Source organism: Pelmatolapia mariae, linkage group LG2, assembly GCF_036321145.2.
Source record: "Pelmatolapia mariae isolate MD_Pm_ZW linkage group LG2, Pm_UMD_F_2, whole genome shotgun sequence".
Classification (NCBI taxonomy): domain Eukaryota; kingdom Metazoa; phylum Chordata; class Actinopteri; order Cichliformes; family Cichlidae; genus Pelmatolapia; species Pelmatolapia mariae.
Window position 1 is genome coordinate 1,202,085 of NC_086228.1, and position 140,251 is coordinate 1,342,335.

General features: G+C 43.9%; 9 protein-coding genes, 1 long non-coding RNA gene and 1 other non-coding gene across 19 annotated transcripts in view; 6 read left to right on the forward strand and 5 right to left on the reverse strand.

Moving 5' to 3' along the window:
• Positions 1 to 1,433, forward strand: part of lrrc2 (leucine rich repeat containing 2) — a 5,283-nt gene extending 3,850 nt beyond the window's left edge. Inside the window, exons 7-9 of the mRNA XM_063483909.1 lie at positions 1 to 29; positions 723 to 877; positions 1,330 to 1,433. The exon at positions 1 to 29 is cut by the window's left edge and continues 124 nt beyond it. Coding sequence (XP_063339979.1) covers positions 1 to 29; positions 723 to 877; positions 1,330 to 1,379 — 234 coding nt within the window. The 3' untranslated portion in view covers positions 1,380 to 1,433. The remainder of the gene's footprint in view (positions 30 to 722; positions 878 to 1,329) is intronic.
• Positions 1,434 to 2,954: 1,521 nt separating this feature from the next.
• On the reverse strand, positions 2,955 to 16,059 carry mfsd14bb (major facilitator superfamily domain containing 14Bb). Its single transcript, XM_063489736.1, has 12 exons — positions 13,494 to 16,059; positions 11,068 to 11,160; positions 10,774 to 10,836; positions 10,531 to 10,658; positions 8,985 to 9,099; positions 8,427 to 8,645; positions 8,223 to 8,336; positions 7,724 to 7,795; positions 6,667 to 6,779; positions 6,479 to 6,576; positions 6,205 to 6,347; positions 2,955 to 6,125 (listed from the first exon to the last, which is right to left on the reverse strand). The coding sequence occupies exons 1-12, from the start codon at positions 13,548 to 13,550 to the stop codon at positions 5,895 to 5,897; spliced, it is 1,446 nt and encodes a 481-aa protein (XP_063345806.1). The 5' UTR covers positions 13,551 to 16,059; the 3' UTR covers positions 2,955 to 5,894.
• Positions 16,060 to 16,655: 596 nt separating this feature from the next.
• spinb (spindlin b) lies at positions 16,656 to 27,136 on the forward strand. Of its 3 annotated transcripts, none has more exons than XM_063489747.1 (7): positions 16,656 to 16,762; positions 21,047 to 21,382; positions 21,467 to 21,515; positions 21,664 to 21,758; positions 21,952 to 22,107; positions 22,423 to 22,656; positions 23,144 to 27,136. In XM_063489747.1, the coding sequence occupies exons 2-7, from the start codon at positions 21,331 to 21,333 to the stop codon at positions 23,341 to 23,343; spliced, it is 786 nt and encodes a 261-aa protein (XP_063345817.1). In that variant the 5' UTR covers positions 16,656 to 16,762; positions 21,047 to 21,330; the 3' UTR covers positions 23,344 to 27,136. The 3 variants fall into 3 exon arrangements, with proteins under 3 accessions (XP_063345817.1, XP_063345826.1, XP_063345835.1); XM_063489756.1 differs by having other exon boundaries at positions 21,071 to 21,382; XM_063489765.1 differs by lacking the exon at positions 16,656 to 16,762 and adding an exon at positions 17,051 to 17,450.
• Positions 27,137 to 29,029: 1,893 nt separating this feature from the next.
• LOC134646564 (small nucleolar RNA U13) lies at positions 29,030 to 29,127 on the forward strand. Its single transcript, XR_010096763.1, has one exon. It is a non-coding gene; the product is annotated as a small nucleolar RNA U13 (small nucleolar RNA).
• Positions 29,128 to 29,302: 175 nt separating this feature from the next.
• On the forward strand, positions 29,303 to 33,588 carry mak16 (MAK16 homolog (S. cerevisiae)). The gene is made up of 10 exons (XM_063489779.2): positions 29,303 to 30,174; positions 30,791 to 30,840; positions 30,918 to 31,027; positions 31,117 to 31,181; positions 31,388 to 31,539; positions 31,646 to 31,700; positions 32,239 to 32,313; positions 32,393 to 32,500; positions 32,592 to 32,657; positions 32,883 to 33,588. Exons 1-10 carry the CDS (start codon positions 30,160 to 30,162, stop codon positions 33,093 to 33,095), a joined length of 909 nt encoding a protein of 302 aa, XP_063345849.1. The 5' UTR covers positions 29,303 to 30,159; the 3' UTR covers positions 33,096 to 33,588.
• Positions 33,589 to 36,965: 3,377 nt separating this feature from the next.
• On the reverse strand, positions 36,966 to 42,557 carry LOC134638858 (ras-related protein Rab-14-like). Its single transcript, XM_063489791.1, has 8 exons — positions 42,416 to 42,557; positions 41,866 to 41,924; positions 41,417 to 41,470; positions 40,861 to 41,038; positions 37,989 to 38,055; positions 37,557 to 37,644; positions 37,442 to 37,472; positions 36,966 to 37,263 (listed from the first exon to the last, which is right to left on the reverse strand). Exons 2-8 carry the CDS (start codon positions 41,915 to 41,917, stop codon positions 37,086 to 37,088), a joined length of 648 nt encoding a protein of 215 aa, XP_063345861.1. The 5' UTR covers positions 41,918 to 41,924; positions 42,416 to 42,557; the 3' UTR covers positions 36,966 to 37,085.
• Positions 42,558 to 43,472: 915 nt separating this feature from the next.
• si:dkey-220o5.5 (actin filament-associated protein 1-like 2) lies at positions 43,473 to 59,146 on the forward strand. The gene is made up of 16 exons (XM_063489803.1): positions 43,473 to 43,781; positions 50,165 to 50,299; positions 50,395 to 50,472; positions 50,614 to 50,672; positions 52,582 to 52,702; positions 52,783 to 53,009; positions 53,180 to 53,359; positions 54,038 to 54,124; positions 54,264 to 54,333; positions 54,562 to 54,779; positions 54,871 to 54,980; positions 55,370 to 55,487; positions 55,685 to 55,772; positions 56,210 to 56,376; positions 56,473 to 56,583; positions 57,577 to 59,146. The coding sequence occupies exons 1-16, from the start codon at positions 43,766 to 43,768 to the stop codon at positions 57,601 to 57,603; spliced, it is 1,812 nt and encodes a 603-aa protein (XP_063345873.1). The 5' UTR covers positions 43,473 to 43,765; the 3' UTR covers positions 57,604 to 59,146.
• Positions 59,147 to 59,479: 333 nt separating this feature from the next.
• On the reverse strand, positions 59,480 to 87,083 carry LOC134638884 (dematin-like). 5 transcript variants are annotated; one of them, XM_063489858.2, is made up of 17 exons: positions 80,966 to 81,218; positions 78,443 to 78,500; positions 74,885 to 74,935; positions 73,871 to 73,905; positions 73,316 to 73,399; positions 73,103 to 73,231; positions 71,029 to 71,073; positions 69,912 to 70,098; positions 69,233 to 69,277; positions 68,895 to 69,047; positions 68,397 to 68,506; positions 66,693 to 66,798; positions 65,963 to 66,021; positions 65,834 to 65,884; positions 65,482 to 65,538; positions 65,065 to 65,145; positions 59,480 to 63,818 (listed from the first exon to the last, which is right to left on the reverse strand). In XM_063489858.2, the coding sequence occupies exons 4-17, from the start codon at positions 73,880 to 73,882 to the stop codon at positions 63,705 to 63,707; spliced, it is 1,233 nt and encodes a 410-aa protein (XP_063345928.1). In that variant the 5' UTR covers positions 73,883 to 73,905; positions 74,885 to 74,935; positions 78,443 to 78,500; positions 80,966 to 81,218; the 3' UTR covers positions 59,480 to 63,704. The 5 variants fall into 5 exon arrangements, with proteins under 5 accessions (XP_063345928.1, XP_063345895.1, XP_063345918.1 ...); XM_063489825.1 differs by lacking the exons at positions 59,480 to 63,818; positions 65,065 to 65,145; positions 65,482 to 65,538; positions 80,966 to 81,218 and adding an exon at positions 86,846 to 87,083 and having other exon boundaries at positions 65,791 to 65,884; positions 68,397 to 68,509; XM_063489848.1 differs by lacking the exons at positions 59,480 to 63,818; positions 65,065 to 65,145; positions 65,482 to 65,538; positions 80,966 to 81,218 and adding an exon at positions 86,846 to 87,077 and having other exon boundaries at positions 65,791 to 65,884; positions 68,397 to 68,509; positions 73,316 to 73,396.
• Positions 87,084 to 87,250: 167 nt separating this feature from the next.
• On the forward strand, positions 87,251 to 92,445 carry LOC134638922 (uncharacterized). 3 transcript variants are annotated; one of them, XR_010095298.1, is made up of 5 exons: positions 87,251 to 87,529; positions 87,889 to 88,057; positions 90,038 to 90,063; positions 91,802 to 91,964; positions 92,342 to 92,445. It is a non-coding gene; the product is annotated as an uncharacterized LOC134638922 (long non-coding RNA). The 3 variants fall into 3 exon arrangements; XR_010095300.1 differs by having other exon boundaries at positions 87,251 to 87,507; XR_010095299.1 differs by lacking the exon at positions 90,038 to 90,063.
• On the reverse strand, positions 91,820 to 96,111 carry rsph14 (radial spoke head 14 homolog). Its single transcript, XM_063489813.1, has 6 exons — positions 94,657 to 96,111; positions 94,269 to 94,371; positions 92,910 to 93,028; positions 92,494 to 92,716; positions 92,269 to 92,408; positions 91,820 to 92,100 (listed from the first exon to the last, which is right to left on the reverse strand). Exons 1-6 carry the CDS (start codon positions 94,829 to 94,831, stop codon positions 91,820 to 91,822), a joined length of 1,041 nt encoding a protein of 346 aa, XP_063345883.1. The 5' UTR covers positions 94,832 to 96,111.
• Positions 96,112 to 96,201: 90 nt separating this feature from the next.
• On the reverse strand, positions 96,202 to 99,788 carry srp19 (signal recognition particle 19). The gene is made up of 5 exons (XM_063489871.1): positions 99,586 to 99,788; positions 97,678 to 97,753; positions 96,877 to 96,948; positions 96,643 to 96,751; positions 96,202 to 96,558 (listed from the first exon to the last, which is right to left on the reverse strand). The coding sequence occupies exons 1-5, from the start codon at positions 99,621 to 99,623 to the stop codon at positions 96,428 to 96,430; spliced, it is 426 nt and encodes a 141-aa protein (XP_063345941.1). The 5' UTR covers positions 99,624 to 99,788; the 3' UTR covers positions 96,202 to 96,427.
• Positions 99,789 to 140,251: the final 40,463 nt, after the last annotated feature.

The following is a 140,251-nucleotide window of genomic DNA, read 5'->3' on the forward strand; positions in this document are numbered from 1 at the left end:
ACTAAACTCTGCAACAACCCCGAAATCAAGTACACAGACCACACCTACACAGACTTCCACCTAGCACGCATCCGGGTGGCAAATATCACACAGCAGCTTTAACCAGCTTATAGCTGCTGCAGCCACCTCCACACCAGCTCCTCAGTTTCATGCTACGTCTGATGTGTGTTTATAAAGCCAAGAAATCTTTTTTCCTGGTCAGAAAACAACTGGCACAGTGATAAATAGGATAAAATTCCAGATTTCTTGAAGGCTGCACAGATGTTCCCATTACATAAAGGTGGTAACCTTAATCCCTAATGATTACCGAACCATCTTGAACTTGTCCTGCTTAACAAAAATCTTGAGTGTCAATGGTGGATTAAAACTACACCTGGAGTCAGATAAGGTTACTATCAGAACAGCTGCTTCAGTAGACTACAGCATTCAGGTGGAAAAGCTGCGCTCAGAGAGAACCTCAGAAATGTTTCAGGGCTCCTTAAAGTCAGTGCAGGTGTTCCACAGGGATCCATTCTCAGACCTTTTGTATTTACAGCAGTAAGTCTGCTGTAAGAGGTAAATTTGATTTCCACTGGCCTTCATCATTAATTTGGTGACTCATAAGACCCACAGAGGGTCACAAAAGGTCACGGTCAGCGGTGTTTCACGAAGAGGAGCAGCCTGAAGTGAGTCGGCTCAGAGGGGTCAGAACTTTTTTAATGTCTGTCTCTGCTCTTCTTCAGGTTCATTCGCCTCTACGACAACCCTGCGAGCAAAGAGAAGAAGAAGAAAGAGGGTGTGAGAAGGAGGTGGAGGGAGCAGAGGGAGGCAGAGGAGGTGAAGGATAGCGGAGAGAAAGAGTTCATTGAAGCGTACATCAGCTCACTGCAGGACAGAGGTGAGTTTCAGCGCCAGATTCTCACCTTTTTACTTTAAAATTACACAAAAGTCTAAAATATGAGAGCTTTGCTGAAGTAAAGTGTGAACTTAATGATGACGAGATCATCAGAAATGTTCTCATTTTAAACTGTGTGGAGACGTTTTTGAATTTTCTGTTTGGATTTAAAGTGTATAAAAAATAAAGTTAAATAAATGAATACATTAGAAAACTTTTGGGTTTACTGCCTGTGATTAGTGATCTCTTCTTTGAATCATCTTTATTAGAATCACCTGTGTTATTAGTTGTTTTCAGGTTTTTTTCATTAATAACTTCTAACTTGTGCTTAATTGGGAGGAACACGCTTCACTGTAATATTTAATAAGTGTATGTTTTTCGTCCTGTCGGTAATCAGACTTCACACTCATAATAACCCGACCTCATGTGTTTTGGGGGGGTTTGTCCCACGCCAGACACCGTCCCCTACGCCACCACCAAAGTCTCCATTTCCTGCCTGCTTTGAGGAAGAGGAGGAGGAAGCCAATGAAGGTTGAGAGGATGATGACTGAAGGATGACAGCACTGAGGAATTTGAAAAGAGGATGCTACAGAGGTTAACATGGGAGGTGACGTGAAAATGTGTTTTTAATCTTTTATACTAGCTCGAAATTATAAGATAACATATTAAAGTTTAGTCCTTTATTAATATTTCTTTTTAAACTAATTATTGTTAAATCGTTGAATCTGGGAAAAATAAAATCAGTAGGAGGTTCACGTAAACACTGAATGCATTAATCTTAGGTAATTATAATTTATTTCAAACTTCATTATCAAAATTAATAATTAAATATTGTATGTAGGATGTTATTCAGAGTATATTTATTGGGTATGATACAACAAATCGAATACATAAAAAGACATGCTCACATAAAAATTACAGGAAAAAATCTAAAAAAAATAAAGTTTATTTTTAATAATTGAATCTCTTAGACAGGAAGTTCAAGTGTTTGATATTAATTCATATTTCTGATGCTGGTTGCTTTTTTTGTCAGACTTCAAACATTAAAACATGTAAAATGAAAAAAATCGAGACGCTACAGTCGAAATGTGTTTTAGGACGCGAGTCAACTTTCATATATTTACATTAAATATTGATGAAGATAAAATCAATTCCAATTCCTGTTAATCGATCGCTGAACTGTTTTATTTATGAATCTTTTCTTTTAGTTTTGAATATGTTGATTATCTAAATCTCTTCATTTCAAAATCAAATTCACAGTTGAAATCAACAAAAACAGACAGAAGCTGATTTCTTTGTGATCCTGAGCAGATTTGATTTTTATTCACTTTTACATTTCTCACATTTCTCAGCTGATTTTTCTTTTTTCTCTGTGTAAATGTAGTTTTTTGTTCAAAGTGTGAAAGTTGTGACCAAATAGAGATTTTCTGTTTATCAGGTTTGATTTCTATGATTTCTTGGATGGATTTAGTGTATTTTTCTGTGGTTGTCATAGTTACAAACTTAGCAGCTTTGATTTGTGCATTAAAATGTAGAAAAGTTTTGGTTTTTTTTAAGTTTCTGTAAAATGGAGAAAAACTTATTTTTGTATTTGTGATTTTTACTGAAGCTGCTTCGATTCAGACGTTTGTGATTTTATTTTTATTTATTTGATGTTTGTAAAAACACATTTTTCAATGATGGCCGCATTTTTGACAAACTTTCTACTTTAAATAAACTGAAGTTTAATTTGGTCTTTAATCAGAACACTTCATGTTGTCTGTTGACCAAAGTAACGTACGAATGCTTCAGAGAGCTGAGCATGAACGAGCTGAAGCACTGATGATGTCACACAGAGCCATCATGCAGGTTACTGCTGCTGAGAGAGGACCGACAAACCGCTGGATCGTGAGGTGGACTTTTTTTATATTTATAAAGGAAATGTTGGGGGGGGGGGTTATTCTCAAATTTAGAGTAAAAAAGAAAAAATAACAAGGAAATAAAATAAAACAAATAATCACTTTTCTTTGTTTTAATCAATAAAAAATAAAATTTTAAATAAAAAAAAGTCACAAATTGAACTGAAATAAAAAACCACACATTTCAAAATGTCACACGTTTCTCTTTATTGTTATTAATATTCTTGTTATCATAGATATTATTCAAAATTATGTTCTTAAGATAAAAGAGCAAAAGCAAAATACGCGACACATCTCTCGGTTTAAATATAAAAGTGATATGAACACGAGTGATTCAGGCACACGTTCAGAGAAATTAAAGTGCAGCAATCAGCAAAAGGTCTGCACGGAGGAGGAAGAGGAGGAACATCTGGGAAGGGCTGTCAGTCGCTGCGGCGGCCATGTTGGCGCGTCAGCCTTCACGCCTCACCGTAAAAAAAGAGAAAAAGCCTCTGAGGAGGATTTACAGCCTCCATCGTCTCTGTGACCAAACACAAGCCGACATTTAAAAACGTCACGTTTCACTTCATGAACGGTTTCAGAGAATCATCAACAGGGAAATTCATTAAAAAACGTAAAGCAGGAAACTTTTTATGACACGATGACGACGTGATGGAGCGACTCGGCTCTGACAGCAGAAACCGGGACTCGGCTCTTAACCTCATCATGGAGTCAACAATCAGCTGCCCTAATCTCCAGAATATTCATCTCATCGTCAGATTTAACAGAGGAAAGCAGGAAACTCGACCCAGGAAGAATGACTGAGTCATCCGGCCGGATCACTAAATCTAGGTTCTGAATTCCAACATGAAGGAGACGAATTTCTGAACTTAAGACAAAAAAAATTCCAATGATCCAGTTTTAAATTGGACTGAGTCTAAAGAATAATCCAGACAGAAAGGCATTCAGTACTCGGAGAAACTACTGTGGGATCCAAGACTCTCCATGAGGCATTTGAGGACACTCGGTGAGCATAGGAAAATGAACCATCTGACATCATCGGCAAGTGGGCGTTAAGGGTTAAAAGGTTAAAGGTTATTAAGCCGAGAGCTTCTCTAACAGTCGATTGTGCTTCTGAGCTACATCATCATCAACGTCACAACAGGATGATCAGGCGTTCCTGTAGCCATGACAACGTTCATGCTGCATTCAGGGAAAAAAAAAGGAAGAACTACCACTCAAAGGTGACGTCATCAGTCAGAGAACCTCTGGTCACTTTAAACTGTCAAAAACTATCATCTCCCACACAGAAACAGAGCCTGAATGCAGCACGGGTTATATTCCACTTACAGTAGCCGAGCTGTGCAGGTAAACAAGATCATTGATTCATTAATCTGTCTTTAAGCAACAGCTGAAGCCCCACATGTGCTCTGACACTGGTTTCACTGGTTCAAACTGGACATGAAGAGACCTCCAGGACCGCCGGAGCTCTGTGCACAAAAATCCAAGTCTGGACTTAGAGAGAATTTATACATCACATGAACCAATCATGAAGGCTGAAGCTTTAAGGGGCAAACGTGAGAACCTGCACAGAACGCACATGCGATGGTTTTTAACCTGAACTGGGAGAAAACTCGACTTAAACGACTGATCAGCTTTTTTAAACCGATCTATTGACCTTCTGAGAAATACAGCCTGTAACAAAAAGGCAAAATAAGCACAAAAGAGTAATAAAACACGGCACCGGTTGGTTTGTGAGCAGCCCGCCTCGGGACCGCCAAGGTTCAAACTGCATCAGTAACTTGGAGCGTTTTATTTGTCCGACCTGGAAGGGGCAGGCGGACGGGGAGAGCACTTTCAGGTCAAACAGAAACAAACTTCAAGTATTAAAACAGAAGAAGAAGACGAGGAGGAGGAGGAGGTGGTGACCCGCAGAGGTTCAGATTGTGGGAGGAGCAATGGCGAAAACTAGGTGGTGCTCTCTGTCTTTAAAACCGTCACTCGTCACTGCGGCTCACGGAAAACTCGGTTTTCAGTGAAATCTTTGATATTAATTTGCAGACTTCGTCCAGCTTCAGGCTATAAAACAGAGCAGTACAGCGCCCTCTACAGGACGGGAGGAGGCAAAACATGAGACCGTCTGTAGGGCGGAGGTTTGAAATCAGGGCTGAGACGAAAAATGCAATAAATAAATACATAAAATGCATTTAAATGTTGATTTGAAGTCGGGCCAAACCGAGTCCAGTTTACTGGATCAGTGCAGGAAAATCTACACTGAAACAAAACGACCACACCTGCAGCTCAAAACAAAAACGCCACATTAGTAAATTAAAAGCCTGATTGATTAAACTGGGAGACCAAATGATGAAATAATGAGGCGGAGCTAAATGACGCCTCCAGCTTCACGCCGTTTATTTACTCGGATTTCTCCCAAATATGCAAACTCCTGACGGGAGAGGGCGATGACATCATAGCCAGTCAGTTTGCACATGCTCTGTGTGACAGGAAGTCTGAGCGCAAATAGATCCAGACAGAAAACAAACACCTGGATCTCATCATGATTTGGTATCGTATCCCACAATCCCGAGCAGCTCCAACCTCGTCCTCGCCACGATTCGCCCTCCGGTCCAAAAAACAACAAACTCTCCCCCCCCAAAAGCCAACGCAGTTTTGAGTGTCAGCTTTCACGGCCTGTACAGCGAGGAGCATTTGATGGCCTCACCTCTGCGAACCTGACGGGTGGAGTCAGGTACAGACCTGACCGACAGGTATGGGAGGCTGCTGTTAGTTGCTTTGGCTTCTCTGGTCCCGTCCTCGCTGTGATTGGCTCGTAAAGTAAAACGATCCTGCACGACTACACGACCACTTTACTTCTGCTGATCTGTTTTAACGGTGAGATCTCGACTCTTACTGAGGCAAGACTTCAAAGCCCTTTGGTTCTACCTGCCCAAACACACCTGGGCAAAGACTGGGAGGAGTCACAGGTGAGTGATGTCAGTGAGATAAAAAGCGGTTTGCCGGGGAGGCCGCCGCCTAACGTTCCCCAACAGTCTGGATCGGGGGAAGAGAGGGTTTGTTTTTTTAACAGGGGGTGGGACTTGCAGACAGGACTCTGTTCTGTAATTGGCCAGACTGCCTATGAGTCACATGACACTGTCCTGCAGCAGCGGCTCGAGGTCCTCGGTGTCGCTGACAGGCACGGCGAGAGGGCTGCCGTTCTGAGCGTGTGCGGCGGAGCTGCTGCCGGCCTTGTTGGAGGTGCAGGTCTTGACTTCGGCCAGCTGGTGGCGCTCAGGGATGAAGAAGGCGACGACTAAAGCAAATATGACGCTGCACGCGCCGAAGAGGAAGGGTGGGCCCGGGACGACCAGCTTCTACAGACGGAGAGAGAAGCGACTCGTTACGGGAAACAGAACAGCGAGGAAAGAATCAGCAAGGCGCATTTCTACGCACCTGTGTGCTCGCTGTGGATCTTCCTGCCATCGGCTCCACTTCGTTCAGCTCCACGTTGAACAGGAAGAAGATGAAGCCGTAGAGAGCCGGGCCCAAACCATTGCACAGGCCTCTGATACCTGTGATCATCCCCTGAGCCACACCTGAACACACAGACGCCTCAGTCACATCTGCACCACCTTCATCCATATGACACAGTCAGATGTTGATACAAACCACGGCCACACAGACCCTGTTTAAGACACGCCCCTTCGGACGGTCAGGTGTGACTCACCTTGCTGGTCGGGTGAGGCGCTGTGCGACACCAGAGCAGAGATTGCTGGGAAGGTGATCGAAGACATGGCTGCTACAGTTCCTGCTGCCCACATCATCCTGTAAGGACGCGAGCAGATAAACGTTTAGGTCAGATCATTCACAGGAAACAGGAAACGACACGGACACAGGCGGGACGCTGGGACTCACCACGGCTCGGAGCCGAAGCCATACCAGGCCAGCTGGAACAGCTGAAAGGCCAGGCCGAGAAGAACCGTGTTCTTCTTACCGATGGTCCTCATCAGAACCCCGAAGAAGACCGTCTGACAGACACGAGACGTACGGTGAAGAAATCAGGACGCGACACATTTACAGGGTTTAAAAAGACAAACTGTAGTCTGTGCGAGGGGTTAAAGCAGCGTTTCATATCAAACTAAATGAACAAACCTGAAACAAACACTGTGACGTCAGCACGCATTTAGAGTAAAAAAAAACCAAAGAAAACCATCACACTTTGAGGCCTTTCAGCTGAAGACGCTCCACGGCACCATCTCCCACTCGGAACAACACGGGCGTTAGCTCTGTTTTTAATACGATGCTCCCGGACTCACAGTAAGACCGATGGATATTGGACTTCCTGTTACCACCTCCTGTTGGATCAGAGACTCTCTCTCTGACCGTGTAGAGTTACAGTCGGTCCCCATCTTTCCTCAGCCGCCGACTCTACACTCTGGACACACATGACTGTGTCAGTACCCACCCAGATGATGCCACCGTGGTGGGCTCATCTCTGGAGGCGACCTACAGAGCTGAGGTTCAGAGGCTCTGTGAGCAACAGGGCAATAGCCCAGATCAGTGCTAACAGCTGACCTGATTGGCTGCCTCTCTGGACTTTTTTTTTTTTGGGGGGGGGGGGGCAATAATGCACAGTGAACATTCATTCTTTAATTTATTCTTCACATCTTTTTCTCCACCTTACAAGTTTACTGCGTTGTGTTGAGTTGTGCTCGCTGCCGACGTGGGACAGTTTTCCATTTTCACTGTACTTCTGTGCTAAATATGACGGTGCAATGACAGTAAGGAGTCATCTTATCTTAAAGAGACGCGCGTGCAGCCACAGCAGGTTAACAGTTTCAGGATCGTTTCTCTCTAACATCGTCGGGTCTTTGCTTACAAACTCCTTTGGCTGTCGGCTGAACATGTTCACATAAAGTTTGGATGCATTCAGCGACGTTAGCAGACGGTGCAACAGTGAGGACGAGCGTACCTGAGCGACTATAGAGAGGATTCCCACCATGGCGATGAAGCCGGTGATGGCTGCCGGAGAAAACTCGATCACCTGAAAGATGAAGATGAAAACCTCGTCAGTGTTTCCTCCTTCAGGTTTTCATTGATTCATATTCGTTTTCTAATAATCTGCGTATTGCAAAGAAAAAAAACATCACTTTTATCTTTGTTTCATTTTTTTTGGGGGGGGGGGGGGGGGGGGGGGGGGGTAATTTAAAATTAAAATACAGAATTAAAATAATATAATGTCTGACCAGCCCCCCTGCAGTACCTTTAGGGCCCACCAGGGGGTGGCAAGCCACACTTTGAGACTCACTGAGCTCCACTGAATAAAGGTGGAGATGCTTCATCATTTAAATCCCATAAATCTCCTGATCCTGATGATTAAGGGAACAAATAAGTGTTCCTGAGCTTGAACATGTAGGTTTGACCTCCTGAGTCTATCCAGCACATCCTGGTCACAGCTGTCTGTGTGTTACCTGTCGCAGGTAGAGGAAGAAGCTGGAGTACTGCCCGGCTTCAGGCAGGTAGGACAGGAACACGGTGACGCAGATCAGCAGCACCGTGGTGTCTTTCCCCACCCGACGCAGAGACTGAACACACCAAAAACACAAATATCGATCAATCGATCTATCAGTCAGCGTGGAGCACGTCAAAGCTGTAACAGCGATGAAAAGACTCACGGCGAAGGGGTCGGCCTGCTCCCAGGAGATGGGGAACCCCCAGGACGTCAGCCTCATCTTGTCTGGCAGCGACTCGGGGACGACGAAGAACACGAACGCAATATCTGCCACAGCAATCACCGTGGCAACAAGGACCACCAGGCTGTCTCCGTACTGCGCAGACAGGTAGGCCCCGATGGCCGGACTCGTCACCAGGCTGGCCGCGAAGGTCGCTGAGACCTGGCGAGCGAGGAGAGGTAAAAGTCAGCACGTAACCCACCTTTGACCTTTAACCCCAGCCCTCAGGCACAGGGGTTCAAACTTGAAACGTCAGAATTTTAAAACAAAACTGAAAATGTTTCAGTTTATGAAAATAAAATTCGGAATTAAAAACTTGTTTTCAAATTTTTACTGAAGTTTGATTATTACATCTGTGACTATAATTGATATAATCTGTGAGTCATCGTGACTTTTAACATTTAATAAAAATATTTCTACGATTCAACCATCCTAAAATATTTGTAAGTGAAACGTATGACATAGATATGTTTTGTTTAGTGTGTGTGTGTGTGTGTGTACCAGTCCGTAGGCCGTGCTCCTCTCGTGTTCCTCTGTGATGTCGGCGACGTAGGCAAAGATCACCGAAAAGGTCACCGCGAAAATCCCGGAGACTGAGATGAGAGCGAAATACCACCTACACACACACACACACACGCACACACACACACACACACACGAGAAACAGGACATTCCTCCATTTTATTTCAAAATAAGAGACTTTAGCTGGCTCAGGTGGGGAAACAGCGTTCTGTGAGACTTATAGTGTGTCTCAGGAATTACATCAGATTCAAAATAATCAAATCATGCTTTTTAACTTAAGTTTAAAGAACTCTCTCACTGTTAAACACACACAGAGGAAACCTCACTTCCTGTGATGTGAGGATTAAAGAGTTAACGTTTTTGCTCTGCTTTCAGGGAAGCGTCGTCGTCTTGTGACTCTGATGTTACGGTCGTTAAACCAAAAACGCTCTAATCTGGTCTTTTATTGGAGAGTCTGTGAAATGTATGAACCATGTGACTCTGTGACAGTCAGACATCAGCTGATCGCTGCTGCAGTCCAGCTCACAGCCTGAAAGTTCAGACGGAAATCCAACATAGGTGTGTTTTTTTACTTTGAAGTAACTGTAACTCCTGTGTTTGGGTGAAAAGCAGGAAAAAGAGGAGGAGGAGGCCAGTGTGCCTTCAGCGTGTTTGCTGATCCTGGGCCGCTCACATGATCAACACGTGACAGCTCTGGCGATTAGAGTCCAGAGTTTTCCTGTCATGCACGGCTGAGCAGCAGCCTGGTACTGCTAGCTTAATGGAGCCGTCGTTCCTTCTCCTCAGCTAACACTGATTACTCAGCCTGTTTTCACGCCGCTGTGATTTTTACAACATTATGTGGTCCAAAAAAAACATGTAGAGTCCAGTTTACTCTACATGTGATTTTTATCATCGAGGCCATTAAAACGAGTCAAAACATAAGACGACATCTTTATTCTTGGAGCTCAGTCTGCAGCAGGACTAAAAGCAGCTGTTTTAGCTCCACCCCCTTCATACAACTTTCTTCTGATTGGTTACTGCTGTAAGCCTGCTGAGGGGCATATCAGCGTATAAGGAGTCTGCGATTATATTTCTACTGTTTTCTACTCTCCACATGATGTTGGGATGCGGGTGCAGCTACAGTCAAGTTAGCTGTTAGCAGGGGTCCAGTTTCAAGCTAACAATAAACAAAACAAACCACAGATGCTCTGATTTCAAACTGAGCTGAGCTTAGCGAGCTGTGAAACACGCCGTTTCTCAGCTGTAAACAGAACGATCAAGGCTGAAGCTCTCTGCTGATCGTTACGTCGACCGTTCCTCAGTCAGATTAATTCGCCTTTGAATATTTTTGTATCCTTCTCTTCTGATTATTCGCGTTTCTTTCATGTTTTATGAAGAGTGTCGTATGTGCTATGTGCCATTTTCTGTGTTGTGCTCGTGTTTGAAGCTGTAACCAAAATTTTAAATGCTCGGAATTCTTTACTTCTTCACTCATGGTTTTATCTCCGAGAGGAAGATTACTGAGAAAGAGCGTTAGTCTCACCAGGGGCTGATCCTCATGAAGGGGATGGGGGCGCAGGTGAAGAACACTGTCATGAGGAGGAAGGACTTCCTGCCCCAGATGTCTGACAGAGCACCAATCAGAGGAGCTGACAGAAACGACAGGAAACCCTAAACGGACAGAGAAATACAAACTCAGAGACTCCATGATATCGTAATATTCAACAAGCGCTAAGTTGAGCGGTGGCTGAAAGCTGCGCTGACAGTAAACAGCCGAGCGGTTTACCTTGACCCCCTGCACCAGGCCGTTCATCAGGAAGGTGTGCTGAGGAAACGTCTCGTGCAGGACCTGAAACCACAAACACACTGCTTTCACTTCCTCAGCACGTAGACGCCATGATGGTCCGCCCTTTATTACATCAGCCTGTAGATCATTTTTGGTCATGTGATGCTTTCAGCGAGGACACATTCAGGGTTTTAATAATCCCACTTTGGGGTTTATAGTTGCAGGAAAAGGTTTAAAACTTCATGAAAACTTTAACACTTCATACAATTTTGCAAAAAGCGTGTGTGTACTCACGGTCAGCATGGGCGTGGTGAGCAGGCCCCACGCGAAGAACTCCAAGAAGATCACCACCACGGCGTGAGTCACTCTGGCCCGGCTTCGGCCGTGCTGCGGCGAGCAGAGAGGCAGACGCATTAACCTCACTTCTTGTGATGCGTCCCGCTAACATGATGACATTAGAGCACATCTCCTATCGCTGCTTTCACTTTAAGACCTATTAGAGTTCAGAAAAGCGCCTTAAAAGCCAGTGGAAGCATCACCCACAGACACGTTTGTCCTCAAGCATTCAGCTGCATCGCTTCTTCATTTTTGATAAACTCAATGTCGTTATGGGCTAATAAGACTGTGCTGTATGCGAGACACCGAGAACGTCTTACAGACTCTGTGATTCCTCATCACCTGGGACTTAACCCACATAATCGGTCCTCCAGCTGAAGCTCGCAGCACGGTGCAGAGTAAGAAAAGGCTGTTTTCACAGATCTGTTAAAACTTGTGAAAAAGAAACTGTTTGGAGGAGCGCGGCTGAGACAGGGAAGGTGCGTTCAAGGTAAGTGGTTTTATAAATCTCTGTAACAATAAGCTGGATTTAAATATGTGTGTCTGTGGGGACTGACTCACTGCTGGAGCCTCTGCTGGACATTGGAGGAACTGCAGTTTTCAGAGTTTGAGGCTCTGTGGGGGGTAAATGCCGCCATGGGCTCAGCCTCCAGGTTCAGTCGACTGAAGAGTGTCGCCTGCGTTTATGGAAACTTTCATGTGGCAAAATCTGCAGAGCTGCTGGCATCGTGCAAACAGTAGTAACCACAACTGCAAAGAAAATCTGCAAAAAGGCTTCCCACCACACTGTTTGATGTAGCTTCACGTCACTTTGGGTGTCTTCAAACAGTCTGAACCCCAAAGACAAGTGGAAACTGTAAATGTGGAGACAGCACAGTCGGCTCGGCAGAGATGCTCTCCTGGACGCCAATTTATCCATTTGCGTACAACGGGATTTTCCACCTATGCAAACGTTCTCCTGCACTGTCCTCCAAACACCCAGCAGCTCAACTGTGCGTAGGTCGAATGCTGATTGGTTTATAACCTGACCGATACAGAGAAGAGTGACAGCAGAGGTCACAGGGAACAGAAGACGCACGAAAGAAACACAGTACGAAGTGTACAGACAGCGGCTGCAGCGGACACTTTGTCTTTAACACCATTTCACTTCAGCTGTTTGTTTGTTAGAACTTTATTGTTCTGCACAGCCGGCTGACGAGTGGCCCACAGACCAGTCGCACCACATAGTTTGGACGCTGCCTCCATCGAGCACAGACGCTCGCTGCAGGCTGACGAGACGTCAGTAGCTCTCTAAATGAATCTGACATTTCAACTGTGTGAATACTTCGTGCATGCAACCACAACAAACCAAACCCTGGGTGTAGGCAGGAGGGTCGGAGTTTTACAATCAGTGCGTCTCCGTCACATCCGTCCAACTATCATTTGTGTTTACAGCCTTTTAAAAAACAACAATGGATGAAATGCAGTGATAATGATGGACAATGATAACCACACCCCAGCTTTGTTTCTCTCCTTATAAACGCATTTGTTTTAAAAAATACAGACAGCTACATGATCTTAACTGCTTTGACATCTGATTTTAATATTTCATTTTTTAAACCTACACTTTAATCCCACTTTGAATTTTCTGGCTCCGGTTACAAACTACCTCTGAATACAGTTTAGAAGGAGCTTAGTGTGTGCACTCAAACATCATGTATGGCAGTTTACATACAGTCTACTCCATCACAATCAAATACAGGGATGCATTTAAAACAAGAAAAGAGAAATAAATCATCAAAAACAAATTAACTACTTGAAAATGATTCAATACATAACATACATTTAAAAGAAATTGAAACAAGGATATCTATCCTATGATCATTCAAATAACAAACTTAAAACTTTATTCAAAAAAATATTAAAGATAATAAAGAAACCAACGTAACACCCATCGTGACTTTTTCATGTACTTTGTATTAATGCCGGAGTAATACTACTGTAATAGTGTTATAATGTAATTTGAGTGCAGTACTTCGGTTTAGTTCCGGACTTTCACTGCAGCAATACTGTGTTTCCAGGACTTTTACTTGTTACCGAGGCTCTTTACGGTGTTTCTCCTGAAGTAAAGCCTCTGAACATTCACACCTCCGAACCAGACGGGCGACAGTTTAATGTTTGGATGCTTTAAGCTTTAATTATCGCCTGAAGTTTGCTAACAGCTAATTAGCTTCCTGTTTTACCGCTCCCTGTCAGGCTAACTGAATTAGCTTCTGTCGGTGAGTCAAACATGGCTGTCAGCGGGACATCAAAGCCGTTTAATCCGCTTATTAAAGCAGTCGTTAGCCTCTTTTATCGCCCGCTCACACCGACGTTGGCCGGCGACGCCAACCCACAGCACTCACCGAGCTCCGGACCAACACCATGTCGCTGGCCTCCGTCGCAGTTTTCTCCCGCATCATCTCACATCTTGCTGAGAAGATTTTCACTCCCGGTTCGCGCTGTGGGACATCCTCCCGAGGTGTCTCCGTCTCTTCCAGAATGCCTCGCCGCGTGAGATGAAGATGTGTCCCTGCTGAGCTATCATGGACCTGGACCCGGAGCTCTTCGTGGTAACGGTAACTGTGAGCAGGAGACTCGGCTTTCGTTTTCACCGAATTCCTCCGCTCTGACCTGCTCGCTGGCTGCTTGTGGCTCTATTTTATCACCGGAATACACCGCGTGTGCACCGCCGAATTCTCTATTAGCAAGTGGGACAAGCACCGCCCCGCGGCGGTGTAGGTTATTCAAAACAAAACGCACATCCATCTGCCAAAAGAATCTGTTTCCAGATCAGATTTCCTCCTGCTCAGTGCGTCTGTTACATATGCAAAAGCTGAAACATCGGACTCTGGATCAGTGAGACTTACGCTTAAAAAGCGCGCCCCCTGCCGGACCCGATATTACCGCACAGTGCAGTTTTGTTAATACTTATTAACAGTGATGGCGTCGTTTTTTTCAACGAAAATCGTCATTTATAAAACATGGCAGACTAAAAAGTTCTTCTTAATTAAGCGCTTTAGTTGTCTGTGAGGAAACTGGTCAGCGCAGAGGCTCAGTATTTGGCAGGAAGCGAACGGGGATGCGAACAGTCCAATGGATCACTTTTTAGCAAGCCGGGGAAAGGCGGGACTCAGCTGTGGAAGATTTTCTTTTTTGGCGTCAGCGCGAACCCGCACGGCACAAGCGTCAAGGCAGCCCGCGTGACCAACTGCACTTCTGGTGATGGTTTTTCAAAATAAAAGCATGACTGGCTGTGACTGTAAATTTATGGTACACAGTTATTTAAATTTGTAAAACAAAACTGTTAGTTAAAATAACAGCGCTATCTATGTTTTCTTTTTGTTAATGTTTTGCTTCTTCAACATGAAATAAGACTTGTGCTGTTTCAAATCTTTAAAGTCTACAATAACAATATCAGCCAATTCAACCAATACATAGGCAGATAGAGAGGAATGTGAACCTCTTTCATCATGTGAGTCTGTGATTCTCATTAGCTACATGGATAATCTTTACGGGTTGAAAGTCGCCACTCTTTGTGTGTGTGTGTTTCCTTTGCTTGTTTTAATTGTTTCATTAACCTATAAAAACACAGAAGTATCCTGTAATCACAGTCAGGTCATTATGAATTATAAGTAACTTGCTGGCAATCCTTCTACTGAGAATTTACTGTAATTTTTCAGTGCAAAGCCAACCTCTAGAGACCCAGCAAGAGGAACAGCAGTCTTTCACTGGACTGACAGTAACATCTGTGAGAAAGCACCGCTGTCCTGTAGAGACTTTTAAAGATAACTTACTCATTTCCTTCAAAAATCTACAAATCAAAAACCATTAAATCATTCATTAAATCATTTTAATCATTCCTTGTCTAACAGAAATATGATCTATAATTATTTTGCTCTGTGCTAAATATTCAAAACTGTGAAAACATATTCTCTTTTACCACGATGAGCTGCAGCGAGGTCTGTAGGAAACTGAACGCTTAAAGCCAAAAGAGTCAAACAGTGAGGACAGTTTAGACTGGGTCCTTCTTTGACTGAGTACTGATAAACCTATAAATGACATTCTGAATTTATCAGGCTTCAGGCAAAATTTCAAACAGAATGCACAGGTGTTTCATAAAGGTGCTGACCCTGAACACTTTAAAATGGTAGTCTTGCCTGAAAATAGTCTTAAGTCTTGAATGAATGTTAAATAGAAGGTGTATCTGAAATCAAATGACACTTTTTGGTCAGGGTTCAGGATGTTATCACAGCACATCAGCTACTGTTTGTGTACTCAGCTCTGCTAAGCATCAGTAATGTGCTGCACTAGATCACAGAATTTTATTAAAACACGTCTCCGTAGGTCTGTATGAACACTCCCTCTGACGGTTTATCATTACCTTTCTGATAGACGCCTCCTTTTAGGCCGAGTCCTCCTCAGTGTTTGTTCAGGTGTTTCACAGGGAACCATTCATGGACCTCTTTTATTCACTGTGTACATAAACAGTATTCTCTCTGCCATTCACATCTCCAATCTAAATTTGGATACATTAAAATTATTATATCTTTTATTACATTTAAAGACAATACTTAAAATCAGCTGTACTGTGATTCACACTGAACTTGGAAAAACTGGATTTACTTTGCTGCCTAAAACTGTAAAAAGCTCCAAAACGCGACCATGTGTCGTTTTATTGTGCAGCTGTCTCTCTGCGTACTCTCCTGAAAAAGAGAACTTAATATCAAAGAGATTGCCTGTTTACATAAAGGATTTCATTTCATAAGAACAATAATAGAAAAGATAAGAGTTATTAAACCCAGTCTGACAATTAGTGATATACACTTTCAATGTGCAATTTCAATAAGCCTATAGGCCAGGGTTTTCCACTTTCTGCTTTCCGCTGATGATCTTGTACTGTGTCATTATTTGTCATATTAAAATGTTGATAGTCCAGTATTTTAACATGTCACATTCTGACCTGTGTGTTTATTATAATATCTTTGAGTTTGGCATTTCTGTTGCTACACGAGCCTTCAAGTGTTATGTGGACTTTTTTTATCTCCCAGTCACCACTGAAGTTAAAAAGTGTTTCAGATTAAAAGCAGGAGACCTGATTGGCTGTTTTCAGTGCTGAAGAGCTTACTCTCCCACAGGCTTCTGTAGAATCACTTGCCACGGGTCGCCCCCTTGTGGAAGTTTTAAAGTTCAATTCAATTTTCAATTTTATTTATATAGCGCCAAATCACAACAACAGTTGTCTTGAGGGGGCGACCCGGGGCAAGTGATGGGAGAGTAAGCTCTTCAGCTCTTCAGCACTGAAACCAGCCAATCAGGTCTCCTGCTTTTAATCTGAAACACTTTTTCACTTCAGTGGTGACTGGGAGATAAAAAAGTCCACATAACACTTGAAGGAAAGCGTTTCCTTCATTTCATCTTTTATGTACAGTCTGTGCTCCTCCCACTTTTACTTTGGCGGCAATATGTAGAGCCGGCGCTCTTATTTTGAAGGGGCGCGCCGCCTCTTTCCCGCCCTCCCTCCATCTTGGCGCAGCTAGCTTGACGCAGCGGAGCGCCAAAGGGAGGCTGAGCGGATCAATTTGGAGCCTCGGCGGCTGATCGGGATTATGCGGCGCTTCTGATCTCTGTGTCGGTAAGAACGTGCGACCCTCACGCGCCGCCGGTGACCGAGCCGTGCGTGCGCCGCTGTTTGTGTGCAGAGCCGCGCGCTCAGCGGCCGTTTTCTCCGCAGCAGACCTCCCTTCTCCTTTGTTCGCCTGCGCCTGCTCTCGCACCGCTGCGGGTTTTCTCGGTACTGGCGCAACATGGCCGCCGCGCGTGCGGGGGAACGAGCCAATTAGCTGCGCGCATATTTTGATATTTAGCGTGAGGATGCAGCTCGATGAGGAGGAGGGGGGCGGGGGGGTAAAGTGTGACCTCTGCGTGGTCATCTTCATCACCACCACCATCATCATCAGCAGCAGCAGGACTAGCTCCTCCAGCCTTCAGGTGCGGAGGGAGCAGCTCTAAGAACCGCTGTGTGCGGGTTTGAAGCCACAACAGTGAGTCTGTGCGGTGTCAGCAGGCCGTCCTCACCTGCCACACAGTCCGGAGGCAAACACCTGAGGTCGGGCCCCCCGGTCAACCCCCCCCTCCCCCCGTGGAGTAAAGGTGTAATCATAATAACTAAAGTATTTTTTATGGCAGAGCTAAAAAAAAAAAATGTCAGCAAACTAAAGTTTTAGGTGTTTCCAAGTGGCCGTTAAACGCTTCCCACTGGGTGGGTGGAGGTTATCCACTGTGGAGAGGATACTACTCCCGAGCTTAATGACGCTTCACACGTAGGTGTTTTGCTGTTATTTACTTTATTTTCTTTCATCTGCTTCTGTTTGCTTGGTTTTTTTAAAAAACAATCAAATTCATTTTTCGTAATTTTGTGCTCCACGACTTTGGGAGATGTCGGACCTCTCGCACTAAATTTAAGTCCAATTGTCTCTTTTTAGTTTCTAGTGTCCCTGAACTTCTGTAGTTGTCAGATCTGTTGTTGTTTTTCTGTGACATCTCTGAACCACGATTAGAAAACCTTCCAATAATCTTTTCAAACTGAATTTACTTGATGCTAATCGTCTTACGTGTAGAGCAGGAATTCCCTCAGATATGGACTTCTGTTTCTCAGGTTAAATCCAGACAAGTTCCCCACACTCACTGTCACAATAGGAGCAGAGCCAAAGTGCGTTACGTCCCATGATGTTTCATTCTGGAGTGAAATGTGAGCGTGATGACAGTGGAGATGGAAAAATGTATAAAAGTCAAGAAGGAAGCACATTTAACGAAAGTAGGAGTGGTCCCAGCATGGAGCCTTGGGGGATGCCACATTCCACGGGGCGGACAAAACTGAGAAATTTCCTGCTTTGAAGGGGCAAATGAGCAGTGATCAACCATCACGGAACAAAAGCCATGACTTAAACGACATGAGCTGGAAACACTTGTAACAAGCAACGCAGCGGATCCACAACGCTGTGAAAAACTCTTAGATTTAAAAACAAAGTCAGTATTTTAAAGCAAAACCTCTTTTTTTCCTTTTAATCTGCGGATCGTTCCAGATGCACCGAGGACACAGGGTCAGACTTCATGACCTTTGAAGGGGTCGCCACGGTTCTCCATGGATGTTGCTCACCATTCCAGTAAATCTGAATGAAACACTTTGGTCTTAATGATTTCTGCAAAAGTAACTCAATGGTTAAATTGTAAAGAAAAGTTTTAGCCGTTATATTTTCATACAAAACTCAAACCGGATTCAAGCTAAGTTTAAACGGGTCACTGGTGGATTTTAACAGGTCGCTGAAAATGGAAGCTTTAGGAGGAAAGGCTGCAGTGTGAGGAAACGAAGGCTTATTTTGAGCTACACAGAGCTACTGTGAGAGAGCAGAATAAGTCACCTGTACTAACGAACTCAGATCTATTCAGAATATTGTCTGGAAATCAGATTTAATAAGTAAGTGTCTTGTTTCTTCCTGACGTGCGCTTGTCTTTGAGCGTGGTGTGCCATTAAAGGATGTAGGTGAGCAGCTTTGGTGTCATTTCAGATGTTTACAAAGCAGATATTTGGGTTTGAAGCGCACACACGTGGATTCAGTTCAAGATTGTAGAAATATTTCATTACAAATTCATATGCAGTCCAGAGTTTGTTGATCAGATGATGATATTCTTAAATAAAGTGTCAGGTTTTGTCAGTGTGGCGCTTACAGACGGGTTTGTTTGGGTCCCTGTTTGGATTCAGTGTGAGAAGGTTTCCCTGCAGATGCTCATTCACCCGTCCGGAGTTTAAAGGCTGCTTCTCAGAGTGACCCTCTATCCTCCTCTTCTGCTGCGAGTCTGCCGTTACGCGGTGATGTCACTGTGACCCGGCGGTTGGTGTCGCAGCAGCAGCAGGTCTGTGGTTTCTGCTGCAGGTGCGGTGACAGCTGCAAACATCAGGAGCAGCTCGGTGCGAATCCTCCCGCCGCCGTTTGTGACCTGGTTAAAGCGTGGAGGGGATTTTCAGGCTCAGTCCTGTTTTCTGTTTGGTTACCAGAGGAAGGCGTCTTCGTTCACACCGACTGTTTTTACGTAGATCTGATCTTTCTAGAGAGGAAGTGACGAGGGTAACTGACTTCTCGTGGTCCTTGAGCTGATTTATCAGATGGTAGGAGGGCTGGTTAACGCTTCGCTTTCTTATTTGGCAGGAACTATATTATTATATATAATAATATGTATTAAAAGACTGTGTGGATATTCGCCTGCTTGGATTTGTTTTTCATGCACAGGTGTTATGTTTTTAATGTGAATAATATCTACCATCTCACTGCGTCGATGCCCAACATGAGACAAAGAAGGATTATTTTGAACTTTGGATCATACAAAACTGCTGTAGTAGAGTCCAAGAGCAAAAACGTGGCACTTCCATTAAAAAAGATAACGATCAAACATCTATTACATTAATAATCTGTGTGTCATTAAAAGATGGTGAGGTCCGTATACTTACACTGGTGCTGTCTTTGTTGTTTCAGCTGTTAACCACAACCTGAATTTCCTCAATTCCTGCAGATTTGCAGGAGTCGAATAAACGTGTGTTAGCTTCAGTGCAGTGCTGTGTTCCAGGCCTAAAGCTGACAGATACAGCTGTGATCCAGAATTATAGAACCATCCTGGTCCCGTACAGCTGGAGGAGGAAATAATCCATCTACAGCTCTGCTATCACTTCCAACATAAATGAAGACAGAAAACTAAACAGCAGTGACGTTTGTAGGGTTACTGAAGTTGGGCTAGCTGGTATATAATGATGTGCTACGTGATCGCTAGCGACACAGCTATGTTAGCATAGCATAAACACAGTGAAGCTGGAGGATGAACGCTAACTTTTTTCCACTGGATAAAAGTTAACGTGAGGGTTCCCGATGGTTAGAGACAAATGCAGTCACATGGCAGGATGCTGTAAGCGGACCAAACTTCAGTCAGGAGAACAACTGAGATAATCCATCCACAATATGAGGTTAGTCATTAATATACTGCTACATGGGCTGGGCTGGAGTTACAGCGTAAGGGCTTAAAAATTATGTTTTAAAATGAATAGCGATAATAATTAAAACTAAGAGAGGCCGACAGTGATCACTGACTGTTTTTAGGGGCTTGTTGACATCAAATAGAACAAGATACAAAACATGTTAAAAACACAACAACCTTAATAAACACAGAGCAGTTTGGGCCCAGAAGCAAAATTCATACATCATCACTTAAAAAGCGGATCAGGCTGTAAACATGTTTGTTTCAACATGTGAGTCTATGGGACTGACTCACTGCTCACTGACTAACAAACAGCGGGTTGCAGCATTCCTGACCTTTGACTTCTGACCTTTAGAGCCTTTGACTGCCAACCAGTAATCAGATTAGTCACAAACTGCTTTAAATTTATCCAACGCTGGACGTTTTACCTTCAGCAGAGATTTAAAAGGAGACGCCTTCAGCTGCTGTGATTGGTCAGGATCCATCAAACATTAACGTCGCTGCATTCAGTCCGACCTGCGAGATTGATCAGGCTAATCAGTCCTTGCTGTTCACCACGAGTCACTCTGCTGACCTTTTGACCTCCAGTCTAGCAACTGCTCTCATCCAATCAAACGTTGTTAAACTCGTGACTGATAAACTGAGTTTCCTGTTGGAGTTTTTGTTGTTAACTGTCAGGATGCATCGTTCAGACTTCCTGTTTCAGCCTCGTGTGCCATGTTTGTTTGTTTTCTCTTTTAAAACTTTTATACATTTTTATTTGGCTTTTCTTTAACAAGCATTTTAAACTTTACGTAGTGGTTGTATTAAAATGTCTTCTGGACAGATTAAATTCATCACTCTGATGTAAAACGTTGGCGTTTACGTGTCCGTGTCACCGGTTTTTCCTCCTCAGATTGAATGCATCGTTCCCTTATAGGTTCTGGCAGCCGTGACGTCACTTCCAGGCGTTAGTCTGTACCCAGCCTGGATGCAGCCTCTCCAGGGACCAGCCTAATTCTTGGTGCTCCTTCACTCCCGCCTCCTCCCTCCTCTCCCCACCCTTTCCCCCTTCCTGCCCCACCCCTCCTTTCCTCCATCCTCATCCTCCACCCTCCACGTCAGCCTCGTCTTAACACAAACTCCCAGCATTTAGCCCGGACTGCTGGTGTGGTTGGCTGCTCCTCTACAGGTGGATGAATGAAGACCCCCTTCAAGAGCCCAACGGCGCCGCGGCCCCGAGCGGACGGAGGTGAGTTACATGAGCGAGGCGCTCCACCCATGTCCGTGACACGCTGCCGACTGGTCATCAGACTGATGTGTTTATGTGTTTCAGGACATTCGGGCGTCTCTGCAAACATGATGAAGAAAAAGAATCCGCACAAGTAAGTAAAACAGTTTTTTCTTTTCATTTGTACAATAAAGTTTTTAATTAAAAGACACAACAAATAAATGAAAAGTCACCAGCTCGCACCGGTGTCACACCATCTTCTCCTCCTCACCCTTCATCGTGTCTGAACCTCCTCCCTGCAGGAAGCAGAGGACCAGCGTGGGTCCCAGTAAGACCCTGACTCAGCCCAGAAGGAACATCGTGGGCTGCAGGATCCAGCACATCTGGAAGGAGGGCAGTAAGTTGGCTCCATGTGATTCTCCTCTGATGTCTCATTTTCCTTTTGATGCTTCATATTTGATTAGTTTGGCGAGTTAAACATTAACATGTCCCTCAGTGGATCAAATGATGATTTATAGAAATGCAGGAAGTTAAGCATCATGTGAGAAAGAGTCACCTGTGCTGGTGTTTACGTGTCTGCTTCCTCTCAGGTAAGTCGTCGCAGTGGAAGGGGACGGTCCTGGACCAGGTGCCCGTTAACCCCTCCCTCTACCTGATCAAATACGACGGCTTCGACTGCATCTACGGCCTGGAGCTGTACACTGACGAGCGGGTGGTGGGGCTGGAGGTTCTGCCCGACAGAGTGGGTGAGGAGCCACCCGTCATGGCCGCCGCGTTTGGCGAGTGGCTCGTGGCAGAAATAAGCTGTCAGCCGCAGCGACGCACGGCCAAACGAGTTTTAACGTGTGACTGTCACAAACTTTATGGACATCGAGGTCCGCAGCAGCGGCTGCTGATTGGCTCATTGTGTCAGATGTTTTCTGTTGTATTGCTGCAGATTAAGCCGAATACTCGAGTAAATGCACTTAGTTACTGCTGTTACTTTATTTAACATTCTGCCTGGCGTCCCGATGATCTAACCGCACCTCTCCATGTGTCTCTCTGTCCCGCGATTGGTCCAGCTCCGGCCCGTGTGACCGACTCACTGCTGGCAGACACGATGATCGGTAAAGCGGTGGAGCACATGTTCGAGACGGAGGACGGGCCGAAGGAGGAGTGGAGGGGGATGGTGCTGGCCCGCGCTCCCATCATGACCTCCTGGTTCTACATCACCTACGAGAAGGACCCGGTGCTCTACATGTACCAGCTGCTGGACGACTACAAGGAGGGCGACCTGCGCATCATGCCCGACTCCAGTGAGTGTGAGCGCGCTGGGCGGCGTCACAGCTCGCCACGTTTTTCTCTGTTTCAGTAAAAAGTGAAGCAGGAAACTGAGCGCTGAAGCAGCGAGTTGTTGGCATCAAAGAACCAACATGTTCATGAGTGGGAACGCTGCCAGTGCTCGCAGGCTCAGCTTCCTTCCTGTGTGTGTGAGAGTAATCCACATGTGGGCCTTTATCGGCTTCTTTGCCATCCAGACGCTTTCTGCTTCCACGCTGGCTGATGTGGGTTCCTTTCAAGGTTTCACTCAAACAAGCTCAGCGCTGCTTTGGTTTTCTGTTTCATGAGGCAGAGTCCTCGAGTAAATGTTACTGCTGGTACTTGATTTAAAACCCTGCCCGACGTCCTGATTATCAAACACATGCTGCTTTGGTGTGTTTAATACTCTATCAATCGCCACGTGATCAAATTCTGCAAAGACGATAAATAAAGTTGACCTTTTCTCTGTGTTCGTGTCTGCAGACGACAGCGTGACGGCGGAGCGAGAGCCCGGCGAGGTGGTCGACAGTCTGGTGGGCAAACAGGTCGAGTATGCCAAAGAGGACGGCGGGAAGAGGTCGGGAATGGTGATCCACCAGGTGGAGGCCAAACCCTCCGTCTACTTCATCAAATTCGACGATGACTTCCACATCTACGTCTACGACCTGGTCAAGACCTCCTAAGACCAGAAACCCTGTTTAAAAAAGACTTGCTGAGAACCACCAACCCCCCCAGAAACCCTCTGCCCAGTGGAGACCAGTCAGCTCTGTACTCTCTTTGGTGAAATGCCTTAAAACAGGACAAAAATCCAGACAGCGCCCTTCAGACCAGCTCCAGTCGTCCATCGTTCCACGTTCACAACATCGGTTTTTGAATAAATAAAATCTGCTTCACCCAGAGGTGTAGAGAGGACTCGATCCTGAGACCCCCACAGAGAGAACACAAGGTTTTCTGAATAAGTACTCCCTTCCCTGAACCCCGTCGGACCCTCTGAGACCTCCGTTATCTGACGAAGAGGGGGAGCGAGCAGCTCTGCGGGGGTTGATGAAGGGACGGGACTTGAGGAGCTGCATTCTCGACGACGTATATCTGCAAACAGACACTGAGAGACGCAGCGGGAAAACAGACTTTGGGTTCATCACTTGTCTCTTTCTTGTTGCTGTTTGTGTCCCACAATCATTTTATGTTTCACATCAAACATCTTCAGTGTTTGTTTTCCCAAATTCAGCATCCAGGAAGCAGCAAAGTGTGAATGAAGACACCATACTGTCGTTTTCTGAGCATGTTTTCCATCATTGCAGCTGTGATTTGTGTTCGCTTTGGGTTCACATCTGTCGTCTCCGTCATAAAAACAGCTGTCCTGGTTGGCTCCAAAGCTGACGTCGGATCTTAAACACAAAATCGTTTTTTTATAAAGATGTGCTCCCCTTCCTCCTGCTGCTGCTGTAGAGTTTACATGGTTTGTGTCATACCTTTTCTCTGTATTGACACCTTTATGTTTTTATCTGTTGTGTATACTTTTTATTACCCACTTAGCTGTAGGACGCTTGCGGCTGTTGCAGGTGTGTACAATAATGTTTCTATAACTGATGAATCTCACTTTGCTCACTGACTCTGGATTTGGGCGCTCATCCCCGGGTTCACGGCTCGCTGTAAAACAGCATAAACTCTTAGCTGATGTAGCTCCGCCCATCACAGTAGGTGGTCCTTTTTTTTTTTTTCTTGCACCAAACAACTGACGCATAAACAGCCATGTTGCCTGAACCACATCTCGTGTGCCTGATTAAAAGATCTCAAACTATATGTTTAAAAATCCAACATAATTTCCTTTGTAGTTTCCAAACAGTTCATTCTGATTCTAGATCCAAACGGATTTCAGTCCAGAACATTCCTGTTAGACGTCACGTTCCAGGTGAAATACGTTTTGGTTTACAGCAGAGTCTCATCAGCGCGTTTTTTTTCCCCCCTTTTTCCAGCGCGAGGAAACGGTTTAAAGTTCTCATTGTGGACTCTGCATTCCCAAGCTCTAGAACAAATCTTCGTCCTCTAGAACTAAAATACCCGAGTTTAACATCTCACCGCGTTCGTTTGCCGTTTAGGTTTAAGATTTTCTGTTAGATTTCCCACAAGTTCTACAACACTGAGGCAAACATTGTAGACAATCTTGACAACCCCAGATTCTCTGATTCTGGGCCAAATCTGGATTAGAAATCTTAACATCCTCTCAGATTTGGACCTTAACCTGCTCTTCTGGACCCTGTTTGTCCGTTTCCTTCAACATATACAACAGACATTTTTATTGTCATTATTATTTTATTGTTTTTGTTTTGGGTTTTTTTTAATCATTCAAGAATCTGTTTGATGTTGTCCCGACGTCTGTCCTCTTGGTCGCAGAACCAACTGTCCTAAACTGCCCAGCTATACATCCTAGAACATGAAGGTCGAAATATTCTAGAAAATCAAACATGTTCAGCTTCTGAGGTTTTTGTGGGATAATTGTTTTTTATATTCTAGACTTTTGTTTTGTTCTAGAGTCTGTTTTTCAGTATTGTTTCCCATGAAAATCTCCGATTCAAGAATGAATCTGGTTTGGAAAGATGATTATGACTTCCAGAGTTGACAAAATATCTTTCAACAGTTCAGCTAATGTTCTGGGCTCTGTGGTTTTACATCAGACTATGTGCTGCTTTGTAAACACTGACTCTGGATGACTCTGGTTCTGGAGGATTTTTGATTGATTGAACAAAAACGTTTTTTCAAGTGTTGGAAAAAGTCAGTTTTTTTTCCTAGACATTATGTGATGGAACATTTAGTTGTTTTTTCTGTATTTTGTTTGTTCCCCCCGCTCTTCATCCTGTCTGTGTTGGTTCTGGACGGTCAGATTCTAGAATCATTTAACTGTGGAACATTTTCAGGTTTGATCTCAAACAGCGCTGGAGTATTTTACAGAGTCTAGAACAAATCTTAAATCCTTTTTACAGTTTCTTCTAGAATCTGTTTCCAGAATTGCACTAAAATAGATTTTATAATGTGTATTTTCATTCAAAGAAAAATGATTGTAGAGTCTTTGGTTGAAATTGCGTTGAATCATTCTTTACTTGAGACTCTGGAACCTTCTAGAACATCAGGCCCAAATTCCAGGCTGCTGTAGAATCAATGGAGGCCACATGGAGGTGTGTCGACAGTTTCCTTACTAATTCGAGAGCGTACGTGCAGGAAATGGAGCCTGCACATTTGAAGCTCTTTGAGAGCTGCGGTTTGATTCTGTGCAATGCCAGGAAAACGTTGAAGCTGTTTTTGGTCTTTTTGTTTTCAGATTCTAGAAAACATTTGTCTCTGATTGGAGTCGCTTCTCTCTAGAGCTGTTCTGGTTTATGTGTGAGTTCTAATTGAAGGCTTGTTGTGGTTGAGGTTCTGTTTTCAGAATCTGATCCCACACAGATCCAAACGGACATTCCCAGATTCTAGAATCTGTACTTTAATATCCCGTCAGAATGCACATGATGAAAATGCCGTTGAAGGATTCCCACCTTATGTTGTTTTTCCTTAGGCTCTAGAAGCCATGTCCTCGTCCTGTCACGTACGTCAGAGTCTAGAGCTCTTTCTCGGTTTGTCTCAGATTGAAATCATCTGTTGTTTTTCTAAACTCTTCAGATTTGATTTGATTATTTTGTATTTTTATTTTATCGGCTGGAGGACGCAGGAACCTGAACACGTTCTGGATGGTGGATTCATACACGTGCATGTATGTCTGCTCACTGTGGCGTGAGCTCCGGCACATTTCACACAGGCTTAAGTCCAGAATCTGTTCATCCCATCCACGGCTGCTCTAGAGTCACCGTGACGTTGCTAGGCGTGTTACTTGGCTTCACTACAGTTCACTACAGTTACGAATCACAGGATGTGCTGAGAGACTCCGGGGTGGGGTGGGGGTCGGGCTTGGGGGGTGATGTGGATGCCGAGCCTCCCTGATGTGGAGTGGTGCGTTCAGGAGCCGTTTGTACTTTCCAGGAAACCTTTGATGTGTAGCGTGTGTGTGCGTGCGTGTGTGTGTGTGTTCAGAGCAGTGTTGTTTTTGCATGCATATATTAGCTCTGTGTAAATCGATGTGAGTTGCATGTCCGTGTAGTTTTCAGTTGTCCGGCTGTCTGTTGTGGCTTTCGGTGCCTTTTTGTTTCTTCTTTTATTTGTCCCCCGTGTCCCTGATGACATTTGTTGTCGGGTTAATGGTCCAAAAAAAGAAAGGGGAAAAGCATTAAACGGGATCCCGGACCAGCAGGGCACGCAGCCGTTACGAGTCCAGCAGCGGAGCTTGTACAGACGTCGCAGCGGCGGTAATGTGTGTGAACTCTGTTTTGGTTTTGTTCAGTTTTTGGGTGGATCGTCCCTTTAAAGTGTGCCAACCTACAGATGCCAGTGTTGTACAGCAGTGAAAAGCTCACTATTTACTAAAATAAACTGTTTCTCTGTTTTTGCACTCGGACTTGCTCGTTCTTTCTGCCTCCGACACTTCGTTCTGTTCAAACTGTGACACACTGATCCTCAGAGAGAGCAGAAAACAGATTTAGGCTTTAGACCGGGACTGGGTGTAAAATGGATTTGGGTTTACTTTTTAACACAGACAGTGGATCTTTGCTGAACTTGTGTAGTTACCAAAGTAGAAGTGGATCATTATCTTAAAGCGATAATGTTCCAAAACACAGCAAGTCCACCTGTGATTGGCTCAGAAAACACAAAGTTTTTGTAGTCGGAGTCTGTTTATGAGGTTTATTAAGTATTAAATATTTAGAGTCGTTTGAACATTGCTCTCACTTTAATTCTAACGAAGTGTTTTGAGAGGATAGTAATGTCCGATATCAAAGAATCCATCCCGGACACATTCGACCCTCTGCAGGTTTGCATATCGGAAGAATCGTTCTACCGAGGACGCCGTTAATGCAGCGTTCCACACAGCCCTCTCACACCTCGAATATAAGGACTCCTATGTTCGAATGCTGTTTATAGACGACAGCTCAGCATTCAACACCGTCATCCCAAACAGACTGGTGGAAAAGCACCTCACAGGCAGGCTTCAGGCAGTCAGAGTTGGTACCAGGACATCACGTACAAAGATAGTGAGCCCAGGGACCCCCCAAGGCTGTGTGCTCAGTCCACCCCTGTACACCCTCTTCACCTATGACTGCATCCCCTCCCAGAGCAACACCTCCATCATTAAGTTTGCTGACAACACAACCATTGTTGGGCTGATAACTGTTGGAGAGGAGACGGCCTGCGGGGAAGAGGTGGCTCAGCTGGTGACCTGGTGCCTGGAAAATCTGTCCTTAAATGTTGAGAAGACTAAGGAGGTGATTGTTGACCCGAGGATGAGGAGAGACCAGCACGCCCCACTATGTATAAACGGGACTCAGGTGGAGAGGGTGAAGACCTTCAAATTCCTCTGCACCCACATCAGTGAGGATCTCACCTGGACCCATAACACACGGCAGATCATCAAGAAGGCTCAAGAACGACTCTTCTTCCTGAGGAAGCTGAAAAAATTAGGATTAACCTCTAAACTTCTCAGCAATTTTTACAGATGCACAGTGGAGAGTATCCTGACAAACTCCATCAGTGTGATACGAGAACAGCACCACTCAGGATAGGGACGCACCCACCCACAGCACACACTGTTCACACTCCTGCCATCTGGCAGATGCTACAGGAGTGTGAAAGTAAGGACAACCCACAGGCCATCAGGCTACTGAATCACTGACTAACTGTCGAACTGTGATTGTCTATCAATAACCTGACCTGTAAATTTGCAACTGTGAACTTTTATATACAATATAACACAACTTCATACAACATAAACAATTGTAATATTTTCACATTCTGAATATCTTAACACTGTGTTGCATAACTACTTGCACTTTCAAATTTTAGCTACACCCTACTCTTGTGTACATAAACACATAAGTACTACATTTATTCTTTATATTAGTTAGTTGTTTATTTAGTTGTTTGAAGGGAACTCGTAAAGTAACAATTTCATTGCTCAGCGCAGCCATTTGTGTTTTGCGGTGTATATGACATTAAACTTCTTCAGTCTTGTGTTTTTATGTTGCAGCTCCCCTCCAGAGCGCTGGGATCGCTGCAGAGCTGATTTGAACAGCGGTCTTTCCCAGAATGCATCGCTCCCGTCAGACCAGAAACCCGTGCTGCTCTCACGTTTCCCCGCTCAGAAACATTAAAACCTTTTGCGTGCCGCGCTGTTGGAGTTTGCGCAGTGAGCTGGTGAAGTCAAGAGAAACGCTCACGTGAAGAAGAGCACCGTCACTCAGAGCGCTGGAGCCGCTCCATAAAGCCTCAGAGCGCGTACGTTGTCACATGATCCTTCTTGTTCAAGAAGTATGATGATTGGTGCGTTCACGGACCATCCGTGTAAGGTGCAGCCTTCTTGTTACGCATGCGCCTCAGCCCGTCTGACCTTGACAAGAAGCATCTGTAAGATCGTTGCTGTCAGTGAGATGCGGGACTTCAGTAAATGTTCCATATTAGCGCTGATCAGGATACGCCTGCAGTTATATTCTACTCCACACAGTACAATCTCAGATTCCGTACTTGTACATGTTTGTAGTAATAGTGTAATATTTTCAGCTGTGACACTTTCTTTAGTTGCAAACATACTTTTTACTGTCGGTGCTGTCGTTTTGTTTTGTCTCAGTTATTTAATGATAAATACACATAAACAGAATCCCAGTCAATGTTTTTGAATGACAGCTCAGCCACAGACTCGGAGTGGGTGGTGGATTAGGTGTCACGTCCCAGTCTGGTGGTCTTTACTTACAAACACCTTTACAGACTACACAACAAGTCTTTAAACCACAGTCATGGACCTGAATGCACCACAGAGCAAAAACATCTGCTTTAGGTTTCACAGAGAAACAGGAGTCATTTTGTTTGAGTGCAGAAGTGGGTCAGTGAACTCAGCACACAGCAGGCCAGCTGACTCCCCAGAGTCTGACTGCACTGACCCATCAACCCAGCGACCTCCACCTAAATGGTGAAGTCCAGCTGAGCTCCACCAGTAACGTCTCGGTGATGTGTTTAAGTATTTCCTGTCATGAGTGGAACTTCTAGTTGTGGTTGTACGGGAGATGGGAGGTGTAGATGAAGTTCTCCACCTGGCCGGGTGCATGCTGATGGAGGCTTCTCTGTTTCCAGTGCTTTCCGCTTTTAATCTCTATTCAATCATCTTTATTCAGCAGCCCAATCACGCCGTTTTACACGAATGCACGCGCTAAGTAATAATAACATCTTCAACACACGTTACGTCTCGAAGTCTCGCGATGTTTCTTCCGGGTGACGTCACTCCGGATGAGATTTCTGTCCAAACACAGATGGTGTCGCCCTGATCGTCCATGTGGCTCCAGGTCTGCTGAAAAAGCCTCACACCGTGATCGGAACTTATTTAATTTTATTATATCTGACGAGCCGACCCGCTCTGACAGGACCCGGAAATGCAGCACGACGACGTAAGTGTCACAAGCTCTTTTAAAGCCGCCGAGAAGCGCTGTTAGCTCTGTGTGCTAACGCTAGCTGACCGGTGAGAGCTCCGGAGTTTAAAGGAACCATGAGCTGAACCGTACTCATTTATCCGGAGATAAAATACGCGTTTAAACACATCACCAGGCTAAATGCTAGCCGGCTCTTCTGGTCACGCCAAATTCCATTAAATAAAATCAGCTTTAAAGTTTTTTAGTTTTCCAGCAAACACTCCGATCTCTACATCATGAAGCAAAGCGGAGTCAGTCACAGACCTGCGTGGACCTCACTTCGGCCACAGTTACCCATCATCCTTTTCTCCGTGTGTCGTAAAGATCATCAGGCTCCACATGAAGGAAAAAGACGAACTGTAGTCAGACTTAACAAAAGCTCAGCACGCAACACATCCTTAAATAGATTCACGTCAGCAGAAAAGTGCTAAAATAAATTATTCACACGATAAAATGAAATAAATAGTAAGTCTAATGGTGAAGTCTCTCAAAGTTCAGTGACGAATAATTAAATAAAATCATAAAAAGAAACTGAGGCAGCAGTAATGTGCATCAGTGTAAAGATGACGGGATGTGTGTGATCCGCCCCCTGCAGGTGATCTGGGACATCATTGGAAACACGCAGTTCTGCTCCTTCAAAGTGAAGTAAGTCACGCTGGGCTTGGATTTATCGACTCGTGTTATTGACGAGCTCTGAGCCGTGTCTTTGTTTCTCTGTCCAGGACCAAGAGTCAGAACTTCTGCCGGAATGAGTACAACGTCACGGGTCTGTGTAACCGCTCGTCCTGCCCGCTCGCCAACAGCCAGTACGCCACCATCAGGGAGGAGAAAGGTGAGTCCTCGTTCGCTCTCATCAGCCTTTACCAGCAGATCTCAGGTCAGTAGGTCTCAGGAGTAACGCGAGGAACGTTTGTGTTTTAGGTCAGTGCTTCCTCTACATGAAGGTCATCGAGAGGGCGGCTTTTCCTGCCAGGATGTGGGAGAAGGTGAGCGGCTAAAGTGGGATTATGTCACTCGTCATGGTGGATCACCAGACACGGAGACGTCACGTCTCCTGACGATGGCCCGATGTTCTCGACACGGTTTAAAGAATCTGGTGTAAAAGAAGTTAACTTCAGTTTACAAGATTTTAACTCACGACTCAAACTGTGTGTGCGTGCGTGTGTGTGTGTGTGTGTGTGTGCGCGCGCAGGTGAAGCTCAGTAAGAACTACGAGAAGGCTCTGGAACAGATAGATGAGAACTTGATCTACTGGCCTCGATTCATCCGACACAAATGCAAACAGAGGTTCACCAAAATCACCCAGTACCTGATCCGCATGCGCAAACTGGTCCTCAAAAGGCAGTGAGTACTCAGACCGTACTGCAGTACACAAAGTACAGCGAGTACTGCGAGCAGGAAGCTGGTGTGTGGTCCCGCCGTGTTCATCCTGCTCGTCTGTGTGTTTCAGGAGGAAGCTGGTTCCTCTCAGCAGGAAGGTGGAGACCAGAGAGAGGAGGAAGGAGGTGAGACTTTTAACCACACCCAAAGGTGGCGCTTGACCACCTAACAGAGCTGCAGTCAGACTACGAGAGGTCGCAGGTCACATTTTCCTGACAAATTAGGAGCCGAGTTTCGGTTTTCCACAGAGTGGGAATGTTCACGTTGAATAAAGTCCGGCTGGAATTCTTTCCTCGCTCTGAAGAGGAACAGCCATCGAACTGATATTTAAGGCGGAATGACTGATTCGCAGCATCTGAACGGTCCACCTTAAAAGCTGCTGGCAGCTCCTGTTTAGAGGATTCAGCATTTTTTCCTTTTGTCTGAACTTTATAAAATAAAACGATGTAAACATTTGCTAAAAGTTACCAAAAGCAGAAGCACTGCTCATTCCTCTGTAGTTCATCTCATCGTGACCTTTGACCTGCCGACGATATCCCAGCGTTCCTTGTTCCTTCTGTTTGAGCAGAACACAGAAAATAACCAAAGCTGAGAAAATGTTCCATCTTAAGAAAAACAGGAGCTCTGACGGCCGTCTCTTCTTTGTTGGTGTTTTTTTTTTAGGAGAAGGCTCTGATTGCTGCTCAGCTGGATAACGCCATCGAGAAGGAGCTGCTGGAGCGACTTAAACAGGGAACGGTACGACGCCAACGCGACTGCTGCTCGCACGCCGAGGACAATCGTGCGGTTTAACTCACGGTCTATGTTTGTGTTTCAGTACGGAGACATCTACAACTTCCCCGTGCACGCCTTCGACCGAGCGCTGGAGCAGCAGGACCAGGAGAGCGAGTCAGAGGAGGAAGAAGAAGAGGAGGAGGACGACGAGGTGACTGAGGCAGCTGTTACTACACCAGCTGCTGAACATGTTTGTAAAACTTTATTCTGAAAGGATGTCCTGTGTGTGTGTGTGTGTGCAGGATGTCGGGCAGAGAGAGTTCGTAGCAGAAGAAGAAGTGGAGGAGAGCGACCTGAGCGACTTCGAGGTAACTCTTCTCTCTAATGACCAGCAGGGGGCGACTGAAGTCTGATGAGCTGCTTTCAGGTCGGACTGAATAAAACAGGAAGTTGAGTCGGAGAGGAGCAGGAAGTCAGAATCCAGAGACGCGTTAATGCAGTTTTGTCCTTTCAGACGTCGGTCGCCGCTCTGCTGGCGTGATTTTTAAATGCGATTGTTTGACTGTTACACTAACCGGACTTCCTCCTTGCAGGACATGAACAAGCTGAAGACGAGCAGCGATGAGGAGGAGCAGGACGAGTCCAGCGAGGAGGAGGTTGAAGAGGAGATGGAGGTGCAGACGAAGGCTTCGCGGTCTAAAGGCAAATCTCCGGCGAACGGCTCGGCGGCGAGGAAGAAGCGAGCGTACGTGGAGATCGAGTACGAGCAGGAGACAGAGCCCGCCTCCAAGAGCAGAGCCACGTAGTGACGCTGTGTCCTCGAAGCAAACTTGGACTGCTGAGGACACGCCCCCTCGCTCCCTCACCATGTGTTACCACGGCAACATTACATAGCTGAGGGGATTGTCCGATCAGCTGTTCTGTTCATGTTTAAAGTCTCGCTCGGCTGGAAGTCATGTGACCAGCACAGAAAGACACTGATAGGCCCGCAGCTGATCACAATATTGATTAATTGGCCTGTGATAATCAAACAGCCTGATCAGAATGAATTTTCCCGTTTCACACTTTAAAGATGAATCCACGACTCGCTGCATGTGTGATCACATGACGGCTGCTTTCACTTCAAACATGAGCAGGAAGTGGAGCCAAAAACAGAACATTACGTGAGGAAGCACCCACAGTGACGCGAACGACGACTTTCTGTTCGCCGCGCTAACGGAGAGAGGACGGACGTGAATGTTTTTCTGAACCCTGTAAACATTTTTATGTTTGAAATAAAAATAAACTTCCTGCTTTGAAGCTTTTGTTTCTGTAAATATGGAAAAATGTGAACTTTGAATGCAGTGAGTTTTAGTTATAAGTGAATTTAATGTTAACTGAGATAAAAGTCTGAAGCACCGCCCTCTGCAGGCAAACAGAAGAATTACAGTTGAACACAAGAGCATTGAGTCATCGGCGTATATACAGCATATATATAGTTTATTTACAAAGAACTGAGTCTCCACAGTCGGACAATGACAGCTTCAGCTGAAGAGAATCATTGCAAACAATCAAAATCAGAATAAGCTTTTTTAATTTTAGCAGATTTCTGAAAAATGAACAGACAGAAAAACAGCGACTCCATCACCTGATCTCCACCTCACTGTTATAGTTGCACATGCTTCAGCCAAACAGCAGCCCCTCCCTCAGGCTGATCAGACGATTTTGCTACCAGCACACGGAAAAATAAAAAGGACGTCAGCTGTAGTTTAATCTGATTTCGCTGCATCGTCTTCTCATTAATATATAGAAATTAAGACTCTGAACAACGTAACGACCGAGGCCATCCCATAAAGTTTTTCCCATTTTGCATAAGAAGTCTTGTGTAATAGTTTTGGATGCTGAGCGCTTTGGTGAGGGAAGCTGAAGGCGCCGATCGTGGTGACGCCTCACAGACTTTTTGGTCACTGCAGAGTAAAAACAAACTTTAGGGGTTATTTTTTGGCGACTTGGGGTCGATCAGGAAAAAACAAACACAGGACGCCTGAAACGCTTCGTGTTTGTTTTCACCGCATAAAGGTTTTATTGTTAAATCACTCATCATAGTTGGAGCGCGCTGCTGTCCACCAATCAGACGACAGCAGAGGGTAAAGTCACATGATCGTGCCCCGTTCAGACAGATGTGGACGCGTCACACCCAGATGCTGAGGTGACGTTTTTACTTCATATAACGTGACCTCGGCGCGAGCAGTGACATGATGACCACACGGCGCCCCAGAGGCGACAAAATTCACCAATTAAGAGATCTGCTGAGTGACGCCATGTTAAATCTACATAAACTGGATAATTGATCATTTCTTTTGTTTTCCTGGGTTTAACCAGTCGACTTTTTCTGGGTCATCATTCACTTTAATACTACAGACAAAAATTCTCAGAATGTTTTAAAGTTTACGTCATATTTTCCAATTTCTCCAAAAAATAAAGTGCAACAAAACTGTAGGAATGTAGAAATACACAACAGGTGATTTACATGCATTAAAGGTAATTAAAAACATTAGTGTAATCATTTCAGTAACAATCAAAGATCCTTTTTGTTAATTTCTGTCAAAAAAAAAAGTTCCAAAATTTTAAATTTTAATAAAATGTGCAATAACCTTCATGTTGAAGAGACTCCAGCTCAGCCAGCCGTACTGTGTAATACCACTTTTTACCACAGGATGGAGCCGTCGTCCACGCCTGGTTTAAGGTTAAACGGCAGCACACCTGCTGGTGAAACACTGCCCCCTGGTGGTGAAAGTTTTAATGGCTTATGGACCTTCAACTCCATCTCTCCGGGTTTTGTCACTTCTGGGACTCAAAGGAAACATTTCTCGGGTATTTTGTTAATTTTAGTGTAAATAAGCATAAATACAGGTAGACTAATTTCAGGTTAACTGATCCATTTTAAAACTCTAAATGAAAAAGCTGCTCCATCCCATTAGTGCTCACAGACTTTGGTGGTTTAAAAGTGTGAAATGAAATCTGGCAGAGCATCACTCGGAGCTTTGGGAAGCTTTTAGTGCAGGAATGATTTTTCAAAGAGGAAAACGGTAGATCCAGAAACCATGAAGGCATCATTTTTTCCACAAAGCAAATTCTCCCTCAGATACGCTCGCTGGTGTCTACGTGACGCTTGAAGCAGTGACGTCTCCACAGCAGCGCGGCGGAAACCAGAGAAAGCACAGGGATAAAGTGCAATCCTGGCTCAACAATGCAAACACAATGGCCACAAGGGGGAGCTGTGGGAACATCCTGTATTTATTTGGTTAAAACCAAAAACAGAAACAAGAAAATAATAAAGGCATTTAATAAAAATCCATCCTGAACTGATCCAGCGAGGGGCCGGAGAGACGTTCAGGTTCTTCATCCCTCACAGAGCGACCGAGACGCACATCAGTTCACAGACTTCATAAAAGGAAAGGGTGGCTGTGTGGGTGGAGCTGCAGGCGCAGACTGTCTCATCCGATGGTTTCTAACCGACCTTCAGCCACCTCTTTCCTGTCACTATTTTCCGAGCCTCCCTTGGAGCTGGGAGAAGGGAACTTGCAGTAATTTTCATGCATTCAGACGATGCATTAAAATGACTTTCATACTACACAGCAGTGGTGAAAAACAAAACGACCTGGCAGCCGTACTGGCTTCGTGCAGACAGAAAGAGCCAATAAAAGCTAAAACGCCGTCACGACTCGATGGTTCAGGTGCTCCTTTCTCTTTGCTCTCTCAGCTTCTGGTTCCTAAAATAACAGAGGTGGACTTCTGCAGGAGCTTAGAGGCTCCTTCAGTCAGTTTCCAGCTTCACAGCGCTCTGAGGTGCCCTCTTTGGTTCTGAAGGTGACAAACGTCCGCTGGCCCGCGCTCCGGTTCTGTCTACAAGCTCACAACATTTCACTGCAGAGAGCTGAACATCCCAGGTGAGCAGAGATATCCGGGCAGAGCGAACCGAGGGATGGAGTTTGAACGTAAATCAGAATTGGGAACCTGGACTCGGACTGAGAGCAGCCGAGTCTGCTTATTTTCAATTTCATTTTGTCCGAATTTGGTTTTTGTTTGTCTGAATTTAAACATTTTACTTATGGGAGAAAAAAAACGAAAGATGCTAAATCTGTAAAACCTTCACTTTAGTCCGGAATCAGTCGACCGTACTCTGGACTCTGCTCAGTCCAGGCCGCACGCCGGCCCGCCGTAGCTGACTGACAGGAGTCCTCCGTGATCACCGGCGTTCACCGTCACGTCCTGCTGCGGCGGTTTGTCTGGGGCGGTCTGATCCATGGCGCTGATTGGCTTGTTGATAAGGAAGCCCGGATTTTATGGAAAACCAAATGTGGCGTACTCATGATGATCCTGATCGAGTCTGCAGGAGGTTTTTAATGCATGTGAGCTGAAGCATCCTCGATGGAGACGAGGTGGGGAGAGCGGCCCAGTTTGAGGGAGTTCTCTGGTTTTGAGATTAAAGCGTTGTGGTTGACAAAGGCCAGATTGACACAGGTCTGTGCTGAGACTGGTTTTGGATGAGGTCGCCGCCTCGGTTGGTCCTGATCTGGGAGCCTTTCTGAGCCAGCTCACGCTGCAGAGATGTGCTTCTAGATTTGGTTTTCAGGATCGGGTCAGAGTTGGTAAAGTCTCGAAAGGATGGAGGATTGCTGAATCTTGCTTTGGATTAGAAAACGGCGGGTGGACAGCGCCGATGATGAGTGTGGACTGGTTCTGGGTGTGAGTGTTAGTGCCCGGCGGAGTCCGTGTGTCGGTCTGTTCGATGCGTTCGTACTTTCTGTCCAAGGTTAACAGCTGCAGCCTTCCTTTGCCGGCTGGTTGTCGGCATTGGGGCGTCCCCCCTGCAGCGTCGAAGGTTTGTGCTGGACTCCCGACTCGGCGGCGTTCAGGTCCAGGCTGCCATCTTGAATGTTCTGGTAGATCCTCTTCGCTGCCTCCAGGAAGGCCTCCTCCACGTTCTCGCCTCTGCAGAAGAAGCAGAGGCCAAACTCGTCAGGACTTATTAAAACATCGTGACTCAGTCGTCACAAAGACCCAAAAACACGTGTTCATGCACTTCACCGTTCTGTGGTGTGAACGGGTTTCTGAATGAATCATAACCATCGAGCCACTACGAGCTCCCTCTCTAACACGCTGTACTTACGTCTTGGCGCTGGCCTCCAGAAACAGCAAACCTGAGAAACAGGAAGCAGAAATCAGAGAAATCAGCGAGTCTCCGCCTGCTGCTAAGCGTTTATCTGATCGTGCGAGCGTCTCACCGTTCTCCTCGGCAAACTGTTTGGCCTCCTCGTACGTCACGTCTCTCTGAGCCTCCAGGTCGGCCTTGTTGCCGATCAGAATAATCACCTACGACACGGAGACACGGAGACTGAGCAGCGGCTCTTCAGCGGGTCACAGAGCAGCTTCAGTGCTTCACAGGTTAAAGGATGTTTTGTGCACATCACAGCAGCTTAACAGGTGTTTGTTACCTGCACAGCGTTACTGCCATAAAGGTGAGCAGGGATGTAATAACTGTTTACTTGTAGCTGTGGTCCAGCCAAGTCTGTACGACTGTGCCGGGCATCAGTTTATGCACCGCAGCTCTGGGTCACTTTAACCTTCAGACTCCATTTTGAAATCATTCTCTCTCTCTCCTGCCTGAAAATAAGATTTAAACGAGTCGCCACAGAAGTCTGCGTGGGCGCACTCACCGTGTTTGGGTTGGTCAGGTTTCTGGCGTCCGTCAGCCAGCTGCTCAGGTGATTGTAGGTACTTCTCCTGAACACACAAAAATAACAAAGTCAATACACTCTCTGAACGTTTGTCTGACATTTAGTCCACAGCAGCGTCGACTGTCAGGGCGCCATCAGAGTCACAGCCTGGCAAATATTTAGTTTGGACGAGAATCCTACAAAAGAACCGGTTCGTGGTCGGTCTGCTGCTTTCAAGTCACTCTCTAAGATTTAAACATTACCGCCCACCATCAGCCAGAGCAGGTGGAGGCTCCATCAACAACCTCATCACATGAAACATAACTGAGTGCTTTTAAAGGGACAGTCTACACCCTGCATCACACACATGAGTATGATTAGAGCAGGGCGATATGACCAAAAATATTTATCACGATATACATTTGAAAATTTGTGATAACAATATAACTGACGATATAATTGACACTAGACAAAATACTTTACAACTCCACAACTTTATTAGTGCAAAAAACCCCATCAATGTATTTTCACTTAAACAAGCAGCTGTTTTGTATGTGCATTAAAGTTATATAAAAATGTAACAGTGCAAATGCAAATTCCTTGCTGACAGTTTAACCAAAAGGCATTTCCAGTGGAAACTGGCCGACATATCCTCAGCATAACCATGTATAATATCCACAAAACTTAAAAAGAGGTTATACACACACAGTACGGTAATATTATGTTGAAGCACAGTACGTATCACTCCGCGAGGCTCCTGCCTACGATAGCCGTAATGCTCCGACAATCCATCAAGCGGTGCGGCTTCGTAGCTTAGCAAAGTCGTACTAAAACATTTGACAGATTTTCGAGCGCCGTGTAGCACATAAAATCGTTTCGAGGTCAGTAAACACAACCAGAATTCATACATAAGGCGCACAGGATTATAAGGGGCACTGTCGATTTTCAGAAAAATCAAAGGATTGATTTTAAGTGTGCCGTATTTTCCAAACAACACGGTAATAACGACGGCCCGCTAGCATGCTCTACCAAAAATAGTGCTTTGTTGTGTATCTGACGGACGAAAGCTAAACCAGTTCCACACCACTGAAGTTGCAGCATTTTTACAAACCAGTTCTGGTTCATCAGTTTCATTTAACGATCCGCTTTCGCTCTTCTCATTCTGCGTCGTCGCCATGTGCGTATGTAAACATGGGCACTGCGCATGCGCGTTTTACCCATATTCTATCGCCATATTTCATTTTCCTATCGTTGCCCAAAATTACACCGGTATTACCGTGAACGGTATGATATGGCCCAGCCCTAAGTATGATCCACAGAAAACACAACAAAAGTGGCTTCATGGCGATTAATGTTTTAAGGTAGACCCTACAATAACACATACAGAGAAAAACCCAACAATCATATGACCCCCTATGAGCAAACACTTTGGTGACAGTGGGAAGGAAAAACTCCCTTTTAACAGGAAGAAACCTCCGGCAGAACCAGGCTCAGGGAGGGGCGGGGCCATCTGCTGTGATTGGTTGGGGTGAGAGAAGGAAGACAGGATAAAGACATGCTGTGGAAGAGAGACAGAGATTAATAACAGCTATGATTCAATGCAGAGAGGTCTATTAACACATAGTGAGTGAAGAAGAAACACCCAGTGCATCATGGGAATCCCCAGCAGCCTACACCTATTGCAGCATAACTAAGGGAGGATTCAGGGTCACCTGGTCCAGCCCTAACTATATGCTTTAGCAAAAAGGAAAGTTTGAAGCCTAATCTTGAAAGTAGAGATAGTGTCTGTCTCCTGAATCCAAACTGGAAGCTGGTTCCACAGAAGAGGGGCCTGAAAACTGAAGGCTCTGCCTCCCATTCTACTTTTAATTACATGGACAGATAGAGCTGCGTATCATCTGCATAGCAGTGAAAATTTATGCTATGTCTTCTAATGATGCTGCCTAAGGGAAGCATGTATAATGTAAACAGAACTGGTCCCAGCACTGAACCCTGTGGAACACCATAATTAACCTCAGTGTGTGAAGAGGACTCTCCATTTACATGCACAAATTGGAGTCTATTAGATAGATATGATACAAACCACTGCAGTGCAGTACCTGTAATACCTACAGCGTGCACTAATCGCTCTAATAGGATATTATGGTCGACAGTATGGAACGCTGCACTGAGGTCTAGCAGGACAAGCACAGAGATGAGTCCACTGTCAGAGGCCATAAGAAGATCATTTGTAACCTTCACTAAAGCTGTTTCTGTGCTGTGATGAGCTCTGAAACCTGACTGAAACTCTTCAAATAAGCCATTCCTCTGCAGATGATCTGTTAGCTGTTTGACAACTACTCTTTCAAGGATGTTTCAGATCCACCAAAACAAAAAAAGCTGAACACAGAGATAATGCTCATTTCCTCATGCCTCAGTGCACACTTCCTCCTGCGCAGTGATATAGCTGGCAGATGTAGACGGTAGAAAGAAAATAGTTCCAACGTGAATCTGTTCACCGGAGTGTCTGTGGATCACTTCCATTTTTATCAGTTTACTTTGTTTGTTTTAACTGATGTATTTAATCTAACATGACTTAATATACACATTTATCATTTATTATTCATCTAATGGTTCGACTTTTTCTACTTGGACAGAAACTTACATTCATTTCATGTATGTTTTGTTTTGTATGAAATGATCTTCACTGCATATCTGATTTGTTTTGTTGGTTTTTGTCTTTTTATCAGTTTGTGATCGCAAACAACAAAGTGCTGAATTAGCAGCTCGACAGGACGGAGCAACCAGAGTTTTACATTTATGGTGAACTGTCCCTTTAAGTAAACAGGACACAGATTTCTCCTCCTCCATCCACCCTCGCCTGCCTAGGTACCTGGTGATGTCGTAGACCATGAGAGCCCCGGCGGCCCCCCTGTAGTAGGACCTGGTGACGGCCCTGAACCGCTCCTGACCCGCCGTGTCCCAGATCTGCAGCTTCACCTTCTGCCCGTGGACCTCCATGATCCTCGTCCCAAACTCCACCCCGATGGTGTGAGGACAGTCTGCCATGACTGCAGCGCACACACACACACACACACACACACACACACACACACACACACACACACACACAGGAATTGGACGGGCAGTGGTCACCAACAGGTAAGAAAAGGTAAAAATGTTTGTGTTTGTCGCCATCTCAGGGACAAACATGAAATCTGTTATCAGAATGAATTTCATGAAACCATCCAAACCATGCTTGCCTTTCAAAATAAAAGACCTAGAAACACAGGCTGTACCACTTTGCCCCCTCATACCCAAACAGTGGTGGTAAATTTTAAATATCCATAATTCACAATTTCATCATACATGTATAATAACAATAAAAGCCTATTCTATTCTATTCTTAAACTTCAGTAAACAAAGAGAAGAAGAAAAGCAGCACTCACACTTCTTCTCTGTGAACTGATGCAGCAGACACGACTTCCCGACTCCCATATCACCTGCAGACAGACAAACACAGGTGAGGTCGGCCACCAAGGCGTTACAGCGATCAGGAAACACCCGGATTGAAGTGTTTCTGCTCATTCACCGTCCACAGTTTCACTCCTGGACTTTACCAGAGCAGCGCTGCATGAGTCACAGTTCAACATTGTCTTTATTTATTATCTGCACCCGCTGCAGACACTCCACATTTACCAGCGCCAGGTTCTGCACTTCAGCAAGCTTCCGGAGGCCGTCTAATCAGAAGAGACCGGGCTTTAACTGAAGGAGGGAGTTTACTGATGTGAGGGGCAGCGGTCACGGATACAGAGCGGTTATTATAAACGGACTCATGCAAAGCTGCTCTGGCAGAGCTCCGGGAGTAAACACAGGAGCTGGTGCTCGGGTCACTCACCGATGATGATGTATTTGAAGATGTAAGAGTAGTTGTAAGGTGCGGCTGTCATCGTGATCCTGCGGAGAGAAAACAAAGAAATGTGTTTGGTTTAAACCGAGAACCTGAGCTCAAACACGGGGCTCCACCCCCGGTCTGAGCCCGGTCACAGTGATCCTCTGAGCTCGGTCTGAGCCTCCAAACACACCGAGTGAGACACAAACAGCTCAGAGAAGGAAGCAGCCGGCTGAGCTAGCAGCAGCCCGGCTAACGCCGAGCCCAGCGTTAGCTTTAAACACCGTGACAGCCCTGCGGAGAGGAAGCTTTCATCCTCATCACACGTATGAAACGCCATCAGCTGACGGCTCAACCACAGGAACCCCCCGAGGAGTCCCCCGAGCCCTCCTGGAGCTCCACTCCTGGAGCTAAGTGGCTAACAGCTGCACTGCTGTCTACGCCTTGCTAACAGCTAAACGCTAACGGCAGGAGGCCACTTTCTGAAGCTTTTACAGCAAAAACAACCGAATAATAAACCAATCAGACAGGAGGCGTTACACATCGCTGTGTTTACCTTCAGTCCGGGTGTCTATCCGACCTGTAAAGCTGCTTAAAACGCTGGTTAGCCGGGTAGTTTTATCTAACTTGATGGGTCGCTTGCTGAGCCGTCAGGAAAATCTTCTACCTCTTCCGCGACTCTTCCTCATTAAGGAGAAAAGAGGTAGTATCGCGAGACTTACAGCTTCCTACTGCCGCCCAGCGGACGAGAAGGGGATTTAGACACACCCAACCGTCCCGTTTGTAACTGTATTTATTTACATTTTTCTTTATTTCTTTTTTTTTAAAACAAGTGACCCAAATTAGTTAATAGAAGCTCTTGTTTCTATAGATATGTTACCAAATTACTGCGACAACGAAAAACACTGAAACATGTGACGATTGTCTGCAGGTTTGCAGTCAGAAACAGAAGGGTTCCTTTACCCTTTAACTCCTAATGGGGTTCACAGAGGTCATATGTAGTTATTTTGAAAATGTTTGACTGAAATAAATGAGCTTCTAATGTTGCAAGAATGTCCTGAGTTAGGCTCCACCATCAGGCTGGGGTCTTTTTGTGTGGAGTTTGCATGTTCTCTCCGGGTACTCCGGCTTCCTCCCACATTCCAAAGACATGCAGTTAGTGGGGTTAGGTGGAAACACTAAATTGTCCATAGGTGTGAATGGTTTTCTTTCTCTTTGTGTTAGCCCCGTGACAGACTGGTGTCCACTCCAGTTTGTGTCCTGCCTCTCGGCCTAAAACAGCTGGGATAGGCTCTAGCCATTACATTATATTTATTTAAAACATAAACTTGGTTTAATATAAGTAAATTACAGGATATTCTCAAGTAGAAGAATAACTTATATTTCTAAATAAAAAGAGGCCTGAGTAATTTTGTAATTCAGCTGCTCTCCCTCTATTTTCTGATAGCTGTGGAATTATTATTATTATTATTATTATTATTATTATCATTATTATTATTATTATTATTATTATTATTATTATTATTACTTTAGTTTGTGGAGCATCACTGAAGAAACCCTTAAAGCCAGAATATTAGCAGATATTTTTCTTCTTGTGTATTTTCTAAATGTGTTTGTGTACTAGATGATAACAGTGGGCACATTGTTAAAGTGACTTTGTATTTAAGGTTTCTCTGTGTTTTTGTCCATGCCCGTGCATAATGACAGCGCTGGCCCGCCCTCTCTCTCCTCCCTCCTGTGCTGAGGTCACAGACGCGCTCAGACAGACTCGCCTGGCAGAACTCAAACTGCTTCTCACAGAGCAGATAGAGGGAGTTCAGGGAGGAGGAAATCTGTTTGCCGTTTGATGTTGGATTCTTTAGCAGAGATATGAGCCTGAGGATCAGCAGACACTGAGACGACCGACATGGACAAACAGAAAGGTACCGTGACCCACAACAAGTCCTACAGATGTTTCAGGAATAACGACAGAGGCATAAAACTCATCCACACATGAAACCTGACGTTACCTGATATTTGTTTTATATATTTAAAAATGTTTCACATGAATGAAAAAATACACAGCATGCATGTTTCAGATGTAATCTGATTACAAATGGAGATTTACTTTGAAACTTTCCTTTAACGTGTTTAACATCCACGTATTCTTTTCACATCACGTGGAAAAAAATGTTAAAACTAATTGTAATAAAGTACTAACAAAGCACTCAACAATTACCAGGGCCAAAACTTGCAGTTCCTCCAGTTTCCACCGGGGGCAGCAGTGAGTCGGTCCCCATAGACTCCCATGTTAAAACTTTAGAGCAGTAATAAACACTTTTACAGCCCGATATAAACTGTTCGGTCTCTGTAGGTATATTTGTGGCGGATTGTATAGGTCACCTGTAAAAGGTTTAAGGTTTGCATTATTAGGGGCGTGGCCTCTTTGACTGACAGGTGGATGGTGACGGAGGTGGCTGTAGCTGCTAGCTGTCTGCTAGCGTCACCTGAACTGGACCTTTGGACCGTGTTTGTGCTGTTGGAGCCTTTCGGAGCATTTTAATGACATCATCAGACCAATAATACAGCTGCTGTGAGGTCACTGTAGTAACAGACCAATCCAGGAAGAGAAATTTAGGGATTCTGACTGGATGTTACTTATTAGCAAGTATCTGAGCTAGCTAGCATTACCTGATATGCAGCTTTTATGTTTATTTCCATGTTTGTCTATCATATTAATATATATACCTGATGTTTTGGCTGCTGACTCATGTGACCACTAGAGGTCAGCTGTGAGTTGTTATGAGTTGTACTATATTTATTATTTTGGGATGTTTTACTTTTGTAGTTATGAAAAAATCAAACTAACCTCAGGCTTGTGTTGTATTGTGTATAAAATATTTAGATGGTGGTAATAAACTTGATTTCAAATGACTGGTTGATTAGATAGTTTAAATTCATTCATTAAAATCGGTATAAATAAACAGCAAAAAGCCATGCTGTTCTCTAACAGTTTAATTTATCTTCTGTATCATGTGAGAAACACTTTGTATATGAGCATGTATGTATCTGTGGCCAAAGCAGCTTTAAATCAAAGGAAGTGTTGACAGAAGGAAAAGGGCCATGATGCTGCTATAACTGGCTCCAGTTGAAAAGTTTAGAAAAAGCTGAAAGTGATTTAAGTTACTTTACCATGAAAACCAAACCCTAAAATTATCTGAAAGACAGGATTTCTCCTCACCGCCTGTGTGTGGGTACTTGCACAGCTATCTTTGTGGGGACCTATGTATTTATTGACTTTTTAAGGACCCTTCTGTGTTGTGAGGACGGACTCTTAAAGGCCCGTTTGTGGGTTTGGATTTAGTTTAAGGGTTCAGGTTAAAAAGAGGCTTAGGTTAGGGGCCCGTGAAAGGCCTCAGAAGGTCCTCACAATCACAGAAGTACAAACATGTGTGCAGCAGGGTGTGGAGCAGCTTTCTTTAATCTGGCTGGCAAGAGAGCAGAAACAGTTACGTTACTGCGCTGCTGTTTCCTCAAACTGACCCGCTTCCAGCTGGAGGCTGACCACCTCACCACCAACCTGCTGCTAACCGGGACCCGTACCCACTTTGCATTTTTATTGTTGTTTGTAACAACAAGTAACTCTGATTAGAGCAAACCAAAGTGATTAGAGAGATCAGTGTATCTAGATAACTCCCTGAAGTAACAGTACCACATGTAACGAGGTAAAAATACTCAGCAACGTGTCCAACGTGTAAATGAGAAACTAAAGTATGTTCAGCTTTGTGTAACTGAAGTACAGGTTTTGCAGTAAAATGCATCAGCAGTACGTCCCCATTGGGGCTGTTTTATCTACGTTATATATAGTAGATGATGGTTTTTAAAATAGGGTCAGCCCCCCCAAGAGGTCACCAATAAATCAAAGGAGGTCATGGGATGATTAATGGGAAACAAGTAAAATCTATTTCCTGTTTTCAGAGCTAATTTAAAGTTTTTCCTATAAATTTTGAGTAGCTCTTGTACCTCAGACTGAGCACTACCAGGAGGAGCTGGGAAACATCAGAACACTCCTTTTAGTCAGCGATTAGCACATGAGGTCAGGAAACAATCTGACTTAATGGCAGAAAAATGTTAAAATTGTTGGTGTGGATACTTTAAAGACACAAACACACAGAAAATCTAAACAGTCTATTAGCTCAGTCTCCAGAGAGCAGCAGCGGGAGGAGGAGGAGGAAGCGATGATGATGAGGTGGAGGAAGGAGGATAGACGAGGACAGATGGGTATTTCTGATTGTTGCGTTGCTAACATACCATCGGTGTGATAAAGACTCCACAGCAGCAGGAGGATGGATTGTGACAGGTTCTCCCTTACAGAATAAAAATGATGTTTTCTACAGAAAAAACACGGACGTAATCATGTGACTTCACCCATGGGTTTCAGGGATTTTCATAGCGTTTTGGTTGCTTCCATGTTGTGAAACGATTAGCGGTGGTGAAGCCTCACAGACAGCGATCAGCTCAGCGACACAGGGCCAAACAGTTTGTGTATCAGGCTGTAAACATGTTTATTTCTGCTGTCAGATTATAATGTGGACGTCTGTGGGACTGACTGACTGCTGGTGCCCCTGCTGGACGTTAGAGGAACTGCATGTTCAGCCTCTGTGGGAGCTTCTTTCACAGTTTTTAAATGATGAATTAAGTTATTAGGAAAACTACCTCGTCTATGTTAAAACATACCACATATGCATTATTGTAGGGTCTCCCTTACACTATAAAGCACCTCGAGGTGACTGCTGTTGTGATTCGGCGCCGTATAAATAAAACTGAATTGAATTAATTGTGACAAAGTGATTCAACATAACATTACATTTTATTTGATGATCTGAGAAACATAAATGTGACAAATAGCAAAAAAAGAAACAGTAAAAATGTTTTTCGCAGCGCTGTAAACAGGTTTATGTAAGTGTAGATGATCTAATGCCCAACGACAGTCAGTTATCGAGTATCAGAACCTGAACGAGCTCTGTGGTTCCAACGACTGCCCCCTGATTGGACAACGCTGGACAAACTGCTTCGTGGTTGGATGTAATTGCTGCATAATGTTGTTAGGATATCATTGTTATGATGGACACCATTGGTACTGTAGTGTGACCGGTTTCAGCTGGAAACGTGACTTTTAGTTTAAACTGCTGAAGCAGAATATTTTTAAGATGGATGCGTCGCTGTGGTCAGTCGAGTTATTTGTTTTTGACGGATTCGTTTAGGTTATGGTTTAAGGATAAGTGTCCAGGAAATGAATGGAAGTTAATGTACTAATGATGTAAACAGGCCTGAATGTGTGCACTGCAACATCAAAGCCCGAGACAGGAAGTGATGCAGATGGTCAGATAAGCAGCGTTCAGCAACACAAACTCTTGATTCTGCGTCCAGCAGCCGTCCGTCTCTGTCTCCTTTCTGCTGTTGTTGTTTGTCTTCTGGGTTTGTGGGTGTTTGAGGAATTTGCAGCTCACTGCTTAAACAGCAGTTGGATTAAAATCAGCATCAGAGGAGTTAATCAGGAACATTTAACCCTCGTCTCCCACTCGGCTCACAGCGTGAATGGACTCGGCCTTTCTGTATGAATGAGCCGCCGGACAATCAGCTGCTGTTTCCGCTGCATGTTTTTACATGTTCTGCTCTGTGTTGTACTGATGATGACTCAGTACAGTTTACGTCCAAACAACAACAGAAAAGCATTAAAGACTGAAAACCTTTACTTAGTTACACCTACTCTGTGTCGCTGTATCCCATATCCGTGTATAAATACTGCATCCACACACACAGATGCTAATTAGTGTTCAGAGCTTCACTTCCTGGATGGTCTGAAGCCACAGTTATTGTCAGGTAATAGCTTTAGGAAACTCTGGTCATTACTGAGGATGTCCTCCGTGTCCTTAATGTGAATCTAGTCATGACTGAAGGTTGTAAAGGTTTATTAGGAGGTTCTATTTATCTGTGAAGTGGGCTTTTGTGGTGCTAAGGGAAGTTTTGTCGCCATTGAAGAGGTTCTAGTCATCCTTTAGGAGGTCATGCTGGTCTCTGAAATCCTCAAGGTGGTTGTGAGGTGATGTTCTACAGGTCTATGAGGTATTTTTCTTACATACTCTTTAGGAGGTTGAAGAGATTCTAGTTTTTCTTGAGAAGGTTGCGCTGGCCTCTGAGGATGTTTCAGACGTGCTAATGTTGGTTCTAGTAATGATTTGTGTAGTTTTGGATGGGGTTTGAGACATCTCCTAAGTGGTTATCTGTGAAGAGGGAACTTTAAGAGGTTGTGGTTGTTACTGAAGAGGTTCTGTTCATCCTCTGGAAAGTTAAACTGGTGAGCGAGGGTGTTCTAGAAACCTTCATGGTGGTTGTGTGACTGGAGATCGCAGAGAGGTTCTAGAGGTCTTTTGAATGCCCGTCTGTGAGGGTGCACATGAATAACTTTAATATAAGTAAAGCTGACGGGGGACGGTCAGTTTGCTACGAGCAGGTTGATTAAACATGAAAACTGTGATGAAGTCCGTCTGTGTTCGTGTTATGAATGAAGCTGTTGTTGTGTGTGAATGAATACTCACTCTGTTTCACTTCAGAAGATAAGAGCTGAAATCATTCAAAGGCAGAAAAACAAGATGCTGATTCTTCACTCTCAGACAGAAACGCACATCAGCTCCTCATCTGCATCCTCAGATGATCGTAATAAAATGTCAGTTTCATACAGAACAACAGTCTGACCGCACCTGTTCAGGTAAATGTTCCCTGCACAAATATGCAGATGTTCTGGCCTTCATGTGTTAATTAATGACAGGATGCAAACTGATAAGCTCCTGGCTCCTGCCAATATTTAACTCAGAGTAAAGACAGTTACATCACCTGAATCTGTGCACAGGAACTCGAAAAGTTCGTTGTTTCGTTTTTGTTATCACATGAGAGAAAACTCAATATTGAAACTCAGAGTAGAGAAACAAAAACAAAAATGGATCTTATCTCTCTCGGCCAGCTTACACTCAGCACACGCGTGTTCCGACTGTGGGAGCAAACCCACCCGCCACAGGAACAATCTGCACAAACACAGGCTCCTCATAGTGAATCCCAAAATCTCAAAGAAATGATGCAAATATGCAGTTTTTAACATCCAGGAAACTGCATAAACCTCTTCAGTCCTCAGATATTTTTACATTTCAGAATCATGAATCACATCTGGATTCATGTAAATTGCAGCTGTGGGTCAGACACTCACTTTGCTGTATCCACTTATTTATCAGAACTAAAGTAAGAGTGAATTTATCCCAAACATGACAAAGAAAAGAGAAGAACCTCGTTTTTCCTGGGCTGGTTCAGCCGCCGTATCAGCTCCAACCAAGCAGCCGATGGTGTGGTTGAACCTGCACCGTCCATATTCAGTCTCTTTCTGAGAGACATAAATGAGTGTTGAGGTCGATTTGAAGGAGAAGACGGCCAAAATTAATCACTCCACTCGGAGATGAAGAAAGAACATTCTTATTATTATTCATCTCCCCCCATCCCAGCATCCTCCACTGTCACACCAACCCTGTGGATGTCCTCCATCACTACATCTGTGATCCTCCTCTTTTCCTCCGGCCCCAGCGTCACCTCCACACTCCTGTCTTTCCTTTTCTCTCACTTCCTCCTAACATGCCTTCCCCCCACCCTCCTCCTCGGCCTTCAATAAACAGCAGCATCATTTCCACCGACACCCTGTTGAGCACGAGCACAGGAGGCAGCCCTCCCATCCACCCCAGTACCCCCCGACCCCCCATGGCTGGACCAAAATGAAGAAAGAAAATGCAAGACTGAGATATCAGTGTCCATATTTTGGATGAGAGGGTGGAGTGGTAAGCTGGAGTCCAGGGGTCCAGTTCAGGTGAAGCTGCCTGTGTCACCATCCACCTGTCAGTCAAAGAGACCACGCCCCCTAATAATGCAAACTATGACCATCCCGTCCGTCCCATAGTTGTTATGAAGGAGGAAAATGATCCACAGAGACCAAACAGTTTGTGTGTCAGGCTGTAAACATGTTTGTTTCTGCTGCAAAGTTTAAACATTAGAGTCTGTGGACAGACAGACAGACAGACAGAGTGTCTGTTGGCGTGTAAACAGCGACATCAGATACCGAGAGTGTGAGAACAAACATGACTCATGGCTCAGCAGTCAGTTAAACTGTGACTCGCTGTGAGGTCGAGATAAAGTCTGTAAACTCATTTTCCTCCTGGTTAATGAGCTCAAACAGACATCCAGACGATCGACCGTCCGTCCGACTGTCTGTCTGTCTGTCTGTATCCAGTGCTGGCCAAGCTGATCTGGGATCTGCAGTCCTTCCTGTCTGTTCTGGACTCAGAGAACCTGAGTTACATCGCTCAGGCTCAGAAGAAATCCATCTCAGAGCTGCTGTCCACGCTGCAGAATCAGGACGCTCCAGGTAAAAACACACCAGTACTCACATTACTGCTGATACTCAGAGTACTACCAAACCCACAGACACCCGAATAAAAGTGTTTCCTGCTGTGTTTTCAGTGGAAGATGCCGAGTACATGATCATGAGCTGTCCATCATCGTCTCCTAGCAACGAGCTGACAGACACACCTGCAAAAGGTACACCTTAATGCTGCCTTCAAGACACATCGGAATAATGCGAAATACGATTTTCACTCATAAACCGAGTTCACGTAAACCTGCGAATCCTGAAGACTTCATGAAAGCTCTGTGTTGTTGTTGTTGTTGTTGTATCCACAGCTGTCCGGGCCTCTGAGCTGGTCTCAAATCAGGACCTGTCTGCGTGGCTGAGGAACGGGGTGAGCATCAGCCTTACTGGTCATACTGGTTTCCACCACTGAGCTAACTGAAGCAACACATAAAAACAAACAAACAAACAATACAGCAACAATGAAATGTGAATGAAAACTCACTAATAAAAACAACATAAAAAATTATTAGTTAAGACTGAATGTGAATCAAAATAACAATAAAATGTAAGTAAAAAAGTAAAATATTAAAATAAAATATAAACACAAACAGTAAACAGAAATAATAGAAAAATGATGACTAAACTATATAAACACAGTGTGAGGCTGCAGCTCTTTAATCAGATGATATTTTAATTATCTCTCATTAATTAATTACATGAAGTGTCTGACTGCTGTGCTTGATTAATAAAAATAAGTCCAGCGTGGCGGCTCAAGGTTGGGTCTAAAAATGTGAATGTAGTTTATTATCTGCCTGATAAATAACAAGAAGTCTTAGTTTATGTATCAAAAAGCTCTGAAAACAGAGATAAAACTCACAAAAGAGCTTTTATTCTGTTCAGGAGATGGTGGTTAAATCAAACGCACCAGAGTGAGAAACAGCTGCTGATCACACTCCTCGTGATGAAGAGCAGGAGCGACAGGTGGAGGAAAAGTTTCACGTGACAAACACGATGATGTGAACACAAATTTCTTTACTAGGAAGGGACAAAAATCTGTTTCTGAACAGCTTCAGGATTTTTCTTCTGAGGTCAAAGAGAAGTGGAGCAGAAAGAGAGGAGGAGGAGGAGGAGGAGGAGGAGGAGGCTCTGTGATGTGGGTCAGTAATGACAGACCGAGTCCTCCTGAGGTTTGGGAGGAGACGGCAGCACAACTCTGTGTGTGTGTGTGTGTGTCTGTGTTTTCCATCCATCCATCACGTAGCCCAGATGCTAATCAGCCGCCATCGGTGACCACTTCCTCCCTCTGCACAGGTCTGAGCCAATAGGAAGACCGATAGCAAAGAGATCATATGTAAACACTGAACTTCCTGTCACTCCCTCTCTCTCTCTCTCACACACACACACACACACACACACACACACACACACACACACACACACACACACACACACACATGTCTGGTTTGCTATCCTCGTGGGGACATCCCATTGACATAATGCTTTCCCTAGCCCCTTACCCTAACCCTAACCATTAAAAATGAATGCCTAACCCTAACCCTTACCCTAAACCTAACCATAACCTAATTGTAACCCTGACAGTAAAACCGCATTTTGAGTGTGAAAATTGCTTTCAACCCCGAGGGGACCTGGATTTTGGTCCCCACGGTGCAGAAAGTCCCCACCAGGATAGTAAAAGTCAGATTTTGGTCCCCACCAGGATAGTACGAACCCGTACACACACACACACACACACACACACACACACACGCTGCTCTCTTAAAGATTAAATTCTCAGTAAATTTATAAGAAATCACCATTAAGTGTGTGAGATCAGACAAATTCATCTTAACAGAAAAATGTAGAAAATCTGAATAAATGAGAGGAAGCCAAACTGATCCAAATGAATCTGCTCAGGTCTCATGTTTTAAGTTACAACCTGTGAAAAGTTACTGAACACTGATTTGCCAAAGGTCAGAGTGCAACTTCATCCTGAGCAGGTTACAAAATCAGGATTTAAAAATAAACAAACCTACTTTCTAACACTAAAAACTTCATCAGGTGATTCAGCCAAGCTCAAACTCACTTCATGGTACCAACCAACCAATAGTAACAACACAAACTAGTCCTAAACACACATTTAGCTCTTCATGAAGAAGAGGAGACGCTGGGACTGATGAGCCTCGTCTCGGCTCGTCTGATTGTTCACATGACTTCATCAAAGTTTCACCACAAATCAAAAAATTCCAACGATCAGAGAAACTGAGTTCAGACTTCCTGACCTGATGTTCATGTTTTAGCTGCAGGGCCCCAAGGTGCCGCCCCACCCTCCAGGAGGTCTAGGAGGTGACGATGATGATGAAGATACGTACGAGGAGGCAGAACCTTACGTACCTGCTGACGCCACCGTGTCCAACACTGGTATCTGCAAACACACACGGTGACAAAGCAGGAACACGGCGTAGAAACACAAACAAACGTGATCCTCTTCCTTTCTCCAGAGAAGGCGGAGTCAGACAGCAGCCACTACGAGTCCTATGATGAGGAAGACGATGACGATGGGGGGGAGGAGCTTGTGAAGGACAGAGCTCACTACATCCAGTGGAGCGCCTCACAGCCCTGCCTGAAGCCCACGCCAGAGTCCCGCCTCTGCGGGTACCTGTGGAGGAGGAAGTGGCTCGGACAGTGGAGCAAAGAGCTGTTCATCATCAGGAACGACGTGCTGCTGGTGAGGAAGGAAACAAACGCACGAGCCCACACGGCTGCAGTCCCTCTGATGGCCACTATGTGTCGTTCTATCCACACCGACTGCACTGAGTCTTTGAAGCGCCTCAGCTCTTTGTGAGGTCAGGTGTGTTTGACCTGTTTGTACCTGTGTGTCTTCTTTGTGTGCGTCAGTGTTATAAGTGCGCCCGGGACCTGCTGCCTCAGCTGGAGTTGAACCTGCGCGGCTGTCAGCTCGTCTACAAGTCAAAGAGCAGCAGGAAGATCCAACACCAGCTCAAACTGGTGCTGCTGGGCTCGGAGACGCTGGTGCTGGGCTACAGCACCTTCCAGCAGGCCGACGAGTGGAAGAAGGTCAGCAGCACTCGACACGCGAACCGTGAACTAGCTCACATTCAGCATGAGGTCCTTACACACACTCAGGCTGCAGGTTTCTACATCAGACATGGAAACATACATGAACTCTCAGTCACCTCTGAGCTAAAGAGTTCGTGCACTTTTGCTCCTGAGTCAGAGATTTCCTGTAGAGTAGATGATCCTCTCCAGTTTTCCCGGAAAGATCTTCCAAGAGAATCTGAGCAGTCCCACCGAAGCTGGAGCTTTTAAAAAGTGGAACCACCACCCGAGGTTCCCAGTGTCCACCGGGACGGCCCTGAAGCATCCTGAGTCTTCCCCAGCAGCGCTCCAAGTGCAGGCAGTAAATTGCTTCTCCTTCCCACTGCCCTGCAGCTTTCCCATCCCCACTGACTGCCTTGCTCAGAATTCCTCCCACATCCAAGTTTTTGTTTCAACGGCTGTTAAAGCTGGCCTGCCTGTACCTGCCAGCAGGTCTGAAGGAGATCTTCCACTCCGGTGTTTGGAAGCTCAAACACGTGTTCTTCATCTGCCCGACTGTGAACTCTGCATCTCAGTCTGACAGCGAGATTCCTGACGCAGTTTGTAGCTGAACTGTTCCCGGTGGCACATTTCTCTGTTTTCTTTCACCTTTTTTCAAATTATTTATGCACAAATATTTTTCTGTTCTGTGTGAAGGTGATCGAGGAGGTGAGCATCGCAGGAGAAACGGAGATGCACAGCTACTCGTCTCTGAATAAGTCAGACCAGCTGCTGTCCTGCAGGGTGAGACGCTCAGATACACCATCACCACAGACCGACCGACAGACATTTCTGTTACCCATAATGCCTCCTGGCGTGAATAATCTCCAACCTGCTCTGTGTCGTGGTCATACTCCCCTTAATGCCGTGTCTCTTCCTTCAGTCCAGTATAGTCCAGTCTGACTCTGACGAGGAGAAACCTTCAGCTCGCTGCAGCCTGAGCAAGAACAAAGGTACCGACAGAGCAGCACAGTAAACTGCACGATTCCATCATTGAAGAGAGTTTTTCTGTCTTTTACAGTTTCTGTTCATGTTTTTTATATACAAATTAAAAATGCGCATAAAATATGTGCATGGAAACTAACTGTACATCAAAGATGGATGTAGCCTCTGTGACATCACCTGTCTGTTAGCGAGGTCACATGACGTGAGGTCTGAGCTGTGGCGTTTGCCTGCGGCAGGTTTCCTGAACGTGCTGATGAACTGCCAGTGGCAGAGTTTACTGTGTCGGGTGGAGGCCGGGGTCCTCAACATGTTCGGAGAGGAGGAGGAGGCGGTGCAGGGGGAGCGCTCGCCTCAGTACACCGTCCAGCTCAGAGGCTGTGAGGTCAAACCCGACACCAAGCAATGCTACAGGATCACACTGAGCATGCTCGATGACCAGGTGGCGGTGCTGGAGGTGAGCTGGTGGAACAGGAAGTTTGAATTCATCCACTTCAACTTGTTACTCAATAACGTGTCCTCCTTCCTTCCTTCCTTCCTTCCTTCAGGTGAGCAGCTCAGAGGAGAAGCAGCGGTGGTTGAAACTGCTGCAGGACGGCGCTGCGTATTACTGTCACCATGACAACAAAACACAGGAGCACTCAGGTGTAACTCTCAGGTACGAGGTGCATCATCTCAGGCTGAAACACCAGCTCGTCCTAGTGGTCACACGTGGTACTGCAACCCCAACCCAGCGTTTATGGATCAATCATAATAACATTTATTATAATAAAAACACTGAATGTCACATTCGGCTAAATCAGGGCTGTCAAATACACAATCACGACAGTCATTTTATTCATTTGAAGATTTTTTGAATACAAGTGCTCATTCGTATCTCTGAGCCGTCAGCACCTGTCAGGCCCTTTGAATCGTCTCTTATTTTTGCAAGCAGCCCTGATTCTGTGAGCGTGGCGTTCATATTTCACCAGCGCAGCGTCGCTAACTCCGATAAAGCTTTATCTCGGCTCTGAGCTGAGGGCTGATTTTGCTTCCTCTCGTCCTCAGTGGGCTGCAGACTCGCAGGTTTCCCTCCTCCAACACCTACATGGACGACCCCTTCCACCTGAGCGAGGCGGGCCGAGACCAGCCCATCTACTCCAACACCTCCGTCCTGGAGCACATGGTACGGGCTGCACCGAAGGATTTAAGATAAGATCAGATGATCCTTTAATAGTCCCACATGTGGGAAATTTTGGTCACAACAGAAAGTAGAAGAGCAGTAAAGAATTAAGAGAAAAAAGAGGAAAAACAACAGAATAGAATAAGATAAACAATCTTATTTGGAGTAACTGGTAACGTCGCCTGTATGTCGTCTTTCAGCTCCACGGCTCTCAGGGTTCGATTCGCTGCAGCTCGGTGTCGTCCAAAGGCTCAGTGACCTACAGCAACACCGTCCTCAGCGGCCACAGTGAGTCCTTATAATAATCGACTTCAAAATAAAAGACTTTCCCTATACTAGGTTTGCTGGGCATTTATTATGAAAATTGAAAGTTTCTTAAAAACCTGGCGATGCTGATTCAGAAATGGTCAACATGAAGCACAATAACAGCCGTGTGCATGAACCAGTGTCTGAAAACTGAGACGCCTTAAACCTGCACGCTTTCTAGTGTCCAGCAGGGGGCGACTGCTCTACTTTCAGATCTGATCGTATCTAAAGTGTAAAGTTTGGGTTTAATGTGAACATAAGACCATAAGAGGTAAACGTTATGGACCAACACCTCGCCAAAATCACTGATAAGCTCCTATCATCAGCTGTTAGTGAGCAGTCCTGGATAAACAGTGTAACGTGTAGATGGAGTACTGGGTGGAGCTGATGGAGGAACGGTTGGATGCTCTGCGTTTCAGACAGGAAGTCGGCCGAAGTGCAGCGAAGCATTCAGAAGCTCGAGCTGACCGACAGGAAGGCGGTGCCGCTGAGGGCGGGGTCAGAGATCAACCTGGCGTCCAGCGCAAAGCAAAACAAGCGCACCTCCTTCAGACAGTCCCTGGCCATCTACAGTGAGCGCGCTCAGGTAGGAAAACTGAACCTGGACAGGTGTGGCTGTGGGAGGGTGCATGAACTACCTGTGAGAGGAGATTTACTCTGAATCTGGTCTCTGCTGGTCCAGGCTGGCATCCTGAACCCTCTGCTGCGACGGACGGCTTCAGCTAAAAACTCCCTGAGACGGGCTCCTTCAGCGCTGTTCATCGAACACGGAAAAGTTTTCCAGAGGAGGAAGGTGAGAGTCGCACAAACACAGATGGACCCGGCACGAAATGCTGCTGAAGTTTCATATTCAAAGATTTCAAAGTTATTCACACTGATCAGGTTACAGTGACATTTTATTGTATGAGCTGACATCAGCCTCATTTCTCTTTATGCTCATGTATCCAGCCATCAAATGTATAACTTATTTTACAATTCAGGCTTATTCACTTAGCACCAATTCACAACATTCACCTCAAGGTGCAAAGTAAAACTCTACAATACTAGAGAGAAAACCCTAACACTCACACAGTCATCAAGTGAGCAGCACGATGACTGTATGGAGGAAAACCTCCCTTTTAACTGGAGGATTCGGGGTCACCTGGTCCAGCCCTAACTATATGCTTTAGCAAAAAGGAAAGTTTGAAGCCTAATCTTAAAAGTAGAGATAGTGTCTGTCTCCTGAATCCAAACTGGAAGCTGGTTCCACAGAAGAGGGGCCTGAAAACTGAAGGCTCTGCCTCCCATTCTACTTTTAAATACTCTAGGAACAGCAAGTAAGCCTGCAGTGTGAGAGCGAAGTGCTCTAATAGGGTGATATGGTACTACAAGGTCATTAAGATAAGATGGGGCCTGATTATTTAAGACCTTGTATGTGAGGAGCAGGATTTCGAATTCTGGATTTAACAGGGAAGCCACCCAGCATGAGGGGATGACGCGACACTGACAGAGAAACACAGGGCTGAAATACACTGAGGCATAACGAGGGAATGGGACGCAGGGCGAGGGCGAGAGCGAAGTGCTCTAATAGGGAGATATGGTACTACAAGGTCTAGAATGTGTCACTGATAGTATTTAATAATTGATTAGCTAAAAATGCTAACAGCTAAATAATAATAGTGTGTTTAGTGCTAATGTTAGCATTTTAGCTAACATGTTAAACAGAGATTGAATTACTGAGCAGAAAACAGCAGCAATTCAGAGGAACCTTTGTCACTAATTTCACTATTTCTCATTAATTTTTTAGGAATGGGAAACTAAAGCAGCTGCTTGACACCGGCTGCGTGGCTAATATCACATCCCATCAACTACTGTGGACTGTTTTTTTTTCTAGCTTTCATATTTTATTCAGAGATGGTGCAGGGAGAGTGTGCAAAAGCATTTTAACACGTCTAACATTAAAACAAATAAACCCCTTAATGCCCGACATGAAGCCGGTCACGAGCACTGCGTTCGCTGCTGTTGATCTCTCAGCTGATCTCTCGTTCGTGCCCATTTTAAAAGTTTACATTTCCAACCAACAACAGGAAATAATCATTTTAAATAAAGCTGAAAGATAACAGCTAGATAATAATACTGTGTTCAGTGCTAAGGTTGGTATTTTAGCTAGCTAACATGCTAAACAGAGACTTACCGAGCTGTGAAAGTTTTAGTAAACAGCAACTGATGAACAGAATTCAGAGAAACCTCTGTCACTAATTTCACTGTTTCACGTCCATTTCAAAAGTTTACACTTAAAGCCCCAAAAGGTTGATTCTGTTCATCTGGACGTTTTCAGTGGGAGAAACATTTCGTCATCATCAGGTGACTCCTTCAGTCTCAGCTGACTGCAGGTTTCAACATTATAAACAGGACATTTGCATAATGACTGAAACTAGCACCACTGAATGAACACTGGGCTGGGAGGTCAGTTCCTGGATCCATTAAACCAACCAAACAATTACATTAAAAAAAAACAACAGGAAGTGATATTTTTTAGTAAAGCTAAAAAGCTACAAAAAACAGCTAGCTAATAATACTGTGTTCATGCTTATTTACTATTTTTTAGTAAATTTACAAACCCTCCTTATAAGGAAGACACGTAGATGCAGTAAGCTGCCCCTCCACAGGCTTCCAGAAACGGCTAATCAGATGAAAGTGGGCTTTTAGGGAGGGGGGCCTTAAAGAGACAGGCACCAAAACTCAGCTGCAGGTAGAATAAAAACCACAGCGATGAGCAGTGACCACTTGTGACCAGAGGGGGTGCTAAAACCGTCGCTACAAAGAAATATTTTCACATGTAAATGTCTGAATTTACTTTTGTACTTTTATGGTTTCGCGTGGATCGTTTCCACTCAGTGTATGAATGTGTTTTATTATCCAGCGATAGTTTTTAACGTCACACTGATGTTTTAATTTTTTAATAGCACATTTATTTTATGGTTTAATTAAATAACAGTTTTCAGCATGTACTGAGCAGCACAGTGTAATAACGGCTTCCTGTCTATAACCACAACACGTCTTTGCTGTTCTCAGGTGAACGTCCACACTGACCTGTAAAATCATTTGTTTGTACAAAAAGTCAGAGGAACACTTTTGTGGCATATCGATAGAGTGTAATTATTTCTTCTTCTGATGGTAGAACAGTCTTTAAGTATTTTTTATGTACATGTGATTTAGGAAATCCTTTCAATCTCGGAGCAACAGGAGCAAACTTGTTATTTCACTGAGTTACTGACACCGTCTGTAAGCTGATATTTCCTCCCACACACGACCTCTGCAGCAGCTGTGCTGCTCTCACTCTCATTTATGTGATTAAACTCTTCGTACTTCTCTAATATTGTACTTTCATCTTCCTTTGTGAAGCGAGCCACTCTCCCAGTGCTTGTTTATGATCCAGTTGTGCCAAACGTCTATTTAACTGGCGTCGCCTTCAAACAAGGCGCCTCCTCTGCATCTTTGGTGGGAGAGACGAGGACACAAGGAGAGGAGTCAAGTACACAAAAGGCACGACATGCATCTTATCCCATCTGTTTTCACACTCTACTGGACTCTACTGGACTGCCTACCAGTTAAATAGTGCTTACCTGGTACGCTAATCAAGCGCGGCTGACTCGCTGCTCGTTTAACACACTCAGATGTTTTTGTCTTAAAGAAACGTTTGCAGTGCAAAGATGACGTGAAGCAGAGTTTTTTCTCCAAATAGAAATGCTCTTTATTGTAACTCCTGGTTAATCACTCACGTCACCATTCGTCTGTTACAGCAGCTGCATCCACAGAAGAAAACAACAGCAACTAGCATGAAGTCATTCAGTGGTTCAGTATGTACAGCAGCAGGGCGGCTGCTCGTCAGCGAGTCTGACCTCTGACCTCTGGGCTCGTATTTCTCAAACTGCCGGAGGTACAAATCCCAACACGCGTCTGACTCTTATAATGAGTCCAAAGAAAAACAAGGATAAAAATATGTTAAATAGTTTTTTTGGTTATTTTAATTCTTCAGGTCGTTCTGCTCGCCGTGAGGTGAGAAACACGAGTCCAAAGAAGAGAAACTCAAACCCGTAACTGCCAGCGTGTTTCAAAGAAAGCTAGAATAACATATGACATCATCATCCTGACATCACGCACGCAGCAGGTGAACGATCAGAGACGCTGACGGGAGCTGAAGCCGCCCCGCGAGTCTAAAGAACTCAAGAAAAACAGAAAAAACACTTCAAATGTACAAAAAAGAAAAACATGGAACAATCATGTGTCGTCACAGCAATCACTTCCTGTTTCTAACTACACAAACCAATCAGAGCGCGTCTGGGTGAACGGCGTCAGAATCATCCAGACAAAAGAAAAGTTAAAGAAAGAAAAGAGGAAATCATAAAGTGACCGATGCTCGCTCTGACACGTCTCACTTCTCCATCTGGTTTATCCTCAGTCTTTTATTTTATTGAGCCACAGATACAGGAAGCGGCGAGGCAAACGTGACGGCGGGTGATGCAGGAAGTGGCGGTGGTGATTTTTTCCAAAAAGTGATGCAGTGAGAGTGATCTGAGCTTAAACCTCACGCAGGGCGGAGCTGCTGAACTCGGACTTGAAGGAACAAACGAGCTGAGACGCGAACGCCTCGTTTTTACATGCTTATAATTATTATTATTGTTATTGTTACTTTATTAAAGGAAAAAAGGCCTTAAAGCTTTAAGAATAAAAGACTGTTTTGCAAAAATTAGTCAGAAACCTCCCAGAGCCCAGCGTGCTCAGTTCAAACTATGTGAAACTGAAGATCAGTAAAAAGACTCTGATGGACGCTAACAGCAGACGAGCAGCAGCTTCATAAAGTCCTGATTTAATGACGAGCTCGTGTTGCTGATGTGAACGAGCTGCAATCACAAGTTTTCCAACAAAAAAATCAACAAAAATCAAACCCGTCCAAGTCTCAGGTGGCGGCTCTCAGCGGACACAGGTGGAGGGGACCTGCTGCACCTGTCGGCCGTGATGATAACAGAGCTGAGCGTGACACTCCCGAGTTATCACTGGGTCTATGTTCCCACCCCCACCTGTGACCGCATCGAGGCGCTCTCTGACCACGCCCACCTGTGACCGCATCGAGGCGCTGTCTAACCACGCCCACCTCTGCTCCTTGGACGTCCTGCTCTGAAGTCTGACCCTCGGGCCTCTGGCGCTCTAAGCTGCGTAACAAACACAAATCAACTTTTCTTCAATGCAAAAACACGTGACAACAGGAATGATCCGACTTTACATTCCCCCCAAACTGCAGGAAGTTCAGGATCTGGTGTCTCTGAGACAGCTGAAGGTAAAGAGCTCTGCTCCTGCACTCACCTTTACCTGACCAGGTGGGCCAAAGCACAGCAGCAGATTTATGAAGTGGATGTTTATAACTCCACCAGATAACAGGCCACTGACCCTTTTCCATTTTTCACTCGTGTCTGTGACTCTGTTGCTCATACCGAGGCTGCAGCTAGCCCTGAGCTCTGGATAGCTTTTAGCTTTAGCCACTTTTCTTCTGTTAGCTTCCTGAAATGTTTCAGTCTCATTGGGTTTGTTGTTGGAACATTTTTGTGACTGACTTTGGTGAACTTTGCGTCCTCTCTCACTTCCATGCTAAAAACGCAGCATGTGGTCCGTGTTGGTGCGCGTCCATGTTTTTGTCTGTCCGGCCGGTCAGCGATCCGGGCCGAGCACGCGGTCCTCGGCCGCTCAGTCAGAGTGTTTCTAATTCAAGATTTTGAGCCTGAAATTCATTTTGGGTAAAACAGAGAGAGTCAGATCTGGTGAGGACGACGGGGAGCGAGGCAGACGGGGACACAGCACACGTCAGGACGTTGCAGCTCCATGCTAACAGTGCGACTGCTGGCACACAGTGACGGGGATGCTGCGTTTGGTCTCTGAGCTGTGGTTTAAGACAGAGTCATCGCCTCCACATGAAAGTCAGGTTAGTTAGTGAAGGTTCAACGAAGAACAGAGGACATGAGAGGTCAATCGCACGAATCCAGAAACATGTTTGATTTTTATTTGTTGCAGAACTTTGTGATTGCACCTCGTGGAGGGAGGAAATCACCTCTCTGGTTCAGACCTGCTGGCCTTGATTTACCAACACATTAAAAATGATTTGTATACCACCTTTAAATCCGGTCCTGAGTCCAGACTGCGCGGGTTTAACCACCTACAGCTGTGAAACATGCTGATATTCAGTGCAGCTGGTGGATGTTTCATTACATATATTTAACAAAGAGTGATGACGTCACACGTACGGAAGAGCTGAACTCGCTCGCCGTGTTCTCGTCAACATTCAGGATCTATTATTTCATTTTTAGTTAGACTCCATTAATAACAAACATGCCACTTTCTTTATGTAGGTTAAAAAATAGCTGCACATCATTTGGTCACTAAGCAACACTCGCAGACGCTGATTGGAGGAACCAGAGCCGTCAGAGCTCAGCCTGCGCTGCAAATGTCTCTCAGAAGTGTGTGTGTGTGTGTGTGTGTGTGTACCTGTTTAGATGTCTTTGTGAGGACAGAAAACCAGCATGTAACTATACTTGTGGAGACCAACAGCCTTTATGGGGACAAAGTGCCCGTCCCCGAGTTTAAAGGTGGTGTTAGTGTCAGGGTCACAGTTAGGTTATGGTTAGGCATTCATTTCTGATCGTTAGCATTATGTCAATTAGATGTCCTCACTAAGATATGAAAACGTGTGTGTGTGTGTGTGTGTGTGTGTGTGGCAGTGGCTTCTGCTGAACTAGAAAGAAAAAAAAACTGGGAGGAGACTGTTTCATCGCAGCCAGCGGAGGCTGTGGATCAACACATGATGAACGACCTTCGAAGCAACCGGAGCCAACGAGAGGAGAAGAAGAAAAGGACCGCCCTTTGAGCTTAAAGGGGGCTCCTGATTGGATAGTCTGTCCTCAAACTCAGTCAGTAAGAGCTCCCCAGCTGTGAGGTGACTGTCAGCTGTACTGGGGGTCGGGTTGGGTGTGTCTATTACTTTAAGAAATTCATTAAAGTCTCAAAGTTTGTATTATTAGGGGCGTGGCCTCTTTGGTTGACAGAAAACTGCAGTTCCTGTAATCGCCACTTGAGGCAGAAATGATTTGTTCCTTTTAGTCAGCTTACGGTCTTTAATTAGCAGCTTTTTAGTACTTTTTAGCCTCATGTTCTCATATGATGGGCAGAAAAATCAGTCACTGTGTTTCTTTATGAACTCAGTTCAAGCTGAGCTTTTATATTATTATTTAATGTCTTCTACTTTTTGTTTTTTAAGGTCAAATAAAATTGTCTAAAGACGGTTGTTATATTTTGTTGTGATTAAACAACATGTTGACATCATCAACTAAACCACGCTGGGTTAGTTTGTGCGCCGGCCGCAGGTTTAAGGAGGTCGTTCAGTCTGTCGTGACTGAAGTCGAGCGACTGCGATCAAACCGTCTGCTTGTTTTTCTCTTTGATGCTGGAAAGAAGTGCTGTCACTATGACATCATAGCTGGCTAAGCCAATAGGATTAATCCTTTGTATAAAGATTGTAACAGGTTTGTTTGTCAGTCCGAGAGCTGACTCGGAGTCAGCAGGAATGTTGGCCGGATGTCCGACTGTGGCTGGGATGCAGAGGTTCAGAGGGTCTTGTGAGAGCGCCGACCCGTCACGCACCGCCACAGACCGCAGACTCGTCCTCGTTCTGTGATGTATTATTTGTGCTCGCTCCGTCCTTCGTCGCTAACGTTCTGCAGATAAACGGTGACGTTAATGTGTGCAGCACTCGTGTTTCTCTGCAAACCTGAAGCCTCCTGAGGTGTCTACAAACTGAAGTGAGGGTGTCGGCTGATGATGACGCTCGGAGTCCGTTTGGTTCGGTGTCCCGCCGGCTGGAAGCGAGGGACTGTGGGGCGAGCAGCTTCAGAAGAGACAGACCTTTTTTTTCAGGTCGTTCCTCTTCCAGAGGGAGAGGCGGTCGAACTCCTCGACGGACATCCTGAAAACGCTGAAGAACTCCTCCTGAGAGAGGTGCCTCTGCAGGGCGAGAGACAGCCACAATCAGAGAGAGGGAGAGAGCGGGAACAAAGAAGTCACTTGTCATTTTTGTCATTTCACCCTGCACCGACCCCACGCTGCGTCTAAAACAACCCGACGCATTTTTCAAAGGTCGTCGAGCATCAAAGAGTTTATTAACGAGGCTTCCAAATATTAAATATGATTTCAGCGTTGTGGTCCTAAACAGCAGACGGACGATCATCTGAGAATATTTAAAGATAAGAGGAAGAAACATTCTCGCTCAGTCAATTTCAATAAATGTTTAATTAAATAAAACAGATTTTTCTGAGATGTGACGGCTCGCCCTGGACCCTGGATGACTCTGTCTGGTCTTGAGTGATGACGTATGAACCCTGCTTTGGTCCGAGCTACTCTGAGTTTATGAAGGCTGTTGTGTTTTTAACATGTTTTGTATCTTGTTCTATTTAATCTGAAACAGTCAGTGATTCTTCTCTCGGTTTTTATTACCGCTAATCATTTTAAAGCTCAGTTTTAAACCCTTCTGCTGTAACTGCAGCCCAGCCCATGCAGCAGTATATTAATGACTAACCTCGTATTGTGGATGGATTATCTCAGTTGTTCTCCTGACTGAAGTTTGGTCCGGTTACAGCATCCTGCCATGCGATTGCATTTGTCCCTAACCATCAGGAACCCTCACGTTAACTTTTATCGAGTGGAAAAAGGTTAGCGTTCATCCTCCAGCTTCACTGTGTTTATGCTATGCTAACATAGCTGTGTCGCTAGTGATCACGTAGCACATCATTATATACCAGCTAGCCCAACTTCAGTAACCCTACAAACGTCACTGCTGTTTAGTTTTCTGTCTTCATTTATGTTGGAAGTGATAGCAGAGCTGTACGTTTAATTTGTTTCACAAATCTCTCAGTCAGAACATGCTATATCATGCTTAGATGGAAGCTAGCGAGCTAACTTCCTGCTAACCTCTAACTCCGTTAAATGTAATAAATCCTGTTTTCATGGATGTTAAACTTAATTGTTACACCTGGTAAAGCAGCAACGCTGATCATTTTATTACGGATGAAAGACAGTTCGTTTGACTTTGGGACCTGAAGCGGAGTTTGGACCTGGAAACAGCTGATGACATCAGACTAAAAGACCGGATATCAATAACGATGTGGTTTGATATCAGAACAGGTTCAGCAGCTCGAGTCGTACCAACAGAGACTTGGTCTGAGGAACACTTATTTGTTTGTCACTTTTTTACCTCCAGCCGTGTCCGATCCACACCGGGGGGCAGTTTGCTGCGTCCTCTGTGAGTCACCACCAGCACCTCGTAGGGATAAACCTGCATGCAGACACGCAGAGGAGACGTGACGTGAAAACCACATTGTCCTCGTGTCCCGCTGAGGGGACGAAACAGCCTCACACATTTATCTGCTCGCTGCACCCGAGTTCAGACTCCGTGTGGAAACAGGACATGTTTAATACATCTGCCCTGCTCATTCCATATTCTTAGTCTATAAGGGCAGCTTTGCATGAGTGACAGTTCATAATAATCCTTCTTTATCTCACACTGACCCTCAGAGATACCCTCTATGACATCATAAAGATCCAACAGTAGAAGAACTGGGCCAAACTGTGTTTACAGCAGCCTGAGCTTCGGCAGCTCTACTTTCTGTACCTTGTGCTCCAGCATGCTGGGGAGAGAGTTCCCTCTGTCCATCCTCGAGTCCCCGTTCTGACACAAAAACAAACACTATGATGAACACCGGCGCCAATTATTCATCAGGAGTTTCTGCAAACAAGGTTAAAATAATGGAAAGTGTACCTGAAGCCCTGCAGAGACACAAAGAGACACAAACAGTTTCATTATTTTCTGTTACGAGTTCACTGATGCAGGAAAAAAGTCGAGTCTGAGAATGGACGTTTTGTGTTTAATTTTCAGCACAAAATGCTAAAATACTTCACAGGTGTAGTTTTACAGGTGTACAACTACACCTGTAAAATACTGAACCTGAGCTTTAATGACGGACGTTTGTACCTGCAGCGGGTTTCTCCGAGGAGCTGAACTCGGCCGAGCGCAGCTGCAAACAAACACAAACAGGTTGGTGTCTTCACTCGACTTCGTTGTCAAACCTCAGAGCGAGCGTGCAGATACTCACCCTGGACAGGCCGCTCTTAGAGGACGCTGGGAAATACACGGACCTGGAGGCGTTGGACCCTGCAGAGCAGAGGGGAGGGGCTGTGAGGGGGAAAGGAAACGCTACACAACATGTGCGTCAGTCCTTCCACCTGGAGATGTTTTGTTCTGAAAGGTTCCGACAGTCACCTGTGACCAGGTGACATCACTTCCTGTTTCCACGACGTATCGTGATGCCTTCACTGAAATCTGAACCCGAAACACTAAAACTGCAGTTTTTCAATTTGCACCAAAAGTTACAACAACTGATAAACTTTTAAAATGTTTTGCTGTTTAGAAAATTTACTTCTTGTTCACTTTACTTTCTTAAAAGTGACGCTCATAAAATAAGAAGAATTTCAGGTTCAGACACTTTTACTAACACCGCTTAGAAATCCTTCAACTTTGCAAATTTTCTTTGTATTAAATGATATTTTTGTGTTTTTGTGACATCTTTGTCACCATGAGTGACTGTTGGTCTCCACAAAGTAGTGGTAGAATAGTTATGTTAAGCTATAAAGTTTATGTCGTGCATATTTTCCACAACCATACGCATAATCGCATACTGTGTATTATCTTACTTATTTTATATTTGTTTGTATTTTATTTGTATTTTTTGTATTTTCCTTCTGAAATCTGTACCTAACGCAAAAAATGTCAAGCGTAAGTGAGTGTGTGTGTGTGTGTGTGTGTGTGTGTGTGTGTGTGTGTACCGGCGTTGTGGCTGCGCTCCGGTAAAGAGCGTGTTTTCCTCCTCAGAGGCGCTGCAGACTTCTCCAGCTCCTCCTTCAGGATGATTTTGCCCAGATTGGACTGAATCTGACACGAGACAGAAACAGAAGACGACTTGTAAAAAGCATAATAATATATTAACTAAATGGCCTGCATTTGTATAGCGCTTTACTTAATCCCAATGGACCCTAAAGCACTTTACACTACATTCAGTCATCCACACATTCACACACTGGTGATGGCAAGCTACATTGTAGCCACAGCTGCCCTGGGGCGCACTGACAGAGGCGAGGCTGCCGGACACTGGCGCCACCGGGCCCTCTGACCACCACCAGTAGGCAACGGGTGAAGTGTCTTGCCCAAGGACACAACGACCAAGACTGTCGGAGCCGGGGCTCGAACCGGCAACCTTCCGATTACAAGACGAACTGCCAACTCTTGAGCCACGATCGCCCCGTAATCCTAAGTATTCAGAATACGTTACTCTCATTGAGTAACGTAACAGAATATGTTACAGAATACATTTTGGGGCATGTAATCTGTAATCTGTAGATTTTAAAAGTAACCTTCCCAACATCTGCACATGTTTCTAGAAAGACAATAATAATGAAAAATGCATCGAGCAGTTTCACGCAGGGATCGTTTTCCTTCCACCAAAGCAGACCCTTCAGCAGCGAGCTACCATGCAATAAGAGCTGAGGAGGACCAAACATCAACCTCAAGGTCTGAAGAATCACGCCGCAGCTCCTCTGGTGTCCAGCAGGGGCAGCAGTGAGTCGTCCCAGAGACTCCCATGTTAAACATGTTCACAGCCTGATACACAGACTGTTCTGTCTCTGTGGGGAATTTCCTCCTTTATAACAGCTGTTTATAACTCACCTGTTTAAATCCTATTAAGGCTTAAAGTGTGAGGGGCGTGGCCTGTTTGACTGACAGGTGAATGGTGACACAGGTGACTGTAGCTGCTAGCTGTCTGCTAAGCTTCACCTGAACCTGTGTTTTAATGACGTCATGTGACCAATAACATGGCTGCTGTGAGGTCACAGCAGACTGAGCTCAGCTGAGCTGGGAGAAATTCAAGGATTTGACTGATTAGCAGGTCTGTGTTTGACTCCGCCCTCCAGCTTCTCGTGGTCACATCTCGTTTTTAAAAAGGCGAAAGAGGAGCCAACGTTAGACAGCAAAATGCAAAGTGCCCAGAATAATGGCTCGTGTTGTTGTTCAACTTTTGTATACAGTCTGTGGGACGTGCAGAGTGACACAGCTGGCTCCTACAGAGCTGACTCTGCAAACAGATGTTTCTGACGGAGCTGAAGTGCTCTTCAGGAAAAACCTGTGGCTTTTATTTTGAAATGAGCCGTGCCTCTAAAGGATAAACACGACAGTGAAAGCACATTTAAAGCACTCTGACTGTTTAACCCGTGCACAGATTATCTCTGCACACATTCAGATCTCCATGATGAAGTCAGTGTTTTCAGTCTCCCACAAACCAAACAGCAGCTGACGCAGCAGCAGTCCTCATGCTTTATTCATCGGACTGTGAGAGTTTTTAAAAGCAGCTTCTTGGATGTGAATATTTGCCGTTTCCTGCTTTTCTGACAGCGAGCGTGATTTTTGGTGATTCCTGACCAACATTCAAACTGCTGCAGCTCATCTGCACCTGCAGCTGGCTCCGGGTCTCCCACCTTGTTCAGCTCTTGTTTCTGAAGCTTTCTGAGTCCCCACAGCTCATCATCCAGCTCTCCATCCTCCTCCTCCTCCTCGACTTTCTGCTCCTTCCTCTTCCATTCCTTTTCTGCTGAGAGGAGAGGAGTTAAGGAAAGGAGAGAAGAAGAGAGGAGACAAGGGAACGGTGAGATGAATACGTGACAAGAAGCAGGAATAATCAGGATTTAAAGCCAGACGTGATTTTTAGAAAACCTGGAAAATCCCACTTTCCTAATGAACTGTAAATGTAGCACAATGATCAGAGTGTGTGTATGTATGCACTTGTTTAAACATCATTGTGAGGACCAGAAGGACTAAATGCTGACGAGTCTAAAGCATGTTTGAGGCTCAAAGTGTGGTTTAGTGTCAGAGTTACAGTTGGGCCAGAGTGAGCAGCTAGCATCGTGTCAGTTAGATGTCCTCACTAAGATATGAAAACACGAGCGTGTGTGTGTGTGTGTGTGTTTGGGTCGTACCAATCACGGCCAGCGAGGGGGGGCAGGGCCAGTAGTCGGTCTCGATCTTGGAGGGCTGGTTCGGGTCTGGAGGCTGAGCTGCAGGAAACTTTGAAGACTCGATGATCAAATCCTCGATGTGTTTCCCCTGAGGGACCGAAGAGGACGACACATCTGCGCACACACACCCACACACACACACACACATGCACACAGTGCATGTTAAAGCAGATTAAACAGTGAAAGGAGGCGTGCTGTTTACGGGCTGACCCACATTCACTCGCTCTGTTTTCATCATGTTCAGCGATAAATTTATTGCAGCTTTTATTCTGAAATCGATTTGAACCTCAGCGACTCACCCTGTTTGTAGATGGGAGGCTTCTTGTAGATGTTGGTACCATTTTCTGAAAACAATAAAATCACATGTGTAACATTTGTGCTCGTCTTTGCTTGCTAAACAATAATTACTGGTTTACAGAGTGAACATGAGCTCCAGAGGACGGCACATCTGGGACTTGTTGCACTTCTTGGGTCTGACTGAGTTTCAGGTGCAGATCTTTTCGTTGGTTAATGACGTGTGGTCCAAGTATCACAACACACCTGACTGGTGGTGCATGTACGGTGCAAACTGGAGCCAGGGCAGCACAGTGGGACATAGAAAACTCCAGATGTGGACCAAACGTCATCAGCATCTGGAAGCGGTCTATGTGCACAAACTCTAATTCAGTTTCACTGCTCACAAATCAACTAATAATCCCAAAAGTTGTCTTTTCTGGTCCTGACATTAGCAGCTAACACGTCTCAGACGTGGATGCTGTGCTGACGATACACTGAAGCTCATCTGGGAATCTCTGAATTTCTCATTGTAGCCCCTCCCACAGGGGTGTCGACATTGTTTACACAGGTAAACACACGTGTTTGAAGAAACAAGCCACCTGATGGAGATGCTTTTGCTAACTGGGTGAAAACCTAGCTGATGGAGCTACATCTGCACCCTTCAGTACTGTTCTCCACAGTCAGTGTGGTGAGTCTGTTTACCTGGCCTGTGGAAATGCTGCACGGTGCTCTTCACGGTACCAGACGAGTGCGTGTTGGGTGTGGTTGGTGTGTTTGGCGTTGATGGGGTGTGTGTGCTGTGGGTTCTGGTGCTCGGGATGGTGGAACCAGGCGAGGACCCTCCAGGTGATCGGCTCTCGAGCCACTCCCTTGTCTCCTTGGACAGATTCTGGAAACACAGAGGACGGTATTTTAAAAACGTGTCAGTGGAGAAATGTGAAGGCAGAGCCGATGATCTTCCTCAGAACCTTCTAATGAACATGCAGGGCGTCCCCATGAGGACTTTCTAAGACATGATGCCAACTGCATGAACACGAACCGACCATCAAAGCAAGACCTCCTGCATTACTACCATCACTTAATGGTCCTCAATCAGAATTAGAGGCCTCTTGAACCTTTACAGAGTAAACCTTGGTCGTCCCTCATTAACCAAAGAACCTCCTTTAGTGTTAGTAGAAACACCTAAGAGACCTTTAGGATCTCCTGATTGATAACTACAGCCTAAGTAATCTGAGTATGCCTGGAAGGATGCCGTCCGAACCGATTACTGCAGCCTTGTAAGCCTCAAACAACGAACTTCACACACATCATCCCTAAAATGTTTTAAAGGTTGTTTAGAAGCTGAAACCTGTAAAAGAAGCATCAAACCTTCTCAGTCACCACTGGGATGTCCTCGCTGACATCATCATTTCTGAGGTTCCACCATGTTCCTGACTAAAACCTCTTTAAACATGCCAACAGAACCACATTAATGTTGAGATGCTTCAGTGTGCTGCAGAAAACAGAGTCAGGATCACTTTCACAGAAGCTGGTCTGAGACAACAACAGGACGATGTGTCAGTGTGCTAATAATAACCCATCACACAGTTACACGCCCACAAAGCGTCTGAGATCTGCTTCTGTCATAAGATCCTATATTGTCTGCATTTCCATAACATCTCACTTTCATTGTAGGGCTCTGATCTGACCTTTGACCTCATCACTAGTGCTTGTTTTATTGGTTTTTCTGCTGAGGTCTCTGCAGGGCTCTGAGTGTAAACAGGAAGAAACTAAGATAAACTATATGATGATATGTAAAGAAAGAATGGGGGGGGCTTACCTCTGGGGAGGGAGGAGGAGAGATGGAGCGAGGAGACAAGGACCTCTGGGGAGAAAAGAGCAAAAATAGATGAAACGCTTGAAGCTAAAAATAGATTTAGAGAACGAAGACGAAGCTCCACAAACACACAAACTCTGCTTCTGACACTGAAGTTGTTTCTTTTTTTTAAACGATTGCACCAAATGTAAATTCTAGAGGATTACGTTGCAATTTACACTTTGACCTGAAGGTGGCAGTGTTCTTTACACCCAGCGATTAAATCCAGACACAGAAATGCGTCTGTTTGCCTCGTTGTCACGGTAACGAGATGTGAAGCATCAGGATTAATCAGAGAAGCATTTGTTTAGAGTAAAGGAAGAGTTGGATGATGACAGCAGTGCAGACGAAGACCTGAAGCTCCGAAATCAGATTCCTTAAAAGAATTCTGTCTTTGCACTTAAACAGCGGCCACAAGGCTCCCAGCTGGGGGCGCATTTAGGTAAATGTGCATTTATATGCAGATGAAGTCTCCTCCTTTGGCTGGCTCTGCTGTTAAAAACAAACGGGAGCTTTTTCAGGGGAGACTCTGACCTGTGCAGTCTGAATGTCCTCAGGTGCTGTGACGACAGCTGCAGCAAAGCAAACGTGTGTCATGACACAAAGTTTTGACTTTGTGCAGAATCAGCTTCAGCTGCGAGGCTCATCATTGCCCAGCAGAGCTTAAAAAGTGCTTTTTGTTTGTTTCAGTCATCAGTCTGCAGTAACCACAAGACTGTGACTGAAATCATTGATTGCTGTGCTGGAAAGTCAAAAACACGAGTGAACAGACCTGAAAACAACCGAAAACCCACAAAACAGATGAAAGAAGGTGCAGCACACAAAACACAAAAAGCACTCTGACACACAATCTCTCTTTGTCTGACTCAATCTGCACCACAAAATACAATCGCACAAACACACACTCACAAACACACAGACACACACACACACTCACAGACACACACACTGGGCTCAGCTGTTTTCATGAGCTGTCAGCTCTCTAAGCAGCAGATTGATGTCCGTGTTTGCAGCCAGACGCAGAGCTAACCAACCGACTGTCAGAGCAGCGACCTGCTGCCACGCCGTCTGGTTTCCACGACTCCGGCTCTGTGCTGAGCTACAAAGGTCCCAGAAGCACCGAGAAGAAACTATGGAACAACAGGACTTTACAAACTGCCCGAGCCTGTAGATGCTAAATGCTTCTGTAGTTTCCTGTGAACAAATCTAATCTAATCATCTGATCACACGCTGCATTATAAGGACAGTGAAACCAGCAGGATCTGCACTTTGCTTCGTTTTTAGTAAATTTGCACCATTTAAATAACTCAAAGTTAAATAATAGCTTCTACATACGCCTGCTCATTCAGAATTAAGACTTTTAATCTGTCTCAGTCGTCTCTGAGCTGCATGTCGGAGCCATGCTGCCTGTGAAGTCAAACCAGCAACCAAAAGATGCACTAAGAGGACATCTGAGATTTAGTATCTGTAGCTGTGAAGAAGAAAGAGTCACGACGACTAAACAATGATACGACCACCGCCTGCTCCAGAGTCTCCTCCTGTCAGTCCCACCGGCTGCAGTTCACCTAGGGGGCGCTCACAAGACGGTCCTCACTAAAAAGGAGTGAATGAAGCTCAACGGCTAAAATAATCATTAAGACAAAAAACAACAATAAATAATTTTGCCTTGTTTTGTTTTACACATCCAGCATCAGTGATGTGCTTCAGTTTTACAGGATGATATTAAGATCTGACTGTATTTAAACGCCTGCTTTGAAACAATAACTCCAGCAGACATGCAGAAGACGCAGCTGACTGTGGTGGTTGGCTGGGAAATGGTTTGAGGTGCAGTGACGTTAGAACACGCTAATAATGACAAACTGGAGCTATCGGCTCCACCTCTTCAGCTGAAACAGGATAATATTAGAGAACATGTTTCCAGGCCAGAGCTCCACACGGTGCCTCATCTAAACAGCGCCCCCATCAGGCAGGACGTCCAGAGAGCACCAGTGTAACCGTCAGCAGGAATCTCTAAACTACGAGTGGAGGGAGACGTCACCTCCAGAGGACTGTAGCTGTAGTGCGGCTGGTAGATCATCAGATCGGGTCTCTCGATGTCCAGGATGGCTTTGTCTCTCGGTAAGGCTGCCAAGTCCTTATAGCCGATAACCCCGTCCTCCACTCTGGCCTGGGGAGGGGGGGAGATTACAGATTATTACCTCCAGATTAATCTGAAGGGTACGAGAGCGCGATCACGGTGTGTTTATCTCACCACGATGGCAGCAGCAGGGGATCCTGGGACGCTGGTGCCTCTGAGCGACAACACACTCCCCGGGGACGTCTGCGCCAGCTGCTGCTAACACACACACACACACACACACGTTTGTACTTGTGTCTTTGTGAGGACTATTACTGCCTCTTACCCAGAGCCTAACTTGAACCTTTCCTTCCTAAAGAGCAGGAGAAACGTCCTCACTCTTCTGCTTCTTCTGTCAGGTTTATTATTTCCAAGCTCGAATTTAAAAGTTCTGTAACTTTATTTGTTAAATTAAAAAACCACCCCAGATATAAATTTGGCCAATCTTCCCTTCAGCATCGCCTCCTCGTGCACCTCTGGACTTCAACACCAAACATCGACTTATCTTTAAGCTGACACGCTTCTCATGTGGAGGAACATCGTTATTGAACCACCAGGAGGATGCTTGTTGGTTTTTATTGTTGAGCATCGTGATCATTCAGCAGAAACATCGTCACCAAACTGAATGAGAGACACCCCCCCCACCCACCCACCACTGACAACTATCAGCAAAAGAAACGTGTGGTTTACCTTGGGCATCATCCTGACTACTGATTGGTCAGTTCCTGAAGGAGACACACACAAAACATGATGTTAAATAAAGAATAACAACTCAGAAGTTTCAGTATGACAAAGAAGGAGAGGCGGAGAAGCCAGAAAGAGTGAGGCATCATGGGAAACTTTCCACCAACCTTTCTCACATCAGCACGTGTAACAGCTGCTCTGGTCCACACATGAAACATGAATCTGACAATAATCTCCTTTTTTGTTTTCTTACTGTGTGCTGATGTGCATCAGTGCTTCTGTCTGTGATAGAAAGGCCGACACTGAGCAGAAGCTCGCGCTGATACGAACAGTAAATAACCCCCGGCGTGGGGAACGCCTCCACGTGTCAGGGCTGTGAGACGAATATAAAAACCATACGAGGGCACGAGATTCACACCTCTGAATGTTTTTATCGTGTCTTATTTGTGACCCTGTGGATCGTGTCATACGAATCCTTCTTTATCCTGTCCTGGGCCTTGGTGCATCCCTCATCCTCCGGCTAAAATGAGACACCTCCCAATTTCCAGAAAGCCTGCAGAGGGGCTCATCATCTAATGATTAAGCCTTATAAATCAGGGAAATGCAGAAAAAGATGCTTTAAAGAAACAAACATGGCTCTGAAAGTCATTCAGAGTCATTGCTCGCCAGCCGTTATCTGTTTAACAGCAGCCTTCACAGAGCATGTGCAGGACACCGCTGTGCTACAGCTGCTAGGCTAGGCTAGGCTGACCACGCCCAGGGCCTCTGCACTGAGATCACAAATGAAATGAGCTCTAAATGACAGCGTGCTGTCAGATTACTGAGTGGACACTCAGCGCTCTGCAGCAGCTGCAGGGTTTCCAGGCCTGTATTGTCTGACGTGGCCGACGGACACAAAGGGATTATTCCAGAGTCCACAGCTTTGTCACACACACACAAACACATGAGCGAGGAAACCTGGGTAACAAGCGGTCAGCCAGCAGAGTGTGTGTGTGTGTGTGTGTGTGTGTGTGTGGTTACCTCAGGGAGATAAAGGGATCATGTCTGTTCGTCTTCGGGTCTCTTCAGCACCTGAAACACAAACAGAGGTGACGCTGGGACAAACTCATGAACATAATATTAATACTTCATCTCCAAACTCAAACACAGACTTTATTTTTTACTGGTTCTCACCAATAAAATCAGATGCAGCAGGAAACGTAATGGTGTAAACTGTAAACAGTGAGACTTATTTATAAATCTGTAAATTAACACACATGAAGTTCTCAGATTGAATAATAACAAAAAGTTTGTTTTAAATAAATATTCTTAATCTTTATCAACAGTTTCAAAACTGTAAAATTACATTTTTGTCAACATTTACTAGAGATGGACCGATCCGATATTACGTATCGGTATCGGTCCGATACTGACCTAAATTACTGGATCGGATATCGGAGAGAAATAAAAAATGTAATCCGATCCATTAAATATCAAAAAACACCTCACAAAACTTGCGACATGGCGTAACTCGGCTCATAACCGTAGCACGTCGGAGCAGTGTGCTCACGTGATCGAGCGGCTGTGAGTATTTGTAGCCTCGCTACCAATCCGGCATTTCATCTCCGAGGAAGTTATCCCAGAGAGAAGTAAAGCAAGTGTGTAAGTTCATCTCTGAATGTTTGTAAAGCATTCCCACATTAAGCTTAATAACCGATATATGGAGCGACTGCCTCTCTCTCTCTCTCTCCCTCTCCTGCTACTTCAATCGTGAAACTGATTAATGATCAGCTGATTGGCTTTTCTGTCGCGAGTCCGTCTCTCTTCTTTGTTTTTGGCCCACTTTGCACCAGAAAGAGGAAACCAGCGGCTGAACAACAGCAGCACGTTTAACCTTGATAAGCTGTTGTTAGAATTTATTTAATATTACTTTCTACACCAGGATCCTTTGCTAACTGTGCAGGGGCGGATCTAGCAAAGTTTAGCCAGGGGGGCCGATAGGGCATGAACAGGGAAAAGGGGGCACAAAGACATACTTTTCTTTCTTATTCTCATTTAAAATGTCTAGCTTTTAATAAATAATTATCTGAATCTTACACCCAAAGTTTTAATCTGATGTAAAATGTATAGAAGTCCATTACTGTATATAGTAACTGTTAAGTCTAATATACCCTAGTAAGCTACAGTACTTTTTCCTTTGGGAAGATACCATCTGTGAATTCTGCAATTCTGTTGAAGAAAGACATTGAATCTATTTAATTATTCTTGAAAAATAATTTATTTCTGTGCATTTTTTTCACACTGCATCAAATAAAAGTTGATTACGTCGATTAAGCATCATGAGGTGGAGGGTGGGGGGTGGTTCCCTATTTTCTTTTGCTGGGAGTTTGCAACCCTATTAGGTTGCTTAATATTTCTCTAAGTACTCTTTAAAATACCAGAATAGGGAGGATGGAGTAGGTTTAAGTTTATTAGATTGATCAGTGTTTCTGAACTATGAAATATTTTGGGTGCAGTGTATTTTTTACATACAGGTATAACAGAATAGCTTTAGTGTTGTTGTTTATTTAAACTTGAGTATAAACTTATACAAAATGCAGCAAGATATTAAAAAACAGTTTTATTGATTAAAAAACACACTATATCGGATTCATATCGGTATCGGCAGATATCCAAATTTATGATATCAGTATCGGTATCGGACATAAAAAAGTGGTATCGTGCCATCTCTAACATTTACTCAGTTTGTCACTAATTACATCAGACATGATTCAGACTTTCACATTTCTAAATCATCTCTGAAGAAGTTTCTGGAAGTTTTCACGTCCTCTACCCGGAGTGGAAAAACATGTCCATCATCTTTATGTGTTTGTTGTTGGAAGCATTCCCATATTTGAAAGCTGGTGTTCAGTTGGAGCACAGAGCGTCCGCCCTGCTGGGTCTTCATCTGTTCTCTCAGCTTCCACAGGGCTCCATATTAGGACCACCGCACTTCTCTACATGTACAAATGACCTTTTCGATCATTTATCAAAAGCTGCATTTTATTTTTACCTATATATATATTTTTTTATTTTTTTATTTTTTTAAATATCCTTCAGAGTTGAAAATCCTCTGATGTTGTTCTGTCCCATTAAACTCAGCTTCAGTTGGGTTTAAAGCTCAATATTTTACAAAAGTTTGTCAGAACAGAATCAGGTAAAAAGAGCTTTTCCAGACGCTGCCCTGGTTCCTGGGATAATCCACAGCAGTGTTGACGATGGAGGATTTGAAGCCCGTTTTAAGCCCACGTCGCGGTCGGTGTGACCATCCAGATGTTGTGCTCATTATTTGTGTCTCCACGTTACAACATGTATAATATGTATAACTGTTAGAGTGCTGCTGCACTCTTGGCTGCGTCTCTGTTGAAAGCAGGTTTTTGATGTGAACGAGACTTTGAGCTGAATCAATAAAGACGTATCATGTATCTCTATGATGTGATTCACAGATTCTGTTCAGACAGGGCGATCTCTGACCCATCCTCCCTCCCAGTATTGATCTCTGCTGGTGTCCAGTATCACTGATGATGATGAATAACTAACGTGTTAACAGGCGAATGACCAGCAGGAGACAGACGGTCAGAGGGAGAGGAAACCTCCACCAGCTCGTTGGCAACTTTTTGTCTCCTAAAATGTCAGAAAATATTTTTAAAAAATGGCGGTTATCATTTCCATCAGCACAACGAAACATCTGGCTGACGTTTGTTTCAGCTGTTAAATATCAGATTTACTGACTGCACACTTTTGAGTTTTATAAATCTCAATATGAAGCAGAGTGAAACCAGGCAGGGACCTCTGGGCCTGAATGAAGCTAACGCTGGAGCATCAAATCCTGCAGTTCCTCCAGCATCCAGCAGGGGCAGCAGTGAGTCAGTCCCATAGACTCATGTTAAAACTTTACAGCAGAAACAAACATGTTTACAGCCGGATACACAAACTGTTTGTCTCTGTGGACAGTTTCCTCCTTCATGACACCTGTTTGACTCACCTGTTTAAATCGTACTGAGGCTTAAAGTTTGGGGCGTGGCCTCTTTGGCTGACAGGCGGCTGTAGCTGCTAGCTGTCTGCTAGCTTCACCTGAACTGGACCTCTGGACCGTGTTTGTGCTGTTGGAGCCTTTTGGAGCTTTTTAATGACATTATGTGACCAATAATATGGCTGCTAACAGAGCGTCCAGGAAGGCGGAGCTCCGGTTCCTTTGACATAAATTCTAGGATTTTCATCGGATGTTGCTGTTTAGAGGGTATCTGAGTCTGTGCGATGCTCCCATTCAAAGCTGGATGCAGTTTGATAACCAAGCTGTTGCTTGTTGTTCACTCTCTGACCTTCATTTATTGAAAAGCAAATTCAAGGCAAGAAAGAGATCAGTGTCTGTCTCTGGAGAGAGTTTAATTACAGTCGAGGGCTCCTGGTGATCAATACTGTGATCAATAAGGTGGAGGAGTCAGGTATCAGCTCAATCAGTGTGTGCCGATCACTGTGATGGATCACCTCTGTAATAAACTGACAGACACGTCAGACCAGCAACAATTTAAAGATCTTTATTAAAAAACATCAACTTACATGTTCGATTTCTGCCGATTTCCTTCTCAGGACCACGAATCCATCAGATCAGCGTCTCCTGGAACAAAACCAAAGATGTGATTTCAGAAGAAGCAGCAGAAACAAGAGAGAACGAGACAAATGAGCCTGAGAGCTCCGAGGACGGAGAACGGACAGCCTCCTTCAGATTCACGTGTTTGCAGCAGACAGGTGAGTGCGGGCCTGACGGGCAGGTGAGGGGCTAAAAATAGAAATGCAGCCAGTTCATGTGTGACCCATCATTGGGGGAAAAGTCCTCCGAATATGTGAATGGACCTCTGAGCAGAGGCGGAGCTTCATGCTGAGGCTCTGCGTCTATTTTCAGACTCACGTTGTGTCGTTGCTAAGCGATGATGCGGGCAGGTGATGAACTTGGAAACGAAATCCTCGAAGACGGCCCGCTGTCCTACCGTGGGTGCAGACAGCGAACACAGCCTCCTGCGGGCTGAGGGGGAGTTTGTTTTGCTCTGTAGGTCTGCCGGGACACACGGGAGATAACTCAGAGGAATGCTGGGAGATATCTAGGGGTTGCTAGGTTACCACACATGGCCGTCCAATCGTCTGGCACAAATGTGGGAGAGAGAAACAAAGAGAGATGCTGCACCGACGTGGACCGCCCACCATCGGACCACCGTGACACAGCAGGGGTCACGGCCTCAGGTAAACCCCACCCGGCCGCTCTGCCTGAGAGCTTAAATCAAACTAAGTTCCTGCAGAGAGTCCAAGAAAACCGCCTCCTGCATCTGTTTGTCTTTACTTTCCTTCATCTGGATGGAAAACACGACGAGAGGAAGGGGAGCACACGCTCCACAGCTCAGCTGTATCCACAGATACGAACGTTAGCTGTCCTCTCATCAACATCAGCGACCTGAGCGGGCCGCCGCAGGACTGTGAGCTGGTGCTAAATGTGGCGGTGTCCGAGCTGTGAGACGCCTCGAAGCAACGAGGCAACAGAAGAATTCAGACTGTGTAGGAAAACTTCTGTTTATCTTACTGAGGACTTTTAGGTGTCCAGCAGTCCATGAATGCAGCACAGAGCAGCAAACCGGCTCACATAAAAGATGCTGTCGACACAAATGGCAGGTTTAGATGTGCATCAGAGGACCGCTTGTTCTCCGGGGCCCAGTGTGTTTGTAATAAGCCGGTGACCGGCACTAACGACCCCCTTTAGAGAAATTAGCCCAATAATTTACATCCAAACACAAAGAGTCAGAGAAGAAGAGACGACCGCTGAGGAGGTCAGCGAGCCGGTGACTTTGTTTCTGTTTCCAGACAAATCGCTCGTCCTTAAACGTCTGCAGAGCGCGAGAAAGAAGAAACCAGTGCACAGAAGCTCATCTGTAATATTTAATGGATTAAATAGTTTCTACAGCATCTCTTTATGTCACTGGAGCCATTTTTAAGCCCAGAGCTGCAGAGGACCGTCTCAGTGATGCTAATTATTAATGACCTCATGGTTCTTAATGACTGTTCATACAGCCAGGACCAGAAACATGTGGACACTGAAGGCTGCAGTTTGACATACGTGTGTTTAACATGAACACAGGTATGAATCCAACACCTTTCAGTGTGGACTCTGCGTTGGTTCTCCGGCTTCCTCCATCAGAATCCTGCATTTCTGTTGTTGGTGTTATAGAGAAAGCATATTCTTATGAAGGCACGTGACGCCCTCACCTGCTGCTCAAACCTGTTTGAGAGTTGTGGCCAATCAATAGAAATGTGGCTTAAAGGGAGAGGAGCTAAAACAGCTTGTTTCAGACAGAAATAAACAACAAACACATCCACCAACTACAAACAACTCAAAGGAACTACTTCCTGTCTGAACTTTTAAGGCAATGACACAAAAATTGTGTAAAAGAACCACATGAAGAGTCCCATGCATTTGGTGCACAAAACAATCCAGTCAAAAGCTGCAGTTTCAGAGCCGACAACCGACGACCCTCCTCGTGTCGAGTCGTGATGCAGGAAGTGGGTCAGACACTGAAAAGTGCCGAGTCACAGCTTCACGGTCCTCAAACATCCACTGAGCTCTCAGCGAAAGAAGCCGGACTCTAAACGTCAGCAGATACACCAACTCATCTAACAGAGAAGAAAAGACGTGTTTAAAGAAAATTCAGAGACTGAGCAGCAACTTCAGGGCTAAAGAATGAAACCAACACTGAAGCACCAAAACCTGCAGTTCCTCTGACATCCAGCAGGGGCAGCAGCGAGTCAGTCCCATAGACTCCCATGTTAAACAGCCTGATACACAGACTGATCTCTGTGGGGAATTTCCTCCTTTATAGCAGCTGTTTTTATTACTCACATTACTTTTAATGACACTGCTCGACCAATAACACGGCTGCTGCGAGGTCACTGTCGTCTGCTCCACAACGACTCATCCAGGAGCTCACAGAAGAACCCAGAACTCCATCTGAAGACCTGCAGGCCTCGCTCGGCTCAGCTAAGGTCAGAGGTCGTGATTCAACAATAACAAAGAGACGGAGCAAAAACATAAAGGCTCACATCTGCTGAAGAAACATCTGGATGGGACAAGAACGAGCGCGGGTGTGGATAACAGCTCACTGTCACTACGCACTGAGGAGGCTGCTGATTGGCCGAGAATCTGAAAGTAAAGTTTCACAAAACCACAAAACAGTGAAAGCAGCTGTGTGTGTCTGTGTGTGTGTTTGTGTGTCTGTGTGTGTGTGTCTGTGTCTGTGTGTGTGTCTGTGTGTGTGTGTCTGTGTGTGTGTGTGTCTGTGTGTGTGTCTGTGTGTGTGTGTCTGTCTGTGTGTGTCTGTGTGTGTGTCTGTCTGTGTGTGTCTGTCTGTGTGTGTCTGTGTCTGTGTGTGTGTCTGTGTGCGTGTGCGTCTGTGTGTGTGTGTGTCTGTGTGTGTGTGTGTGTCTGTCTGTGTGTGTGTGTGTGTGTGTGTCTGTGTGTGTGTGTGTGTCTGTGTGTGTGTGTGTCTGTGTGTGTGTGTGTGTCTGTGTGTGTGTGTCTGTGTGTGTCTGTGTGTCTGTCTGTGTGTCTGTGTGTGTGTGTGTGTGTGTGTGTGTCTGTCTGTGTGTCTGTGTCTGTGTGTGTGTGTGTGTGTGTGTGTCTGTGTGTGTGTGTCTGTGTGTGTCTGTGTGTGTGTGTCTGTGTGTCTGTGTGTGTGTGTGTGTGTGTGTGTGTGTGTGTGTCTGTCTGTCTGTCTGTCTGTCTGTGTGTGTGTGTGTGTGTGTGTGTGTGTCTGTCTGTGTGTGTGTGTGTCTGTGTGTGTGTGTGTCTGTGTGTGTGTGTCTGTGTGTGTGCTGGCAGCGTCTTATCTCCGCTCACAGAGACGTGACCACACCCAGCCTGTCATCGTTTACGTAACGGCTGCTGTCATTGGCTGATGCGGATGACATCACTGTGTCTGTGGCGTGTTTGCTCTGACAGGAAGTTCAAACGTTTCTTTATTTCCAGCAGAAGAAGAGATGAAATCAGCTGTTTTTGTTGCGTCTTCACGTCAAAGTCTGGATTCATTTTTCTGATAAACGAATAAAACCAAACAGGAAACGCTGGTTTTTACGGCGCCCCGCCAGCGGCTGTCTCGCCTCCGATCCTCGTGAGGTTTCTGAGGCGAAGATTTGACCCTCTGCCCCGAACAGACCCAGACTCATCCTTCCTTCTTCCCTTTCCTATTCCCTTCTTCATTTCATGGCTTCCTTTCCTTGCTTCCTTGTCTCCTATTTCCCTCTTGTCCCATCTTCTTCTTGTTTGTTGTCAAATCTCTACTATTCATGCTTCCTTTTTATTTCCTACATCCTTTCTCCCTTCTCCAACATTTTGTTTTTGTCCCTTTCCTTCTTTCCTTGCTTCATATCCTTTACTTATTCCCTACCTCCTCCTTTCATCCTTTCTTCTATCAGATCTATTCGTGTCTTTATGCAGGCTCTGTCCTTCCTTCCTTAATTGCTTCCTTGCTGGTGTCCTTCTCTCGCTACCTTCCTCCCTCCTTTCCTTTTAATCTCTTCCTTAAAGTTTTCTATTTCCTTTCCAAACTTCTGTTTCGTTCGTTATGTCTCTCATTCTTTCCTTACCCCCTTTCCTTGTCACCTTCAATTTTCTTTTTTCCTACCCTGTTCCCTCTCTCCTTCTTTGATTCTTTAACTGTTTTCTTCCCTCTCTACACTCTTATTTCCTTCCTTGTCACCTTTATCCATTTCCTACCTCCTTCCTTTCTTTTCCTTTGCCCTGCTTATCTCCCTTCCTCTCCATGCTTCCTGTTTCCATCCGTCCTGTCCTAGTTTCCTTTCCTTTAACATTAACTCGTTCCTTCTGTCCTTCTCTCTGGCTGTTTTAAGGAAGCCGTATTTTATTTGATCATGTGACAGGTTTGATTTGTAGCTGTGTGGAATAAAAACAGGTCACTGTGAAGCGTCGGGGTCCGAGGGTCTGATAGAGGAGAACGTGTTGTTCTGAAGCTCGTCCGGCTGCAGGATATCAGCCGACACTTAAAATTCCTGCAGCCTAAAGGCCTGCAGCTCCGCCCCCTGCCTCATCCTCACAGCATCGACAGCCCCCCCTCGCCTCCTCGGCCCCCTGCTGCACTCGCAGATAAGAGCCGAGGCCTCCGTCGTGGTATTAAAGGACCAGGCTGCACTTTTACAACCCGGGGATTAAACTGGAGCCCAGAACACCACAACACGTCCCTGAAGTCACGTTAGGCGTCAGGAGCCCCGCCCCCTGACTCAGACCCTCAGAGGGTGACAGCTGGAAGCTGCTGCTTCACAGAAACACACAGAGCTGCACGATTCAGTACATACTACAGTAACACAATCAGACAAGCTCCCGGGAGCGAGCGCTCGGTGAGAGTAGGAACAAAAAACTCCCTCTAACAGGAAGAAACCTTGAGCACGCTCAGGGAGGGGCGGGGCCATCTGCTGTGACAGGTTCAGGGTCACGCTGCACACCTAACCTGCTCTGATCTGAGGTCAGAGGTCAGGTACAAAACCAGCTCTGACTGACCAATCAGATCTCTGGAAAATCGAAGGCTCCCTCAGACCTCAGCGCGCTGACAGTGACAGTTCTGCAGTGTTTGTCTACACTCAAGGCGACGGCCTCACACCGCGAAGCAACGAGAAGACAATGAATCAAACTCCTCACCATCACTGCACAGACCGGCGTCCAGCGTCTCCGCGGCAGACGCAGAGGAGGAGCTGAAGCTGCAACACAAACCTTCAGATCAGAGCGAACGCAGCCGTTAGCTCACAGCTGCACCTCCAGCAGGTTCCTGTAGGCGCTGCAGCACAGCCCCAAACTTTCTATTGTATAACATGAGTGAAGATGACTCATGTGTCCAGAAATAGAGAAGAAGAGCGCCCACGCAGCACGGCGAGGCGTTCAGGGACTCTACGAGCATACGGGACGCCTCTGAGGACTCCACAGATGAGTGTGCACCTCTGAATATGTGAAAGATTTACAGACGCAGATGATTTTCCACCAAGAGCCCAAAAACCACGACAGCAGGAGAATGTGTTAACTGCACGAGACACACGAGCAGCCACGCTCAGCGCACACACGGCCGTGTATGATTGAAACACAGCCAGCTTCCACTGTGTGTGTTCAGGAGGGTCTGTAAGCATCAGTCGGATGATGTTCTCGATCTGATGACACCTGATCAGAGCTGCTGCTGGTTACTGCAGCATCCTGTCCCTCTGTGGTGAGACTGACGTCTGCAGAATCAGGACAAAAACGCCAAAACAACCTGAAGTTTGACACAAACTGAAGCTCTGAGATTTAAATCTGCTGAAGCTGCTCAGCAACATTCACAGCATAAAGTTAGAAATGTTGGAGCATCAGAGAAACAACCAAACTGGCTGAAAAGCAGCATTCAGATGATTTTAATTGTGTTTAGATTCATATGCAAAAGGAAACATGTCAGCTGAAGGACGCTGGAAGCTTCTTCAGAGCAGCCTGAATCTCTGCACATGTGACATCAGAGACACCAGGTGACATCAGGTTTGAACCCTGACAGAAACTCTGACATATGAATGATTTTCACTGACAGGAGCTATGAAACACTGATGGTGCCTGAACTCAAAATAAACAAAAGGTTATTCTTCATGTTTCACTTTTAAACCAATCAGAATCCAGCCTGCACATCACATGCAGTCATCACAGTCGGGCCATGTGCTGTTGTTTCTTTGGAGCTCTACAAAGACCACGTCATGTTATTGCTTACCCAGAATCCTTCACTCCATGTAGCCAAAGACTTGCGTAAACAGACAAGCCGTGAATGAACCTTCCCCACGCCCACTGACCCTGATGATCACGCTGAGACAGCAAACACGAGCGCTCGGATTTCAGGCGCGTGCAAAACACCTCAATCCCCAAACATCACTTTAACTCAGAGCTTCAAACATCAGGTTTGATGCTCCTCACGAAGTCCTCAGGTCTGCACATACACACACACACACACACACACACACACGCACATACACACACATACACGCACATACACACACATACGCACACACACGCACATACACACACGCACGCACACACACATGCACATACGCACGCACACACACATGCACATACGCACACACACACACACACATGCACACACACATACACACGCACACACGCGCACACACACACATGCACACACACATGCACACACGCATGCACACACACGCATGTACACACACGCACACACACGCATGTACACACACGCACACACACACGCATGTACACACACGCACACACACACGCACACACGCACACACACACGCACGCACACACACACACACACACACACACACACACACACACACACACAGTGTTTTCCAGCTCTCTCAGGACTGCAGGCTCATCATTCACAGCAGCACAGAGAGCTGATGCAGTTTACAGCACACACTCTGTTCAGGGAGGGCCGGACATGTCAGAGCGCTGTGACCTCTGACCTTTAACCTCACTACTGCCAGATTCTGCATCACACACACAGTTAAAAAAGCTCAGATTTTAAACAAGTCGCTTCAAATCCATCCATCTGTTTTCCTGTTGTTTCCATGACAACGCCTCTTTCCCACACCTCTGCTGAGGTCACGTGATCAAACAGTCATCCATCATCGTTCTGCACATGAACAGACGCAGGGACACTCCACCTCCACAATCAAACGCACCTCCTCAGGTCTGTCCTCTGTCTCACAGACTGTACATAAAAGATGGACATAGCTAAGGCGAGGTCACCAATTGGTTGCATGTTGAAGCCTTACTGTTAGCGTTTTGTAGTTGCCATGGTGATTTCTTAGAGACCAGGCTGTGTAAACACAGATGAATATGAATATGTGCTCAGAGGCTGAAGGAGGCCGATCGCTGTGTTCTTACTGCACAAACAGACACACGAGCCATCGAGCGTAAAAACAGATTGAAATGTGGACAGAGAGACATGGAGGGAGGTAAAGGTACAGCCAGAAACAGAAAGACATGCAGGGACAGAGAGAGATAAACTGAGATACTGTGTGGGGTGACCTCACTGACAGATTTATAAAGACCGAGACAGAATCTGGGTTTGACGATAAAGAAGAAGAGAAATCACAAGAGATAAAAACTGAGATAAAGGAGCGACATAAACCGATCAGGATCAATCAAGAGAAACTAATAGAAGCTGAGATCCAGAGAGCAAACCACAGGAATGAGACCGGACATGCAGAGAAATCCAGCTGGACAAGATTACAGGAAGCAACAGAAGAAATACAAGACGAGACAAACCGAGGTCAGGAGACACGGAGACAGAACAAAGATAAAGAGACGTGAATAAACCAAAACCAGTGGAAACAAACCAGCAGAAGTGAGAAATCCCGGAGACATAAATCAGAGAAACGAATAGAAACACTTTTGAGTCTCTGGTGAGAAGAAAGTTCCAGAAGCTCAGAGAGGAGAAGACAGGGACGTGTGGAGGACTTCAGGGTGGAGGCCGGCCGGTGGAGTGATGCTGGATGAGGAGGAGTGTTACATAAACCCTCCTCCCTCCTCCTCCTCTCCTCCGCGTGCTCACTCTTCAGCAGCCTCTTACATAATTTCACACCGTCATCATCATCATCATCATCAGTATTCATCATCCTGACTTTAAAGATAACTGAACACCGGGAGGAGCTTGCCTCTGTGTCCGGCGGAGGCGCACCGCAGCCCGGCGTGATCAGCGGATGCTCCCCCGGACAAGGTCGACCTCAACCGGCGAGAGAGCTGGCCAACGTCCCGCTAAAAACTCCGCATTTTAACCCAACAGCATCCGCCTGAGCTCTGAGAGCGACTCGGACTCTCAGGATCAGCTTCATGCTGAGGCTGAAACAGCTGCTGCTCAGGAGGAAGCACTGAAACTCCCACGATCACAGTGTGTAACTCGTCACAGCAAGCACGAAGGTGAGTCTTACCTGCGAGCGTCAGCGCTGCTGGTCAGAAACATCCAGCAGCTCGTCACCACCTGCTCTGGGTGATAGCGGCACTGCGCCTCTCACTATCTCTGCCCACTACCCCTCTATGTCTCTCTACCACTCTCTCTCTCTCTGGACTGGTCCATTCACAGCAGCGGGGGGGTTAAACATGACGCTGCAACATGCCTGTGCAGGGGCGTATCCAGCGTTTTTAGAGCGAGGTGGCACAAAGCAGAGCCAACCTGTGTGTGTGTGTGTGTGTACCTGTTTAGACATATTTGTGGGGACCACATAATGGAATGTTACCATACTTGTGTATAGTAATGTTACCCGTCCCCACGTGTTTGAAGGCATTTTTAAGACTCAGAATGTGGTTTAGTGTCAGGGTCACAGGTAAGTTATGGTTAGGCATTCATTTTGATGGTAAGATATGAAAACGTGTGTGTGTGTGTGTGTGTGTGTGTGTGGCAGTGGCTTCTGCTGAACTAGAAAGAAAAAAACTGGGAGGAGACGGTTTCATCGCAGCCAGCGGAGGCTGTGGATCAACGCATGATGAACGACCTTCGAAGCAACCGGAGCCAACGAGAGGAGAAGACGAAAGAGACCGCCCTTTGAGCTTAAAGGGGGCTCCTGATTGGATAGTCTGTCCTCAAACTCAGTCAGTAAGAGCTCCCCAGCTGTGAGGTGACTGTCAGCTGTACTGGGGGTCGGGTTGGGCGTGTCTATTACTTTAAGAAATTCATTAAAGTCTCAAAGTTTGTATTATTAGGGGCGTGGCCTCTTTGGTTGACAGAAAACTGCAGTTCCTGTAATCGCCACTTGAGGCAGAAATGATTTGTTCCTTTTAGTCAGCTTACGGTCTTTAATTAGCAGCTTTTTAGTACTTTTTAGCCTCATGTTCTCATATGATGGGCAGAAAAATCAGTCACTGTGTTTCTTTATAAACTCAGGTTAAGATGGTTAGGGTAAGCATGAAAGCATTACGTGAATTTGATGTCCCCACAAAGATATCAAAACAAAGACACAGAATTTTTTTCTTCTAGATCAGGGTCCATGTGCTCGCATGCCCGTCTCCATTTGACCCGGCCCACGCCGTCTTCGGGGCAGCGTTTGCTTTTCCCGTGTCTTCCTGAGGACTCTTCTGTTGTGGGTTGATCGGCCTCAGCCACCGAATCTTCCAGTTACCAGTGTTGGGAAAATTACTTCGAAAAAGTAATTAATTATATTTTCTAGTTACTTCTTCAAAAATGTAACTGAGTTAGTAACTGAGTTACAAGATACTAAAAGTAATTAATTACTTGAAAAGTAACTATTGCATTACTTTTAAAAAAAAGTTTAACCCTCTGGGGTCCAGGGTATAATTGGCCATGTTTTACTACTTTTGATTTTCCTTCCACATTTTACCTTTAAAAACGATTTACTTTGCCTTGTTTGGTATCATTGTTTTCAGCACAACCTCACGTGTCTGAATTTACAGTTATGTTTTCATTTTGTCATACTGTATAACCAGAATTGATCTAAAATCAGACAAAAAACATCAAATCCGAGTAGAAAAAGTTATTTTTTACTGTAACAACCACAAACATGTTTAATGAATCATATTTCATAACAAATATAAATTGTCAGTTTTAAAATCAGACGCACAAGTTTTACAAACAAAAAAGTTATTTGCAGCCATTTACCTTTTTTTTTAAACAATTTCTTCAAACTTTTTACAGAACAATCAGCTGTTCTTCAATAAGATGTCACACAAATTATTTGTGCCACTCCAAAAGAATAATTTCTGTCCACTATAAAGGAGAACATCACAGCCTGATACCTGCAGGTCTGACAGCAGCAGGTGTATCACTCCTGTTTCTACCTGGAGACAGCAGTCGCCTCATTGTTCTGACACACAACACAAAACTATCCACAACACTACACACTAACTACACAAGACAACACATGAACTACACACTCCAAACACGCTAAACGTCACAAATCTCTCACATCTCAAAACTCGCTCTCTCTCTCTCTCTCTCTCTCTCTCTCTCGCCGTCACTCCTAAAACTTCCTCCTCTTCCTAAACAACCAAATGTCATGTTGCCATATCATTTTTGATTGGTCGATGTGGTGCATTTTTCCACCAAAACAAAACGGGCTGTTTTTGTGTTTTTGTTTTGTTTGTTTTTTGCTCATAAGCAGAGAGTGCTTGCTGCGCTGTCCTTAGACAGTAAACGTGACGAAACTATTGAGGAAAAAACGCCGCGTATATCTTGTTTATCATGACTCTGGTTTTACGTGGCCTATCAACACAATTTATAAACTGGTATATGTCACCTTGTTGCTTTGTCTTTAAGTGGTCATGTGATTGGCTTACCACGACTACTTTATTCTTCCTCAGTCAAACAGCAGCACTCATGCGATTGTTTTGCCTCCTGAGCTGCAGGTGTTGTGCTAGACAGTGATCGTGATTACCGTCCGCGGGAGCGCGCAGCTGCTTAAAGCTGTAGCGTCCAGATTACTTACAGCTACTTCCGTGCAACTGATATAAGATGCGGTAAGCTGAACACAGCTTCAACCATCTGTTTGTTGAAAAATAGTAACGGACAGCATTTTCTTGTTAGTAACCGTAACGGCGTTGTAACGATAGGAATAGTAATTAGTTAGATTACTCGTTACTGAAGAAAGTAACGCCGTTATTCCCATCGCTGCCAGTCACATATCCATAATATCAACGTCCAGCTTCATGGCACTTGTCTGCTATTGGTGCAGAGTTCATCATGTGATGCGGTCAGGCTGAAGCTCCGTCATTCATTTTTGAGGCGTTCACAGCGTGTTTGCTGAGGATAGTATCGTCTGTGCAGCCACCAACCTCCACATAATGATAATGTATACTTTATTGATCCCCGTGGGGAAATTACTTGTTTTTCCTCTGCATTTGACCCATTCACTCAGTGAAGCAGTGGGCTTCACTGAGTGCCTACTAACTGCGCCCGGGGAGCAGTGAGTAGGCACGGTACCTTGCTCAGGGGTACCTCAGGGTAGCCGTTCAGTGGATTCGAACCCCCGACCTTCCGAGCATGGGGTTACCACTCTACCTACTGAGCTATCCCTGCCCCATGCTCCAGCTTTGTGATATTAATGTGTTTGTTTGACCACACTGCCACGTTCCAGTGCAATGCATGTTTGTCCCTCTGTGTCGTCTTGCAGGTTCCTGGTAGGCGGAGTCAGTGACGGTGAGCACCTGTCCAGCCTCCCTGTGTCAGTCTCTGCCCTCTCTCTGTTTATGCAGCACCTCAATTACAGTTAATTATGATTAATTAAGGCTTTTGCTTCTTTATATTTAACACATTTGTATATTTTTGTTAAACTGCGTGTCGCCCATTATTTGGACCTGACTGAGCTCCCTGTACAGACGACCTGAGACAGTCTTAGTGTGTCAATAATCTGCTGTTGTGTTTGTTCTGTTCTCGGTTATTTTCTTATGTATATAGGGACAGACATTGGAAACTCGTCTGATATAAATCACGTTTTCGTGCGCAGACTCATGTTTCACCCTCGAGAACACCGCTGGCCTCTCCGGCTCCCTCTTTTGTTTCGTTCATGCAGTTTGTTTGGCTTCATGTCACCGCCTGCAGCGTCAGGCTCTCAGTTTCGTTCAGAGCAGCAGGTCAGAGAGGAAACGCCATTCAGTACGAACAAGGCGATCCCGCTCACAGGGGCTCTAACACTGGTGCGTGACCCTGAGGGGGTCACAGACGTCTCTGGTTGTGTTCTAGAGCGTGTATCATCCTGCTCATCTGCTAATTATGATATGAATATCACTTAAATATTAAATATTTATTGAAACTACAATACTTAAATCAAAGAGGTTTTATATAAAGTCTGTCATCAATGACTTTGTTTTAGAATAAAAACTGAATTAGTTTGATTTGTACCCGAAAAACGCTGCACAGGTCAGGTAAGATTATATTTAAACTTTACATTTGGGACACTGGGGGACATACTTGTACCTAAAGCTTTCAGGTAAAGTAGAAAGTGGGCGTATTTTGCTCATTTCACGTTCGCTGTTCTTCTAAATGTGTTCTGGAGACGACTAAAGTGGCTTTCCATGAATAACAGTTCAAAGCAATCCTTTATCTGATCCTGAGCTTTCATGGAGCTGTCTGAAATAAGCTGCTTTAGCTTCTGTCTCTTTAACACCTCACTCACAATTTAAGCCCACTGTCTTCTGATTGGATGACTTCAGGAAGCCTGCTGAGGGGCAGTACCCTGCGCTGACGAGCTGTACGGCCTACACCTGTGAGATGTGATGATATGATTATTTTTTAAGTGTCCATCAAAATTTCCGAACATTATTTCATGTCCCTGAATCAGTTCACCCACGTGTACTGATTCACGCCCATGTAGCCCATTTGGAGTTGGGAGGTGTTGGTGATGTCATCGTGTGTGTGAGAGACGTTTTTTATTTCTCGTTTTTCAAATACATTTAAAACAGTGTCACTTGGTTAATGTTAGTAAGACTTTAGTTCGGGTTAAAAATCGACGCCTTTTGAAGCTTTGTTCCCATCTTAGTTGCCGTGGTAACGCCTCTCTATTGGACAGACAGTAAACATAGTTCCCACTAAAACACATCACTTACAAATCTGTAACATTCACGGACATTAACGATACACGATACATATCAGACTTCTTTACTCAGCCGGAGGTGTCGCCCCCTGCTGGACATTAGAACAAATGCAGGTTTAAACTCTTCATTCAGAAAACACACAGCGAACACATGCTGGCATTTATGAGCAGAACACTTTAGAGTAAATGTCCTCAGCAGTTAAAGTAAACAACCTATTCTTGTAACACATTTATAGAAATATCCCATGATGCACCCAGATTTGATTGGACTGGTCATGTGATGTTTAACAATGACATCAGAAAATGTGTGATGAGTTTTGCTTTTTTATTTTCTTACTCCATGAGACCTCTGGAGGTCAGAGGTCATGGAGTCCAGGTGATGACCTGGATGGCGGTCTGAGTGGCCCGCCGGATGTCCTGGTCCTCCTCCGCAGCCTCAGCCTTCTTCTCCAGCAGGGGGAGCTGCTCCAGGAGGAGGCAGCGGCCGTTAGGAGCCTCAGCCAATGAGGTGAGCGCACGAAGGACGTGCATGATGAGGGCCTTCCTCCTCTTCTTCATCTCCTCCTCGTCATCGTCCCCGTGCTTCTCAGACAGCAGGCCGAGGAGGACGGGGAGGACGTCCAGGTCCAGGCACCGCTGCTTACCTGCAGTCACAGATACTTCTGTGTTTGAAACATGAAACTAAACTGAAGCTGGGTCGGTACCTTTAGACTGATCGTGGATGAAAAAAACGATTTTACTTAAACTGATCATGATTCAAAGTTTGGAGTTTCTGAGTTGAGGGTTGTGGAAGCGGGTGTGTGCGTTTGTACCGGTGGTGATGATGACGGTGTTCATGATGACTCCTGCAGCGTTGGCTTGAACCTCCACGTCTTTGTCCCGTAGCAGACCGACGAGGACAGGAAGGACCTCGGCATCCTCGCAGACCTGTCGCTTCCCGTCCATGGGAACGCTGTAACCAGCAGACAAACAGTCGGTTAAACCAGCACACGGCGAGGAAACAAAAGCACAGCCTGGATCAGAGTGAGCTGTTCTACCTGAGTGCCATCATTGCTGCGGCCGCCTCTCGGCGGATGATCGAGGATCGGTGGGACAGTTTGCGTCCCAGCAGCGAGACGCCATCGGAGGCCAACCCCGGCAGGGCGTCCAGCCTGGAGCAGTGGGTGAGGGTGGAGAGCAGCAGCAACTGCACCTCCTCATCTTCCTCCTTTGTGAGTTTCAGCATCAGTTTAGGCACCAGAGAGAGGAGAGCCTCTGCTCCTGCAGGGCGGCGTGGAAAACCCAAAATTAAGCCCTGAACTGTCCTCATGAACGCCCACAGACGTACAAGTGCTGCAGCGTGTGACCTGCTGCCCTGAGGACACGCCCCCTGACCCCTCAAACATCATCTTAGTCCTCAATCATTAAAATCCGGGTTTGAGTTCAGCTGCTGATGCTGAGAATCCGAGCTTACCTGCAGGCAGCAGAGCGAGGCGGTTCAGCACTCGGTGGACGTTCCTCCTGCAGGAGAACGAGGAGTCGTCCAACAGCTGACAGAGAGGAGGGAGCAGGGAGGAGGCGAGGACGGCCTGCCTGCAGGAGGAGGCGACAGGACACACACATGAACCCTGAACAGCTTTAAAGCTCCTGAACTTTCAGAAAGATTCAAAAAATGACACAAACGGATCCCAACAAATATCCTAAATTTATAAAAGAAACTCTGCTAGTTAAAGGTCCACAGGCAGACGCAGCTCTCATGATTTAGCTCTTATTTAATCCTTTATTTATCTTAATAATTTAAAAAAAGTAAATTCTGTGTTTTTAATAGGTTATTAAATAAAATTGAAAAGTTATTTCACAGTGTTAATAAAAAAAAGTATTTTGTGTAATTTGGTGGTTTATTTATTGTCAAATAATTTAAAAAAGTTTTTGTTCATTTGTGTTCGACATTTATTTCAATGTCATGTTTAAAAGCTCCATAACACAAATACTTGATACGGTGCCGTAATATCAGGTAAACACACGACATGTGTGTAGTTATGTTGTGTGTTCGAAACATTGGTAATGTTGTACTCTTTAAGTTCACCTGCAGCTGAAAACTAGTTTATCAATAATTCAAATACATTATGAAAGACCCCTGATATCCCCCCCTCAGAGGAGCCAAACTTCAGCTTCACCTGGACCTCACAGCTGGGTCACAGCGCCACCTGCTGGAGGGATCGCAGCACAGCAGAAACTGAGAGCCCAGCAGTTCAGATTTTCTCTTCATCGTTCTTTTATTCAGCTCACACGTTTCATCCTTTTTTCCAGAACAGTCGTTTGTCAACTTTTCAGGCTCAACATTTTCTCTCCTGTCTGAAAAACTCCCCAAAACAAGATTTTGTTTGCTTCTTCGTGATGAACTCGAGTGTTTGAGCGGATCTTTGGTCTGTGATCGACTCCAAACACGTTTGTCTTAAAGACACGAGAAGCTTTGTGCCCTCAGTGATCATTTTAAATAAAACTGTTTAAACTGTTTGGCTGTAACTTTGTGTGTTTTACTTTCAGTTTGGTGACTTTGTTGTAGTTCTAATGTTGCTGTTTTGCATATTTTTGTTTTGCATCACTCTGCTGTTATTATTTAATATCTGTTGTTTATTTCTCTTAAAGTTTTGCTAGTTTTTGGTTGTCATTTTTGTGTATCTGTTGTTTTGCATTATGTGGTTGTTTGATCTGTTTGCCTCTTTATTGCAGTTGTGAGTGTTTTGCTTTCCTGCTTTTCCGTTTTAAACAGAATGACCTGATGACCCCGTTTTCCTCCCGGTGCTGTGCCTGTTTGTCTCGGTACACGTACCTGCCGATGCTGTGTGAGGTCAGCAGGTGAAGAAGCTCACAGGTTTTTGCTCTGACTGATGGATCTTCATCCCTGAACAAAACCTTCAGCTGCTTCAGAAAACCTGCAGAAGAAGAACCAGTTTGTACTTTTCCCAACTTTCCTCCATTTTAGTCACAGCAGAATTCAGAGTGGGCCGGTGCCACCCCAAGTCCCACCTCCAAACACGCCAATAACAGCTAGTGAAACACCTGAAGTCCTCAGGTTATGTTTTATAGTTTCCAACAGCCTGGATGTCCAGCACAGTTTCTTTCACGGCTCCTCCCTTCTTTCCCTCATTCCCCCTGAACTGCACACCTGTCCTCCCTGTGCAGAGGGTCGACATCACGGTGACCCTCTGAGCTCTTACCTCCGGTAACAGCCTGGTACAGTCGCTCCGGCTCATGCACCAGGTCACAGAGTGACGTCAGAGCCCGGAGCCTCGCCGCAGCCCCGGCCCGCTGCAGCTCCCCGAACAGCTGCGGCACGGCCCGCCGCCCGAAGGCCATCGGAGCCCGGGTCGGGTCCGTGACTGCCCCGGCCATCCGGGACGAAGCTCCGCGTAGAGGTGAGAGAGGGGGCAGGGTAATCGATCAGGAGCACACCGGGTCCGCTGGTCAGCCGATCAACGCTCACCTGTTGCCTAGTAACCGCATATAAACATCAGGCCACTGTGGTGATGCGTTTCAGGCCCGTAGGACTTATGGGAACCTCCTGACTGGTCCTGTTATTCCGTGATCATTTGTTTAAATCGAACAGAAACACAATCATCAAATCAAACAATCACATTAAACAAAGCGGAAGCAACAACCGAAGGAGCTGCTGCCATGGAAACCATCCAGTGAGGGTCCCGGTGCAGCTTCTGTGCTGTAAGGAGCTTGGAAAGAAAAGCGTCTGGACTTCTTTAAGTTGCTTGAAGACATTTCACCTCTCATCCCAGAAGCTTCTTCAGTTCTAGGGTCAAATGGTGGCGAGTCCCCCGAAAGAGGGACAAAGGACCCCCTGATGATCCTCCACCTAATCACATGAGCCAAGGTGTGAAAGCGGGTGTGGGTCACAATCAGCCAGGGTTTCGGGTGAGCTCATTGTGAAACCTGGCCCCACCTTGTCATGTGATTTCCTGAGGTCAGATGGCCCAGGATGTGAGTGGGCATTAAGGCGTCTGGGGAGGGAACTCAAAACTGGATTATAGATGGCAGACAGTTGGTGTCGTAAACCACCGCCTCTGTTCAAAGATGGTCGCTCACAGTGGACATAGATGGCTTCTTTCACTCCTCTTTCAAACCATCTGTCCTCTCTGTCCAAAATGTGAACATTGGAGTCCTTGAAAGAGTGACCTTTGACCTTTAGATGCAGATGGACTGCTGACTCTTCTCCTGTGTCATTTCTCATTATTACACATAACTTCTCTCTGCTTCGGTTTCTTTGCATGTGTGGACCGGATGAGTTGTTACAGAAAGAGAATTTCATTACAACACCACTTTTACAAACATATTTAGAAAACCGGTAACGTGTTCAAGACTTATTTTACCTGCCGCAGAGACTGAGAAAGTGCTAAGACAGTCAAAACTAATCCACCCTGTGAGAAAAGAGCCCCACTGAACACAAATCAGCATGATGAGAACTACTGATGATGAAAGAAAGCATTTTTATCTGAGGACTTTATTTTAGTCTGAGCCCAGTCCCATCTGCTAACATGGAGGAGGCGGGGTTTATGACCTATACTGCAGTCAGACACCAGGGGGCGATAGAGACGTCTGGGCTTCATTTTTGGGGAGCTATTAGGTCAAACCTGTGGGAAAAAAGAACTCAGTGTCTCTTAAACCTGAAATGAACTTATTGAAATTACTGGAAAAACATCAGAACGAGCTGATGCTGACGTCATTGTTGAGGTCGACGCACGAGGCAACAAAAAAAAAGGAGAGAAACTGAAACGTTTATTGTGTGAAGCTGTTGGACGAGGTGAACGGAGCCCTCAGTTCAAACATAAATGAACACATGAGAACATGAAAAACATTCAGGTTTTCATTTTGGAAGCAGAATAAGAGAAAAACAAAAACCTGCCTCAGTCTGATTCTCATCCAATCAAATCAATAACCAACAAAAAAACATTTAAAGACAAACCAAAATCATTTTTGTGTCTATTTCTTCTTCTTCTTGCTCTTCTTCCCTCCCTCTCCCTGCTGAGAGCTGGTGTCGCCTCCTCCGCTCTTCTGGGTCCGAGTCTTGAGTTTGGGGATCATCTCTGCGACGTAGATCATCACGTCTTTACCTGCGATCACCACACACGGCACAGCTTTACCTCGGCTAATGTCGTCTACGTGCAGCGGTGTCCTTTCAAAATAAAAGCACTCACGTGAGCTGAACTTGTCCTGACACGGGCTGCCGTCCGCCTGCTTAATCTGAACTCTGACCCGACCTTTGAACTGGCTGTCCCTGTTCCACTCCCGGGGGTGGATTTTGTTCTGGAAGAGACACACAGAGTCCGACTCCACCACGCTGTGTTTTACAGAGAGAGTGTGTGTGTGTGTGTGTGTGTGTGTGTGTGTGTGTGTGTGTGTGTGTGGGGGGGGGGATTCTCAGGTGTTACCTCCATGTAGACGTTCATCCCTGCAGCCGCCAGCACGTCTCTGATCTCAGTGCAGGACGGATTCTCCACCGCCTGCAGACACAGCAGCACGTTCACACTCAGCACGCCACTTCCTGTTTATTTTACTTTAGTACATTTGAGCGAGCAGCAGATGTCCTGATGCCCGATCAATCATCCAGGTAAGGAAATCCCAGAAGGTTGATTCTGTTCATCTGGATGTTTTCAGTGGGAGAAACGTTTCATGATGATTAACAGCTGCTGATCAAAGTCCATGATCTGTGATCAATGGTTGTTGATCGATGGTCATGAGAATTTGCATATTATTGATCATAAACTGACCTCCAGCCCACTGTTCATGAACAGAATCAACCTTTTCACAGTGAAACTTTTTGTTTCAGGGTTTTTTCCTCCATCTGATCTTTTTTTATTTTTTAAATCCAAGAGTTTTTTCACACTTTTATCTCGTGTTTCAGTCGACTGTAAAATCCTCTAAAAGAAGATGAGTTAAGTTTAAAGATCACAGCTCAGGTTTCAGAGGTAACATCTCATTAAACACGATCATTCAGGCTTCAGAGGCTGTTTCCATGTTATGCTACAAACACTTGTGCGTCATGATTTTTACTTATTTAAAAAAATGAATCTTCCAGCAGTCGTGCCTCTCCTTGTAGACGCACAGCACGAGCTCTAATGATCTTTATGCCGTTTTCCTTAAACGACTGTTTTCATCTACAAAAACATGTCACACAGGCTGCGAGCTGCGAGCGTACGTAGTCATCAAACACATGAAGGTTAAACCGTCACCTTCTCCACGGAGATCCTTCGTCCTTCAGCCAGCGTCTTCTTACTGTTGATGTAGACGGGATAGAGGCAGACGAACCTGAAACAGACGACGCAGCGACTCAGTGACTGACGAACAAAATCTTTGTCTTTTTAAGAAACTTCTCTGGTTTCGCTGCTCAGATGTGAATATTTTGCATTTCTGAGTCACATTAAAACAAACACTGATGACACTGAATCGCCTGCAGCACAAACGTCAACGTTTCTGCTCCGTGTGTGTGTGTGCGTGTGTGCATACAGAGCTGTGCAACAGTCTTCAGCCACTCCTCAGTTCTTTACATTTTGTAGGAAAATTGGAACAGAGTAAATATAAATGCAAATGCAGCAAACAGGGCAAAAGCAAGCAGCCTGGAGGTGAATCCGTGGCGCGAGCAGCTTCATCCTTCAGCTCAGTGTGAGCTCTGAGCTGCTCTCTGTCTCTGTGAGGATCTTCAGTTCTCCAGGCTTCCTGAAAGACACTCATGTTGTGTTGTCCCACTCTGCTTCAGTCATGCTGAGGTCCGGCTCTGATGGCGTTCTCCTGTGTGCTTCACTGACGGTGTGTTTGGATCATCGTCGTGCTGAAACATGAAGCTGCTAAGATCAGATGTTCCTGCATGGAGGATCAGACTCCACCTGCAGCTGAAACCATGACAGAGTCTCCACCTGATGGCTGCAGCCTCTCAGTGTGGGACCTCCTCGTACACACGGACCATGATGAGGATCCATTTCTAAATCAGACCTGTTCCTCTGGTCTTCAGGGCTCAGCCTTTCCTCCCGTATCCCTTCATTAAGAAGGTCTTCCTACAAGCCGAGACATTTCTGATGAAGCTTCAGTGAACATTAGACGATCAGCTGAAGATCCAGATCATCTCTCAGATCCTGTTGATCCACTGTAGAGTTTTTTAGGCCTCACACTTCTTCTGTACAGTTTTTCTTTAGACTTCTAAATAAACGCTCCACACCACGCTGAGATATGCCACATTATCAGAGTTCAGAGGCTTCATCAAAACAAACTAACAAAGATAACAAACACACGCTATAAAAACGGTCAGGAACCAGGATTGGGCTAAAAATGAGAGAAAACAATGGAGGCCTTCTAGAGAACTGTTGCTCAAGAGCACTTTAAAAGTTACAAGAACGTCTGTCTGCTTGTAAGCAAAACATAAAGAAATGAGACCTTTGTCTTCCAGTTTGGTTTCTCCGCTCTTCACTCAGATCTCTGTGGTACCAGCTGCTCTGACTGAGGAGGGAAACATCCTGTAAGCTCCACAAAGAGGAACTCTGAGCTCCACAGATCTGATCAAACTCTCCGAACCGGAACGTTCAGCAAACTTTCTGCACATTAATGTGACTCTGATCACATTTTGTCCCTTTAGCTTTAAAAATAAGGCAGTCTGTAAACATCAAGCTTAAACTTCTTATCACACGTCATGCTTAAGGATGAGGACCACAGGCCAAACTTCATGTAGAAAATGCGCAATTTAACTTTCCCTCTGTTCCCCGCGACTTTACACACAGCTCAGTACAAAATACGATTTAAATATCGGCATGAAAGACATTTCACTAAAAGTCCTTTAAAAACTCAGTGTCAGCTTCTCAGAATGTCCTCGTTTCATCAGCGTTTCATCGTCGAGGTTCGGCTCTGAATTGAACATTTAAACCCTTAAAACAACCTTTTTCCGTGGAGCTTCAGTTAAAAGCTTCCGGAACTGTATGCCGAACTGACGATCAGTCTCCCAGGATCCACATGTGTGCTTCAACATCTTAAAATAAGCACGTGTCGTTTGTAGGTGCATTTGTTTCCTTAAATGTTTAAAGTTCTCTACAGGAGTCCGCACGAGAAACCGGCTAGCTCTGTTAGCTGTAGCTTAGCCAGGGTCCTGGACTTACCGCTCTTTATCCGCGGGGTTCTGGGTGAGATGAGCCATGGCTGTCGCTGCTCGGGGACTAAACACACCGTCTGATCCGAGCCTCTCAGTAATGGACACTAATATGTTTGTAGTATCACCTCACATACACACAGGCTACCGTAAAGATAACGCAGCCATATGGCCACACTGTTGACAACAGCCGCTTCTCTTCTTCGTCTTCTGTATTTAGGCAGAATACACATAACGCTGGGATGTTGCTGCCCTCTACTGTTTGTCAATTCCCGTTTTGACATGAATAAATGTTGTTGTAAACCTGTGAGTGAAGAAAGAAGCTTTAGACTCTAAGGCTTAGAGTCACATGTGAGCCGTAGCCTCAGTTTCTTGTTGTTAGCTGACAGGTGTAGCCCACAGTGTGGTCTTCTGCTGCTGTAGCCATTCTGCTTCATGGTCTGATGTGTTGTGCTTTCAGAGATGCGCATCTGCATAACTTGTTTATAACGAGCGGTTGTTTGAGTTACTGTTGCCTTCCTATCATCTGTCTCGAGTTCATTCTACGAGCCAGTTTCTCCCAGAGAACTGCTCCTCACTGGATGTTTCCTGTCTCAGGCCGCTCTCTGTAAACCACAGGAGGGAAAAGTCCAGCAGTGTCTGAAATACTCGGCCCGTCTCGTATCAAGAGCCTCGTCCAGTCATCTTCCTGATGCTCAGTTTGACTCCAACAGGCTGTTCTGACCATGTCGACATGCTTTAACATTGCTGATTCATTACAGGCTGATTAAATGATATTTGTATTAACGAGCAGTTGAACAGATGTACCTAATAAAGTGGCTGTTGAATCCATGTAACTGTTCAGCACTTTGTTTGAAAGTGCTTTATAAATAAAGTTATTATTATTGTTGTTGTTGTTGTTAAAGTGATGCAGAAAAACTAACTGTGCTGACAGCCTCCTGCAGCTGTCTGCACTCTGCCAACCACACAGATGTTATCAGTCATTCACTTTTCTACACTCCTTTATGGCTGAAGAATTGTAGAAATTATCACATTTAAAGCTACATAAACATTTATTATTAGCCAGCCATTCCTTTAAGCAATAAAACACAATGAAAACACCTCAGTGCACGTAAAAGTGCTGCAAGTAAACATAATTACTCTGAGGAAAAATATTCCCCCTCAGTATTATTGTTGTGTTTGTTTGATTCTCTACATTTCACAATGGACTAAGAAAAAAAATCCCATTCACTTGACATTAATATTAAAATAATACATAATACAACTGCGATCTGTCCAGGCTGTGCCCTGCCTCTCGCCCTATGACAGCTGTGATAGGCTCCAGTGACCCCGCGACCCTGAAAAGGATAAGTGGAAGTGAATAGATGGATGGATGGATCAGAGTCATGGTTACACTTAACATCACCATACAGCACAAATCAGTGACAGTAAATGTTTATTGTTCAACTATTACAAAAATATATGTGTATATAGCATTAAAAATCAATTTTAATGTTGCCAGGGAGATGAGTCCACATGACAAAACAGCTCACACTCTCCACCTCTGAATAAGCTCAGAAATTTGCAGCTGTTACAGTAAATAAAAGCAATAACAGACGATCAGTGTTATGTCAGGTACATGTTTGGTAAGAAGTCGACTAGCTTGTTCAAGCTGTGAAATTCACACAAACAGTCTAATTATCCACGGTGGTAAATCCCACCGACACCAAGTGCAGTTCTTTTCTTTGGTATTTGGCAGGTTTGTCCACAGTTTGTCGACTTTGTGTAATTTAAAGATGTTTGAAGCTGAACGACTCCTCGGTTACTCTGGGTAACTAAACCAGACAGATTCAGCATTTATGATTACAGGAACTTTCCTTTAGTTTTCAGTTGATTAATAAACGTGACAGATTTAGACTTTAGAAAGCAAGAATACTCATGATTAGCTCAACATTTAGAGTAACTAGCAATGGAAGTATAATTATAAGTATAAAAAGAAATTATTTGTGAAATCACATAATACTTTAAAGAATATGTCACCTGCAGCAGCAGCAGCACCTGCAGCAGCAGCAGTCTACAGCACATTCATTGACTCTGCTTCAACATTAGTTTCATCTTGTTCTTGTCTTTTTTGTTTTTGTGCTTTTCTGTTTAATTTTCTAGATACTTGTTAAGCAAAAGCCAAGTGGAAGAGAAGATGCGGATAGCCCAGGTTATGATCAATGACCAAAGTGATTCCTTCTTTCTATACTGGCACTCTTGCAGCAGCGTGTCCACCGACGCCTCCTTCTCCCTGAACACCAGCACCAAATGACCACATTCATCATCATCACTAATCCAGCCTCGCAGTGCAACTTTTATAGTTGATTGATTGAATCCAAAGAAGGTCAGCAGGACTCGGTCAGATAATAGTTGGCAATCAAACTCTGGACTTGAGTTTGAGCTCAGGTACAAAACATCTGTGGCGTTGTCTGTCGCACAGTTGTCTATGGTGACTGAGCCGTTGCTGAAAGTGAACATGTAAATGTCATTTCCATCACCTCCAACCAGATAATCTCCACCAGTGGACACCAAGATGTCGTTACCATCTGAGCCTTTGAGAAGAGAACTTTCATAACCAGACACTAAGATGTCCGAATAGATGGTGCCGACCACAGTTTCCACATCCTTCAACACGTCGCCCGCAGCGTCAGCGTAGTGGCCTTGGCCCGTCAGCAGGTTAACATAAACCCCTTCACCCTTCTTATGATCACCCCGATAGAGAACCGAGTCTCTGCCTGGACCTCCGTCCACCAGATCAGCTCCTGGTCCAGGAAGGAAGACGTCCCGGCCAGAGTTTCCCATCAGTGTGTCATTTCCATCTTCACCATAAAGAGTGTCGTCTCCTCTCCCACCAATCAGGATGTCAGCTCCATTTCCTCCTACCAGCGTGTCATCTCCATCACCTCCATCCAAGGCGTCGTCCTTCCACCCACCAATCAGAGCGTTGTCTCGGTTGTTGCCTATTATAACATTCGACTGGGAGGGGCAGCCTTGCACTGTGTGAACCTCTGACAGATTTCTCTGAGCGCTGAGGTCCAAACGACAGTCCACCTGAGACTGTCTGAGAGTCACTTTGAAAGCTTCTACCTGATAGAAAGAGTCGTCTCCAGATGAGTTTAGAGATTTGAGTTTGAAATGGACGCCATCAGAGCTCTGAAATTCTACATGCTGATGTTTTTCACCTTTAGCATAATTGCGGAGAATGAATTCTAATCTTTCCTCATTTTTCATGATTCTAACATGAACATCATTTCTTGTTGGTTCCATTAAAACTGTTGAGTCCAGTATAACTCGACTTCCATCAAGGAAATCCATTTCTACCAGCACAGTGTCAGTTTTCTGATCTTCTGCAAAGTTATCAATGATTACCATGTTTTCATCCCCATGTTTGATTATATAAGTGTCTTTGCCTTCCCCTCCTTTCATCAGTGCCCCCCCAGTGTGTGGATCCAGTAAATTCTCATTGCTGTTTCCAACCATGATGTCAAATCCTGAGGAGCCGTACATTTCTTTCACTGATTCAACATCATTCATAATCATCACTTTTCCTTGGTAGCCACAAAATCTATATTCCTCTAAATAAGTGCTTCTGTAAGTGTAACAGGGCAGTCTTTCACTATAAGTGTATATGTTATATAAATCTGACCTTGGCTGAAGTGGTTCAGGACTCTGGTTTCTGTAGTCGATGGTTAAAGGCAGCATTAAATCCCGTCCACAGCTGCTGATGCTGGGCTTCAGTCCAGCTGTTACTCCATCACTGGTCTTGATCTGCAGATGCTGATAATTCTTTGATTTAAACCAGTTCTGTAAAATAACAGTTCTTCTGTCCTGCACGTAAACGATGACGCTCTGACCTTCACATCTACATGTTATATGCTGATATTGTTCTTTAAGGAAGAGCAGGTCCAAGGTTAGATCTGGTGATAGATTGTTGATGGTTTTCACTCCTTGTCCTGCTGTGATAACGTACCAGTCCTCTCCTCCTCTCCCCTCAATGAAATCATCTCCTAATCCAGGGACGACAACGTTGTGTTCTTTGTTTCCTTTGATGACATCGTTATAGTTTGACCCGCGGACCTCTGTCACGCTGTCCAAAGCCTCATCCTTCTCAAGGTCCACCTTCAGAGGAGACGGGGAGCTGCTGTAGTCAATGCTGAGGCTCTTTATACATGTGGTGAAGATGTTGCTCTGCAGGCAGTCAGCTTTGTTATCTGACACTGTGAAAGTGATCAGATCCTTTGTGATGAACAGTAAGTGTCTGTGTGCTGATGATCTGAACCAGTTCACTACAGTAACATGAAACGCTGTGCTGTCATGTTGAGCCTCCAGATGAACATCATCACCTTCTACTCTGACTCCAAACGTATGAAGATTTGCTTCTACGATGGCCAGGTCAGTTTTCTCGTCTGTGGAGTAATTTTCAATCAGCACAGAGGAACGTTTTCTGCCTTTCACCATGTAAATGTCTTCTCCTTCAGCACCAATCAGACGATCTCGCCCTCCTCCCCCATCTATCAGGTTCCTTTCTCCATTTCCAATGAGTTTATCATCATACTGAGACCCAAAGATGTTTGTAACTCTGTGTAAAAGTGGCTGTGATGCATCAACAACTGCACCGTGTGTCTCAAACATCTTGTTAATTCCTCTGGCCACCAGCTGAACTGAAGAAACCACCGTGGAGGAAATCTCAAATAAGACTCCGTCTCCTGACATCATGTTCATGTGACGATAATCTTCTCCTAAAAACCAGTTTTGTATTCTTACAGTATGACTGCCCTCATACGTCAGCACAGCATCGTTTCCTGACTTAGACACAGAAATGTGGCTGTAGTCGACACTGAAATGCAGAGTGTCTTGTGCTCTGGAGGGATCGTAGTTGTTAATGATCGTTTTCCCTCCATTTTCAGGAATGATGTAAGTGTCTTTTCCTCCTGAACCTTCAGCATAACTTCTCTGTGGACCGAGGAAGAATGTGTCATCCCCTGGTTCCCCATAAAGTCTGTAATAGTAGCTCAACATGACTTCAATCATGTGTTCTTCCTTTTGTTCCTGAACTGCAAAAAATCGATTAGAGTCTCTGTTTCCCCTGTATGTCCCGTATCTGGAATAGGAAACAGCTTCATAACCTGAAACCACTGTCACAGATCCAGCTGGTATGAACATGAGTATTTTTTTTTCATATGTCGTGTGCTCTAATCCATGTGACTCTCCCAGACCAAGAATTATATCTTTGCTTCCATCTGTGTTAATGCTCCAGCATTGTTTTCTTGGACTCTCATCACGAGAAACAAAATAGTCCATGCAGAGCTCAGACTCACCCTCATCAGCGAGGCAGAAGTTAATACCTCCTCCATTCCAGGAGGAGGTGCCAGCAGTAAAATCAATGGCTGTCGTTCCATCCTGTTGCTTTGTGACTTTATAATATTGGTGATAATCTGAGATCTCTGCAACAAGTCTTCGTCCCTCCTCAATTTCATCATAACGCCAGTCATAAAAAAAACTAGCCACATGTATAGCAAAGTGCATGATCCCTTTTCCAAAGCCAACAAAAACAGCTGCTATTTTGTCCAAAACTCCAGCGTCTGCTGGGAGGCTGTTCAGTTCATTCTGGATGCCCATATAAACATCATCAATGACCATCCGCACTACTGATAGAGCCAGATTTATAGGTGCGATGAGAGGTGCCAGTTCAGGCTGAACAAGCTCAACAACATCTAATGCAATCATGGTAATATCTAACGCAGCATCAATGTATCCCAGAGTATGTCCTCTTTTAAAATCTTCTATCACATTGTAGATCCCAAATCCAATTCCCACTATTGGTATAACTGTCATAGTGGCCTTCATTGCAGGGCTCCTCATGATCGTTGTTGCAGCTTTTGCGATTCTTGACTCTGAGGTCAGAGCTTTGCTTGCAATAGCAGATGTTGTCATAGCCGTCACTCCATGAACTGTCTGCAAAGACCCCATCACACCATCTTTGATGTTTCCCTCTTCAAAGGCACGAGCAGCTCCTTTCAGTCCCAGCATGAGACCCAGAGCTCCAGCAGCAGTCCCAGTCCTCTCTACATGTTTGTTGACCTGATGGGAGGATGCTGAACTGTGCTGCTCCATCTCATGCACTGATGTCTCAATGTTCTCCAACATCTTGTCACTGTAATGTTGACTCTGTGGAGATAAATCAACTCTGAACTCCTCGGGCTCAGCACCAGCTCTCTCTGACACGAGCTTACATACAAACTCTCCGTTTTCTATTCGGGCCGTTCCCTCCTGAAGCTGCATTCCTGCCAGAGTTTCACCGTATTTGTGCTGTAGTGCAGCATGGACCTCTTCAGCCAACGATGCAGATGCTCTCGAGAAATAAGATTCATGTTTGAAGGTATTTTCTAATTCTGAGGCTGAATTCAGGTCTCGCATTGTGACGGAGCCATCATCGTATCCTCCCAGTGTTCCAGATGTGGAAGGTTTTCTGTGATCGTCAGGTTGTGTTATCTTGTTGGTGTCTGTTTTGAAATCATTGTATTTTTTTTGAAAGTCTGAATCATCCGTCATTGTTTTGTAGGTGTTTGAAAGTTCAGTCATGCGTTTCACCACATCACTTTCACCATTACCAACGGTTTTCTTCCATTCTGTAAAGAAGTTACCCTCTCGTTTTACAAGGTCAACAAGGTCGCTCATGAGCTGCTCCTTGGTTTTACGGTTTAGAAAATTTCTTAATTTGCTGGAATCTTCAGGTGTTGCTGAGCCTCTGAATCCTCGTCTGCTCGGGTCAATCCAACTGCCTCCTCTTGTCATTGGATGATCTTCAAAGAAAAAATCAAGGCCTTTCTGTCGGATATTATTGTCCTTGCTTTGAACCAGATCCAGGGCCATAAGTGTCAGAGGGAACGTCCGGAAATTTCTTGCAGATTCAGATATAACTGTTGCAGTGAAATACGTGGTAAACCAGGCCTTCATGGACAGACTTCCTTTAAAAACATCTGGGTGCTCCCCAAGAAAAATATTTTTTACATGTTCAGCATAGAGTTTGTTTTGTGTTTGTTTGTTAGAGTGAGGGTCTTTAAAAATGTTGTCTCGCATGTGTCTGTATTCCTCTTTCCCCGCCTGTTCATTAATACATCTCTTAATATCATCAATTACATTATTATTTCCTATTTGATTGTTGTCAAGCTTTTTTCCAACTGGATACACGTACAGACTCCGAGGGTGAACTTCATATATCCAGTCATTGATCTTCAGGTATGTAGTCTTATCTTCTCCATTCTTTGCATAATGACGTATTATATTTTTTATATCTTCTCCTGATTTAATCTCATAACATTCCTTAAGGAGTTGTCCTTTTTCATCTTCATCATCTATCCACGTAATAGTTTTAGTTTTCTCTTTTATATTAATTTCAGTTTCCGCTTTTACTTTTTTCCCTAATAAATATTTTCTTATTTCTTCTGCGCTGTTGACACTGATTTTCGCTGGTACTGGTTGATCTGAGTGAAAGATTCCCCAAGACAGAGCCTCGAGTTCATCAATGGCAGATTTCATCTTAACGTTATTTTGGTCAATCTTGTTAAAAACCTCTGGGTTAACAAAGCTCTTTGGTTCATCTGGCCAGCTGTCTTCTCTTATAAAATTTTTTAGTGTTTTTTTGTTTCCACTGTTTTCTTCTTCCCCCAGAAAGTTTCTTTCATTGGTAAAAACAGCCTCTCCTTTACTTCCAGGCTCATTTCTCATTATTACATCTCCGTTGCTATCAAGTATTGCCACCACTTTCCTGCTGTTGTCTTTATGTCTCCATTGCAGCCCCTCTGGAGAGATTTCCTGAGTGATTTTCTTTCCTGTGTGTGTGACTTGGACGAGAGCGTCCCTCACATGAAGCTCTGTCTTGATGTTATTTTTATGGAGGTCTCTCAGCAGAGTTTCCATGAATCGTTGGTCTGATCCGACCTCACAGGCCACCACACTCGTTGTTTTGATTTTATCACTGCCTCTGTTTGTCCTTTCAATGATTTTTGCCACATCTCCTGAACTGTATCCTGACAGTCTCATTTCTCCTGCACCGTCTCTTTTACCATGACCTACCAGCACCAGTCTGCTGTCCTCTGACAGAGACACTGGTTCACCATGGATCAGTTTGGGTCTTTGGTTTTCATCAAGAACATAGACAGAACTAACTGTTGGATGTTTCTCATACAAATATTCAGCAGCTTTTCTGACCACAGGGTCATTTTCCATCATTACGATCTGCTGGTGGTCATACTGTGTGCTGTGATCAGTTGGTCTTTGTGGGATTTTGTAGCTGGAAACTGAGTCAGGTCGATCCATCACCTGGTAAATCTGCTGATTGTTTTGATTGGTTTCTAAGACTGTTTGGAGGCCGCGGAGCATAAAAACCCGAATGAAGTTCTGTTGGAACTGTGTGGTTGTGTTTCCATCGAGAGAGAAAACTGGAGCTGCTTCCAGAGATGGTTTCAACATCAGCTTTGCAAGTGAAGATCCATCAAGTCCAGACACAGTTTGTCCATCTTCTGAAACACTTCCAAATATTTTGACCACAGTGTAGCCGTCTGCTGCTGGTACACAGGAGTCGTTGAACAGGCAGTCCGTGGTGACTTTCATGGAGTAATGAGGATCCATGCTGTATTCCTGCTGGACTCTGTCACTGGTGGATTTCTCTGTGTCGGTCATGATCAGAAGTTTTTGGTTGTAGCTGTGGGAGATCTCTGAAGCACCCAGCAGCCAGTCTTGGACCTTCTGTTTCTCGATGTGTGCCAAGAAGGCATTAAAGTCCTGAAAAATGAAGCAAAGCATTAAATGAGAGAGAGCTCCAGGATAACTGTTTTGGTCTCAGTTAATTTCTATAAGATGAGATTTCTGAGCATTTTTTGGATCTGTGGTTATAATGTTAAGAATCTGTTCTGCTGATGTAAACCTGCAGTTTGAGCCTGACGCTCAGTTGGCCCTGATCAGCTGTTATGGTCTCATCGGTGAAGACCACCAACAGGTAACATAAGTGACCCACGTTTGTAACAAAATGTACACCACACACACACACACACACACACACACACACACACACACACACACACACACACACACACACACACACACACACACACACACACACACACCAGGCTAGTTATAGTTAATTAAAACTAAACTAAGAACTGACTGAAATTATTTTGTGAATTTGGAAAAATAACTTGGAAAAAAAGCATCTGGACTTCTTTAAGTTGCTTGAAGATGTTTCACCATAAAATATCGGTGAAATATTCGTAGTTTATGTTTTTGTTAGTTGGGTTAAATTTGTTACAACAGCCTGATGATGCTTTGATGTTTACACGACTGCTATTAAAAGGTTTTGTGTTTTTATTGTAAAACATGTGCTGAGTTTCTTATATGGCTTCCACATAATATTATAATGTGATTGAAATTAACCCTGACTGACATCACCTGACATCAGGTGAATCTAACTGCAAAGTCGCGCTCCTGAAATTCAGATGATTTATGTCCAAATAGTGACTGAGCATTCCAGGGTGGATGTAAAAGGGAATGTCTTCCTGTCATCCGACTTGGATGATGACAAAATATTTCTCCCACTGAAAACGCGACGTCCACATGAACAGAATCGGCTTTTTTGGGGATTTCCTCACCTGGACGTTAAAGACATTTACTATCATACATTTGCTCAGGTTAGGAGATAAACGTGCAGCAGCTACCCGCACACTAACATCTGTGATGTTTGTGTGTGAGGAGTGAGGTGGGACATTTTAATGCAAAACTATTCATTCTGTCTTATCCAAATACGTAAGTGTGCCAAATGCAAACCCCAGAAGGTATGAAGCACAAGTCCTCGAGCTAACCCAGCTACCACTATGAGCTGTTTTAATGCTGTCAGTCTTTTTCTTTGTTGTGTAGTGTTCATGTTGAATTCACATTTTGTCCCATTTTAGAAGAAAAAAAAATACAGATACTCAGTGGAAGGAAATGCTGATCTTTGTCAGCCTAATCAAGTTCTAGTTTAGGTCTAATGAATTACGTCATTAGAAACAATCTCTATGTTTTCAGCACTGTTTAATCTCTTAAATCTAAATGTGTGTTCATTTTCTGTCTCATGTTTACTGACCTTCTCCTTCATAATGACATAAGCTGTGATGTTTTCACAGTCCTGAAATCCATCCAGCAAAGTTAGTGGGTTTTCTTCAGTGTCCAGCCTGATGGAAAATTAATATATTAGTATAACCTCAGTGCAGCGTTCGATACTGTTGATCATAATATCCTATTAGAGCGATTAGAGCATGCTGTAGGTATTACAGGTACTGCACTGCAGTGGTTTGTATCATATCTATCTAATAGACTCCAAAATGTACATGTAAATGGAGAATCCTCTTCACACACTGAGGTTAATTATGGAGTTCCACAGGGTTCAGTGCTAGGACCAATTCTGTTTACATTATACATGCTTCCCTTAGGCAGCATCATTAGAAGACATAGTATATATATTTTCACTGCTATGCAGATGACACCCAGCTCTATCTGTCCATGAAGCCAGGTAACACACACCAATTAGTTAAACTGCAGGAATGTCTTAAAGACATAAAGACCTGGATGGCCGCTAACTTTCTGCTTCTTAATTCAGATCAAACTGAGGTTATTGTACTCGGCGCTGAAAATCGTAGAAATATGGTATCTAACCAGATTCTTACTCTGGATGGCATTACCTTGGCCTCCAGTAACACTGTGAGGAACCTTGGAGTCATTTTTGACCAGGACATGTCCTTCAACGCACATATTAAACAAATATGTAAGACTGCTCTCTTCCATTTGTGCAACATCTCTAAAGTTAGAAATATCCTGTCTCAGAGTGACGCTGAAAAACTAGTTCATGCATTTATTACTTCCAGGCTGGACTACTGTAATTCATTATTATCAGGAAGTCCTAAAAACTCCCTGAAAAGCCTTCAGTTAATCCAAAATGCTGCAGCAAGAGTCCTGACAGGGACTAGAAAGAGAGAGCAGATTTCTCCTGTATTGGCTTCCCTTCATTGGCTTCCTGTTAAATCCAGAATTCAAAATCCTGCTCCTCACATACAAGGTCTTAAATAATCAGGCCCCATCTTATCTTAATGACCTTGTAGTACCATATCACCCTATTAGAGCACTTCGCTCTCACACTGCAGGCTTACTTGTTGTTCCTAGAGTATTTAAAAGTAGAATGGGAGGCAGAGCCTTCAGTTTTCAGGCCCCTCTTCTGTGGAACCAGCTTCCAGTTTGGATTCAGGAGACAGACACTATCTCTACTTTTAAGATTAGGCTTCAAACTTTGCTTTTTGCTAAAGCATATAGTTAGGGCTGGACCAGGTGACCCTGAATCCTCCCTTAGTTATGCTGCAATAGACGTAGGCTGCTGGGGATTCCCATGATGCATTGAGTTTTTCCTTTCCAGTCACCTTTCTCACTCACTATGTGTTAATAGACCTCTCTGCACTGAATCATATCTGTTATTAATCTCTGTCTCTCTTCCACAGCATGTGTTTTGTCCTGTATTCCTTCTCTCACCCCAGTCAGTCACAGCAGATGGCCCCGCCCCTCCCTGAGCCTGGTTCTGCTGGAGGTTTCTTCCTGTTAAAAGGGAGTTTTTCCTTCCCACTGTCGCCAAAGTGCTTGCTCATAGGGGGTCATATGATTGTTGGGTTTTTCTCTGTATCTATTATTGTAGGGTCTACTGTACAATATAAAGCGCTTTGAGGTGACTTTTGTTGTGATTTGGCGCTATATAAATAAAATTGAATTAAATTGAATTGAATTGACCTCATAGGGGTGGCTGTAGCTCAGGTGGCAGAGCAGGTCAGCCACTAATCAGAAGGTCGGTGGTTCGATCCCAGGCTGCCCCCTGGCTGCATGCCAAATATCCCTGTTTGCCTACTGGTGGTGGTCAGAGGGCCCGGTGGCGCCAGTGTCCGGCAGCCTCGCCTCTGTCAGTGCGCCCCAGGGCAGCTGTGGCTACAATGTAGCTTGCCATTGCCAGTGCGTGAATGTGTGTGTGAATGGGTGGATGACTGAATGTAGTGTAAAGCGCTTTGGGGTCCTTAGGGACTGAGTAAAGCGCTATACAAATACAGGCCATTTACCATAGCCCTGTGATAAGACAAAAATATATTTTAAAAACATGCTTCTTGGATCTTATACAACAGTCAGAGGTTCAAAGGTTCTACATGGGTTCCTCAAAATGATACTAGAGCTGAGCTGAAGGGCGTCTATCACCAGTGTTGGAAGGTTACTTGTATGTATTCCACTACAGATTACAGATTACATTCCCCAAAATGTATTTTGTAATGTATTCCGTTCCGTTACTCAATGATATTAACATATTCTGTATACTTTGGATTACTTAATGTATTATCATGCTTTTTACAACTACATGAATGTACTATTGCTGTGTGATTGATTGAAGGATACTCTCCATACCAATACCAACTAGATGTTTAAATCTTAATATAAATGAGTAACAGTAGGTGGACATTAGGTAAGGCTGCACTTTTTGCAGCGATCTCGTATAGAAAACTATTCCCTCGTATATAAAACAGGTCCGTGGCTCCGAACCGTAGTAAAGGTGTCATGGCCTGGGTCTAGGGACCCAGGGCTCATGTATTTTAGTGTATGTGTTTATATTTTCCGTGTGGTGTTTTGGTTTTCTCTCCTTTTTCTCCATGTTTCTCCGTGTGAGCTTCCGGAGGTTTTGGTTTGCTGAGGGGACTGCGAACCCGGAAGTGTTTCTGCTCTAGAGACAGCCACACCTGCCGCTCGTCATCCTCTGCCAGCTGCAGCAGATTACGCTCGTCAAGGGAGTGGCATTTAAGACTGTAGCTGAGCTGAGGCCGACGCTGGGTCCTTGAGTCAGAACTCGTCAGTACAGCTGTGGACGTTTGTATAAATCTTCAAGATAATAGATTTCCTGTGTCATGTAATTAATATCCTTAGTATCCTTATTTTCTTATTATATTGTTTTATGTACTTTAAGAATGAAGGTTTGTAAAGCAAGGCCACTTTTGACTCACAAACTAAGTGCTCACCCAGACTGAAAACAGGAAGTGTAGAGCTGTACAGCATATTAATAAATACAGGAAGCCAGACAGAAAAGGGGAACTTTGCCATATAAGCAATGTTTGTATCGAAACTGTGACGTGTAAAGTACCAAAATAATACCTATATGAAGCACAGTTTATGATTCTAATGTTAGAGATCCTGCAACTGGCGTTTGGGCTGTGCAGGGGTCTCTCTCTTCCGGAAGATGATTGAATAAAAAGAAATATAAATGTTTTGACCACTATGAGTCGGGTTTTCTCTGTTCTGTTATGGGGACAAAAGAATCGGGGTTTAATATTTGGTGTTTCCGCACGGTTCTCCTTGCAACAGAGAGAACAAATGTGGCCGAAGGTTGGATCTGACATGAGGCGAACAGAAGACCGGTCTAAAAAGATTTAAAGGTAGGCACAAACCTGTTCAAAAAGCAAATTTGTGCATATTGGATGAATTCTAAATTATCTGTTCGCTGAGTTGATGATCTTAACTATTAAATTGGCTCAGTAGTGGTAAAACTGAATTCTTTGAAGTAATGAGAAACTTTGAAGTAAGGATAATGAAACTTTGAGAAAAAGACAGTACTGAGTTAAAAGTAATATGAGATTTCATGGTAAAAGAGAAAAGAGACCAATGTGTGTTTAGGAAGATACAGGATCATAGGTTATTGGTGATTTTATGGTTTAATAACTGTCAAGTTCAGGGGTGGAGACCCCCTCCCTATTGGAGACGTCCATTAGGGGTCACCCGCGTGCGGGACTCCAGGCTGACCATCTGCCACAGACTTGGGACCTTGGTGTTAAAAATAGGTTATGATCAGACGATCCTTTTGATGCAGTTATTTGTTCAGTGGAAAATTGATTTCGGACGTTGAGGTCCGAGAAGTGAATCTTGGGTGGAGCAAGGTTTACTGAAGTGACAGGAAATCCACTCAGTGTCGGTCTGAGTATTTCTTGAGAAATTGATTTTGAAAGAAAATCAATATTGAAAAGGTTTATAGAAGTGCAAGTTTTATATCGGATCCGCCGCGGTCCATTTGGAGAATCAATGCTGGCTGTGTTGATATGATGTTCACGAGTATTTCTGGACCCGGTGTGATTCTGTTTAACTGACTCAGGATTTCAGAGAATCGAGTCAGTTGTGATCTTGAGTTTTAATGGTAATTTGATTTTACACAATTGTGTTGATATTGATGGATCGGCTGCAGTCCATCTGACAAGTTAATGCTGGGTGCACTGAGACAAGAAACTGTTTTAAATCATCACTGGCTGCAGTGATATACATGTGTTGAAGATTACTGGACCCATAGAGGTCCATTTGATGATGTTCTTGGGCAGATAAATGACAGAAACAGTTTCTGAATTTTTAGGAAAATTCTGAAGCACTGAGGTTGAATTTTCTCTGTGCTTGGTGCGCTGTGAGGACTTATATCGTGGTTATAAGTCCAAAGTTTTATGCCCTGGAGGCCAAGAGTTGTGTGTAGAGAAGAACATGACTTAGAAAAGGGCATTCATGGTCATATTTTGTCTAATTTGGGGAGAATTGTCCCATATGTGTTTATTTCTTTTCTCTTTTAAGAGGACATATGCAGTTACTGGGTGTTGTCTACTTCCTCTTTCTGATTATGAACAGCATGTTTGATAAAATACATAGCAGAGTGCGGGAAAAAGAGGATGTCTGAGAGAAGAGAGAGTGTGTGTGTGTCTGAATATAGCTTGTGAGCTTGTGATGTTGCAACATGAAAACAGAGGAATTAGAGACTGAATGTCTTAAAAAAGTAATAAAATGATATTAATTACATGTTTTAGTGTGTCAATACAGGTGGACTCTTCTCAACCTAAAAACATGAGTACAGCGGCAAAAGGATAGATTAACAGAATTGGGAGGAAAACAGGCCAGCCTTTGGCTTGAAATTTTACAGCTTGACGTCTCATTCTGTCCCCACCCTGAGAAGAAGTTTAAAGGACAGTCAGTCAAAGGAGTTTGCAAAGAAAAGCGTCTGGACTTCTTTAATCAGACGCAACAACGTTGTCATCCCCTATGTGGCCGGTGTATCAGAGAAACTCAGGAGAGTTTTCTCCAAGCACGACATCCCAGCAACACACTCAGACAGAAACTGGTTCACCCGAAAGACAAAACTCCAAAACACAGACTTAACAACGTGGTGTATGCTGTACAGTGCAGCGAGGAATGCCCAGACCTCTACATTGGAGAGACCAAACAGCCACTTCACAAGCGCATGGCACAACATAGAAGAGCCACCTCCACAGGACAAGACTCAGCAGTCCATCTGCATCTTAAGGTCAAAGGTCACTCTTTTGAGGATGCCAATGTTCACATTTTGGACAGAGAGGACAGATGGTTTGAAAGAGGAGTGAAAGAGGCCATCTATGTCCACTGTGAGCGACCATCTTTGAACAGAGGCGGTGGTTTACGACACCAACTGTCTGCCATCTATAATCCAGTTTTGAGTTCCCTCCCCAGACGCCTTAACACCCACTCACATTCTGGGCCATCTGACCTCAGGAAATCACATGATAGGGTGGGGCCAGGTTTCACAATGAGCTCACCCGAAACCCTGGCTGATTAGGTCCCACACCCGCTTTCACACCTTGGCTCATGTGATTAGAGGATCACCAGGGGGTCCTTTGTCCCTCTTTGAGGGGATACTCCCACTGGGTTTAAATCTGGGACTCTCGGCCATTTGACCTTAGAACTGAAGAAGCTTCTCGGATGAGAGGTGAAACGTCTTCAAGCAACTTAAAGAAGTCCAGACGCTTTTCTTTCCAAGCTCCTTTGACCAGCTCTGTTTTTTCTCATTTTTGTTCTAAGCAGGCCTGCAAGATTGAATTGACAGCGCTGTAAAAATTCTTGGAGAACAGATATAAGGTGACCTTTTCCAGATTACAACTGGCTGAGGAGAAGGCTACCTGTGGGGACCTGATCAGGTTGTAAGTCCCTGTCTAAAAGGATTGCAGTCAATCCAGTCCAAGAGCATAAAGAACTCTTTTCCTAAAAAACATGTTGCTGAGGGTGGAGAATCTGATTATTTGCGCGGGAGTTTCCGCTATCAGCAATATCTCGTGTGAATGTGTGTGACTGGACCAAGGTTAGGATAAATAAATGTGGACAAACAATTTGCCATTCCAGCAAGAGAAAGGGGATGCTTTGCTTTGCTTTGCTTTGCTTTTGCCATGAGCAGGAGGAGTGGAAGACTTAATTGTGGGGATGCTGATTTTGGGTCGCTGATGTTTGCTTTGAGAGAATTTCTGTTTTATTGACTGGGGTTAGAGTATGGTATTACATTATATTGTTGGGAGAATGCCAAATGTTAAAGGGGAAACATTTTTTGATATAACTCATGTTACCATCAACTGAAGAAACACATGACTGATAACTGTTCTGTTTTAAGTTTTCTTTTTTATAACACAGATTGGATGATAAGTGGGGAAAACTGAGTATAAAATGTGAAGTTCAGGTTAACACACAGGTTTTGTTTCTAGGAAGTTCCAAGGATGCAGGCTCTGGATGGAGCCAGGAGATCAAAAAGATTTAACATGAAGATTAAATTGATTTCATCCCTGAAACACAGGTTTGCAGGCCCGGAGCAGATATACCTGAGAGGAGGATCACTGAGGTGTTTTGAGAAATAATGTGACTAACCGTTTTTCTTTTGATTTCCTAAGCTCTGGTGAAGCATTTTCAGTTTGTGACACATAGGAGGTGTCAAAAGGGGGGATTTTAGGTTTAATTTGAAATAATGGGTTTTAGGATCATTTTATGACTTGTTAAGTGTCTGATAATTTAAGTACTGTAAAACTTATGCATAAGTGATTTCTTATATGCTTAAGCTTAACTGATTGAAAATCTCTGACTTCGGTTGGATGTATTTTAGTAGAATAAGCGTTTATAATCATTTCATACACACATTGCCTTGTGCTCATAAAGAGTTGTTAAGCACTCAGCCTTAAGAAGGTCATAAGCTTCATTCAGCGTGACTGTCTGAACTGATATATTGCAGGGATGGCGTGGAGTGTAGTGAATGAATGAATAACAGGCTTACATACACAAACATCACATAGATTTATTTTCTAGGGTAAAGGTGGAACACATCTTGCTTCATCTCAACAGGAAACGTGTGGGGGTGAGATGGTTGAAACAAAAATGTTGCAGATAATGGAAACTTGTCTAATTGTCATTAACTGTAACTTTTGCATGTTATGTATCTGCTTGAAGCAAAAAGAGGCGTAAATCCTGATAGACAAAATTTTGGAGTGTGCTTTCTAGCGGAGATTTATGCTGACATGGGGATGGTGTATATCTTACCCTGGGTGTGTTTAATAAAATTAAAAGTGTTGCTCACACACATAAAGAGCATTGAGATTAAGTAAATTAAGATTAAGTAAAGTTAATATAAAGGATAGAGCCCAGAACATAACATTTTGAACCAACTTTGAATAATTAAGGGAACAATGGATGAACACAGTAGATTATTGAGGTGTAACAGAGAGAGGTGTTTTGTTTTCTATCCTTTACAGGAGAAGATTCCAGGACCACAGCAACCACAGGGGTGGCGAGAATCCTGACAGCCCCAGACCGAACGGAACCAACCGGAGAAAGGGGGACCCAAAAAGAAGAACAGAGCACAGAAAACCATTGTTTCAGAAAATGTGTTTAGGAGATTAAAAGCTCGTAATACATAGGTTAAATGTGAGCATAAAAGATATGCGCTACCCGTTAAAGGGGGCGAAGAAACCAGGCCTAAGTTTTAAAGATGAAACGGGTCAAGTCTAAAGAGGATGTTACCAAAGGTTCACAAAATAATCTAGGACCTTTTACCAGAAAAGCTAATTATATCTTTTCGGAGTTTACAGTGTACACTGAGGGAAGTCAGGAGTGGTTTTAAACTGGGAGGAAGTAGATTTAGGGCAGCTCACAGCCCGGCGTAAATGCAAGGTGCTGTTTCACCGCTTGATTTATTTGTTTGATTTATTTGTTGTGCGATAGAAGTAATTATGACAAAATAATAAGGAAACATTGAAAACATACAACCCGTTGAGGGGACAGATAGGGTTGGGCAACTGAAAGGTTTTGTTTCGTTTAGCATAATCTCATTTGTTATATTTGAGCTTTTTGACATGGAACACACCTCTCTGCAGCTTCTCTCCTCCTGCTACCCCCCCAAAAACCCATCTCCATTGAGACTGTGTCAGCTCCCAAACAGACAAAAAACAAACTAAAAACCAGCAACAAACAACTTAAACATAAAAAATCACAAAGAAAGAACAATACAGTATCCACATCTGAACCAAAGAGTAAAACAGTGAAATGTGGATTATTAAATATTAGGTCTCTCTCCTCCAAGTCTCTGTTAGTACATGACTTAATAATTGATAAACAAATCGATTTACTCTGCCTTACAGAAACCTGGTTAGAGCAGGATGATTATGTTAGTTTAAATGAATCAACACCCCCGAGTCATTCTAACTACCAGAAACCTCGAAGCACAGGCCGAGGGGGCGGTGTGGCAGCAATTTTTCACACCAGCCTATTAATCAACCAAAGACCCAGACAGACTTTTAATTCATTTGAAAGCCTGATGCTTAGCCTTCTCCACTTGTCTCACCCCAACCAATCACAGCAGATGGCCCCGCCCCTCCCTGAGCCTGGTTCTGCTGGAGGTTTCTTCCTGTTAAAAGGGAGTTTTTCCTTCCCACTGTGGCCAAAGTGCTTGCTCATAGGGGGTCATGTGATTGTTGGGTTTTTCTCTGTACCTATGAAGCGCCTGGGCTGTGCAGGGGTCTCTCTCTTCCGGAAGATGACCACTATGAGTTGGGTTTTCTCTGTTCTATCATGGGGACAAAAGAATTGGGGTTAATACTTGCTAACCTTAATGTGTTTGTGTTACCAGGAATCTGGAGCGGAGTGTGTTTTGAAGTCACGGTGTGAGAATAGGAGTTTTTTGGAGTCGCCACTTTTCACCTTTCACGGACATCTGCACTGTGTGGGATTCAGGGAGAATCGCCACGGGACCACAGTGCCTGGATTTTTTATATAGTTGTGTGTTTTCCACCCCCTGTCAATAAATCCACTGTCCTTCACTAAAAGTCTTGCGTTTGGGCCCTACTTTCACTGCTACTCCACGGTCTGCCGTTGCAGCCCGTGACAAAAGGGACCTCTGGCTAATACTCTCCCTCCCTCGCTCACAGACACATCACAGGTACAGCAGTCCATTCTCCCTGCAGCACGGACTACACTGCCCATCAGGCTACATGCTTTAGGGCTATGCCTGTAGCATTCTGCTATTGCCTTCATATTAAATCATTTTTTGAATAATAATTTTTACGTCATTATGCGGGCCACAAATACAGGTGACATGGGCCATGAGATTGAGACACAGACATTACAGCCTCTTAAAGCGTGTTTTTCTTTTTTTGGTTTTCCATCAGCGTGGAATTACCAAAAATAGAGAGACCATAGCCTAACATATGAAACAGGAAAAGACCGCCATGTAATCCATTTATTGCACACTGTGGCATTGGCTCTCCATCTTAGTACTGATTTCTTTTGTTATTTTGCATAGTTTGTATCTTTTTCTTATTTCTTTTTGCACTAGCCGCTCTATCCACTATCCCCCAACCTACACGTCCATCAGACACAGTGCCAGGCCCTCCACTGTTACAACCTGGCAAACAGAAGTCAAGAAGGCTCAGCAGCGGCTGTATTTCCTGAGGAGGTTGAAGAAATTTGGTATGTTGGCCAAGATCCTCAGCAGCTTCTACAGCTGCACTGTGGAGAGCACCCTGACCAGCTGCATCACTGCATGGTACGGCAGCACTACTGCGATGGACGGCAAACGCCTGCAGAGAGTGATAACAACCATGGAGAAGATCACCAGGACCCTGCTGCCCTCTCTGCAGATCATCTACCATCGTAGAGTCCAGAGGAGAGCTGCCTCCATCCTCAAAGACCCCACACACCCCCAACACAGACTGTTCACACTTCTGCCCTCGAGACGAAGGTTCAGAACATCCAGATTCAACAACTCCTTCTTCCCCACTGATATCAGACTCTCATACAGCTGACCTATTTTAATAATAATAATAATATTTATTGCACATCAGGTCATCTCACATATCAAACCAGCATATTAAGCTCACAGCTCTTTTGGATATAAATCTATTTAATACTTCAATTTTTTGTCTCCATTTATTTATTCATGCTATTTGTATTTTATCTATTTGTACATATTAACCAGCATCTGTGTGTGGACAGCAGAGAAAGAATTTCATTGAACAGAGAAATGCTTTTCTTTGTGCACATGACAATAAACACTTTGAACTTGAACATAAATCCAAATTCAAAATCAAAGCAATGATGAGCGACAAGATTCAAAATTCAATCAGCACAAAACACCGGGTCATAGCCCAGAACAAAAACCTCAGCAGCAAAAAAAGAACCAGGATGTGACAGCGGCGACGTGTTGTTTGTTCACTTCTTTAAAATACTCCAAAGTAACATAAACAAGCTAAGTGCTGTTTGTGTTCCCTATCTTTAAATAAATAAATAAAACAAACTAAATCCACGTTGGACAGAGTTGAGTGTACATCAGCTGCTGCTGAGCAGTCTGGAGACAAAGTTAGAGACGTGCAGAGGAGGGAGGGTGGATACACTGGACTAAGGATGTGAAGATGGAGCTGCCAGGCAGCAGGAAAACAGGAAATCCTCAGAGAAGATCCATGGATGTAGTGAAGGAGGAAGTGCAGAGGAGGCAGATGATCTGCTGTGATAAATCCTAACGGGCTTTTTGACTCATTAATAACCAATTATTATTAAATAATTCCAGTGTATTGTGAAGCACTGTCCAAATTCTTTTACAAATACTTGCAAAGGACATAAAATATCCAGATGTTAAACCTGCTAAACACCATTTAAAAAATGTAAATGACTGAAAGCTTCTTTACCTTTTCACAGATCTTCCAAATCTTGATTGGTGGTAGCCGTTTCCCCTAAACGAAACACATTCTGCATTATTTGTTATAGATTACTTTTTACTTAATTTTATTTTGTACAAGTAGTAAAATCTCAAAGTGAAGTCTGAAATCTTTAGGTGCATTCTTCTGTCATGGTCACTGGGTTGGAGCAGAAAAACATCTCCACTCAGAGACTGCCAACATGTCTTCAGTAACCTTTGACCTCTGATATTAAATAATGTTTTTTCCACCTGTGAGAAGGTTTATTCAAATTCTTCTATGACAGTCACAGTGGAAGAACCCCACAGTGCTTCTAATAACCAGTGTCTATGATACCCACAGGAGCTGTATTGTAGTAACAGCTGTTCACAGTCATACCTGGTTGTTGAGGTGTTCATAAAGCTTTCATCAAACATGTGTTCAGACAGTCCTTGGAGTCGATGCAGTGCAGCGATGTCAGAGCCGAGCTCCTCCCACTCATCTTCTTTCACCTCTGAAAACATTGAAACACAGTTTAAACACAGGAACATTTAGCTGTTTATCCTGCCGGGTGCAGTTCGTCACGCTCTTTCGTCGTGCTGTTTTTCTCTGCTCTGCTGTTTTCTATTTGTATCAGTGATGTACCGGCTGCCTTGGTTTATGATCGTTTGACGCTGTTATCCATCCGATCTTCAATGATGGCTCAAGATGTCTCATCCTCCTCCTCCTTTGGCACTTTCCATCCTCCGCACTTTCCTCCGCACTCGTTTGGCACTTTCCATCCTCCGCCAGTGGCTGGATCGTCGGCCGGCGTCCTCAGCGGTCCCCGCAGACCACGGAGAAGGAGAAGGAGAGGAAGAAGAGCAGGTATCCAGGTGAAGCTTAGGCTTTACTGGCGGCGGGGTCTGACTGGAAAGCGATGTCGAGCGTGCTTTGTTACCTAAGCTCAGAATAGCTCCATGGAGAGGAATTTGTTTTCCACGTCCCTGCTTGGATATGCAGGGCCCGGCTCGCCGAGACCGTGCTGCCTCAGAAGGGTTCATCCAGACTCTCCTGCTGACTGGCTTTTCATCCCCTCGGTGAGTGGAATCTACGGGCGTGAAGGCTCAAATCCCGAGTATTTACGTCCTCTAACTCGAGCCCCTGCTAAAAATGATGCTTCCACCCCGCTGAACATGGCGCTTTTTAATGCCCGATCATTGACTAATAAATCGTTCGTTCTTAACGATTTTATATCTTCCAAAAAACTAGACTTCCTATTTCTGACCGAGACCTGGCAGCGGGACTTGGACTGTTCGTCTCTCATTGAACTGTGCCCGAACGGCTATTCCGTCATCGGCCAGCCTCGGGGATCTGGTCGTGGAGGAGGTCTCGCGGTGGCATTTCAGGGCCGTTTCAACTGCCGCTCAGTGAAAGTTGGACACTTTCTTTCGTTTGAATTACAGCTGATCAAAATCGGAAGTAAGGATCCTTTTTATTGTGCTGTGGTGTATCGTATAATAGCTTGTTTTTATCGGAGTTTAGCGACTTCCTGTCCTCTACTATGAGGTTGTCCAGACTGCTTTTAGTTGGGGATTTAAACATGCATGTTGATGATGACTCCGACCTCTTTGCCAGAGGTTTTATCAACATTATGGATTCTTTTCATTTTACCCAGCATGTGTCCGGCCCCACACATAACAAAGGACACACACTGGACCTTGTTTTTACTTTGGGTTTGAATATTGATTCTATTTGTTCTGAGGACATTTTTATCTCTGATCATCACTGTATTCTTTTTAACATGTCTTTTCACGAGCCTTTGTCTTCTGTTCACCGGACAATTATCTCGCGCATCATAAATTCCTCCACAGCGGAGAATTTCTCAGATGCTTATAATTTAACTTTATCCCCGCAAAACGGCGTTGATTTCTTAACAGATCTATTTAATAACCATTGTTGTAATAGAGTGAATTGTTGCCCCCCAGTGGTAAAATACAGAAGTGCCTGTTACAGGGCTAGTTCTTGGTTGACCAACGTATAACTGTCACTACCCGATCCGTACCGGAAACCCGATCGGTACCCCGCATGCGCGAAAGGTGTCTACTTCCGGTCGAAGCGTTTTACGATAGTTACGGGTCAGAGTATCTGTCAGAATATCTGTTAAGATGTTAAGAATAATAAGTGTCTCTTAAAATGTTTCCGATTATGAAACATTTAATATAATGTAGACAAAAACAAAAAAGTAAAAAGATAATTACGGATCAGGACTCCCCGATCCTTCCTGTGCATGTGCAAAGTCGGACCGTACAAATCGGGTCTACCCGATCCGTACCGCGCATGTGCAGGGGTTTTCTTCTTCTTCTGTTCGTTTAGTAGCAGTTTACTCCCCAGTGTACGAGGATGCCGCCCCCTGCTGACCGAGCGAACGAACCCTATTGTAAACTGACTTCGCGTCATTACAAACGTGTGTTAAATTTGATTTAGTGATAGTCAGTGTGTTTATGCTTGTCTGTGTGGAGAGGATTGATTGGAATAGTGATGATGATGTCCACTATCACTGTCAGTTGTCAGTAAACACGTCATCTGGCTGATGAATCTTCACGTGACATATTACAAAGTCTGTATTATTAACTCTGTAATTAAGCGCCATTCTTCTTATTTTACGGCGCTGTTATTCAATCGGGGAACGCTCTCTGTTGAGGAGAAAAGCATGAAATTGTTTGTAAATGGATTATCCACTGTTTAAATGTCCCGGTAGTCGAAAATGAGGCAGAGCTGTTGAGAAATGCTAGGAGCTAACTGGGCGCCAACCGTGTCATTCAAAAACATTAACTGTCGCAATGTTGGCAAAGAGAGGAAGTGACGTAAGATTTGCGCATGCGGGGTACCGATCGGGTTTCCGGTACGGATCGGGTAGCGACAATAACAAAAAAGGGTATGTTTGGCACCGCTAAAAAAAACAACAAGTTAGTGTGTGATGTCCGGCTGTTCAATAAAGCACGTATACACGTCCTTCTGTTCTGATCTTTTCAAGACCCTAATCAAGAATATCACAACTGGCGACGAGGATTCTAAAGATTTCCACTGCGTGACAGAAGCTGTAGAAGGGCTGTGTTCGCATGTAACGGAAAAACACAACGACGTTTTTTCTTCACGGCTGCAGCGGAACAGCTTTGGTGAGCTAACATGGCGATGCATGTGGGTCGTGTTGAAGAGTATAATGAATCAAAGGAAGATTTTGAGTCATATTTGGAGCGGTTGGAGCAATGGATGTTGGCAAATGATGTGTCCGATGAGAAGAAAGTGTGCACGTTTCTCTCTGTGATCGGAGCAGATACATACAGGCTGCTAAAGAATCTTGTGTCTCCGAGGGTGCCGAGTACTATGGGATATGCAGCGCTGACTGCGGCGTTAAGTGCGCATTATAAGCCGACTCCAGTGGTGATAGCTGAGCGTTTTCGTTTTCAGAAACGTAACCAGAAAGAAGGGGAGGCAGTTTCTGACTATGTTGTCGCCCTGAGGCAGTTGTCAGCCACATGTGATTTTGGACAATATTTGGATGAGGCCCTGAGGGATCGTTTTGTTAGTGGGCTGCGTTCTGATGCTGTGCAGCGCAAGCTTCTATCGGAAAAAGATCTTACATTTCCACGTGCATGTGAGATTGCCATATCCATGGAACTCGCTTCGAAAAATACGATGGAGTTCTCAGGACGCCAGGACCCTCACCACGTAAATGCCTTGTCAAATGCTCCAAATTTTTCCAACAAAGGATGGCGAGGACAGAACAGGAAAGAGGGCAATAACAAGCCAAAGAACTGGAAGGGACCTAAAAAAGACACAGGAGTGAAGCAACCATGTTATCGTTGTGGTGGAAAGCATTCAGCATCTGAGTGCAAATTTAAGAGTGAAAAGTGTCATGTTTGTGCAAAAATAGGACACATTGCACGTGCTTGCAGGAATAAAAAATTCAGTCAGCAAACTCAGTATTTGGAAACTGAGGATGAATGCTCAAGTAGGAATGATGAAGCTGAACTTTTTGGAGTATATTCAATGTACTCCATCACCTCCAGTGAGAAGGGATACACAGTGGATGTTGCGCTTGGAAACAAGAACACCACCATGCTGCTGGATACAGGATCAGCAGTGTCGGTGGTATCAGACAAGTATTATCAGATGCATCTCACTCATTTCCCTATAAAACCAGCCAGTGGGCTAAAGCTCAAGTCCTACTCAGGCCAACACATTGCTGTGCGTGGATATATTATGTTACCAGTACAGTATGGGACTCAAAACATCACCCTACCACTGATCGTTGTTCAGGGAGACAGACCAGCTCTGATTGGACGAAACTGGTTAAAGAAACTACAGCTGAACTGGAAACAGATTTTCACAGTACACAAGGTACTGGTGCAGAAAGAAGCAAAGCCAGGAGTACTAGAAGTGATTCAGCGCCATCAGGCAGTGTTTTCGGATGACCAAGGCTGCATCAAGGGATTTAAAGCTAGAATCCACACTAAACCAAACACTACACCAATTTTCTGTAAAGCTCGCCCAGTTCCTTATGCACTAAAAGAAGCTGTGGAAAAGGAGCTGGACAGATTGGAAAAGGTGAAGGTTATTTCAAAGGTTGAGAAAAGTGAGTGGGCATCCCCTATTGTTACTGTGCCAAAAGCAGACAAAACAATTAGGATATGTGGTGACTACAAAGTCAGTGTCAACCAGTGTGTTGAAGAGGAAAGATATCCACTGCCTAATACGGAAGATTTGTTTGCTACTTTAGCTGGAGGAACATCCTTCAGTAAACTTGACCTTTCTCATGCCTATCAGCAGCTACAGTTAGATGAAGAATCAGAGAAGTATCTGGTCATCAACACACACAAAGGTCTCTATAAGTACAATCGCCTCAGTTATGGTGTTTCCAGTGCTCCGGCTCTTTTCCAGTCTGTGATGGATCAAATCCTTCAGGGGATGGAGCATGTGACCTGCTTTTTGGATGACATCCTCATCACTGCTTCATCTGAAAAGGAGCATTTGAAGAGGTTGGAGGAAGTGCTCACACGTCTGGAGAAGCATGGTGTCAGAGTGAAGCTTTCCAAGTGCCATTTTCTTCAGAGCAGTGTGGAGTACCTGGGACATCGTATTGACGGGGATGGACTGCATCCTTTAGAGGAAAAGGTAGCAGCCATAGCAAATGCACCAGAACCAACAAACGTCACTGAACTGAAGTCCTTTCTTGGTCTTCTAAATTACTACAGTCGATTTTTGGAAAATCCATCCACCATTCTTCAGCCTTTGCATAGCCTGCTGAGAAAAGATGCTAAATGGATTTGGACCATGGAATGTGCAAAAGCATTCAAAGATGCAAAAAGTCTACTGCTGCAGAACAAAGTGTTGGTGCATTACAGCACAAATCTGCCATTGAAGTTAGCCTGCGATGCGTCACCTTACGGGGTGGGCGCCTGTGGCATTCGCATCAAGAACATTAACTGAAGCTGAGCGAAAGTATGCCCAGATAGAAAAAGAGGCCCTTGCCATAATTTTTGGAGTAAAGAAATTCCATAAATATCTGTATGGAAGGAAATTCACCCTCATAACAGATCATAAGCCACTGCTGGCTATACTAGGGCCAAAGTCAGCTGTCCCAACACTCGCTGCACTAAGAATGCAACGCTGGGCTCTTATTCTAATGGCATACAATTATGACATTGAATATAGAAGATCAGCTGAACATGCAAATGCAGATGCGTTGTCACGTTTACCTCGGAATACACCAGACAACACTGCAGAGGAAGGGAGTATCTTCTATTTCTCACACGTGGAAGAGCTACCAATAGTAGCTAAAGACATTGAGAGAGCAACCATGAAGGATCCAAGCCTCAGCAAGGTCTGGAGCTACACCATGAATGGGTGGCCGAGTTATATGCAAGACCAATCACTTAAGCCTTACTTTACACGCAGACACGAGCTGTCAGCAGAACAAGGATGTGTTCTTTGGGGACAACGGGTCATCATTCCACCAGTTTACCAACAGAAAGTGCTGGAAGACCTGCATCATGAACATCCAGGTATCTGTCGTATGAAAGCACTAGCCCGCAGTTACCTGTGGTGGCCAGGCTGTGATGGTGATATACAAGAACTGGTTCAAAGCTGCCCAGTCTGTCAGGCTGTACAGAAGTCACCACCCGTTGCACCACTCCATCCGTGGAAGTGGCCTGAGAGAGTTTGGCAACGGATTCACATTGATTTTGCTGAAAAGGGCAACTTACTTTTTAGTTGTCATTGACAGTCATTCAAAATGGTTGGAAGTGTTCCCTATGCCATCCATTACCTCACACAACACCATTGAGGTTTTGAGAGGGTTATTTGCTTCTTATGGACTTCCAGAAGAGCTTGTTTCAGACAATGGACCTCAACTGGTGTCAAAGGAATTCAATCAGTTTTTGGAGTTAAATGGGATCAGACACACAGCTGTTCCTGCCTATCATCCTGCATCAAACGGGGCAGCAGAGAGGTCAGTACAAATCCTGAAACGATCCCTGATGAAGAATGTGCTGGAAGCAGATGGTAAGGCCACGTTGCCACTCAGTCATCGTTTGGCAAACTTCCTTATCATGTATCGCAGTACACCGCACACTGTGACGGGTCGTACACCAGCAGAGTTGTTCCTGAAACGTCAGATCCGGACTCGCTTCAGCCTGCTGAAACCTGAACTAAGCAGACACATTGAACAGAAACAGTCTGAGCAGAAGCGACACCATGATTGCAGAACCCAGCCTGTTCGTGTTTTTTCGGAGGGAGACGCTGTGCGTATCCGAAACTTCAGGGGGGGGAAAACAAAATGGACTCATGGAACAGTTCTGAAGAAAATGGGAAGTGTTACTTACCTGATACGAGAGGGACAGAGAACACGCACAATACATGTGGACCACCTGTTACCATGGAGACAGACTGTGGAGAAACCCCCAGTTATGTTTTCACCGGTTCCAGAGGGACGACCAGAAGTGATTATGGACGGTGCTGTTCCAGAGACACCACCCAGTCCACCTGGGATTTTAACATCACACCCCTCACCTCCTGAACCATCTAAACAGACAACCGATGAACCACCAGTATCCACCCCAGAAACCACCCAAAGCCCATCTGTGGAACGCAGATACCCAGAGAGACGCAGAGTTCCCCCAAAGAGACTGAATCTTTGAAAATGTAGAATTATGTTTTAGTTATTTACTGCCAGTTATTTTAGAAGTGAGCAGTTAATAATACAAGTAATGGCTATATTTGTTCATTGTTCGAAAGGGCCGCAGAATATTTCTTTTGGGGGGGAGTCAGTGAAATACATTCTTAAAAGGGTTGCTTATTTCAATTACAAATCTAAAAGGGGAGGAATGTAATAGAGTGAATTGTTGCCCCCCAGTGGTAAAATACAGAAGTGCCTGTTACAGGGCTAGTTCTTGGTTGACCAACGTATAACAAAAAAGGGTATGTTTGGCACCGCTAAAAAAAACAACAAGTTAGTGTGTGATGTCCGGCTGTTCAATAAAGCACGTATACACGTCCTTCTGTTCTGATCTTTTCAAGACCCTAATCAAGAATATCACAATTGTTTTTCGATTTTAGATGAAATCTGTCCGGTAAAAATGAGACCAGTTTCTGTTTCCAAGTCCTTACCCTGGCTAAATGACAACATCCGCTCCATAAAACGTGACTGTCGTAAAGCTGAGCGCTCATGGAGGAAAACTCATTTAAATGTTCATCTCCTTTACTTAAAGGATCTTTTAGCCTCTTTTAACAATGCAATTAGAGATGCGAGGGCTGCTTATTTTTCTCATCTGGTTGCAAAGAGCAAAGGTAATCCTAAAGTGTTATTTGACACTATTACTGATATTATTACTCCTGCTCCACCTGCTGCCATTATTTCTTCTAATGAAGACTGTGAAACATTTCTTTCCTTCTTTCTAGAAAAAATTGGTAATGTAAGGAAAAAATTGTCCCCATCAGCATCTGCATTGTCAGTTCCTACGCCAGCTCAGCCATTTTTACCCGTCTCACTAACAGAGCTGGAAAAAATAGTTAATGCAACAAAAGCATCCTCCTGTTCACTCGACATTTTACCCGCATCGTTATTAGTGTGAATGCTTGTAAAAGCATTCACAGTATTGTTCTTCTAATCTTTATTAGTGTGAATGCTTGTAAAAGCATTCACAGTATTGTTCTTCTAATCTTTATTATTCTATTTTATTATTATTATCTATTCCGTACGTTTTTTGTAGTCCTACTACTTCAAAACCGTTCAACTTAGAAAAACCATTCAAACACCGTTAGATTCCTCTTCTTTTGGACATGACTGCTTCTATTTTTCTCATTTTTAACATTTATATTTTTAATTTTATTCAACTTTTTTCAACAAAAATTTCCCATGTATTTCAATGGGGAGATTCTTCAAATCCTCATTCAACTTACTCATTTTTAAACTCCTACTACTTCCACATACGTTGACATAGAGCCACCATTCAAACTTTAAAACGAAGACAAGACATTCAACTATTCAACTTGTATTTATCTTTTCAATATCTTTTATACTTTTTCTTCAGTTCCAGTTTAAGTTTCATGATGTTTTTTCAGCCGTTTCAGAGTTTATAATGGGTGTGTATGGGATGGAATGTTGCTGCTAGAGTGAGACAGCTCAACTGCCAGAGTGGAAGCAGGTCGAAAATTAATCTTAAAATATTTTTTAAAACTGCTGCTGTGTCCGCAGCGTTCGCTCTACAGCCATCATTTTACCCTCAAAACGTAGCCATCGCTGTCCTCTTTCATCCAATGTGTTTACTATTGTAATAGGTGTTATGGTTCTTTCATAAATGTCACCAATGCGCAGCCTCCTCCCTCCAACTGCTCCATAGACTCCAATGTTAAAATGGCTCAGAAGGTTCGTTTGAAAATCAGAAGAGCATGGTGTCTTTCCACTGTCACCACGTCCATATAATAAACTCCACAGGCATGAAAACCGAGAATTAGGTAGACTAGACATTGCTGTCGCTCACGGTGAATGAATTTTGTCAATACGACTTGTACTTTTCATTTGGGAAAGATTTGTTTCGGCCTGACTTTTCTGTTCATTTTAAGCAGCAAAAGTGAGGTGCATGTCTGTGTGTGTGTATGGAGCCATTGGGTGCAGTCACTATAGCAACAAGGCTCACACCTGCCTGCTTAACGAGCTCTCACTCTCACTGTGCCAAGATTCATCTTAAACACTTTCAACTGCTGCTGTGTCCACAGTGTTTGCTCTACAGCCATCATTTTACCCTCAAAATGTCACCATCGTTGTTCTCTTTCCAACACCGTGTCTTTCAAAGCTCAGACATTTAAATTTTTTAAACTGTGTGGATCCAAATGAAGGGATCACATTTTAGTCATTCAGTGATTCAAAGAATATGAAGTTTTCATATTCATTCAGACTTTTTCTGACTCTAAATTTTCTTTTCTCATTTCTTATGTTTTTCTCATTTAAAATTAAAACATTTTCAGCTATTGTCCAAGTTCTTCTCTGTGCTTTTTTAACTTTTAGCAGTTCAGCACTTTTGTTTTCAAATTTCTGTATTTTTCATCTCATTCAACATTTTTAACTTAAAATTCAGCAATTAATTCATTTCAGTGCATACATTCAGATTCAAGCATTCACACTGCAGTTTCTTCAGAAAATGCACTTTCTAGTTAGTGTGAATGCTTGTAAAAGCATTCACAGTATTGTTCTTCTAATCTTTATTATTCTATTTTATTATTATTATCTATTCCGTACGTTTTTTGTAGTCCTACTACTTCAAAACCGTTCAACTTAGAAAAACCATTCAAACACCGTTAGATTCCTCTTCTTTTGGACATGACTGCTTCTATTTTTCTCATTTTTAACATTTATATTTTTAATTTTATTCAACTTTTTTCAACAAAAATTTCCCATGTATTTCAATGGGGAGACCCTTCAAATCCTCATTCAACTCACTCATTTTTAAACTCCTACTACTTCTACATACGTTGACATAGAGCCACCATTCAAACTTTAAAACGAAGACAAGACATTCAACTATTCAACTTGTATTTATCTTTTCAATATCTTTTATACTTTTTCTTCAGTTCCAGTTTAAGTTTCATGATGTTTTTTCAGCCGTTTCAGAGTTTATAATGGGTGTGTATGGGACGGAATGTTGCCCCCAGAGTGAGACAGCTCAACTGCTAGAGTGGAAGCAGGTCGAAAATTAATCTTAAAATCTTTTTTAAAACTGCTGCTGTGTCTGCGGCGTTTGCTCTACAGGTATGATTTTACCCTCAAAACGTAGCCATCGCTGTCCTCTTTCATCCAATGTGTTTATTATTGTACTAGATGTTATGGTTCTGTCATAAATGTCACCAATGTGCAGCCTCCTCCCTCCAACTCTTCCATAGACTCTAATGTTAAAATGGCTCAGAAGGTTCGTTTGAAAATCAGAAGAGCATGGTGTCTTTCCACTGTCACCACGTCCATATAATAAACTCCACCGCCATGAAAACCGAGAATTAGGTAGACTAGACGTTGCCGTCGCTCACGGTGAAAGAATTTTGTCAATACGACTTGTACTTTTCATTTGGGAACGATTTGTTTCGGCCTGACTTTTCTGTTCATTTTAAGCAGCAAAAGTGAGGTGCATGTCTGTGTGCGTGTGTACTGAGCCATTGGGTGCAGTCACTATAGCAACCAGGCTCACACCTGCCTGCCTAACGAGCTCTGTCTCTCACTGTGCCAAGATTCATCTTAAACACTTCTCTTTCAACTGCTGCTGTGTCCACAGTGTTTCCTCTACAGATATCATTTTACCCTCAAAACGTAGCCATCGTTCTTCTGTTCCCAGCACCGTGTCTTTCAAAGCTCATAGATACAAACTTTTTAAACTGTGTGGATCCATGTGGAGGAATCGCATTTTAGTCATTCAGTTATTCAAAGAATATGAACTTTTAATATTCATTCAGATGTTTTCTGACTCTAAATTTTCTTTTCTCATTTCTTATGTTTTTCTAATTTAAAATTAAAACATTTTCAGCTCTTTTCCAACTTCTGTGTGGTTGTCAGCTTTTAGCACTTCAGCACTTTTGTTTTCAGGTGCAAATTTCTGTATTTTTCATCTCATTCAACATTTTTAACTTAAAATTCAGCAATTAATTCAATTCAGTGCACACATTCAGATTCAAGCATTCACACTGCAGTTTCTTCAGAAAATGCACTTTCTAGTTATTAGTGTGAATGCTTGTAAAAGCATTCACAGTATTGTTCTTCTAATCTTTATTATTATTATTATTATATTTTATTATATATTCCGTACGTTTTTTGTAGTCTATCTCCTTCAAAACCGTTCAACTTAGAAAAACCATTCAAACACCATTAGATTCCTCTTCTTTTGGACATGACTGCTTCTATTTTTCTTATTTTTAACATTTATATTTTTAATTTTATTCAACTTTTTTCAACAAAAATTTCCCATGTATTTCAATGGAGAGACCCTTCAAATTCTCATTCAACTCACTCCTCTTCAAACTGTATCTACTTCCACATACATTGACATAGAGCCACCATTCAAACTTTAAAACGAAGACAAGATATTCAACTATTCAACTTGTATTTATCTTTTCAATATCTTTTATACTTTTTCTTCAGTTCCAGTTTAAGTTTCATGATGTTTTTTCAGCCGTTTCAGAGTTTATAATGGGTGTGTATGGGATGGAATGTTGCTGCTAGAGTGAGACAGCTCAACTGCCAGAGTGGAAGCAGGTCGAAAATTAATCTTAAAATCTTTTTTTTAAACTGCTGCTGTGTCCACAGCGTTTGCTCTACAGGTATGATTTTACCCTCAAAACGTAGCCATCGCTGTCCTCTTTCATCCAATGTGTTTACTATTGTACTAGGTGTTATGGTTCTTTCATAAATGTCACCAATGCGCAGCCTACTCCCTCCAACTGCTCCATAGACTCCATTGTTAAAATGGCTCAGAAGGTTCGTTTGAAAATCAGAAGAGCATGGTGTCTTTCTACTGTCACCACGTCCATATAATAAACTCCACCGCCATGAAAACCGAGAATTAGGTAGACTAGACGTTGCCGTCGCTCACGGTGAAAGAATTTTGTCAATACGACTTGTACTTTTCATTTGGGAACGATTTGTTTCGGCCTGACTTTTCTGTTCATTTTAAGCAGCAAAAGTGAGGTGCATGTCTGTGTGTGTGTATGGAGCCATTGGGTGCAGTCACTATAGCAACCAGGCTCACACCTGCCGGCTTAACGAGCTCTCTCTCTCTCACTGTGCCAAGATTCATCTTAAACACTTTCAACTGCTGCTGTGTCCACAGTGTTTGCTCTACAGCCATCATTTTACCCTCAAAATGTCACCATCGTTGTTCTCTTTCCAACACTGTGTCTTTCAAAGCTCAGACATTTAAATTTTTTAAACTGTGTGGATCCAAGCGGAGGGATCACACTTTAGTCATTCAGTGATTCAAAGAATATGAACTTTTAATATTCATTCAGATGTTTTCTGACTTTGAATCTTAGGTTTTTCTAATTTACATTTAAAACATTTTCAGCTATTTTCCAACTTCTTCTGTGTAAAAATCAGCTTTCAAAGGTTCTGCACTTTTGCTTTCAGGTTAAAAATTCAGTTTTTTCCAGCTCATTCAACATTTTTAGGTTAATATTAATTCATTTCAGTGCATACATTCAGATTCAAGCATTCACACTGCAGTTTCTTCAGAAAATGCACTTTCTAGTTCTATTTTATTATTATTATCTATTCCGTACGTTTTTTGTAGTCCTACTACTTCAAAACCGTTCAACTTAGAAAAACCATTCAAACACCGTTAGATTCCTCTTCTTTTGGACATGACTGCTTCTATTTTTCTCATTTTTAACATTTATATTTTTAATTTTATTCAACTTTTTTCAACAAAAATTTCCCATGTATTTCAATGGGGAGACCCTTCAAATCCTCATTCAACTCACTCATTTTTAAACTCCTACTACTTCTACATACGTTGACATAGAGCCACCATTCAAACTTTAAAACGAAGACAAGACATTCAACTATTCAACTTGTATTTATCTTTTCAATATCTTTTATACTTTTTCTTCAGTTCCAGTTTAAGTTTCATGATGTTTTTTCAGCCGTTTCAGAGTTTATAATGGGTGTGTATGGGACGGAATGTTGCCCCCAGAGTGAGACAGCTCAACTGCTAGAGTGGAAGCAGGTCGAAAATTAATCTTAAAATCTTTTTTAAAACTGCTGCTGTGTCTGCGGCGTTTGCTCTACAGGTATGATTTTACCCTCAAAACGTAGCCATCGCTGTCCTCTTTCATCCAATGTGTTTATTATTGTACTAGATGTTATGGTTCTGTCATAAATGTCACCAATGTGCAGCCTCATCCCTCCAACTCTTCCATAGACTCTAATGTTAAAATGGCTCAGAAGGTTCGTTTGAAAATCAGAAGAGCATGGTGTCTTTCCACTGTCACCACGTCCATATAATAAACTCCACCGCCATGAAAACCGAGAATTAGGTAGACTAGACGTTGCCGTCGCTCACGGTGAAAGAATTTTGTCAATACGACTTGTACTTTTCATTTGGGAACGATTTGTTTCGGCCTGACTTTTCTGTTCATTTTAAGCAGCAAAAGTGAGGTGCATGTCTGTGTGCGTGTGTACTGAGCCATTGGGTGCAGTCACTATAGCAACCAGGCTCACACCTGCCTGCCTAACGAGCTCTGTCTCTCACTGTGCCAAGATTCATCTTAAACACTTCTCTTTCAACTGCTGCTGTGTCCACAGTGTTTCCTCTACAGATATCATTTTACCCTCAAAACGTAGCCATCGTTCTTCTGTTCCCAGCACCGTGTCTTTCAAAGCTCATAGATACAAACTTTTTAAACTGTGTGGATCCATGTGGAGGAATCGCATTTTAGTCATTCAGTTATTCAAAGAATATGAACTTTTAATATTCATTCAGATGTTTTCTGACTCTAAATTTTCTTTTCTCATTTCTTATGTTTTTCTAATTTAAAATTAAAACATTTTCAGCTCTTTTCCAACTTCTGTGTGGTTGTCAGCTTTTAGCACTTCAGCACTTTTGTTTTCAGGTGCAAATTTCTGTATTTTTCATCTCATTCAACATTTTTAACTTAAAATTCAGCAATTAATTCAATTCAGTGCACACATTCAGATTCAAGCATTCACACTGCAGTTTCTTCAGAAAATGCACTTTCTAGTTCAAAAATGTCTTTCACTCTATTGGTCCCTGTGTGCTCACCATAGTTAACACCTCACTGGGATCTGGTAAAGTCCCTGCTTATTAGTGTGAATGCTTGTAAAAGCATTCACAGTATTGTTCTTCTAATCTTTATTAGTGTGAATGCTTGTAAAAGCATTCACAGTATTGTTCTTCTAATCTTTATTAGTGTGAATGCTTGTAAAAGCATTCACAGTATTGTTGTTGTAATCTTTCTTATTATCTATTATTCCATATTCCGTACGTTTTTTGGCATCTAACTCCTTCAAAACCGTTAAACTTAGAAAAACCATTCAAACACCGTTAGATTCCTCTTCTTTTGGACATGACTGCTTCTATTTTTCTCATTTATAACATTTATATTTCTAATTTTATTCAACTTTTTTCAACAAAAATTTCCCATGTATTTCAATGGGGAGACCCTTCAAATCCTCATTCAACTTACTCATGTTTAAACTGTATCTACTTCCACATACGTTGACATAGAGCCACCATTCAAACTTTAAAACAAAGACAAGACATTCAACTATTCAACTTGTATTTATCTTTTCAATATCTATTATACTTTTTCTTCAGTTCCAGTTTAAGTTTCATGATGTTTTTTCACCCGTTTCAGAGTTTATAATGGGTGTGTATGGGACGGAATGTTGGGGCTAGAGTGAGACAGCTCAACTGCTAGAGTGAGAGGAGCAAAAAAATTAATCTTAAAATCTTTTTTAAAACTGCTGCTGTGTCCGCAGCGTTTGCTCTACAGGTATGATTTTACCCTCAAAACGTAGCCATCGCTGTCCTCTTTCATCCAATGTGTTTACTATTGTACTAGGTGTTATGGTTCTTTCATAAATGTCACCAATGCACAGCCTCCTCCCTCCAACTCTTCCATAGACTCTAATGTTAAAATGGCTCAGAAGGTTTGTTTGAAAATCAGAAGAGCATGGTGTCTTTCCACTGTCACCACGTCCATATAATAAACTCCATAGACATGAAAACTGAGAATTCAGGAGACTAGACATTGCTGTCGCTCACGGTGAAAGAATTTCGTCAATACGACTTGTACTTTTCATTTGGGAACGATTTGTTTCGGCCTGACTTTTCAGTTCATTTTAAGCAGCAAAAGTGAGGTGCATGTCTGTGTGTGTGTATGGAGCCATTGGGTGCAGTCACTATAGCAACCAGGCTCACACCTGCCTGCCTAACGAGCTCTCTCTCACTGTGCCAAGATTCATCTTAAACACTTCTCTTTCAACTGCTGCTGTGTCCACAGTGTTTGCTCTACAGCCATCATTTTACCCTCAAAACGAAGCCATCGTTGTTCTCATTCCAACAGCATGTCTTTCAAAGCTCAGAGATGTAAACCTTTAAAAGTGTGTGGATCCAAGTGGAGGGATTACACTTTAGTCATTCAGTGATTCAAAGAATATGAACTTTTAATATTCATTCAGATGTTTTCTGACTCTAAATTTTCTGTTCTCATTTCTTAGGTTTTCCAAATTTTAATTTAAAAACTTTTCAGGTATTTTCCAACTTCTTCTGTGTGAACATCAGCTTTCAAAAGTTCTGCACTTTTGTTTTCAGGTTAAAAACTCTGTATTTTCCAGCTCATTCAACATTTTTATTTTTAACTTAAAATTCAGCAATTAATTCATTTCAGTGCATACATTCAGATTCAAGCATTCACACTGCAGTTTCTTCAGAAAATGCACTTTCTAGTTAGTGTGAATGCTTGTAAAAGCATTCACAGTATTGTTCTTCTAATCTTTATTCTTCTATTTTATTATTATTTTTATATATTCCGTACGTTTTTTGTACTCTATCTCCTTCAAAACCGTTCAACTTAGAAAAACCATTCAAACACCGTTAGTTTCCTCTTCTTTTGGACATGACTGCTTCTATTTTTCTCATTTTTAACATTTATATTTTTAATTTTATTTAACTTTTTTCAACAAAAATTTCCCATGTATTTCAATGGGGATACCCTTCAAATTCTCCTTCAACTTACTCATTTTCAAACTGTATCTACTTCCACATACATTGACATAGAGCCACCATTCAAACTTTAAAACGAAGACAAGACATTCAACTATTCAACTTGTATTTATCTTTTCAATATCTATTATACTTTTTCTTCAGTTCCAGTTTAAGTTTCATGATGTTTTTTCACCCGTTTCAGAGTTTATAATGGGTGTGTATGGGACGGAATGTTGCCGCTAGAGTGAGACAGCTCAACTGCCAGAGTGGAAGCAGGTCGAAAATTAATCTTAAAATCTTTTTTAAAACTGCTGCTGTGTCCGCAGCGTTTGCTCTACAGCCATCATTTTACCCTCAAAACGTAGCCATCGCTGTCCTCTTTCATCCAATGTGTTTACTATTGTAATAGGTGTTATGGTTCTTTCATAAATGTCACCAATGCGCAGCCTCCTCCCTCCAACTGCTCCATAGACTCCAATGTTAAAATGGCTCAGAAGGTTCGTTTGAAAATCAGAAGAGCATGGTGTCTTTCCACTGTCACCACGTCCATATAATAAACTCCACAGGCATGAAAACCGAGAATTCGGTAGACTAGACATTGCTGGTGCTCACGGTGAAAGAATTTTGTCAATGCGACTTGTACTTTTCATTTGGGAACAATTTGTTTCGGCCTGACTTTTCTGTTCATTTTAAGCAGCAAAAGTGAGGTGCATCTCTGTGTGTGTGTATGGAGCCATTGGGTGCAGTCACTATAGCAACCAGGCTCACACCTGCCTGCCTAACGAGCTCTGTCTCTCACTCTGCCAAGATTCATCTTAAATACTTCTCTTTCAACTGCTGCTGTGTCCACAGTGTTTGCTCTACAGCCATCATTTTACCCTCAAAACGTCACCATCGTTCTTCTCTTTCCAACACCGTGTCTTTAAAAGCTCAGAGATGTAAACTTTTTAAACTGTGTGGATGCAAGTGGAGGGATCAAATTTTAGTCATTCAGTGAGTCAAAGAATATGAACTTTTAATATTCATTCAGATGTTTTCTGACTCTAAATTTTCTTTTCTCATTTCTTAGGTTTTTCTAATTTACAATTAAAACATTTTCAGCTATTTTCCAACTTCTTCTGTGTGGTTGTCAGCTTTTAGCAGTTCAGCACTTTTGTTATCAGGTGCAAATTTCTGTATTTTTCAATTCATTCAACATTTTTAACTTAAAATTCAGCAATGAATTCATTTCAGTGCATACATTCAGATTCAAGCATTCACACTGCAGTTTCTTCAGAAAATGCACTTTCTAGTTATTGTGTGGATGCCCTCAAGGGCTTCCACACTATTGAGTTCCTGTTTCTCTTTATTCTTTATCTTTATTATTCTTCATCTGCAAGTTGCTTCCGTACGTTTTTCGGCACTTAACTACTCCCTCAGTTTTCAGCCGATTTTCACCGTTCAAACTCTAAACTGTTCTACTCTTTCTGCTAATTCCAGCTATGACTTTTGGTGTTTATTACTATTATACTTTTTAAAATATTACACTTTTTTCCTTTAATTTGTCCTATTGAAATGAATGGAAAACTTCCACAATTCTGCTAAAACTTGCTTGGTTTTTGAAACTTAACTACTTCCTCATACTTTCACCTAGAAACTCCATTCAAACTTTAAAATGTTCTCAGATTATTGGGCTATTTCTGTATGATTCAGCTTTTTCAGATCTTCTACCGTTTTAATCTTATACCTCTTTAAGTTTTCAGTTGCAAAATTGTGATTTTTCAGAAAATACATGCGTTGTTATGGTTGCTATGCAATTAACTCAGAGTGTGCACTTGTCCATTCTGAATTTTCTCTTCATGTCTGAAAAACCTCTTGCTACTCGCTCAATTTCCACTCAACCCCCACAAATTATACATCAAAACGTAGGTATTTTTGCTGGCTTTCAGAAAATGTCACTATCATCATTGTAGGGCTTATACATTTTTTGCAAATCTCCTCAGAGTAACATGAAGTTTGAAAACTCTCCATAGAAACTCAATGGAGAGTTTCTTCAAAATCAGCGCTGGATTTCTCTAATGAGAGGCATTTTCAAATCGTCATATCTCCTTAACAAAACAAAGTTGAGACATGACGCTTGTGCCAATATATCTTCAGGCATCCCTGATGCTCACAATTCAAGAATTTGTTCCTCACCTATTACCGTTTGGCCATGAATTACACTTGTTTGAGGGTAGGAAATTTGTCCCTCAATCAGATTTCTTCAGATTTCAAACTCTGGAAATGAGGCACTTTTTTCTCTCGTCATATCTTTTTGATGGATTTCCACAGATACCTGAAATTTTCCATGACTGTTCACCAAAGCCTGCTTTTTCTTACGGTGAAAGAAGGGTTTTGATGCTCCATATAGATTTAGAGTTACAAAACGTTGTTTGAGGGCAAGTCAAGGCAGTTTTGCTTCGCCTCTACTCAGTTACAGTGTATTACAAGTCATATAACTTCAATAATTTATAATTTATCTCTGAATTAAGAAGACTTGCAGATTCCCACATCTCTTCTGAACAGAACGGTGTTAGAATGAGCATTCTATCCCCTACGGTTAGGAAATTATGGCCATTTGTTCGAGGGGAATCCTGAATGTGAGAAATACACCGAAGAAAACCTATAGCTCTCTCTGTGTCTGTGTGTGTAAGTGCTGATTACAGCAGGTGCAGCCAATTTAGCTGACCTACATATACCAAGCCCAGACTCTTAACAGCCACTGCTCCCTTTAGGCTCTGTGTATGTGTGTGTGTGTATCAATATTTCTCCCATGTTAAAGTATTACTCCTCCATAATAGTATTTGTGCTAAATCAAAGTACTTCTACTACATCTTAGTACTTCTGCTCAATCACATTATTTCTGCTAAATCATGGTATTTGTGCCAAATCATGGTTTTGGGGCCAAACCAATAATATTTATTTCATGTTATGAGATTACTACTAAGTGGAGGAATGTCTGTTATGTTATAGTATATGTGCTGAATATAGTATATCTGCCAAATCATAGTATTTATCCCAAATCATAGTATTTATGCAAAATTACTGTATTTCTGCTAAAAATCAGAAATAATACCTTTTAGCAGAAATTTCTGTCAAAAGATATTATGTATATTAAAACATAGTATTTCTGCTAAATCATACTATTTGTGCCAAATCATAGTATTTGTACTAAGTCATAGTACTTGTGCCAAATCATAGTATTTGTACCCAATCATAGTATTTCTGCCATATCATCGTATTTGTGCCAAATTATGGTATTTTTTTGCCAAATCATAGTATTTGAGCCAAATCATGTTATTTGTGCCCAATTAAAATTTCTGCCATGTTATAGTATTACTACTAAGGCATAGTATTTCTACCA

What these genes read in the sequence shown, in the direction of transcription:
- mfsd14bb (XM_063489736.1), bottom strand. Translation starts at nt 13,550, where the DNA reads ATGATGCGGGAGAAAACTGCGACGGAGGCCAGCGACATGGTGTTGGTC. An exon ending in GGCTTCGGCTCCGAGCCGTG is followed by an intron (nt 6,577 to 6,666) that starts GTGAGTCCCAGC and finishes GCGTCCTTACAG; the next exon opens with GATGATGTGGGCAGCAGGAA. An exon ending in CGCCTCACCCGACCAGCAAG is followed by an intron (nt 6,348 to 6,478) that starts GTGAGTCACACC and finishes CTGTGTGTTCAG; the next exon opens with GTGTGGCTCAGGGGATGATC.
- spinb (XM_063489747.1), top strand. Translation starts at nt 21,331, where the DNA reads ATGAAGACCCCCTTCAAGAGCCCAACGGCGCCGCGGCCCCGAGCGGAC. An exon ending in AAGAAAAAGAATCCGCACAA is followed by an intron (nt 21,516 to 21,663) that starts GTAAGTAAAACA and finishes TCCTCCCTGCAG; the next exon opens with GAAGCAGAGGACCAGCGTGG. An exon ending in GGTTCTGCCCGACAGAGTGG is followed by an intron (nt 22,108 to 22,422) that starts GTGAGGAGCCAC and finishes CGATTGGTCCAG; the next exon opens with CTCCGGCCCGTGTGACCGAC.
- mak16 (XM_063489779.2), top strand. An exon ending in CCAGAGAGAGGAGGAAGGAG is followed by an intron (nt 31,701 to 32,238) that starts GTGAGACTTTTA and finishes TTTTTTTTTTAG; the next exon opens with GAGAAGGCTCTGATTGCTGC. An exon ending in GCGACCTGAGCGACTTCGAG is followed by an intron (nt 32,658 to 32,882) that starts GTAACTCTTCTC and finishes TCCTCCTTGCAG; the next exon opens with GACATGAACAAGCTGAAGAC.
- LOC134638858 (XM_063489791.1), bottom strand. Translation starts at nt 41,917, where the DNA reads ATGACAGCCGCACCTTACAACTACTCTTACATCTTCAAATACATCATC. An exon ending in TCAGTTCACAGAGAAGAAGT is followed by an intron (nt 41,039 to 41,416) that starts GTGAGTGCTGCT and finishes TGTGCGCTGCAG; the next exon opens with TCATGGCAGACTGTCCTCAC. An exon ending in ATGGTCTACGACATCACCAG is followed by an intron (nt 38,056 to 40,860) that starts GTACCTAGGCAG and finishes TTGTGTGTTCAG; the next exon opens with GAGAAGTACCTACAATCACC.
- si:dkey-220o5.5 (XM_063489803.1), top strand. An exon ending in CGCCACCGTGTCCAACACTG is followed by an intron (nt 52,703 to 52,782) that starts GTATCTGCAAAC and finishes TCCTTTCTCCAG; the next exon opens with AGAAGGCGGAGTCAGACAGC. An exon ending in AGGCCGACGAGTGGAAGAAG is followed by an intron (nt 53,360 to 54,037) that starts GTCAGCAGCACT and finishes TTCTGTGTGAAG; the next exon opens with GTGATCGAGGAGGTGAGCAT.
- LOC134638884 (XM_063489858.2), bottom strand. An exon ending in GCCTCCCATCTACAAACAGG is followed by an intron (nt 69,048 to 69,232) that starts GTGAGTCGCTGA and finishes GTGTGTGCGCAG; the next exon opens with ATGTGTCGTCCTCTTCGGTC. An exon ending in AACCCGCTGCAGGTACAAAC is followed by an intron (nt 65,539 to 65,833) that starts GTCCGTCATTAA and finishes TTTTTGTGTCAG; the next exon opens with AACGGGGACTCGAGGATGGA.
- rsph14 (XM_063489813.1), bottom strand. Translation starts at nt 94,831, where the DNA reads ATGGCCGGGGCAGTCACGGACCCGACCCGGGCTCCGATGGCCTTCGGG. An exon ending in GTACCAGGCTGTTACCGGAG is followed by an intron (nt 94,372 to 94,656) that starts GTAAGAGCTCAG and finishes CTTCTTCTGCAG; the next exon opens with GTTTTCTGAAGCAGCTGAAG. An exon ending in CCTCGCTCTGCTGCCTGCAG is followed by an intron (nt 92,717 to 92,909) that starts GTAAGCTCGGAT and finishes GCCGCCCTGCAG; the next exon opens with GAGCAGAGGCTCTCCTCTCT.
- srp19 (XM_063489871.1), bottom strand. Translation starts at nt 99,623, where the DNA reads ATGGCTCATCTCACCCAGAACCCCGCGGATAAAGAGCG. An exon ending in GAAGGATCTCCGTGGAGAAG is followed by an intron (nt 96,949 to 97,677) that starts GTGACGGTTTAA and finishes CTGTGTCTGCAG; the next exon opens with GCGGTGGAGAATCCGTCCTG. An exon ending in TCAGGACAAGTTCAGCTCAC is followed by an intron (nt 96,559 to 96,642) that starts GTGAGTGCTTTT and finishes TGGTGATCGCAG; the next exon opens with GTAAAGACGTGATGATCTAC.